The 130,627-nt window shown below is 39.1% G+C and overlaps 7 protein-coding genes across 10 annotated transcripts in view; 6 read left to right on the top strand and 1 right to left on the bottom strand.

Annotated features, from left to right (window-relative positions):
- The first annotated feature begins 23,543 nt into the window (after positions 1 to 23,543).
- Positions 23,544 to 28,246, top strand: asb6 (ankyrin repeat and SOCS box containing 6). Its single transcript, XM_020935514.2, has 7 exons — positions 23,544 to 23,813; positions 24,126 to 24,267; positions 24,633 to 24,811; positions 25,563 to 25,669; positions 25,745 to 25,853; positions 25,938 to 26,024; positions 27,182 to 28,246. The coding sequence occupies exons 2-7, from the start codon at positions 24,158 to 24,160 to the stop codon at positions 27,895 to 27,897; spliced, it is 1,308 nt and encodes a 435-aa protein (XP_020791173.1). The 5' UTR covers positions 23,544 to 23,813; positions 24,126 to 24,157; the 3' UTR covers positions 27,898 to 28,246.
- Positions 28,247 to 39,994: 11,748 nt separating this feature from the next.
- LOC110169934 (immediate early response gene 5-like protein) lies at positions 39,995 to 41,164 on the top strand. Its single transcript, XM_020935544.2, has one exon. It carries the CDS (start codon positions 40,115 to 40,117, stop codon positions 40,988 to 40,990), a length of 876 nt encoding a protein of 291 aa, XP_020791203.1. The 5' UTR covers positions 39,995 to 40,114; the 3' UTR covers positions 40,991 to 41,164.
- Positions 41,165 to 41,898: 734 nt separating this feature from the next.
- On the top strand, positions 41,899 to 46,387 carry zgc:154046 (Carnitine O-acetyltransferase-like). Its single transcript, XM_020935462.2, has 14 exons — positions 41,899 to 42,031; positions 42,831 to 43,100; positions 43,189 to 43,307; positions 43,827 to 43,880; positions 43,970 to 44,135; positions 44,245 to 44,419; positions 44,491 to 44,669; positions 44,747 to 44,847; positions 44,942 to 45,061; positions 45,133 to 45,255; positions 45,331 to 45,466; positions 45,538 to 45,600; positions 45,676 to 45,813; positions 45,933 to 46,387. The coding sequence occupies exons 1-14, from the start codon at positions 42,005 to 42,007 to the stop codon at positions 46,134 to 46,136; spliced, it is 1,875 nt and encodes a 624-aa protein (XP_020791121.2). The 5' UTR covers positions 41,899 to 42,004; the 3' UTR covers positions 46,137 to 46,387.
- Positions 46,388 to 46,496: 109 nt separating this feature from the next.
- On the bottom strand, positions 46,497 to 53,528 carry adamts13 (ADAM metallopeptidase with thrombospondin type 1 motif, 13). 4 transcript variants are annotated; one of them, XM_020935505.2, is made up of 29 exons: positions 53,414 to 53,528; positions 53,002 to 53,056; positions 52,791 to 52,924; positions 52,619 to 52,702; positions 52,406 to 52,530; positions 52,188 to 52,334; positions 51,964 to 52,098; positions 51,641 to 51,791; positions 51,433 to 51,531; positions 51,208 to 51,359; positions 51,053 to 51,116; positions 50,767 to 50,893; positions 50,480 to 50,628; positions 50,273 to 50,393; positions 50,077 to 50,157; positions 49,818 to 49,999; positions 49,597 to 49,753; positions 49,397 to 49,526; positions 49,142 to 49,321; positions 48,867 to 49,065; positions 48,698 to 48,803; positions 48,477 to 48,606; positions 48,211 to 48,387; positions 47,926 to 48,130; positions 47,488 to 47,830; positions 47,269 to 47,412; positions 47,015 to 47,194; positions 46,727 to 46,902; positions 46,497 to 46,652 (listed from the first exon to the last, which is right to left on the bottom strand). In XM_020935505.2, the coding sequence occupies exons 1-29, from the start codon at positions 53,489 to 53,491 to the stop codon at positions 46,497 to 46,499; spliced, it is 4,167 nt and encodes a 1,388-aa protein (XP_020791164.2). In that variant the 5' UTR covers positions 53,492 to 53,528. The 4 variants fall into 4 exon arrangements, with proteins under 4 accessions (XP_020791164.2, XP_020791165.2, XP_020791167.2 ...); XM_020935506.2 differs by having other exon boundaries at positions 48,698 to 48,800; XM_020935507.2 differs by lacking the exons at positions 46,497 to 46,652; positions 46,727 to 46,902; positions 47,015 to 47,194 and having other exon boundaries at positions 47,291 to 47,412; positions 47,484 to 47,830.
- Positions 53,529 to 57,281: 3,753 nt separating this feature from the next.
- Positions 57,282 to 70,405, top strand: ncs1b (neuronal calcium sensor 1b). Its single transcript, XM_020935425.2, has 9 exons — positions 57,282 to 57,334; positions 57,978 to 58,092; positions 59,231 to 59,367; positions 61,728 to 61,752; positions 65,371 to 65,509; positions 67,375 to 67,453; positions 67,888 to 67,976; positions 68,052 to 68,129; positions 68,580 to 70,405. The coding sequence occupies exons 3-9, from the start codon at positions 59,304 to 59,306 to the stop codon at positions 68,676 to 68,678; spliced, it is 573 nt and encodes a 190-aa protein (XP_020791084.1). The 5' UTR covers positions 57,282 to 57,334; positions 57,978 to 58,092; positions 59,231 to 59,303; the 3' UTR covers positions 68,679 to 70,405.
- hmcn2 (hemicentin 2) lies at positions 69,585 to 106,129 on the top strand. Its single transcript, XM_055161777.1, has 82 exons — positions 69,585 to 69,607; positions 71,448 to 71,686; positions 72,857 to 72,927; positions 73,099 to 73,257; positions 73,536 to 73,658; positions 77,250 to 77,421; positions 77,503 to 77,609; positions 77,692 to 77,812; positions 77,879 to 78,142; positions 78,252 to 78,396; positions 78,724 to 78,845; positions 79,060 to 79,332; positions 79,708 to 79,849; positions 80,138 to 80,265; positions 80,627 to 80,740; positions 80,818 to 80,976; positions 81,488 to 81,676; positions 82,220 to 82,315; positions 82,412 to 82,539; positions 82,631 to 82,775; positions 83,260 to 83,372; positions 84,076 to 84,235; positions 84,364 to 84,523; positions 86,981 to 87,108; positions 87,237 to 87,488; positions 87,680 to 87,763; positions 90,277 to 90,468; positions 90,542 to 90,672; positions 90,822 to 90,966; positions 91,129 to 91,255; positions 91,335 to 91,492; positions 91,862 to 92,140; positions 92,221 to 92,357; positions 92,461 to 92,611; positions 92,692 to 92,907; positions 93,006 to 93,119; positions 93,208 to 93,392; positions 93,475 to 93,571; positions 93,655 to 93,816; positions 93,900 to 94,013; positions 94,108 to 94,298; positions 94,384 to 94,465; positions 94,538 to 94,669; positions 94,750 to 94,893; positions 94,971 to 95,130; positions 95,210 to 95,334; positions 95,413 to 95,596; positions 95,675 to 95,772; positions 95,851 to 96,129; positions 96,212 to 96,399; positions 96,665 to 96,746; positions 96,840 to 96,976; positions 97,052 to 97,193; positions 97,281 to 97,425; positions 97,491 to 97,618; positions 97,691 to 97,847; positions 97,929 to 98,050; positions 98,122 to 98,286; positions 98,366 to 98,473; positions 98,562 to 98,696; positions 98,770 to 98,904; positions 99,091 to 99,360; positions 99,430 to 99,620; positions 99,681 to 99,894; positions 99,971 to 100,102; positions 100,188 to 100,378; positions 100,970 to 101,051; positions 101,158 to 101,328; positions 101,404 to 101,556; positions 101,642 to 101,779; positions 101,962 to 102,080; positions 102,167 to 102,407; positions 102,503 to 102,562; positions 102,641 to 102,760; positions 102,920 to 103,054; positions 103,147 to 103,266; positions 103,344 to 103,469; positions 103,541 to 103,669; positions 103,792 to 104,085; positions 104,165 to 104,281; positions 104,346 to 104,472; positions 104,833 to 106,129. Exons 1-82 carry the CDS (start codon positions 69,585 to 69,587, stop codon positions 105,212 to 105,214), a joined length of 12,576 nt encoding a protein of 4,191 aa, XP_055017752.1. The 3' UTR covers positions 105,215 to 106,129.
- A 21,524-nt stretch (positions 106,130 to 127,653) lies between these two features.
- angptl2b (angiopoietin-like 2b) overlaps positions 127,654 to 130,627 on the top strand; it is a 7,386-nt gene continuing 4,412 nt past the window's right edge. Inside the window, exon 1 of the mRNA XM_020935497.2 lies at positions 127,654 to 127,968. The gene's annotated coding sequence lies outside the window, so the exon portion shown is untranslated. The remainder of the gene's footprint in view (positions 127,969 to 130,627) is intronic.

The following is a 130,627-nucleotide window of genomic DNA, read 5'->3' as shown; positions in this document are numbered from 1 at the left end:
ATTCACACAAGCTGGAAAACGAGATTGGAACACTGCTCATTAGAATATCAGCAAACTAATACTGTATGAGGCCAATACATCAAAACTGATACAGTACGTGGATTCTAAACACTTACATCAGATAAATGACGGCATATTATGAGCTAATATTAGCTTAAATATTTGCTTCTGTAAATCATGTAGCCCTATTTAGACATGCATGACCATGCTTACATGCATAACATGTAATCTCAAATGACAAAGATAAAATAATATAAATATATGAATAAATTAAAAAAATAATACTAATAATATAACCTCCCTCTTCTTTTCTTTTGTTTCTTTTGTTTCTGCACCATTTTGTGAAGCTAAAGTGAAAACTTGTGTGAAATGTGCTTTCCCTAACCTCAAGTTCACTGGTGATTAAAAGCACTTTAACTTTTAACAGTGAATGTCACAGCCTGTTTATCATGGCTTATTAGCTGTCATCTGGAAACATGTGCGACTAAACCTGCAACTCTGAACCACAACAGTAAAGCTATAACCCGTAAAAACAACCTCAAATGTGTTAAAATGCCCAGAACATTGGTGCAGTCAAGTGAAATAAGTTGAGAAATTATTTTTATGAGCACAATATTACAAATTTCTTACATCGTAATGTGTTTCTGTTATAAAACATTTGGATTAATGCAGCTTTTGCAAATCATATTATTAAAAAAGACACTGGGCATAAAACACTAGCACAAAAAGTACAGAGATAATGATAATTCAAGTGAGGAAAATGTCTGCTTCAGCATTACATTTTATGGCCCACATCATGTATTATTTAACTCCCCTATTGTTACATTTGAATAGTCAAATTAAAACAAGAAGTAAGGTGCTGGTAGAAATGAAAAGTTTGAGTCTTTATTTGCAGTCTTTAATATTTTTCTGTTTACTCCGCAGAACAGCTGCCAGTGCCCTCCCTGACAGCTCTGTGATAAGAGCTCACACAAACACTAACAACAGATGTCTTGTAATTGTTGTGTTGTCGTTATGAAAGCGCTGCATTTCTCCCACTTATTTATCTCCTCTGACATTTCCTCTTTTCTCTCTTCATTCACTTGAGATATCAAAGACTAGATGCTCTTTCTGTACAAGCTCATGTACACATCACAACACATGGATCAAAGAAGGTGAAAAGTTGTATCATGTGTTATATCACACATGTTGGTATTTATATGCATGCCAAAGATAGGTTCATCTATAGCAAAAGAAAATGAAATTCTGTCAGCAGGACAAATGTTTTTAGACTGAAGATGTTTTACAGCTCCTCGATCACAGGTATATAAGGCGGTATCCACCAGCAACCTGACCACAATTGAACAAGCTGCTTCTATGAGATGAGAAACGTCTTCACTCTAAAAACTTTTATCCAGCTTTTGATATAGATTAACCTAGCTTTGGCACATGGCCAGAACAAATATAATATGACGTGGCATCATTTGTCCCTTTCTACCTGTGCACTTATGTAGAGAGATTAAATTGTGCTTGTGGTGGCCCACTGGAGTGGTGAGTTAGGGTTAGGCTCTGCAGTGTCAGCTGTGCAATGATGATAAATGACAAAAAGTTTACACAGACTCTGTGTATAAAACCAAACATTTACCCACTAACAAGAATACTACCACTGCTAAATAAATAGGGCTAGACCAAGAGTATCTATAAAAAACTACTTTCAAGGAAAGTTTGGCTGGTTCGAAAGTTAACCTTGATTTTGTCAGACTAGTTTATGAATCTCCTGTTTTTCTCAGTTCCATTTTCCTTTTTTAAATCTCCTTGTAGTTACACACTATATTTCAAATTCTGAGAGCAGCAGGTTGGGGGATGTCTCAGGTGAGTGCTAACTAGCCAGGCAGCACAGTTCCCTTTAAGCAGAAGCATACAAGCTCACTCAGGCTAGCACCAAGACTCCACTCTAGGATATAGGACTACCGGAGCGAACACCAGCCTTCACACTCTCACAGTCAGAGTAAATGAACATCTACAATGGAGGCCACCAGGGAGCGACAGGCCCAGCTCCTGCTGCCTGCTGCCTACTGCTCCAGCCCATGTGGGGGCTGGACACTCTGCTGAGTGCCCCCTAACTGCTCCACTGGTCAGATGTACGTGTTTAGACTTCAGTGCACATGTCAAGACAGATGTGCAGTAAGAAACAAGGACACACTGCTCTTATGAAAATTGATGGACAGAAATATTGAGAAAAACATAGGAAAATGTTGATTGATTATAAATGAGTGCAGAGTGAGTGCAGTGTGATTTTATATTATCAGAGGTGGAAGCCGAGCCTAAAAAAAATCTGTGCTTAAGTCAATACTTCACTCAGTTCAAAATTTTAAATCTTTTAGCAGCAAGGAATGGGAAATATACATTTTTTAAAATCCAAGTTAAATTTTAGGCTTTTTTTCCACTGCAAAACCTACAAGCTCCATTCATATGGTCCTCATGTGGTTGGGTTACTGAGATGAGGAGTTTGGGTTCTGACTTGTTTTATGTCATCAAATATAAAACCAGTGGGCCGGTATAGGACAACATTTATTAGAATCAAGATTTGTTGTTGTTAACCTTCTAAAAGCTAAAGGTTTTGTTTCGGAAAACATCCAATGAACGCAATTCCATTCCTTCTGCTTTTAGTGCTGTTGTCCAAGCCGCCCAACAGTAAACCATGTATGGTGATTCATTCCCCCAAACTTTCCAGAATCATTTTTTATTGTAAAATTAATATTCCATATTAGTAGTCGTGGTGTTGCTTTGAAGAAACAAAACAAATGATCGTTCATAGGTGAAGCACTTGTCGAGATTTACAAGTGCGGTGGTCCTGACCCTGGTCCTGACCCCGAGTTGCTCTGTGCTTCAGTGTGAATGTCAAACAGGACAGTCTTAAGCAAGAACAATGAGCGCCAGCCTCTGAGACTCATTGGATTATACACATCATATTTCTCACTGTGTTCAATTAATAAGGGTCTATTGAGTTTGTGCCCATCCATCAAGAATAATAAATACAATATTTCCTTCAAGAATCATTTGTGGATGATTTATGCTTCAGAGTCGACCAAGAAATTCGAGAAAGAGAGACTAGGGGAGGGATCAATACATGACACAGTATTGTATTACGCCATGCCAGCCTCCATAGAACAGAAATCATTCAGGTAGATGGGGTCGGGGCTGCAATCAAGAGCATCTCCAGTTTACAGATTTTCCAAGATAATTCGTCTATACTTTATCTCAGAAATGAGCTGAATTCAATGCGCAATAATTGTTCTTGATTACGGGTCAGTTCAAATTACTGTGTGTGAGAGTCAGAGGCAGGACCAGCTGGGCATGTTTCGAACCTCTCCGCTAATGGATGGCCCATGTATAAGACGCTAAGAGCTAATAAAGAGTAATGGGCTTGTGGCTTTCACCGGGGGACCGCGGGAAGGAGCTATTTTGAGTTCATGAGAGAAAGCATCATCTCGGGGATTAAAGAGTATCGACCAGGCCAAGGAGTAAACACATACTCTGCCATGCTGCTCCACTGGCCTATTTGGTAAAAAGGCCTGCAGATGGGACAGCAAATAAGCACTGTTTGTTGGTATATGGTCAGCGGGGATGTCATTATGGGAGGTTGTGAGCTAGAGCCTCCAGGTGCAGTGAGGCGGGGGGCACTGATAGGTCTGATCCAGTGTTATCACAGCAAGAACCCTGGGCATCCTGCAGGCACAGAACAACCTCTTCCTTGTGCCAACGGGTGCACATGGCTAGAGGGGGCAGGGTTGCAGACATTTGGGATAAAACAAAAAGCAAGTCTGTGCGCCTATCAGTATTCCTCTTGCCCTCTCCAAACTGCGATACAACATAAACTCAGCTCCAACTCCCCCTAATGAATTTCTTCCCCTCTCACACAACGCTTTATTGCAAAGCGATATCGTAAATCAGACTAAATACAGAGGCATCTGCAGGGGTAGAGCTGGGCAGCCCTTCTGTAAGTGTGGCAGGGCATTAAACGGCGTGTAAGCACAGTTAAAATGAGGAACAAGTGGACGGAAAGCCAAGGAAGACTTAATGGCCATAGACTCCCATGCTCAACCATTATAAACCTGCCGACAGGAAGATAATAGCTAATACACACTGATTGAAACTCAAGCCTGCAGTAATGAGCAAAATGAAATAATTAGTTTCCAAACAAAAATAATCCTGTTATTGTAAAGCACATCTGTAGAGCAAAGATAAGAACTCCACTCATTAGAAAGGGAGTATAACATTAATGTGTGCCAAATATATATTCTAAACCTGTTCTTTGTACTGGTATAATATATTGTGATGGAAATCCCAACACCGCAGATGACGGTGAAGATAAGGATATTTGTGCTTATTTCTTTTGGAGTTTTACAGGTGTTTATATTACAACAAAACATACAATATGGCCGTTGTTGTCAACAAAAATGAAATGAAAAATGTCTGAGATTTATATTAATTATTTTTACCCTCTACCAGCTTCTTTTTTTACTTTGGTGTTTCATTATTCCTTTGCAACAGTGTGTAGATGTTTTTTAATACAATTATATAAGCATGTAAAAAATCTCAATCTATCCAGAGGACTATTTTTGATTAATAATGACCTGAAACTTATGTGACAATGTTTGGGCATCAATGTTGCTGACAAATCACTTTTACAAAGAAAGATAATTCAATCTCGTTTCACTTATCAATTGACCATCTCTGATCTCCACGCTCTACTCTCCCCAACTACAATAATGCATACACAGACTTGCACATGTTTTCAGCTTTACTCGAATCTATAGTGCCACATTGTGTGATCATGTTAATACTAGCGCAGATCAGAGGGCCAAAGGAAATCAAATTAAGACAAGATTCAACACAAGCGTAACAGATTGATTATGGATGGCAGAGCTGTGATTTAGCTGTGCTCTGTGCCTCTGTGATGAGCGAGGAAAATAAGAGGCTGTCTCTAATAATGGAGGTAGGTGCCCATCAAGGTAATCTGGACTGCTACTTGTACGGCTGCAGCATTGACAAAATCTTGACTGCAAAAGTTTTACTCAAATCAAAACTTCTTCCGCTGCTGGGAATTTCCGATTTGAAGCAGGTGAATTAATTAAATCAGTTTGGAAAGCCAGAGTGGATTGAAGATTTTCCCTCCAAATCCCTTTATTTAGAGTGAGGTGTGAAAAACAGAACAGTAAAGTGTCTGTGCATGCTTAAGTGCCGGCTTATCCAGTACTGCTCGCTCCCAGATCTACTGGTAACCCTCTCCCCAAGGTCAGCCACACGCACTACTGATAAATTCAACTCTGCACTCCTCTGACAAGGCTGAATTTTGCATTTGCAACTTGACTTGGAGCTGGGAGAGTTACTATTTTTTACACACCATCAATGCAATGTAGTCTAAAAACACCAGCCAGGCATAAGAATGTGACCACCCTTGAGTTTCATGTCCGGCCAAAATGTGATCATGAAATCAAATTAGGTTTTTTCAGTGACGTGAGAAACAAAGGAGCTCATTGCCCTATCATTAATCTTACCTCAAATGAGTTTATTTTTATCTCAGTCTAGAAATGACCGTACTGGAAAGGTTAAGAAGCACTGATAAGGATATGTATATGGCAAACAACTGAGAGGCATAAGACAACTGGGTCAGGTCATGTGGTGGCCTACAGTGATCAGTCTATATACAAGGAGCAATAGTGAACTAAATGACAGGGGATACACAAATATAGTTTGTGGAGTGGCACATTAGAATAAATTATCATGATGAACAACAAGCTGCTGCTGGAGAAGTGCTATGGCTGATTGGTGTAACATTATGACAAAAAGAAGTTAGTTATCTTCAAATACAATTTTGATGTTATGAATGTTAAAATGCTTTCTAAAAGAACAGTTTCAGGTGTTTCTAAAGGCTTTGAAGCTGCAGGCAATACATTTTATGTCCAAAGGAGAATGATGTAAAAGGCTCGACACAGGTGCAGATTCACTTAGAACCAGGAAACAATTTCTCTTCGAATGAAAGACAATATGTCCTTTGTGAGTGAGTCATTGCAAGTTTTACAGCTACAGATCATGTGGCTTTTATATCAACTATTGTTAAATCTGTTAAAATAAAATACAATCATCACTGCAAGCTAACACACAGGCTCCTACAAACTACAAATAGGACTAGAAGATTTATCTTTTTCCTTTATAAGGAACGTATTCTGGTGTCATTGTGGTGTTTTCTGTAAAAGAACTAAACTTTTTAACAAGCACAGGGGCCACTTCTGAAAAAGGCTTCAATCATAGCTCCAGATGGGCAGGATTTACATCTGCAGTTTAACTTAATACCTGCCAGGAGTGGGATTTCAAAACTGTGGACAAGCGACTATTTTAGGCTAAAGTCAGCAGCTGTTAGTGCAAGAGAATGTTTTTAATCATAATTGATTATGCCAATCCAATATGTCAGAATATCAGGGTATTTTGAATAAATTCTAAATCATTTAAAACATCTATACTTCCTGTGATAGGCACCTGATATGAGAAACCACACATAGCCTCACAAATTTCTTTTAGTGTAAACTGATTCAATAGACAATTCAAAGTGTAAAGCAATGTGATAAATTGCAGTTGTTTACTTTGATAACCCCCCAAAGCATGCTGGGAAAGTTTAATCATGTGATCAACCTTAACTAATAAGTGCACGGCGCTGTGAGGTAGACTGAGATGGCTCATTAAAGCTATTACTGCAGTGCTTTGAGAGGCACAGTCAAAGTAAAAAACAACTTGACCTTTGAAGAACATTTCCTTTATTACAACCAATATGTTTGTGGTACAGTGTGAACTTAAGCCTGGCAAGCCTAGCCTCCATGTTGTTATACATTGCAAAGACTTATATTAGTTTTGGAACAATATCCTGTCATGATGAATGTGAGTGACAGGCTTATTAACCAATCAGAGAAAGGCATAGGCTGCTCATGTCAAAACAAACATGACAGCTTATGAGAAAAAAAGGAAGAAAAAAATAAGAGGACTGAAAGAATAGAAAAACAACATGAATTTCTGCAGAATAACTAACAATTTCTACTTATTGGTACTATTAAGAACTTCAGTGTCACCAAATGTTAACTTGGGTCTGAAAAGACATAGAAGTATATCACTGAAGTTCACTTTCTCTTCCTCCTCTTAAATCCTCTGTGTGAAACTCCAGATTCCTTATCAAATAATTGATAGTATCCCCCATAGGCTCAGCTTTGGGGTTTATGGACTTTTTTCATGTTTGTTGTCTATCTATCTGAGTCCATGTTTACTGTGCTGTATGACAACAAGAGACTATTGCTCCTCACTCCTCATCTTTCACTCACACAAGGCTCCTGTCCACCTGCTGCTCGCAACACATTTTTCAACGCTATTTGTTGACACCAGGATCAGATCTTGCTTTTTTTTTGGTAGTTTCCATCTCAGAATAGACAGAATAAGTTCACTGTCTGACATACTTGGTTATTGTCTCTTTTTGCTCTTTTGCAGTGGAGGCACATCAAACCAGCTAAGATGACTTTATGAATGTAGATAAGCATGATAAAATTCATATAATGCAAAGTGGATATGTGTGTAGGTTATAAATAACTTCCTGCAGAGATTATGGAATGGGTCAGACCAAATTATCAGGCTGAAAAACGGCTGTGGTTTTCCTCCAACTTTCAGGCTAATTCAGACATCCTGCATGTGGCCCAGGCAATTAAGAATGCAGTGCAGATTACATCACTTTGAGTTTCTGTGGCAGTCGCCATAGTCCCTGAAAATCCAATTATAGGCCCTTCACGCAACTGTGTTCAAAGCTCCACAACACTACATACAAAACAAAAGCAAATGAATTCAGATGGAGGAGCAGTGGGATGCTTCAATACTAAGGTTTGCATGGACTTCAAGTTATATATGGCTTATGTTTTGTTTCTTTTCTTATAAATGTGTCATATTCTTCTGTATATTATTCATGCATAGTACTTTGTGATTCCAGCAACTTGTACGTATGGATATGGCCACTACAAACATCTCTTCAACACACTAACTCACGAAATAAGTCAAGCTGCTCGGAACTGAACTCACAATCTGAACTCAAAACTGCCGTTGTGTCCTTAAGCAAGGCACTTCACTCACATTGCCTAGTAGTAGTGTGTGCGTGAGTGATAGTGGCGGTCGGAGGGCCCAATGGCGCAGATTGGTAGCCATGCTTCCTCCAGTACACCCCAGGGCAACTGTGGCTACAACTGAATAATGCTCTGTAAAGCGTCTTTGTGACATGTCTGTGAAAAGTGCTATATAAATAAAAACTTACTTACTTACAATCTGCTTTCAGTCAAGCAGCAGACTCAACTACCAACAGCTCTCTTAACACACACCAACTGTATATCGGGAAACAAAATACAGAAACTAGTGTTTATTTAAGAAGTTTTTTTCCCTTCTTTTTCCATTTCGAAGTTGAATTATTTCAGGCTAATCCTTTCTTATCAGTCAGGTCATTCTGCCACCATGCCAAGAAGCACTCACTCAATTTGTGTGAAATTGAGGGCCTAGGGGTTAAGCAGCTGGATAGTGGCTGATCTGGACTGGTGAATGACAGTGCAGCCTATCCAGACTTGCTTTGCACTACACTATAAAAAAAATGATAAAGTCCAAATAGTAATTATACAGATTTAAAAAGTTAAAGGGTCTATATTGTGCTATTTTCTGATCTAAAGTATGACGTTTCCTCACCAAAACATGCCTGGAGTTGTGTTTTGTTTTCTTGTGATGTCATATAGTAATAGATGGAAGGAAGCGAGGAGGAAGCGCTCCACTATGTCTTTAAACTCCATACACCTTCACTAGAATCATGAGGATTATTTTAGACCTGCCTATCTCTAATAAAAAAGTAAAAAGAAGCTGTTAATTTGAAAATGACTACTAAAATGACATCACAAGGTGGAACAGAGCATTTTGAGCCTTGCAGATATAGACAGACTAAGACTACTCAAACACGTGTCAAAGAAACAAAACACAACTCCAGGTATGTTTTTGACAAGACAACAATATTATAACATGGCCTAAAGGTCACAAGAGTAATTTTTTGCATAATATAGGACCTTTAAGTAAGCCATTATGGTTTGTCTAGCACTTGTTTATCAAAAGTGTACCACCGTAGCGCTCTTACCTGGCAAACTTGCCCTCTGATTGTGCTCTCCAGTGTCCAGGGCTGATTAGCGAGCAATGATTGTGTCTTAACTGATTAGAACCAGTACACCAAGGTACACTAAAGCAAGTTAACAGTCAATGGGCAATTTAAACTACTTACAATTAGCAGAGCTGTCAACCAATCAATCTGTAGAGGTTTCACCCATTTATAAACTGCAATATCATGGAGTTACAATATACATACCTTGGTTACCATATTTTATTTAAAATAATTGCTATATCAGCTTATTGTTCAATATATGAAAGCTAGAACAATATTTTTGGGGTCAATATTTATTGTGTGTACATTTTCTTTGCACTACTGGGTATTGTTTTGTTATTTTTTGGCTATATGATAAGATTTAAGCCATAAAAGGTTGAATAAATCACTTATATGACTCATTACAGAGTGCAAACTAAGTACTAAGGAGTTTCATTTGCCTATATATTTATTGCAGCTAATGATTTCTTAACCATATTGTACATTTAGAATAGTTTTTGGATGTGGCAGTGTCAGTGGCATAAGCAAATTCCATTATTATCATTTTTCATTTCTATTTTCTTTATCAATATATCACACAGCACATTTGCTACTGTGACCTATTACTTGTTTCATTTTCATTTATAGCATCATGCAAAGAAGTGACAGTGGCACAGTGTAGTGCAAACATCACCATCTGTGGACAATACCCTCTTTGCCATAATATTGTAGTAAAGAGGGTACTATAGTTCAGCGTGCAGAATTTATCTAATACATAGACAAAAACTAGTAACTTATTTTTGTTATTGTTGTTTTTTTACCCAAAAACAAAGTCAAACCAATCAGAAATGTGTTAAACGTCCCCGTAAATGTCATGGTATCAAGTACCACACAAAATTTTTATGGACTGTAAAATTAAACACAAGACAAGAGTGTGGAATTATATATTTATAGCCTTGTTTGAAAGATTATAGTGTAAGTTCCTGATCTTTTTTACTTCTAATCAGCTTTTTTGGCAGCCTTGTTTAAGTACCTTTTTAAAACAATATACTCTTGTTTTGCACATCTCCGAAACTGCAACTACAATATTATGATTTTTTTTTAAATACCCAACAGCCACCTTTATGCTAGAACTATATATCTACGTTCTTTAGAAAAATGTGAGCCAGCTTCATGACCTTAACGTCGCCTCTGTAACAATATTATTCACAGTAGTACAAGAGAGCCAAAAATAAAGCACCACTAAAGCAGAATTTATGGTACAGAATTATGTAGTATCCATCCATCAGTGACAAACACAAGGACATCAGGATCAGACCTCTACAGACAGACACCCAGGGGACAGACTCAGTGACTCATGTAACTCCTCTTCCACACTGCATCTATAACTTTATTACTGATAACTTTACTTTGGAGGTGCATGGGCAACATTTTGAATCATCCATATTGTGAATATCATTATGCCAACTAAGAATATTGGGTATAAAGTGGTAAAATAAATAATGAAAAAATAATAATAATAATGGTTAAAAGTCAAATTACACAAAATGGATTCTTGTGAACTTTAAGCCATGTTCTAATGTTACCTCATCAAAAATATACCCAGAGTGTTTGATTCATTCACACATTTTTTATTAAAAATGGTTTATTAGTCTGTCTGCATTTCCAACGCTCAAAACATTTAGTTCAGTGGAAATTAGCAATTACAAGGCTACAATCATCCAAATGATGAAATAGTGAAGGTGCATGGAGTTTAAAAACACAGTGGAGCACTTCCTGTATTACCACCTGACATCACAAGGTGTAACAGAGTGTTTTCTGTTTGAGAAAAGAACTCCTAAATATGCAGGATTTGTGTGTTAAACATGTGTGAATGAAACAAAACACAACTCCAGGTATGTTTTGGATGAGGAAACAACATTATAACAGATCAGAAAATAGTGTGGGCCCTTAAAAAATAAAAAAGCAATAATCTCTCAAATAGCATGTTATTTCTGTACTTTTTACATTTTCTTAATAAAATTTAAATCTAAATTAATGCATTTAATTAAAGACACATTTTGGAAAGTTTCTGTTGCATTGTCAAAATATCTTCTGCTTATCATTATCAGGATACTCCAATACATTCATTTATTTATTTATTTATTTTTGTCAACATTGACAATCCCATTATGTACCTTTATAGTCAAAAGCATCTGAAGTATCTCACTTGTAATCTGTCATCACCTATTTTTATTGAAACCACTTAATATGTAATGTCATAAGCACCTGAGTATCTTTATTGTAATTCTTTTAACAGCAGTACATTACTTTTCTGTCACAGCTGAAAGGACAACACTCTCCAGTCTTCACTGATTATTCACCCATCTGAGCACTCAATAGGCACAACTCATATTTCTATATTAAAATTCAGGGCCAGTGTAAGGGCTGATGTTCGGCATTCTGCTGCATGGGCATGCCACTTTGAATCACAAAGAGCTGCACTACGTCCATTTGAACATAATCTTGACAATCAATCAGCCACACCACAAAGAAGTCAATGGGCCTTGACAATATGTACCTGTCACATCATTGGCGCTAATGCATTTGGCTAGGACGGCTCTGACAGACAGTGGCAGCTCTGCACTCGCAATACCCTGACAGGCTTTTGTCCAGCCACCTGCCAGCGCTTACACTAATCAAAATGCATAAGCTATTGGTGTTATAGATGAATCTTTGCTGACAGGAAGGAATCCTGCAACAGCTACACTAGTCCCAGGGCATTCACAGTTGATGATGGTGATTTTTGCTTAAGACTACACTAAAATGGTTTACAGTAGGGGTGGGCAATATCTCAATATTTTAAATATATAGAGATATTTTTTTTTAACTCAATATGGATTCTGACATATCGTATATATCGATATAATGCCTATATTCAATTCTGATTTCACCACTTCGCTTGTTAGTCTTCTCCGTCGCCTCTGCGTGCCCTGTCTGATTTTGCTCGCTTGTGTCTCACTCCTCACTACCGCTGTGAATGCAGAAAGTTGGTGTCAATGAAAAGCTTCTATTACCACAAACCTTTTCCACCATTTACAGAAAAAGCCATCAGCAGTACATCCTCTGTCACAGAGAGAACACTCATATTCTATTGAGTCCTGTCCTTTAGTCCGAAAGAAGCTGAACCGCATTAGTGGCACAAGGAGTGTGCTGTTTATGCAACTGAGCCATGCGTTTTTAAGTTTCATTTCTGTAAAACATAAACACACCCCTCCAGCCCTGTAGATGCAGTCAGGGGCCAGAGGGGGTCCGGTTTGGGGAGCACAGGATCTCATTTCTGCTGTTCGCAGATGATGTTGTCCTGTTGGCTCCATCAGGCTAGGACCTGCAATGTGCACTGGGGCGGTTTGCAGCCGAGTGTGGCTGGGATGAGAATCAGCTCTTCCAAGTCTGAGGCCATGGTTCTCAACCGGAAAAAGGTGGCTTGCCCCCTCCGGGTGGGTGGAGAGTCCCTGCCTCAAGTGGAGGAGTTTAAGTTTCTCGGGGTCTTGTTCACGAGTGACAGGCGGATCAGTGCAGCGTCTGCAGTGATGAGGTCCGTTGTGGTGAAGCAGGAGCTGAGCCGAAAGGCGATGCTCTCGATTTACTGGTCAGTCTTCGTTACTACTCTCACCTATGGTCATGAGCTCTGGGTAATGACTGAAAGGACAAGATCGCGGATACAAGCGCTTGAAATTAGTTTCCTTCGCAGGGTGGCTGGGCGCTCCCTTAGAGATAGGGTGTGGAGCTCAGTCACACGGGAGGAGCTCGGAGTAGAGCCGCTGCTCCTCCACGTCGAGAGGAGCCATTTGAGGTGGCTCGGGCATGTGTTCTGGATGCCTCCTGGGCGCCTCCCTCGGGAGGTGTTCCGGGCATGTCCCACCAGGAGGAGGCTCCGGGGAAGACCCAGGACACTCTGGAGGGACTATGTCTCTCAACTGGCCTGGGAACGCCTCAGGGTCCCCCCGGAGGAACTGAAGGACCTGTCTGGGGTGAAGGAAGTCTGGGAGTCCCTGCTTAGACTGCTGCCCCCACGACCCAGCCCTGGATAAGCGGAAGAATATGGATGGATGGATAAACACATGTGCGCAAAACTGCATTAAACACACATTATAATCTCAAACGGGCTGATGTGGCTCTAGAGTCTTTATGCTTTAAATGTTGTAAAGTTTAGTAATGTAAAGTTTATTTATGCAGAAGATTTTAATCAATAATTTGTTGCAGTGTAACTTGTACAATAGTGTTTGGAAACATTGGGTTTGATCTGCGATGGATTGGACTTTGGTGAGGAACATGGGTCTGTTAAAATAAGGAACCTCCCGAGCTTCCTCTGCTAAAGGAGCTCAAGGTTATTGTACGGTTAACAGAGTTAATGCAAAGATGAGCTTGAGTTGAGTTGTTTTATTTATGAATGTAAAGAAGGCAATATGTATTATTTATTTTATTTTACAGTTAAATTATTATTTATGTAATCAAGGATTTTTCATAATCTTAAATGTGACAGAAGCACTTTGTTTCTACATGGACTGCCAACTTCTTGCACTTCAATAAAAAATACCTTGTGGAATTTGACATATTTGTTTTTGCAGGAGTTTTTGGGGGGTTATTTTTCCTGTACACATATCGAGATATCCATCGTATATCAAGATATAGTAATTTATATATATATATATATATATATATATATATATATATATATATATATATATATATATATATATATATATATATATATTTTTTTTTTTTTTTTTTTTTTTTTTTTTCAACATATCGCCCAGCCCTAGTTTACAGTTTTATGCACAACTGTCACTTTTGGTCTTGGATGAATAATATTACTGTTAAATGCATTAATTGCCTCCAGTGACCTTTGTAGCGCTGCAGCAACTATTCCTGTTTTATAATACATTATTTCGGTTATGTTTTTTAATATACTGTTCTTGAGACGTTTAACAATATTTTTCTAGAATTGATCAACCTTTCTTCTGTCTTGGGAAAATACCTTTTATGCCATAAAATCTAATGTAAAAAACATGTAACTGATAAACTAAAAGTGAAATTGCCTTGTCAGAGACATGCAGTTTTATCTAACCAGAGATGTTGTTGGATGAGAATCATGTGCAAACAATGATCTTTTAAGACAATTTTTTTCTCTGTCATGAAGATCAGATTGAGAGAATGGACTAAGTGTATAGGCTCGTTTTGTCAGTATTATCCACCTCTAGTTGGTAGAGTACAGTACCACTACCAGTAGTTAATTAAGAATCTCTTGAATATCTATGGGCGATAGGAGAATGCTGGAGTACCCAGAAAGAGCTGTAAAGTAGGCCTGTCACGATAACTATATCAACCTGTGGTTCAATTTGTGATTGGAGGTCAATATTTATCGTGTGTACATTTTATTTGCATAAGTGGGAAATCTTTTGTTGTTTTATGGCAATGTGATAAGATTTGAATTAATAATTTCTAGGACTCAGTATAGATACAAATTCATTACAGTTTCAATATTATCGTCTACTTTTAATTAAACAATTCATCACATTTCAAAATGTGTCATCGTGACAGGCCTAGTTGAAAGTGGCATTATTAAGCAGATGTGTAATGCAATAGTAACTTTACTGCATAAAAACACTGAAACCATCAAGCCTTTTGCGGAATGTTAGATCTAATGAACTAGTTCCTACTGTTTTGACTCTTTTCAAGGCTGCTTTTAGCACTAGCCCCAGTTACCAAACTGTTGCATCATCATCAGCGTTTGCGCTTCATTTTGTGACCACAGGAAGTGTACTGTTAAAATATTCAAAAAAGCCTGAAGTCTAAGATGATGTTCTGTCACTGAGACCTAGTTAAGTTTTTTCAAAATAAGCTATATATTTAGGGCAGTTCATTCATTTAATCAAATAGGTTGGGTTCATGTGACATCCCAACATTGTAGAATGTAAAACTGAGCGGAGGACAGGTCAGACTTCTGTGAAAGTTTGTTTAAATGTTAGATTTGTTCTCCTGGTTTATGGTTAATATCTCCAATAAAACAAAAACTGGCACAAAGTTCAATGTCTTCTTTGGCAACATAAAAAGAGGATTTTTCACAATAGCTTCAAGAAGTAGGGCCATTATTCATGACTGTTGTCACTTGACAGAACTTTAAGACATGAGATCAGTATGAATGTTTGCATACCAAAGTCCTAACAAAAAAGATTAAGGGGCACCAATTGTGGATTATAAGTGGAAAATTATTGCAGGTGAATGCTGCCTAATGAGATCTAATAATTTTAAATCATCAGTGATACGGTTGTCAGTAAAAGCTTGCTCTTTGGAGCAAAGTTCAGACTTATATTTTTTGTATTTAATGCCACTGATTAAAATACTTTATTTTTTATTGTGATTAATTTTTGCCATAACTTCTGGCCCTTTTGTAACTTTTGTTACACACAAATTGTGTGAATTATAACAAGCACTTTTGCTTCTTTACAGCCCCATCCCCTCCGTTCACCTCCTCTAATCATGAAATTGATTAAATTGAATGTAAGATCACACTATAATAAAGAGGCAATTAACAGAGGGTTTGCGTAGATGTGCTGTGTGGAAATATTATGCTGATGATATATGGATTTTTGGGGGCAAAACACTTTCTTTTGACTCAGTGATTGTAGAGTTACTTAATATGCTAGCCTCTCGCACACTTTTTCACATAATAAAAATATCAGTATTCAACAGCATTATATTGCCTGTAGACTGGATATCGGACCATAAATGCAGAGATGCATGAAATAAGTCACAATGGAAACAGTACAGGTAAGTTTTCCATTTGTTTCTGGAGTATTGTACTTAAAAAAAAGTATGCAATATTGAGTATCTAAATCATTTAACTAATTAATTGAAGACAACTACACATAAACATATCATTCATGAAGGGATACCAATATGCTCCCGTCTTAATATTCACTTTCTAATAACATAATTTTTGCATAACACGGTGCCAAATTCTTTGTAATCCCCTAATTGCCTGCTATCCTCATCCTCATTTGTACAGCACAGCTGAAACATAAACTTGCAGGATGTATAGTAAAGATAAGCAAACAGATTTTCAATTTTCATAATATTTTGAGACTTGAAAAGTCTTTCATATGTTTCATTATATCAAACAATACTTTATCTTTGGTAATCAATACATCTTTGAGAACAACCCAAAAATGACTTGGAGAGGCAAAGGAATCTGCATCTTTTTTTTATCAGTGTGCCCAGTAGCACATCTTTGAAATGCATCCTGGTGCACCCTCAAAGCCAAAGCCGTAAAATAGCCTTGATAATAACACCACAGAGCTGGGGGTCTCTCTGTTCTTTCCATGTAATATAAAAATAAACTGCAACATTTTTGAGACCACTAACAAACAAGCAAACTACATAAAGCATCTTTATCCAGATTAGTTTTGGACAAATTTAAATCCTGATGACCATATGTTTGTGTAATTCATCAGATATCAGAAAGCAGCTTCATAGCATTTAATTTCCTTGACAAAATGTAAGACTTCAAACTACAAACATTTTCCAAATGTACATTAATTTCTCCAAGGTCAATGACCTAAAAAAAGACTTGAAATGGCTACAGTAGCCAATGTTACTATGATATTGTTTTTTACAACTTTAGCAGATGACACTGGAACTGGACTCTGGAAGGTACAGTACTTCAGCTTGAATTTGTTTTAGAATATTTTGTGGCTTGGACAAACTTTATGAACAGATCTAAATAAGACTTATACATGCATGTCTATGTATGTTTTAAGTATATGGGACCTTTGGTAAAATACTGGTAAATACTGAGAAGTCATCACTTCCAAACACCTAGAGCAGGACTAAATGAACCTCTCCTGCTTGACACCCGGGCAGATGATGCTGTCATGCACAGACGGTGAATAGGCTCCAGACAAATCAATGAAAACTGCACTGCATTCACACATCAGTTTGCTGAACATACCCATCAAGATAAAAAAGTCATCTCCATCCTATTCAAAATAAAAAAGTTGTACAGTAGTAGAATAAGACCTGCCGTGTGTAACAATTAATTGTCAAAAACAAGGGCAGGTATTCTTACAATCTCAAGCAAAAACTATTATACAGAAATTATACAGTAGTACTATATACAAAAGTAATAGCAAAAAGTATCTGGCAGATTAAACTGCCCAAAAGCTCTCTGCTGCTGTGACAAACAGAAATTCTTGAAATCCTATAAAACTAATTTGGTTGAGGACAAACTGATTACGTAATTGACAAAATAAAAAGGCTGCAGCCATAATTAAAAAAAACAACATCAAAAATAATGTTCATGCAGCTACAAAGTTTTAGGTAAGTTTAAAGAAACTGGAGATAGCACAATGTTGGCTATTGAGTAGGATGAGAGTGAAGACAATACTAACAGCAGTTACTGACATGGAAACATCAAAACTACACAACTGACTATATGTCAGTCCTCACTCACTAGGTCCTTGGACACTCAAGGACGTGCACTCTCGATCGTCAGGGGCAGAGTATAAAAGAACTGCTGGATATGAGCCACAGAGCTGGCATTCATGGCCAGATGCAATACAATTAGACATAATAACTCTCAACTGAGAAATAACTGAACAATGATTGTTAGGTGAATAAAATCTCACGAATATAGTGATAGAAGAATTTGGACCAATTATTATGCACACTGGAGGTGTAGCTCTTTACAACACAACCCCTTAACATGCAAACATAAATAATGAACCAACAAAACAAATGCCAATGACATTTGCCTGTATCATACTATTATAAAACTGTCAAATTCATTACCAGTGTACCATCAAAGAAAAGTGGCACCAACATTCTTGAATAATAGTTGAATTCCTCATTATACCCAATTATGCAGCACAAGCATTTTTCTTGTAGAGATTCCTCTCACTAATTTCCTGGGGTGTGTTATCAATTTCCATCACTTTTCACAGCAAGAAAGCCATTTCCTGTGGCTTCATGACACACAATGCTCAATTAGGATCATGCTGTGGATGGTTACTGCGGAGGCCTTGGCATATGGCAAATATCATTACCATACACCTGAAGACAGTGACTCAGCTCTCATACCAGGGGGCTATCAAATCAGAATGATCCTTTTGTGTTCATAGAAGAAGATTATATGAGCAAATAGAGTTTAGTGTGATACAAAGACTCTTAAAACCTCAACTCAACTCTAACTCTAAAGGGAAACTAAACATTTATTTTTGTGGTTGTTTTCGATCCACAGTCAACTCAACTCAAACTCCCCAGTCTCCTACGCTGCCAACGTGATTGATGCACTGCCATTACAGTAAACATTGTTGTAGTTTACCTCCATCAAAACCATAACATTTGTATTTACGTGTTGTGATCTGATGTCACTTGAATATGCTGAAATATTTTAGAGACTATGAGACTATGTTAAAACCACATAGGTCAATTACAAAATGTAAGTGTCCAAACCCAGTTAAGGCAATAAAAGCAGAACAGTTACAGATCACTGCACTGATGAAAATAATTCGTTTTAATTCATAATTGTGCTTATAAATATGCCTGTTATGTTCAAAACTAAAATTATGTTATAAATGTGCTTACCTCCCAAATGTAGAGTCAGCGTCTGGAGAACGAGGAAGAGCAACATGTTTTCAAGAAGTAGAAAGAAGGAAAATCTTCACAATGAAGCAAAGCAAGCCAGCATCACTGGGGTGAAATTAAAATGTATTTGGGGTTAAAACTGTCATTTGCAAATGCTAAAGCCTACATAACAATGAAATGTCATTAATATGGGGTCTACTTGAGAATTTCACATTCGCGAGATATGTCTCAACTAGAGCGTAGGAGTCTCTCCTTTAACATTTCTGCAGGTAAAGAGGGGATGGCAAAATGTGTAAAACGTTTTCACAAAATAGGTCCCAAGTTACAACCGTTTAGAGAAAAGAAAAATATAATCTTCTTCAGTCATGACTCTGCTCGTTCCCATTCCCAACGTGCGTTTTCCAAGTTGCTGACTTGTGCGTAAAGTCCGTGGCATTGTCAGGATATCCTCCAAGGTATGCAACCTGCGTTGTGGACATATTCTTACAAAAAACTAAAGTCAAAACATAAGTCAGGCTCTTCATCGAGAGCAAGACAGCGCTGTCTAGTCCGCGTGGTAAAGTCCAAAACTGTGGCGGAAAGCAAGTCAGCGCGCGTAGCTCTTCCAGACTATTGCTGCAAACTGGACAAATACTCTCTAGGCAGCGATGCTTCAATGGAGTTCAGTGAAAATAGCAGCATCCATCACTCCGTCTCTGTGGAGGTAAAGGCTACAGGCTACAGTTTGAGAGCTCACCCACTGTCGCTCTATCCACTGTGCAAGCAGAGAAAGGCAGGGGGACGAGGAGAAACCCAGACTGGTGACAACACCTGACACGTTTTTCGAGTGGGGCGTTAGAAAGGGGAAAAAAAAGGATTTTTAGACAACCAAACTGAAACAACATAGAAAGTTCTTCCTGGCTCTTTAACGATCCCCCTTTAGATATGTGTTCAAAATATAGTCTATGTAATGTATGCTATACGCAAGTTAATGTAGTAAAATACGCTGGAATGTTCTGTTCAGATATTGGCCCCCTTTTTGTTTTTAAAGAAATGAACAACTTAGAAAAGTTTTATTCGGACATTTTCCGTAGGCTACAGTTCCTTATATACCTTATTCTCAAGCTCTAGCGGCCCCTTGTGGCAGAGATGTTATTGAGACCTTTTAAAATACAGGCTAATAATACAAAATCTATTTTTATATTAGGGATAATTAAAAATAAATAAATAAATAATGTAGACTATTATGCATGTGGGAAAATGTGTGTATTTTTTTAATGTTTTCTACAGTTTGTATTTCTAGCAAAATAAATTATGGATTTCTCAACACTAATTGCTCATTATAATCACCAAAACACAGAATTTCTCCCTTTCATTTGCAGAGAGACAGATGGCGTTAATAAAAAAAAAAAAGTTAGATAGAAATGTAAGTAAAAGGCTATCAATCATCCTTCATTTTCATACCAAGATCAAAACAAGCTGTATTTTAGTAATTAGGTACAAATTATTCAGATTTATCATAATCTGCCGTAGATTTGCATCCACAACTTCATAGTGTTGACTGAATTTAAAATCTTGCTCTAAACTCAAGATCATGTCTCCCTAATTGATAAAACAGTAGTTCCGCAAATCCATAGCCTTCTCACAGAATTTATGAAACTGGATTCTTGGGCACATCCTCTCAGTGTTTTTTTACATCTGCAAAAGTCATTAGTGTTACAAGGCAAAGTTTTGGGGTGCAGAGTGTGGAGCAGCAGTAATATACATCACTCACAAAAGCTGGGAGTTGTCTAAAACCAGCCTCTCTAGAGTCAACTTCTCAGACAAATCCCTTGAAACCCACGCAATGATGAGGGCCGTGCAACTGAGCGGGTGCCAGACAGAACTCTGCTGGTTTAGGTTACACTGTCTGGTCCTGCAAACCATTAAATCTGAGCTATACTTCCCCATTCTACACCTGTTAAATCCATTTTCGATGGCCTATAAACTCTTTATCTTTCCTCCATGCAATTTAATAAAGTAAACAAAGTCTCTATCTTAATATATGGTGTGACTGTGTATATGGGAAGTGGAAAAGTTGCGATAACATACCTCCAAAGTTCACAATGTAAGTGTAAGGTCTGACTTCTTTCATGTTTTTATGAACAGAGCAAAAAGTGAAATGCTAGATTACTAAATCTTGTGCCTACCTATACCACTACTAGCACATACATCTTCATCCATCTATTCACGTCCTCTTCTACAAAGTATGCATTTATCCAATGTATTTTCCAGTGAAGTGAACTTGAAGCAGTTGGTATACTTATCTTACTTTCCATCTCTTTTGTATACTGTGTCATAGTTCCCAGAGATTTTTTTATTTTTAATTGCAAAGCCAATGCTACTGCATTGTATGTACAAGCACACCAGAGGCTGTCCTTCTGCTGTTCCAGTCCATCACCTTTTACCCTGGTTTTAGTCCCTGAGGTGTGTAGTACCTATGCTCTCCATTACACATAATAATAAATAGTCTCAGGTGTATTTATTGGGTTGTATCTTTCATCCATGACCTTAAGCGCCCTCAAAAGGCCCAAATTCGTCACAAACGTTCACTTTCCTGCCCGGCCTATCTGATGTATGATAGCATTAATAATAACTGCACATGAATGCTCCGTCATTGCCCACTGTATCTATGCTGCTTTGGCTATTTCCTGTCCTTTGCAGATTACCAGTGGCCATTCACTGACCATTAAAAGATCCATTTACTTATCATGCTCTGGAGCCATCATTCTGGTTTTCAGTCTGATCCTCTGAGGGAAAGTCAAAAAGTGACCTTTATATGAGATGAGATGCCATAAAAGTTACTAGTTCACAATGCAGAAGTGTTCCATTTAGCCTGTAGACTTTTCGTAAAACAAAGAGAAGTGCTCTGCTAAAATGAAAACTAGGGGCCATTTATAGAGTACACTTTGTCCCCAGAAGAAAAACTACAGTAACAGACATAGACTGCATAAATAACTATCTTATGCTAGCAGTAAAAGGAGCCCACATCCAAGCAACCATGGGACTTAGCTGACACCTGTGAGATATAGCTATTCCATTACTTGTCACACTCATTCAGTACAGTACAGATAAGAACAGTTCCTCCCATACAAGCTGGTCTAGGATTGGAGAAGTCAAAGCAGTGCAGATGTATATTTGACTTATAAACCATGGGATGGCTATTTGACATAATATTTTCTGTTTAACATGTCATTGCATTAATTAGGAAGACTGTAGGTTAAGTGCACATATAATGTAATTAACTTTGATTCACAACTAAACAATCAGAGTCATATAAATGGACAAGGTGAACTCTTTATTCTCTCCTTTACACAGACAGTTATTTCTTATCAGCCCCAATGTGCTGTGGTCTACTCTGAGTGTGCTTAACTTCTCCTGACCTTTAAAAGGGATGATTATTTTCATCCACAATCTTCACTGTGCAATATGCCGTCAGCACAAAAGGATATTGGCCCAGACCTGCTGCTCTGATAATTCCCCTCTCTGAATGGAGCAAAAGGAAACCAAAGCAAAAAGCCTTGTCACTTTATCATCCCTGACCCTTCTTCCTCTTCATCAGTATTTTGTCAAAGCAAATTGTGAGACTTCAACTTAAATATTTAAGTTGTTTTTTGTTCAACTTTGGAAAAAGTGTTAGAATGTACAGTGTATCACATTTTTGCTGGCTACTCAGGGGGGCAATTTACAATGAAAAATGTATGTTACACATTTCACTTTATAAAAAATAAACAATACATTTTGAATGTTAATTTCAATTAATTATTGTTTGTAATCTGCTAAGTTTTGTGTGGGTCACATCTGTCACTAGAAGAAAGAGTTGCTGTGCCTCTCTTTTCCCCACACCTCTACAGCAAATATGAACCAGATAAACAATAGCCTTGTTTCAAGAGAAGCTTAATATGACCAGCAGTTATAAGTAATTTTGCTGCCATTCTTATATTATTGATGGATGAGATCTAAATGTAATAAAAGAGGCAATAAGGCTTTTATCTTGTCTCTATTTTCCACTCTTTGCAACCATCCTTCTCCACATTGGAACATGCAAAAATAAACAGGCTAAATAAATTGCCTACAAACATGTTTTGACAAAGCTATCTTATGATGTCCTGGTACAATACTATGTGAAACAATAGGCTAATATAGGCCTGCCAATACTATTCTGATATATTTTGAAATATTGTATTCGGTGAAGCAAGATTTCTGCAAAGAGGCCCTTCAACTGTATACTTAGGTTATATCCTGATACTATAGCTGCTGTTTATGTTAACTCAGAAGCTATAGAAAAAGCCAAGGATAGAATTGTATCCTAAAGATACAGTCAATGGTTCTTTATCAAGCACTGTTGAGTGACTTTTTGAAAAGATAAAATGTTTGGCTATATCTGTTGAAAAGTCTTGTTTCATATAATAGGAAGCTGAACCCATGAATGACCGACAAAGCCTGCACTATGCACTGCTGACTTGCACTACAGTAATTTTGTGCAATTCTACTGCCATCTTCAGGCCGAGCGTGCGCACAATTCATTTATTTTTTATTTTATTTTATTTATTATTATTATTTATTTTTTTTTGACATTTTCTACACTTTCCATACAGCCTACATTTCGCATCACCATTCAAACATTTTGAATTGAACAATGGTTTGATTAATCAGGGTAGCCACAAGCCGTTTAAAGTAAAAAGGTCTACGTCATCTTTTAATGGGCTACGTGGTGCTAAAATAAGAACTGAAGAGTGCCAAGAGTGCAATGAATTCTAAAGCTGCTCATCTGTCTCCAAATTTGTAAAGTTGGCGTTTATACCTAACAATAATTTTACTGTTCTGACTGTGTACTATTCCCACCAAATTAACCACAAAGCGGAACATTTATATCACATGCTGCCCTGTACACCAAGGGAACCAAAATACGGACGGAACGAATAAGGTCCTTCTGTCAATCGTTTCACTCGTTCACGCCACATGCAAGAAAGAAGAAATAACTAAACACAGCGTGAGTTAATATAATAGTTTTCCTCTATATCCACTGATACGCTGAGCTAGTAACAAAGTTTGTTGACAATGGTGCTTATAATTGAACCATTAATGAATTTGTACGAGCGTTTGAGATTTCACGGAGCATTTTGGAAAAACGTTGACGTTCAATAGCTTAGTTAAATGTAATTTACTTTCAAGTTAGCTTCAAGATTGAGATATTTATGTTTGTGGTTTATGTTTGTGATTTTGTTGTATATCCCATTTGACGTTTTATTGAATTACTGATGAATTACTGAATCATTTAATATGCTACAATTTGTATTTATAGAAACCTTTTTGAGTTAAGTGAAAAAAAGTGCCATGCCTTTCCTCCACGGATTCAGAAGAATCATCTACGAGTACCAGCCACTCGTGGATGCTGTTATGTGTGCTGTTGGAGTCAGTGAAGGAAATGACAATCAAGTAGACAGGTATTAATAACTTGGTAACACTGTCAGTGCCTCTCAGAAAATACATTTTCTATCTTTTCATGTGTGATTGTGCCATCCTATGTAGTTATTTTACTCTAGGTGTGTAAACAGTTCTTTATATGCAGCGGTTAGCTACACAATACACAGTAATACTGTTGTATTGCAATATTTCAAAAAGGGAGTAGCTAAACGGCCTCAAGAGATGGAGGACCAAGATAAAATGGGTGTGACAAGAAATTATTGGGCACATATGGACAAAACCTCAACCCAAACATGTTATTTTTAAGAATAATACAATACAATACAATACAGCAATCCAGATTTTTTATTCTGTTTATGCCGTCTTTTTTGTCTTTTGTGCCCAGACGTAGCCCTGAAGAGGAGAGCCGCTTGAGCGCTTCTCTAGAGGAGCTATTACAGCGGGAGTTACACTCCGAAGTGTTTAATGAAGGCATCAGCTATGCTTTATATAAAATGGCAGAGCAGGGTCTGATATATCCTGCAGAAATCTTACTACGTTATGGGGCTGATCTTAACTTTGAAGGTAACAAACTGGTATTTTATCTGTTGTATGTGACAATTCCACAGTTCCAAATCAAATAGTTTTAATATAATATAATAATGCAATAATATAATATAAGAGCTGGATATTGCTAAGAACCTCATAATACAGTCTCTGTCCTGATGCATATATAGCCCTAAAATAGGTCTCAAGTCTAAAGTTAACTAAAGTTATGTTTTTATGATGGCATTGAGATTCCAAATTCCCAATATTCTTAATATTGGAACAGAATCGACCAATTAATAACTTTCTTTTCAGCTCAGCAGCTTAGGCCTAGGTCAGTCAGCAAGTATTTAAGTGTATAACTCTGTCATACTGAATTGATGTGATTTAAAGTACAGCGATAAAGCGTATTGTATCACCACGTGTAGTGCTTAGAAGTCTGTGACAATATATTTTTGTATCAATACTTTGAGTACATCTCTGTATGTTAAGAGTATTATGTACCTATTAGAGCATAAATTGGCTGAACATTTTGCTTTTTCTCTGGCAGACTAGGTTGGTGTGACCTCTGCTAGTTGTCAACATTGTCCTCAAAGTGTCTTCAAACAAGTGTTGCTTCAAACAAATGCCACCCATGTATTTCATTGGGAATTTTATTTATTTTTCTTTAATATTTATTGATATTTATTTATCCTCTTTGACCTAAATATCTTCTCTTTTCTGGATTACAATCATTCAGTTTGTTTTATTTATTTTACTTTTTTATTTTTTTATTTTTTCCTATCTCCAGACCCTGTTTCGTACTACAACCCACTGCATATTGCTGTTTTAAGAAACAAGCCAGACATGGTAAAGCTGCTTGTTGGACATGGAGCAGACATTGAAAAGAGAGATAGGGTAAGTCACAGAGAAATTCATCTCAAAAAAGACATGTATTTAAAATCACTGTTAATGTTGTTTTATTCTTGGTAGATCCATGAGAGCAGTCCCTTGGATCTTGCATGTGAAGAATCAGAAAGACTGTCCTGCCTGCTCACATTGCTGGATCTGGGTGCTGATGTCAATGCAAGAGACAAACATGGTAAATTTTTGTTATTATAAGACAACATATATTTGTTTCATTCTTGTTAATTCAAAAGTTGTTTTGTTTTTGCTTTTTTTGCAGGAAAAACACCACTGCTTCATGCATTAGCTAGCAGCGATGGACTTACTGTGAACAATACAGAGAATATTAAGCATCTACTTCAAAGAGGTAACGTCAACTATTTCTGTGGATTTTAATACCAGCTGTTAAGTTAGGTATAATTTTTACATACTTATATAATAATTTCACATACTTTTAAATTAGTCTAGTATTTTGTATGTTAGTAGCCAAATACAAAAATATCAGGTAAATTGAAGATTTCAATTGTGTTAATGGACTAAGAAGTTTTTTATGGTGAATACAATTTTCACTGTTAAATGGGTTGTCGGGATGAATAAAGCATCCCTTAACTCTCCCTGTTCTCTATCTGAGTAAAACCACTACCTGAAATAATTATCAGGACTGCAATCTTGTGGCATGACGTTTCCAGTCTCGTTCAGGAAAATGACACATCACTATTTGCAAACAAGAACCTAGCAATGGTTTTCATTCCTTGATAATTGTCATGGCAGAGCTGCCAAAACACATTGCTTGAATATTAAAGTGGTTGAGCAAGTGATCCAGCAGGAATCAACTGGACCTGTGGTTAACAGTGTTTTACTCTTAGAATTTTAGGGGGAACAAGAATTAGAAGTCACAGCCTTTGTAAATGCACATTTACATGTAGTCTGGCCTAATTTATCTGTGATCAAATCTTTTTTGTGAATATCATGCTTTAGACATATTATATAAGGAGACATATTATGCAAAATCTACTTTAATGAGCTTTTAACAGTGTTGTTGAGTTTTGCCTCATCATTATCCAGCTCAGAGTTGATTGATGCATGCATGTTTATGTAGTTTTGCATTTGGATCTTGATTGCTCAGAAAATGTCTATCAACTGTCATCTACCCCCGTTCCTTCCCGCTGCCCTGTTTTAACTTGCAATTATTAAGTTAGTCTATAGGTCATCTTCTTGTTTTAATAAATTCCAGCAGGCTGTATGCGACAGTGTGCAATGCTGCCCTCCACTGTTAGAAGATGATAACACTAGATTTTTGAATGCAGGCCTAGAGGTTTTCTGTCATACACCAAGATTTTGCATTGCTATTTTCAAAAAATTGCATCACCATAAATGAAAATCCGTTGCTTGCTATGGTAAAATGTCACTATGAGAAGGCAGGGAAAGCATCAGTTCTGCAGTATTAAATAGGAAATCACTGGACAAGATTTTTTTTATCAAGATGTACAAAATAGCTAATAAACTGTTTTGTCTTCTCTATAGGTGCTGATGTCAAAGCTTGTACAGTCGATGGTGAGAGCGTTGAATCTGCTGTGGTTTTCTTGATAAAAGAAGCTATGGATGCCAGTGTGGAGGATGCGGCAGAAATTGGCAACTTCTGTCTGAAGACCACAGAGCTGCTTTTGGCCCATGGAGTGGACCCCAGCCTCTGTCTGAACGAGGAGGGTGAAGCCTCTTTAACACAGACCAGCCTGGACTTCTTTGACTTGCTCTTCCCTTTGGCGGCACTCATACTCCAGAGTGGAGCGTCTTTACAGTGCACATATCATGGAAACGAATGTTGGTCAGCTTACAATTCTGTTTTTGAGCGCCTCCACAAAGTTCTACAGCATTGTTCAGATCTGACTCGTGCCTCTGAACTCATGGAGCAAGCTGAGGCTTTGCTCACTTTAGCAAGGTTAAATACACCAATGCTCCGCTTGAGTCCTGATGTCCCAGTCCACGTTCAGGACACTCACCCATATGCCCAGGCTCTGGCAGACCTGCACCAGCGGGTCAAAGAGCAGGATTCAAACCCTCCTGCTCTACGTCATATTTGCAGGGCATTCATAAGAAGCCATCTGAAGCCCTGGCCATTGGAAGCAAGAGTCAAAGCATTGCCGTTACCAGACAGACTTAAAGACTATATTCTCTCTGAACAGAAATTTACTCTTTTTGCTGGTTGGGACCGCTTTAAGCCAGACCAGAGCCAAGAATGATTGTAAAAACAAAACACATTTTCACTAATCAGTATAGCTATGTAAAATCTTCACAATATGTATTTTTGTGGTAAAATATTTGTGAAGAAATACTTCAGACTTTTTCTGAGTAAGCTGAGCCTGCAGTATAAATTATTGCCACCAGATGGCAATGTTGTTCCTATACAGCATTATGAACTGGTTTTAGTGGTAGTCACAATTTTTGTTTCTTTGGGGACAGTTTAAGAGTTCTTAAATGTGCTTTGTTTATTTTCTTCATTGCCTAATAGAATTTCTGATTATTATACAGTGTTTTTTTTCCTGAAACGTTAATAAACCATTACAATTTCAGTGCTTTAGTACTACATTATCACGTTGGTTGAGTGCCATTTTTCTGATTAAACAACTTAAAACATTTGACTAAATAATTATACGTTTTGTAGGCAACATTCACTGTGAAAATATAGGAAGTTATGCGTTTTACGCATATGAGAACACAACTTGTAAAAACCTTAAATTAAACTGACCTAATCCAGCAATACTGCTATAAACAGTTTCTATTTATTGCAATAATTTTCTGCCATTTAGGGTTTGTACATTATATTCTAGGGGTGAAGTGTAAACTAAATAGGACATTGTGTTACACAACTAACCCCTTCCTGACATTGCTGGCGCTGGAGTGGCTCCAGGCTTGCAGGCGCTCAGCTCCTCTTGGTTATCTAGGTCACAGCCTCTGAGGAGAAGAGCCGAGCAGCAGCAGCAGCAGCAGCAGCAGCAGCCCTCTATGACACACGCTTCACTCTCCTGTCTGTCTCAATCTACGGCATATTCTTGACAAAACCTCAACACTGCCCGCTCCAGCAGGGAAGAGATGGGATGGAGAGTGGGAGGGGGCTGCAGGGGGGTAAAAGCCCTCATGTTAAAGATACAGCGGCGCATATGTGGAATGGTTATGAGAGCGCTCGTGGAGGACACATGGAAATAGAAATGACAATGTTGGATTACATTCATACAATACAGAGGCTGTAGAAACATAATCCAGACAATCACAGGAGTGGAAAGAAAGTCTTCTTCCACTGAGTCCAATCCTTGCCGGAGAAGGTGATAGAATAGAGATAGTGGGGGAGGGCTCAGCCACCATTCTCCATCCAGCATTTATTGGAAAACAGTGTGAGTGAAGCTCGCAACTGAAATTAGTTATTGATCTATTCTCTCCCTGAAGCCCACGGGTCTTTCCCACCGCACCTGCACATTCTCAGAGCCCTTTCCTTCACTGCAGCAGCCCATTGTGGTGTTCTGCCCTTACTCGGGGTTGCTTGTTTATTTTTTCTTGAGAATGGATATGGCCTACTAACAATAGGTGGATCATTCAAGTGTGTGTACACTTAATTTAATGTAAACCCCCCATCTAATTTACAAAGTATTATAGCATAATATATGCTATGCTCGGCGACCATGCAAACTGACTATGAATCCGGTGTATTTAGTAAGCAGTTGAAGCAATAACTAAGTGGAAGTTTCTGCTCTGATGTATAGGCATAGGCCTACATACAGGTCTTGTCCATGTGCCCCAGACCTGTGACTCGGCGCTGTCTTTAAACCACAAGCAGCCTCTTCTGGCCCATGTCAGTGATACATTGTGTAGATTTTTAAAGAAGAGTTTTAAACAGCCGGCCCCTTCTCTCACTAAGACTTGTTTTGCCTGTACACTGGGATGCCTTAAATGCATCATGTAGGACATGCTAAAACTATAATATATTGAAATAAGATCTCACTGTGTGTCAGTAGAATACAGCTCCTCCTCCTGTCATGCTCTCAGTGAGTTACAGGCAGATTTAACCAATCTATTCTGTTTATAGAATATTCTATCTAATCTATTTAACCAAGTACAAAGTCTTGACAGAAGCTAATTGCATATTCTCTAGTGACAATATAAAGCTACAAAGTGTGCAGCAGTACAGTTGTGAACCTATCTGCTTGCTGTTCAGTTTGTCAATATAAAATCTTAATTCTCATATGGACTCCTAAATAACTCAATTATCTTATGATAGTTCTTCGGTTATTGTTAAACGGAGAAATTATACTAAGATGTTGTTTGAGTATTTCCCTGTTGCCCTGGATTCGAGTTTGGGTGCTTAGAAAATGTCTGTTTTGTTGAACCTTCACTATCTCCCAATCTCTGCCCATAATCTCATACATATATATATATAATTTAGATTTTTATTTGTTGGGTTTTATTTGTTGGGTAAAATATAGCAATTACCAGGGTCTCACCCTGATGACTGGCTTGAGTTGAGTGGGTGCCTGAAGGAGCATTGTGGGGCCATCGTAGCTGCCACCTGTTGGAGTCACATCCCTTTTGGGATGGCTTTTGGGACTTCTAAGGCAGAAGAATCTACAGGTGAAGTGGGCTACAGTCAAAGAAGATGTGGAGCAAAACATTCAGATGTGGGTTGTGTTTGTGGACTATTAATCAGCCTGGAAAACCATCTATCACCACAGAAGCGGGTAAGAGTGCTCTACCAACACTGGTGTATCTTCCACTGTGGAAGCAGTACGCCCATCTTCCAAGTTGCTACCATTGTGCTGGTTGGAAAGCTCCTTGGTGGTAAGGAGTGGGGGTGGATGAGATCCCTCAAGAGTATAAAAAATCTGTAGATGTTATGGAACTGTCTTGGCCAACACATCTCTGGATTGGCAGACTGGATTGGTGGTCCAGAGACTGTGTGTGAATTACAGTGGGCTCCAGGGCCGAACTGGGACCAAAAAACAGCCGTATGGCTGTTCTGGATTTTTCTGGAATGTACAGATTGCCAGCCCGCCCCTGTTGGTTTCATACTTTTCTGCCTCCGTTAAAAAGTGTTTTCCAGGGTAAAATTAAGCCATAGTTCACTACCAAAACATAATGGCTTGTCCTGTCCAGTTTGGTGAGAAGCTCCTGCCTTAGATAGAAATGTATCAGTGTGTCTTGTTGTGATGGAAGACTGGAGCAGGAGATTGACAGGTGGACGAATGTGACAACATTGGATTGTTGTGGTGATAAAGAAGCTGCGTTAAAAGGTAAACTCAGCTTGAAATATCTGTCAGCCTATATTCCTACATCCACGTACAGTTATGAGTGCTGGGTCATGACTATAAAGAAACACAAGAAAAACAAGAAAATGAGTTCCCTCTACAAGGTGGCCATTGCTATTTTGGAGATAGGGTAAAGAAAGCAATCTATTGGGAGGAGCTCTGAGTAGAACTTTTTCTCCTAGACATTAAGCAGAGTCATTTGAGGTACTTAAGGCATGCACTACCAGTAGGAAACCAAGTATCAGCAGGTGAAATGGACCACAGTAGGAAACCAAGTTTACTGTTCCCCGTATGGAACAATAAAGCATTTGATCCATCCTTCAATGCTGGTGGAGCATCTTCTCAGGAGTAGTGAGCACCATAGTGTAGTGCTCGGGGACCCAACTCTGTGATCTTGTTTCTCTTGGTCAGGACTACCTTAGCTGGAGGATTTTACCTATTGTGCATGTTTTGGGTTGCTGGGGGATGAGCGATTAAGTGAGCTAAAAAAAAAAAAAATGAAATAGGCTTTGAATTAATTCAAGACCTCACTTGGTGCATGTCACCAAATGGATCAATGTCTGTTATACACATAAATATCAGACCAGAGCCCTTCATTTACCCATGAGCATTTTCCTTGATGAATGGAAATGTGATCATTTATATCTAAAAATGTTTGTTTGTTTTTTTTTTTTCAGTATTATTGGAGTTTGTACTTTCACTGACATCAGTTTCGCCACTAGCAACATTGTCAGTATCATCCCAGTGCAGTAGTGAATCTTCGTGCCTTTCCCTAGACATTCACTAGACATTGTCTAGACATGGGATAATTGCAGACATCACTGAGCACTCAGCTGCTGCAAAGGCCTCATGGGACCCGAGGTGGACTTGAGGCAAATGGTCAATGGTGTGGGGGTCACTGCAGCAGTGTCCCACAGTGGAGATAGGCATGGCTGTTTGAATGTACTGTATGTGTCCACTCTCATGTCTTTGAGTACAGACACAGAAACATGAAGTTCCAAATGTTCGTAACCACAGATGTGGTGACATCATCTGAAAAAAATGTATGCCGGCCCAGGCTCCACCAATCTTGAAACATAGCACCAAGCTTGGTGATTCTCAGGCATATAAAACAAAGCTCTTGTTGATATTCACATGTTTTATTTGATGAAGTATTAGGTTTTCTTGTTTTCAGTGTTTTTAGAATGCAGTGTACATTTCCACACACTGGGCAGAGTGTACTGGTTACTGGTTGGTGAGTGAGAGATGGTCACAGGTCGCTGAGTTCACCAAGGCCCAGGACTAATCTCTTGGGGGAGGAGTAGAGCCAGAAGAAGCGGATCCTGTTGGGGCAGGCACCTTCTCATCCTGCACCAGGTGCTGTTCTGCCTTTAGACTGAGGCGCACTCACAGTTCTGTTTACGCACCTGTACAGGTTTATTCAGGTTTACACTTATCAACTTATCGTCCAAGCAAGTCTTTGTACTCTCACCAAGTCCAAATTCAAATGGTGATTTCACCATTTCACATTACTGAAGCATTTTATATATATATATATATATATATATATATATATATATATATATATATATATATATATATATATATATATATATATATATATATATATATATATATATATATATATATATATATATATAATATTATTTATTTATTTTTTTACCTGTTATTATGCACAACATTGATGCACAACAAAATTTAAGAGTTCTTCCAAAATGTTCCACAACTTATATTTTAAAACACAAATAAGTGTCTACATTTTTACAACTGACGCCATTTCACAGAAATTCCAGACAACTGGCGCCTTAGCTCTGCCTTCAAGAAGGACATGATGAATAGGACACACCCTTGGTATGCTAGTGAATGCTAGAATATATGGCACACTGCAGTGCTTCAGCGTAGATTCATTACTGCCTTCATGCTCCTAGCTCTTTTCACTTGTGTTCTGTGTGCTTGCTCCCCTGCGCTTCACGCTGCTGCCTATTTTTAAAAGGCTGAATTTGAGTGAAATACACTGAGGCACCAGCAAGGCGAGCTACAGCTCTTTCCAGCGCTCGTTCCTGATCCTCCTCTTTGTTGTGGTCTATGCATGCCTCTTCTAGTCACATGACTCTGTTTCTATGGCAACTCGGGTTTGAGTAATCATTTGCGTTACGACCTTTATTCCCTTGAGGAAAGGGGAGGGGGAGGTTAGACTGAGCCTGTAGAAAGAAGGAGCAAGAGCGAGGAGAAAAGATAGGCAGAAGGGGAGCGGTGCAGAGGCAAAGGCAAAGAAAATAGGCAAAAACAACTCAGTGTTCTCAATTCACTCCGTTTTTCATCATTCCTTTTCAAGCTCTATGTCATCTCATTCCCTATCTGAGTAGTTCTAGTAGCAGTAAAGTGCAGCACTAAACAAGGGGGTTGTGTGCTCAGTTTTACCAGAAGCAGTGACTCACACTGATGAGAAGAGGCAGGAGTTTGGTCAGGCAGCAGCAGCATGTATGTTTCATAAGGGCTGTAGTGCCACGTCTTTCTTTAGGAACACTGCCTTCAACACTTTCCCATCAACTGGAACATTCAGGCCAGCCTCATTAGACAAAATTCTAACCTAAGAGCTTATACTCACCAACATGTATCACTCAAATGTCCTCATTCTGCTGCTAAAGATACTAGAACATTCAGTATCTAGCTAGGAACACTCACACGCCTCCCCTTTAATTCTTCTCCGAGGAGAGTCAGTACTGTGCCACATGTGCAAGTCTCAGCAGAAACTGATTCTGTATGTTCCTGTTTCTTGCTCTCCCGGCTGCGTTGCCATGGTTACGGAGCTAGTTCACCAAGGCACGCAGCTCCTCTCTCATTTCTCTGTCTTTCTCTCCACCGTTGGGTGATTCAACCCCTCAGTTGGGTTGTGTCATCTCGTAGATGGAGTTTCAGGAGTTTGAAGCCCCCACTTCTCCTAAATGGAGTTTTAGTTTGCGCATAGATGTTAGTAGGACTCTAGGTGGAGAAAAATAAGAATATGTGTTTGGGTATATTTTGGTTGTTGTGAGGTGATGCAGTGACAGGAGCGCTGCTGCTGATAGACACTATGGGGGTTGTGTGGTGGAGGTGCTTTTGGTGCTGGCTGCTTCCAGGTGCCTGTGACTAGGGCTGAATATGAATGAGGGGGCCCTGGTTCTTCGAAGATAGTGGCTGGGGAGAGAGCTGCTAAAACCAGAGACCACTGGAGCCTAGCTGCTTGAGAGGCCCCCACAAGCTGCTGACAGGAGCTGCAGCTAGCCATCACGTTAATTAGCGTTTTTACTCTAGCAGCGCCGACTGGGGGAGTGGGTTAGAGGGATGTGGGGGTGGTATATGACTCATAGACACAGTATGGTTTATTCATGATGGAGGAAGGGGTTGTGTGTGTGTGTGTGTGTGTGTGTGTGTGTGTGTGTGTGTGTGTGTGTGTGTGTGTGTGCGCGCGCGTGCGTGTGCGTGTGAGAGAGAGAGGAGAGAGAGAGGGAGGGAGAACAGACATTTGATTTGAACAATTCTCTCTCTCTCTCCGTGTCTTAGTAGATCACTGATTGGCACAGAGCCAAGATATTATGATGTTTTGAACATAATACAAGAGACTCATTGTTATTTGTATTCTTTTATAATAGTTTAGTTTTCTGTAATTTTATTCATATCAGGTGTCGAATTATGTGTTTTGGACCAAACACATTATTCTAGGTCTATATTACCAGGGAACATTCATGCTGTTTGTTACTTGAGGTCTATTGTTGTGGAGACATTATGGATCATGGCTTCTGATGCATCAGACTGATGAAATAGGTTAAGAGTAGCTCCCTCATAGGTGACCTGACCTTGTCTCCTCTGGCTCAGCCCCTGACAGTCCTCACCCTGTCGTGGTATAACCAGGATCAATAGATCGCTCCAAACCAATCCCCATAGAGTCTCTATTGAGGCTGAGCGAGGTTGCTGTGTGTGGAATATTCTCGAAGTAGCCGCCCTTCCGCTCAGTCTGTGTGCTTTTGCAGGGATGTGCAGCCTGTTTCTGTTTAAATGAGCATGTGTATGTGTAGGGGGTTACATTACAGTGATGCTATTGTTTAATTGTCTCTTCTTATCATTAGTGACAACCATGACCTCTGTTATTGGCATATCTGCATTCTGCCTGTACTGCAGAGCCTCCACCACAGCACTACTCACAGCGTTTTCTCCCAAGAGCGCCTGGGCCCATGCCTCATAAATACAAACACAATCTCTCCTACACCTCCTGACTGCAGGACAGGACTCCACACATATCTGCCCGTGGAGCGCAGCCCATTTGCATACATATTAAAGTGACGCCTCAGAAAAAAAGGAAGAGAGAGAAAGAGGGGGAAGTGGATTGGAGGGGAGGGGGGGATAGAGAGCGGGTATATGCAAACAAGGCTTTCATCTAATATGCAAGAACCGGCATTGCTCTGGCATAAATCTGCATCTGAGCTCCGGCAAAGAGAGTCGAGCCCATTTGACAGTAAATGGGCTAGGGATGCTTGTCAGAAGCACAGGGGAACATAGTGTTGCTCCACAGTGAATTGGGCGATCGGTATGGTGTGTCACATATAACTTCTTCCAGAAAGTCAAAATATTCAAAGTCAAAGATTTTGATAAATTGTGGAGAAAAATGTGTGAGTAATACTACCCGGAAACAGTTACACTGTGTTCGTGTCTTGTGCTGCAAAAGTACAGACAGATGTTTAAAACTTTTCAAACCTTTTTGTAGAGGCAAAAGTAGAGCACATGATGGCAGTAAAGCTGAAAAAGTGCACTAGAAAAACTTTACTTACTGGCGCACTGCCATGAGTTCTGGGTTTCCCCTAACTCTGGGACTATTTTATGTTGGACACCCTTGAACTTCCTTTCCTGTTTTCCTGCCTGAGCATGTCGCATTGAGGCACGCCACTCTGTCTGCACAGGTGATCTTACGCACAGGAAATGGAAACTGTGAACGTGTGTGCCTGTGCATGCGCAGCTCGGGGTTTGCGTGCGCATAAAAAAGTGAGGTAGTAGCAAGCTTGAAACAGGATACTCTGGGAATAACACAAAGCACAAAAAGTGTCACATGATCTGAAACACAGGCTTGATTTATTTGGCTTCAGAAAGAATCTGTTGCATGTGGTTTGGAGGAGAGAATGTTTTCCTTCTTTGCTCTCTGAGTGCTCAGACACAACACATGGAAACATTTCGGAGAAGCCATGGGTCTGTGAAAAAAACTACACTTTTTACTTCTTCTCCCCCTTTTCATTCCATTTTGGCTCCACCAACTGATTGAATTACATACATCTGTTCACCATATGTAGAAAGATATTCCTAATAAATAACTGCACTCCAGGTTAAGACATACCCATGTAGACAAGTTTGTTTTGCCAAAAAACTGTTGGCAATGGTGGGCTACCATATTATTGACCGGGATGTATCAATGAATCTGTATTTACAGCCTCAATTTCAGTCAGTGACAAATACACTTCCACTCACATGAGACAGTTGCATGTCTGCTCTATTGTCTGCCATAAATATGCTAGAAGAATAGAAGGGTTGGTTAAATATTGATAACACCAATTTTCTGCCCCCCCCATTGCCCCCTCCCACCTACTCTCCATCACCAACATGCACACAAACACAGAGCAAAGACCGCCTTCCTTCTCTGCTTCTATCTGCTGGTTATTTCACCCTCGCAGTAACCTTGCTTATGCATATTGCATATGTAAATAAAGCACCCCCTCTTCTCTCAAGTAATTGTGTGCATCTTCTCCAGACCTGCATATCTTAGCTCTGTTTAAGAGGAACCATGCACGATGGAAACTCACACGGCTTTGTTTTGCAGTCTTTTTCTACACTATTCATACTGTGTTGTCTTACTGAAAGTTAAGTTATAATAAGTCCTAAAGTTTAAGTTAGAAACAGAAGTGAATCAGAGGTTACTGTTTCTGCATTTTCTTTCAGAATGACACAAGCGATACATTGTGAATGGAAATGAGTAAACTCAATTTTCTTTACATTGAATGCTTACTCTATTTTACTGTTTTAATAAACAGGCCTCAGACATAATAATTTCAACAATTTAGACCCACTTTATTTTAGTAGTATGTCTTATATTAGCTTTAGATGGCCAAATGTAATAATCTTGGTGTACAAATATAGTTTAATGTAGAGATTCTCCATTAATACTGTCCTACAAAAGAAAAGTGCAGTATTTTGTCAGAACTGAGTTAAGGCAAAAACATTTTTTGAAAAAGATTGATGTTAAATTTGCACTAACTACAAATTCTTCAGTGATGCAAAAGAAACTGCATCTCAGAATGTTCTAACTGACAAATTCAGACACAGATACTGCACTTTTCTGTCCTTTCACTGCAGTTACACACAAATTGTAGATCCTGCAAATTTTTTTCTTTTTTTTCTTTTTAGTTTAATTGTGAAATGGGACTTGAAATATGTTTTCTCAGACCACTTAATTTTCTGTACTTTAACTGTACATTCAGAGATCAAAAATAAAATCTGTGGTAACTACTAACTATTTACTTATCATATTGTAACATATCATATGGTAACACTTACTTACTGTAACTGACATACACAGAGAGACAACATCAAAACTTAAAAGTAATTTTTCTCAGTTTCACTCTCAGAGCACATTTCCTTTGTAGGGCAGATATAGCGGTGTAAAATTTCTATTGTCAGGCAATAGATTGGTTTTATACCATATAAATAAAATTATTCAATAAATCTCATTCAGTTAAATAATAATCATTAATAATGCATTAGTCTCTATATATCATTTTTCCAGAAGTTCCAACCTCCACTCCATACTTTTAGATGGTAAGCTTCCCTGGGGTAGACTGACGGAAGTGAGGCTGCTAATCTGCGCCATCAGCTCCTCTGTGCTCTGCTAAGCACTCTACGCTACCACTACTCACAGGCAAGGTGGATGGAGTATCTCAACAACGCCACAAAGTCCAGTTCAAAAATGAACCTTTGATTGTTGAATGAGCACTCTAACTAAATAGCCAGTGAACATTCTAAAATGTTGCTGTACATACATGCCACTAGTGAGGTATAATCTCTGATTGATTTGATAGACCTGAGCAAATGGTACTGGACTCTGAGTGTAACTGACCGAACTGTATGTAAGTTAAATATAATAAACTTCATCTAGGATTTATTCTTGATTACAAAAAATTGGACATGATGTCCCATTTATTTATAATTTGATATTTTGATTCTCAAGATTGGTTTTAATTGATTTAAACCTAAAATGACTCTCTGTGATCTGAACTGTCACTACCTAAGCCACCTGCAGGCAATCATTTCTCAGTGCTAGTGCAGCCTCTGCAGCTCAGCGAGGAATTTCTGAAGGTTTGAGCTCACAGGAGGCACAGCCTGATATACTGAGCATGAGAAAAAAGTTGTACATGTCCTCTATATGTATAGGTTAAAGCAATAAACCCAGGGTCCATTGTGATTGTAGTACCTTGCAAGCATACATCTCCTTTAAGACTTAGTTGAAGAGATAACTTGTTTTAATGTTTCACTGGTCTGTTCTATTTTTTGCTGAAATAGTGTAATTTTATTTTGTTCAAATATGCATGGTTTTCCAGAATGAGTTTATCTGGTAAAACACAGTGACTATCACAATATTGTAATATTGTACATTACTGTGCAGTACTGTCATTTTTAGAATAAATTGAAAAAGCAACAGCAAAATAATTAAATCGTAAAATACCAATCACGATATATTGAATGTTGTTAGGTTGCATCAAGACTTGTCACAAATACTGTACCATAAATTATGTGGAACTGTCTACCATTCATGTCCACATATTACACGGGTCTTTACCACCGCTTGATGGCCACAATAGTGCCTGTCCTCCTGATTCACCTATTTGGCAGGGAATCAGAGTCCTCTCCAGGTGTTCAGTAGATGTCAGCCATCTGTGTGTACACACAAACACATGTGGGCCATGGATGACAGATAATCTCTCTATAAAGAGCTTTTACCTCACCTCCCAGAGCACAGATAGTTTCACTATAGAGAAATAACTCGCACGTGTGTTGTAGGCCTGTCTCTTTTCTTCAAAGGTTCTATATTACACAAAACAAACTCTTGTGAGCATTTAGCCGTGTTATAATGTTACTACCATATCAAAAATATACCTGGAGCGGTGTTTTGTTTCATTCACACAATCCTGGTTTATTAGTCTGTCTGCATCTTGAAAGCTCAAAATGCTCTGTTCCAACTTGTGATGTCATGAAGCGGTAGTTTTCAAGTTAACACCTAATTTCTTATCTTTTGTTCAGTAGAGAATTCCAGTTCTGAAATAATGCTAATGATTCTAATGAAGGTGTGTGGGGTTTAAAACACAGTGAAGCGCTTGCTGTATTACCATATGACATCATGAAGTGGAACAGAGTGTTTTCCATTTGAGAGAAGCACTCAGCCTAAATATGCAGGGTTTGTGTGTTAAACTTGTGTGGATGAAACAAAACACAACTCCAGGTATGTTTTAGATGAGAAAACTGCATATAACATAAGTCAGATTATAGCGTAATATGGGCCCTTTGAAAAAGTGCTTAAGTGTAGCCTAAAATGTTTTTGCATTTTGCTACAAATATTTAATTTAAAATAATTTCCATTTTGTCACTTTCTTGGAGCGTGAGCATGTAGCCATCCCGTAATCTATTATGTTTTTAAGCAAAGTTTATCATATGATATTATACCTAAATAACATAAAACAAATCCGGTTTTGTGCACACAGACATATTCTCAGAATATTGCGCGTCGACTTTGTTGTAGGCTACTTATTTTATTTCGACACTATGACTTATATTCTGTCATTTTTGTTCTCGTATAGAGCTAAGAACACGGTGAAATGCAGCATGCCCGCTCTTACGTGCATTCTCAATGAGGCTAGTAGTGATATTTGCGTATAACAGATGCACCGCCTTCTCCTCATTGGACAATGTGTACGTGAGGGCGTGGTAAGGGAAAGATGAGAGTTGCAAATCCATGCCCTTACTGGGAAGACATGGAGCGCTATGGACACAGTCTGCTCGAATCAAGTAGGAATCTCAACTGAAGATATACATATTTCTTTAAATAGGGAAGAAACCTTCTGTCATACAGAAAAGGGTGGCCCGCCACAGAATGGAGTGTGCTTTTGACGCACAAAACCTGATCTCTATTTCGTTGAGAAAAATACAGAGCTCCAGGACACAGAGAGGAGGCATCAAGCTCCACAAGAACTTACTGGTAACGTACGTACTGAGAAACGCCAGGCAGTTTTATATGAGTAAAAACTTGTCGCAGACACAGAGGACACAGCAGTACGAGGACGTGGCCGCAGTGCGAGAACGGCAAGAATACCTTGAAATTTCCGGGAGCTTTAAGGAGTTGGCTGATGACTTCTACTGCAACTTTACTGGTGTTGAGTCGGGCACTTGGCACTGCGGAGCGCACCAATCCAACGATCAGTCTGCAGAGGTGGCGCACCAAGACGCATCAGCCTGCGTAATGGTTTCACAAAGTGACTCTGACCTCATGGTTGCTGAAGCCTGTTGGAGTTGTGTAGAGAAATCCGCGTGGGAGTTACCTGTCCCAAACACAACCAACCAAAAGACTGTCCTGGATCTGGACACGCATGTGGTGACTACTGTCACCAATGGATACTTCCACTCAGACTGTTGCGCGCAGCCAAAACAGCCGCAGGGCGCGCACTACTACGCAAAGAAGCGAAGGATAGACACAAGTTATTATATTGTTGACCCAGAGTTTTATTTGCCAGATTTGGGGCCAGTACCATTCAAAAGAATGAGGACTGATGAGGACTCGAGTGGAGACTCTGATCAATTGGACTCCTCAAACATTTCCAACCTGATTTCAGTGTTGGGTTCTGGTGGACTCTCTGAGTTTGTGAGTTGGCAGAACACGGACCTTGAGCAAATAATTGCCACTCAAACTATTTGTTTAAAACAGACTTTGTTGACAGGTAGCGGTTGGACGAGAGCAATTGAAGCATTTTGATATGTATATATTATTTTGGTTGTATCATTTATTTTAATGCTTTTAAATAAATAATGACACGTGCAAGCTCTGTCCTCTCTTTCTAATTATTGTTGTTCCAATATTAAACAAAAAATCCATGCACTAAGTATCCTTAACTTACACTTATTGGGTTTATGTTGCGTCTTTTTGCTAGTGATGTGTTTTGATTAGAAAAGACTACTAACTAAAATGCATTAATTCTGTAGACATGAATTGGGGCCGTTTCTTTGGTGCGATGTTGGAAGAGCTCCATCATGTGGCCATTAGAGATTTGTGCAGTTTGCTTGCAGCATACCAGTACAGATGATTTAGTTTTTTGTTTTTTTTCATTGAAACTGCATAATTTATATAACGGGTTGCGTCCAATCATCAATAAAACAGCACGTTGTAATATCATTGATGCACTGACTTTAAAACTGCGAAGCTTTTTTGTGGATTAATCCTCCATTGTAGACACGTGGTTCAGAGGATTATGGGGTGTGCATTTTAAGTATTATATGGTACCAGTAGCCAAGTGTTATGTAAGATTTCGGTTTGGCCTACTTCAGTATCAACATCTTAACATTTCATATCGACATATCAACACAGAATATAACAATTCACCAAGCCTGCAGTTAGTCTAAAATAGCCCAAATATTTGGACATCTGCTTTTCACTTTTAATTCACTTATCTAATGTCTATATTCACTTTTAATTCACTTATCTAATGTCTATATTCACTTTTAATTCACTTATCTAATGTCTATATTCAGAGATTGCGTATATTCACCTCAATGTCTGTGAAATAACGACCTCTCTCAAAATGACCAACTTTAGTTTTAAAACAGATGCGAGGAGCGCGCGTTTCTGTTTATAAGTATGACCGAGGGGGGCGGGTACGGGTGGACAGCTGAGAATAGAGGTGTGCAGCTTGTCCTTGAGACATGACTCCGCGAGCTTTTCTTCTCTGTATTCCCTGGACAGGCAAACATTTTAACGCATCTATGTGACAACATGTTTGGGGTATTTGTCAGAACTGTGGTGAGTGCATTAGGTCTAGAGATCGTTGTATTTGTTACTGCGTAATAGCAAATGTTGTTGACACTGTGCTACATGCGCATCAGGCTTTACGGCAGTACTCTGAGGGGTGGGCGCACCAAGCTAGCTGTAGTAAGACTATATTTTATAGTCATTATGATATGATGTAGATTTTTCCTTTATTTATCTAATACACGGTTCAGTGGTAGCATTTCAGAGTAGAGTGTACTGAAGCTATTTATTTAGTTTGCACTGCGTGTGCAGAGTAGGCTATTCAAGGTGACCATGCTAGTTTGCACCTTTGATCCTTTCTTTATTTGCTACCATAGACATTCGCATGTGGTACCAAATGTTGACTGAGGCACTGTTTAATAGATAATATCTAAGCCAAAATCACTGACTGTATGCCGTAATGCCGTGCATCCAATAAGTTATCACGTTTTATTTTGAAAATCCCGGAAGTGACTCTCAGTTATGACACCAGTGTTGTTTGAGTCACGTACATTATGACTTCTACCTTTATAATAAAAGCTAAATAATGAAATATTGATTAAGGATATGTTGATGTAGGGGCATTCATTTGTCTTTCAGTGTTATTCCAAAGATTCAGCCGTGACAACCTTCTAATTTTAGAATTGCTCAGCATGCACCAAAGTAGCTTAACAAAGTTAGTGTTATTGTCACAGACTAGTAGCATATTTGTGAAAAGGATAAACATAGGTAACTTAAATAGCAATCTTCTTACATTGTACCTATGCAATTAATGACGTGACATGTTTCTAAAACCACCTATATTTTGCAGCTGCGGCCCAGTGTTGTGAAGCCATGCCACCTTGTCAGATCTATCACACAGCTCTCAGAAAGGTCTGCGGCCCATCAGGACAGTTTGCCAAAACTGCCAGTGCCACCTCTAAAACAAACCTGTGAGCGCTACCTAGCCTCTCTGGAGCCAATAGTGAGTGAAGAAGAACTTGAACACACTCACCAACTCATTGATGAACTCCTGAAAGGTGGTGTTGGCGAGCGTCTACAAAAAGGCCTGGAGCGACGGGCTCGTAAAACAGAAAACTGGGTAGATATATGACTTAATTTTACTATTCTACATACAGTTCATTTACTCTCAAGGCATTGTAATGTAATAAGAATCATATTTTCTCCAGCTTTCAGAATGGTGGATGCAGTCAGCTTATCTAGACTGCCGTATGCCAGTGGCAGTTTACACCAGCCCTGGTGTTGTACTGCCCCAGATGCATTTCCAAGATCGGCAAGGACAGATGAGGTAAGAAATAACAGATTTTTACTCATGTCCATGGATGCTGACCTACAGTATATCAGCAGTGGCAGATAGACAGCCTATTAAGTATGAATTAATTATTTCTTCACACTGTGGTAACTTTATGTCTGTTGGTGTATTGATTACTAAGACTGTTGTAAAAAAAGATTTACTTAATGTTGAAGGGCAACATAAACAAGCTCAAATGAACCTGGTGTCAGAGACCAACCTTTACTCAGGGTTCCCCCTCAGTGGCTCAAGCTATTTAAAGCTTTTGGCTGCTCATAGCTAGGTTCAGCTGTTTTTAAATACTGTGACCCAGAGGACATGCAGTGAACACACCCCAGTGGAGAGATGCAGTAGTTCAGTAAATCAAGCACTCTGCTTTTAATAATGATTAAGTACTGATTTGTTGACCTGAGGTGCTAAGAGATACTGGGCTTGTAAGTGTCACTTTTACAGTTATCTGTAAGCACTGATATAAAGTTGTGATTTTTTTATAGAACACTAGCATCTTTTCTGCAGGTTTGCTGCTAAACTTATAGCTGGAGTTCTTGACTTCAAAAAGATGATTGACACGTGAGTTAAACAAAATCTATTATCTTTTCCCTTTTTTATATGATTATAATTAGACAATTCTTAATAAGAATGTATTTATTGTCTTGTAGCAAAACATTGCCCACTGAATATTTAAGTAAAAAACCGCTGTGTATGGACCAGTATTACCAAATCCTGTCGTCCTGTCGGATACCTGGACCAAAGCGAGATACTGTTGTCAACTATGCCAAAGGAAATATCTCCCCTACACATATCACTGTGGTGCACAATTTCCAGGTAGCCAAAGTGGCACTGCTGCTCTTTGGAACTTAATTTGTTCCAAATATGTTGTATGTTACCTCAGAATAATTTTATTGAATTGTACTGACCCAGTTCTGTTCCACAGTTTTTTGTGTTGGATGTGTACAACAGTGATGGCACCCCACTGACAGTGGACCAGATTTATATGCAACTGGAAAAAATCTGGAACTCCTCTTTACAGACTAACAAGGAACCAATTGGTATCCTCACATCACAACACCGCAACACATGGGGAAAAGCCTATAACACTCTTATCAAGGGTATGTTAAAACAATAAACATTTTGAAATTTAATACAAGAAAAGGGTTAACATAACATTTGATATTTTCAGATAAGACAAACAAGGAGTCTGTCCGTGCTATCCAAAAAAGTATCTTTACAGTTTGTTTGGATGCCCCAATGCCGCGAGTGTCGGACGAGCTCTACTTAAGCCGAGTAGCAGCTCAGATGCTGCACGGAGGAGGGGCACGCTGGAACAGTGGCAATCGCTGGTTTGATAAAACATTACAGGTTGGCTTTAAAAAGATTGCTTTAAAAATGCAACTGTAAAAGCAAAAATACTAAATTTGCGTTCATATTATTCTCAGTTTATTGTGGGGGAGGACGGCACATGTGGACTGGTATATGAGCATGCACCTGCAGAAGGGCCGCCTGTTGTTTATCTCATCGATTATGTTGTTAAATACATGTAAGCCTATGTATTACTGATAAAACTGCACAGAATGATGCATTTGTATTTAAGATAAATCCTGTTTCTATTCACCACTGATTTTCATCATCAGGCAGAGGGCTGAATTTATCCGATCTCCAATGATTCCCCTGGCCATGCCACAGAAACTACGTTTTAACATCACATCAGAGGTTAAAAGAGACATTGAGAAAGCCAAACAAAATATGAATATGTGTGTATTGTCTCAATTATGTGTTGTTGGTGTTTTGATGTAATCTAATTGTTTGTTTTACTGTTTGCCAGGATGGTACATGACCTAGATGTAAAGGTGGTTCTTTTTTCCCATTTTGGCAAAAATGTGCCAAAGCAGCACCACCTTAGTCCTGATGGCTTTATTCAAATGGCTTTACAACTGGCCTATTTCAGGTAAGAGCTATAAGATTATACAAAGTCCAGCCTTGCTTCCAATGTTAATTTTTTGCGGTATTTTTGCACTTACAGGATGTACAATATTTGCTGCTCTACTTATGAGAGTGCATCTTTACGAATGTTTAAATACGGCCGAACAGAAGGCGTCCGCGTAACTACTATGGACTCTTTACGGTTTGTTCAGGCCATGGGAGATTCAGCCCAACAGGTACTATTAAAAGCTTTTACAGCAAAACATATAAACCACATGGTCTGTTTGACAACACATTTGACATACAGAACACAGAGAGACGGACACTGCTGCAGAATGCTGTCAAGACTCATAAAGAAAACACGTACAATGTAAGCACAGTTTTTTCATACTGAAGACTTGGGTCATTATACATTATAGAATAAATTACATATATTATCTTATAGGCAATCCATGGGCAAGGTATAGACAGGCATCTCCTTGGAATGAAAATGCAGAGTATTGAAGATCTTACATCAATGCCAGAGTTTTTTATGGACACTTCCTATGCTGTGGCACAGCATTATAATCTATACACCAGTCAGGTAATGTGCAAAGCATATTAATACAATGACAACTTTCCTTGAGAGGAGTGTAAATAATTACATGGTGGCCTATTTGTTTGTTTGAATATTTGTCCTCATCTCTCCCCCTCACCGTCTAGGTTGGCTCTAAGACAGACTGCGTGATGTGCTTTGGTCCGATGGTGCCAGATGGCTATGGAGTGTGTTACAATCCCATGGATGAGCACATCAACATCGCCATCACAGCCTTCAACAGCTGTGAGGACACTAACGCTGCCAAGTTTGCCCGGGCCGTAGAAGAGGCTCTGTTGGACATGAGAGCCCTTCTGGAGGATACAGCTTGAGCCAACAGTGATCCCTCTATAGTCCAGTGCAGTGTTGTCCTCCCCGGCTGGATGGGAGCTGGGATTTACAAGTGCCACAGTTGTGGAGATATGCCTTGTTTTCACATAGAAGTGTGTGGAGTTGTTGAAAATGTATTTAACTGCTTTTAGGATATTATTGTATGCCTGTCAAAACAAATGTGCGGTGTAAATTGTATATTTTAATATATTGTTTAAACTGTATGAAATTATATCAAATCATTTTTTTTTTATTTTATTGTTTTTTCTGCTCTATTTGTCACAATCTGTTATTTATGACAATCAAACACACAGTCATCAGCCTTCAAACTGTATGCAAGCACTATTTCAAAACAATCAAATCTATGAGCTTATGAAAGAATATTCAGCTCTAAAGATCCCTCTGGAACGCAGATAGTCCCCATGAAATTCCACTTCCGCCATGTTTCCAGAAGATTGCCACACAAACAATCTCTGCCCGCTGAACACATGGGTCTTTAGGACATCCATGTCCCTGATCTGAACAGAAGACACAACCCTTCATTTTCTGTTGAATAATGGAATGTATACAATACATGAGAACGAGTATGTACCATTATATATGAAGACTGAGAGTTGGTAGAACTGAATACTAATCCTATGTATTTTGCTTGAATCCTGATTTTTACTGAGGGAGGAGCATTGATTAGAACTCGGCATGTCTGATTGCTGTCCAAGGTGGTGGGATTCTCAAATATTCCAATAGGAGCAAAGAGCTGTATGTCACAAACTGGAGAGGACAGAATTGATTGGCTATTGGTAAGTATCCAACATGAGCATTTCAATCAGATACAGTATGATTAACTAGCAAACTCTTAGCCTGACAAAGCCTAACATCTTACCTTTGTGGTGATTTTTTTTCATATTTTTCTGTGACTTGTATTTGAGAATCACTCCATTTCCCTCAGTTAGTAAATTCTGGCGCACCAAGAGGACATTAGTTCTTGTAGTCAGTGCACTACCGGCTATCTGTTTGCACCTCCTCACAAATGACATGCGATCAAAAAAGGCCACATACTCCCCTATAGAGAAACAAATGATCATGCTACATTTACAGATATAAAATCACTACATATTTTAAGTATTACATGCTCACTTTTACTGCAGTCTAGGGAGCTTGATTCCACTTCAATGTGAATGATTTCATCCAAGGGTCTACCTATTGAGACCATACAACGGCTGGTTGCATTGGTTAAGTCTATTTTCCCGGATTCATCCAACAGTAAACTCCCACATATACCTTTTAATGAAAATGCAATGTAAAAACATGTAACCTTTTTGATAACAGATTAGAAAAGTTAACTTGCTTACTAACTAGATGTGGGTGCTTGTGCAGTTGGAATTATCAAAGGATAAATTGCCTCTGTTGTACGTATATGATCTATGCGATGATGTGGTGATTCTTTGAGGTTCACAGTGGGAGGGGGGAGTGGTCCTTCTGTGTGGTTAGCTGGTATTGAAAGAGTTAATGCAGTGCTTATGGTAGTAGGATTGACAACAGGCGCGGGTGGCTTGTCTAGGCAGCCCACGTTGCAGCCCTGAATAGTTAGAGGCTTGGGCATGTGCATACAAAGCAGAGGGCTGACTGGTTCAGGATTTGTGGGCCCTACACACGACACGGCTCTGGACTGGATCCCATAGCCACAGGTTACAGAACACTAGATGGTAACCAAGCAGCATTGTCACTGTATTTATATTATGCACAGTAATAAATATATGTCGGAGTTGTTTTTATTTTTCTATTTAAGGTTACCTGGGTCCATGGCTTGATTTCCCACCTGAATGAACAGACTCGCATTAGACAGGGCACCGTGGAGGCTGGTTTGACAGCAGCATGGCAAGTATTGTCTGGCACTACACTTTCATTTCCATTAAAAAACTGGACACACAAAACTGTTCTTTGAGCTACACCCAATCCACAAGACACAGAGCAGGCTAGTGTCTGCAAAACCTTCCACCTGGACACATGAAAGAAGCAACCACCAAATAATTTTAATATCCAACTTTATGCTGAAAAAGTATGAATTATGTATTTTACCTAGCTGGGCAGCTGTGGGTATTGCAGGCCACCACTGCTTTTGGTTTTGGAAAGTCTTGGCACTCTGTATCATCCGCAACTACCTCTCCTCTCTCTTTTTCCACAGCACAGTATTGCACTAGGTTGGCTACCCCTCCTCCACATGTTACACTGCAGACTCCTTGCTTAGAGCGCCATCTGGTTGAGAAAATTGGTAAGAGTACAAATGCTTAAGCATGTGTCAATAAATATGTGATGGAAATTAATATCCAAAATTAAATTCTCACATGGGAGGGCATGATGATGTGCTACAGATCTCTGAATAAGGCTGAGGTCTGGTTGAGGCATCACAGTGGAAGTCAGGCACACCCAGTCGGGTTTGGTGGTCCAGACAGGAAAACCACACCTGCAGGGTCCCTATAAAACCATTGGACTTGTATTGGATGTATTTTTACTTTTAGTATTACAAAGTTATTTTACTGCGGAGATTAGCTGTTAATTTTCTCACCATTGCCACAGGTCTTTGAGCACTGGCTGCTCACAGGACTCCACACATACACAGAAGCTGGCCTTGACCGTGGCATGAGACCAAACTTTAACCTTGGCTGGTCCTGCTTAAGGGACAAAACTCTTCACAGTAAATACACACCAAGATCTCTTTATTCCACTTGCTATACCTCAGCCTTAGATTCCCATCCCACTGGGCACACATTTACTACACAGGGAACTATATCATGGGGGCGATTCAGCTGTATGCAGAGGCTGTCATTCACTTTGATATCTCGTCCACCTTCTTCCCAGACACAGAACACATCACGTTTAGCCTCTCCAGGCCCGCACACTGCTGAGCATTTTCCTAGCTCTGAGACATGCCATCTGTAATCAAAAATAAATTGTAAAAACAGGCAGACATCATAGTAAATACAATCCTTGCTATTTTGCCTGATTATACCTGGTAGGGCAATGGTGCATGTTACATTTTTCAACAGCAGGTGGCGCTGTGTCATTCCTACATTCAATAACTGGTAGAGACATAAGTTCATTTCCATGTTCTTGGACACATCTAACAGGGCGGAGCCTCTCTCCTCCACCACACAGTGAACTACAAGGCCCAAACTCCCCTATTTCCCACCTAAAAAAACAACACACATTTATATTCAAACTATAGTATGCTGTGAATACATGTGAGTGTATGGTACTGTTCAACCTGGGAGGACATTGAGGTTGCTGGCAGGTTGTGTAAAGTGGATCAGAGGGCATAGACCTATTACAGTACTTGGGCTTTAACTGTTCTCTGGTGTCTTGATCCACACATAAGTATAAATGTTTCTGGACACCTGCAAACAGAGTAAATAGTATAAATTATTTATCCTATTTTCAGTCGTTCTGTATTTAATAGTACCTTACCTGATCCACAAGAGACTGAGCATGGTGTTATAAACTGAGACCATTTGCCTTTAGGTTGGCTGGTTAATGACGATCTGTTATGAGTTTGTAGATAAAATTTGTAAGTAATGTTTGGGTTTGTTTTTTCCCCATATTCTTTACCATATTTGCGATAAACCTGTATAAAACCAAATGTTAATGTAAAGTAATACATGATACTTTTAAGATTCTTAAATCTTAACTTGTATATGTATCTCTTGTTGCACTGGTCCAGGTAGAAGAAGCTCTTCCATCTCCGGTAAAAGGTCAGGGGTTAAGTGAAGACGATATTCTACATGATTTTCATCCAATGGAGAAGGATGTGTCAAATTCAGAGCCATGTTTCCCTTACCAGATACTATGTACTGACCTCCAACTAACACAGCTGGTGAAATAAAGAACAGAATATAAATGCATTATACATAGTCCAAATGTATCAATACTGGTTGTTGCACCGCATACCCATATGTGTGAAGAGTGGCGCACTGTTTACAATATGAACTTGTGTGGCATTCATAGGAATTGCCAAAAAGGTAATGTACTCTGCAATATAGGAAATAAATATTATCCTTAACAAAATATATATTGATGTTATTTAGATAAGAATTAGCACAACTATTGAATTTCATCATGTGAAATTGATTTAATTTATTGATACTTTTTGCCAGGCCCCCAGTGAAGGAGTCAGAGGTTAAAGTACAGGATGATCCATCTCCGCCACACACTCCACAGTTGTCATTAATTTTCTCAGAGAGCAGGACGCCATCACAGCCAAAGAGCTTCCTCAAGACAAAAACATTTTATTTCAAAACAGCTGCAAACCTACTGGTGCTAATAGTTTAATGTGTTGTATGGTCATATTTACCTGGCAGTTCCCTTTTAGACAAGCTGCCGTGGAGCCAAAGGGAGGTGGGCTGTCGAATTCACAGCGAGTGCCATCTACAAACTGAGAGCCTCGGCTGACTATGAAGTTTTCTCTCTCTGACTGGCACATATGTCTGCACTGATCATTTCCTGTTTAGTGAACCAAGACATACTTGACATACTTATTCACATGTAACGTTCATTGATTGTTAACTTAAATTAATTATTATATATATATTTTTTGCATTAATTAGTATATTTATGTTTTTTTGTTTTTTTTATACTTACCTTTTGCAACGCCAATAGCAGGGGTCCAGGTATAGAAAGATGCAATATTTTGGTACAGATAAAGTGGATGGTGGTCTGTAAGGGAACACTGCTCTGCCATAAAATCCAGCTGTGTGTGCTCACATGGCTACAACATGGTGAGTGGTGAGACAATTTAACATATTTGAAAAAAAAATATATTGTTTAAGATATTGATCTTTAAACATTAATATAATGATTCACTGTTAGAGTAAACCATGCAGATAACGGTGCAGTGGCTTTGCAAACACAACAAGTTCAAACCTACATTTTGATGACAAAGTTCAGCTTGTATTTCCTGGCCTACACAATGATGTCCTCCAAATGCAGGTCTGAAGATTAAAGTTATGAAAGCTAAGAAAGTTTGGCTTTGTCGCATACTGTGACTGGTCTTTGAATCAGTTACTGATCGAAGTTACTCACTTCGGGTTATCGCATTTTCTTGTGCGATGAGTGACTCCTCCACCACATGTCCGTGAGCAGGGGGAGAAATCCGACCAACCGGACCAGGATCCGTGCACCACCACAGAAGAGTCCAGCTCATCAGGTGACACACAGCGGCCCTTCAAACACCACTGTTGGGGAGCACGAATGTTTAATACTGTACATAAGTGCAGGTTAGATTTGTAATAAGATATAAAGCATTACCTGATTAAGACCACATTCGGTTCCATCCAACAATGGGACGAACAAACGCTTGCAGGAGCTATCATTATCAATATGACATGACAAAACTCGACACGGAGGCTGAAAAAAATAAATCTGCTCTAAAATAATAACAAAAAAACAAGTTGATAATAATAATTCTTTGATATGATATGCCACCTGGTGGCATAATGTTGTAATGACATCTTACTAAATCTGGACTTTTGAAAGTGCAGGCTCTGGCAGTTTTACCAAAGGCTATTCTGCATTGCTCATTGACTCCATAGAACAAACCGGGCCTCCAGTCATGCAGAGAGCCTCCCAGAACAGGCAGGTCTTTCACACAGTCAGCCTTTCCCTTACTGGAAACATTAAAGCCAATAAAATACAGTGAAATAGAAATGCTGTGGTGGAAACATTCAGTTTTCATTACACTAATCAAGCATATAATTGACATGAACATGCAGGTTGGTTAATGGCTCCTTGTGAAGCTGTGGTGTGTTGTGCACAGCTGTTGTGAGCAGGTTGAGCCACCTGAAGAATGTGAGCAGCTGCTGTCTGCTGCAAGAGGACCAGGTCAAATCCACACTGTTATGGCCTCCATCTGAGGCCATCATGAATCCACTGCTGCTGCAACTGTTTTCCACACCATCATGATTGATCCCAAAACTGAGTAAAAGAAATAATATAAGCATTATATATGATTATTCAGCATTTTTGTTACTATCTGTAATCTTTATTGTTTGACTCACTTTTACCTGTGACCAATTTCATGAGCAATTGTGATTCCCAGGTCAAAACCAGTGTCCTCCGTAATTACACAGCTCCAGTCTTCAGAGCACACTCCGCCCAGCTGTGTCACCCCTCTGACCTGCTTATTCCCATCAGGTAACACCAGGTCATACCTTTACATAAAAGTGAAAATATTACAGTAATTTACTGTGCAACACATTTGCTATAGCAGTCAGCCATGCACCTCGTGATGTACAGCAGGAGATCAGCGTGGAGAGGGTTTGTATCATTAGGAGGGTGTATTCTTTTCCCCCAGTCACAAACACTTCTAAGCGAAGAGGTGATGTTTGGGGACATTTCGATCTCTGGCTGTATAAAATAGCACACTACAAACTTTGAATGAATACAAAAAACACTGCACATTATATGTTTTCATGTAATGTGCAGTACTACATACCTCTGGCTCTGTCAAAATAATCAGTCTGACTAGGTGCATCCTCATGTTGGCTCCCAAAGTGATGTCTCTCAACAACTCGGAAGCCTTCATTGAAATTGGTTAATTAGCTTGTACAGTAAAATTTCAGCCTGTGATGAGGTACTATATCAAAAATAGACATTTGCTTACTTACAATATTGAGATTGGTAAGGATGTATCTTTCAGTGTCCTGCTGGTGGACATTGTGAACATCTGGTCCAACCACAACCAATAGTTCCAAATGGGTCACATCAGGCATATTTACTGAGCGATACTGTCGTATTTGCGCTGAACAACATAATAATGATCGTATTATCCATAGATTATCCATATTCATATAGGAGAGAAAAATGTGCCATGCATACCAGAGCCCCAAGATGGAGAAACGCTGGAATTCTTTGCAATATCCCACTGGACTGACTGCAACACAACAAGAAAATACAATTAGGTTTATCCATTGAAATAAGATTTTTTATTAAAGTGAAACAAATTTAATACACCCAGTACACATTAATTATTGTAGATATTGTGACTTCCTTGATTTCCCTTCATTTCTGGTTTTGTATGTCATCATTATAGTTGATTATGCCCTGATTCCAATGTATTGTATGTATACAAAATACACACAATATTTGGCTTTAATTAACAGATTTGCAATTTTAAAATAGCACAGCCTGTGTTTCTGACAAGATGATAAAGAGTATAAAGTTGAAGAGTTCAATGTATTTTGCAGAGACCAGAGCTGTGGGATAAGTCACACTGCAGATTTCCACCTACTTTGTACAATGGAGATGTCATTATAGCAGTGGAGCCAGGCCTCAGCAGCAGCAGACAGACCAGGAGCACAAAAAACATACTTCTCCTCTTTCTTCCTGTGTGTACTCTGAACCCACTCTGCTGCTCCAACGAGAACAATATGTGATCCTTCAGCAGGATCACAGCCAGTGTGTGTGGACACGAGTTTTAGGTAAACAGAGGGTGCAAAGTTCATTACATACGTCACAATTTTTTTTTTCTATTTGATTGACTTGTTTTTGTGTGTATACCATTATAACTAATAGCATGCTATTTATACTGCAGTAAGAGAAAACATTCAAACATACTTACAGACTTACTCTTACACAGAGTAATGATATCATGTTCTAATATTGTGTCATTTTAACTTAAAAGGGTAAGGTTACTACTACAACTTCTTTCTACTGCTCATTTTACTTCAATTATATGATGTGTTGCAATAATAATTCTCTGTATGTCATCTCTTTACCGCCAGGGGGCATGAAAACGCCTGTTTTCAAACCGCTGAGCACCGGGAGAGAGCATAAGCAGCCTCAGTCACCACACGCCTCCACAGCAAAGTGTAAGAAAATATCACCCCTTATGTCCATCTATGACACACCAACCTTATCTTATGCTCAGGCGAATATTAATACAGGCAACACTTTAGGCATATTCTATTAGCATTCATATAGCTTATTTAATTTTATCATCTTATTTTATGTATTTCACCACTTCATAAACTAGCAAGTGAGCTATTGTTGCATCAAGTGCATCGTTCATTGCACTCTTAGAAGAATATCCACAAATATCTTTAATCGTATCAGCCTACTTATTAGGGATGTACCAATATCCAAACCCCAAAGCAGTCACATAGTGATTATTTATTTATTTATTTATTCATTCATTAACACCAATATAATCTGCATTACAATAACTATTTTTAAAGGCAATATTACGCAAATTTTATTTTCAGCCTTATAGCAGTGACCCCTCATCATTACTCTACTCAGTTGTATTTATTAATTTGTGTTTAAGTAATCCTGTATTGTCTTGCATTTGAGTCTTGAGTGCTCAGAAAATTATTTTAAAAAGATTAAGACTCCAAGTGATACATGTTAGGTTCCAAAATGTCACATATCCATTTATCAAAACTACAGACATGTACATTTGCTACTTGCTACAGTTAAATGCCACTTTGAGGCCAATTTGTAAGAGAAAATCTTATAGCAATATTTTGGTGTGCAATTAACAAAATGTAAAAAAAAAAAAAAAGATCTACTACTTATGTTATAGTTAAATAGTAAGTACCTGAAAAAAGATGTCTTCTTTAATGACATTATATATAATTGTACATATCAGTCTTTTTAGTAATAGCTCATTTTAGTCCAACCAACTCATTTTTGCTTGTTTTTCTGTTGCCTGCTCCCTGGGGAGAGTATCATTTCAACATCTTTCTGGAGTCCCATCTGGCACAAGTCGGGTGATATCTGCTTGTAGTCATTCTAAATTAACAGCAGGGTGTTAAAGGCATTAGACCACACCCACTGTTGCTCTAAGACTTCACTGGCCCTCAGGATTTCAGAAGCATAACTGAAGACTGTAAGAACTGTCTTTGGCCATGTCATCTCAGGCAAGGGAAGTGATTGCATATTTATGGCGTCTTAAATTATAGATCCTTCGCCATATGGGATTCTCAAGTGGGCAGCCCAGATAAAGCCTCAGGAAAATGTTGTTATTGAAAGGGTAGATTATTTCTCAGAGTTACACTTTAATTCATTTAGTGCAAGGCAACTGTATTTTGTTGTCTAACATTCTCAGTATTGTGGAAGATCTCACATTCTGAAGGGAGATCACAGGTTAGAGCAGTCATTGGTAAAATAATGTGTCAGAAAGGTCAATTGGTATAATGGCAAATCACTGTACACCTCCCCTTAGAGAGAAGACAAGAGAAAAGAAGATGGAACCTTTTGTGGAAACTGTATACATAACAGTACATTTTAATACAAGATTTATTATATATTAGCCTATTTGTCAAATGTTACAACATTTTGGCATATTTATGTAGGCCAGGAAATAGATCATTTTTGGCACTGACCCCACAAGGAAAGCCAAAAAATATGTGTCATTGTCTAGCTACTGTGTCATGTAGGGTTGCTGTTGTTTAAAGCAGCCCTATATATATGTAACATTTCAGATTATGATTACAGATGTTGCTGTTAAGGTGTTATAGGAGTTATTCTAGACTTGTTGCCTTCTTTAAATCCAGGTCACCTTTTTTTTATGACTCAGTGCCATCCACTTTTGTGCAAAGTTGTTTTTCTGGCTATTTTTAAAACCTCCATATATTGATAAATCAGATGACTCAAAGATACAGCACATCAAATGCCTGTACCGAATCTTGTTCAGTTCAGTGTCTATAATTTAAATGGTCATAAACTGAGTAATTTTGAAGTTTCTGTTTTATTGATTTTACTTTATACTGATGTTTTGTAGTGACCCTAGTAGGGTAGCAGTTGTTGCTATCTTGTCCTTAGGTAAGGCAATTCACCCACCTAAATATGTGTGGTTTGTGCATGAATGGTTGGTGGTGATAGGAGGGGCCGAGGGCGCAGACTGACAGTCTACCGCTGGGCAGTTGTGGCTAGAAGTATCTTACAACCATAGAGTGGAGCAAATTAATGATACTATGTAAAATGGCTTATAACCTTGACTGCCATGCTAACTAGAAAAACTGCAGGAAAAATATAGAAAACATTTGATGGCTTTCAACTTTACAGTTGGAATAATGTTGGTTTGAAACCAATTATGCTTATTTAACCATCTGATTCCCTTTGTAATGTCACTGGCCACTATTTCAATAACATTTTCATTATTAAAATACTAGAATAATTTTATTATTGTTGTTTTAACCAGTTTTCAAATGACAGAATCATGGTCATATTTAGCCTATAAAATGCCTCTCTCCAGAGAGTATAACAAGGACTGAACTTATTCACAGGCAAAGCACAGCTTTCTTTACATTTCCAATAATTAATTTCCTTGTTTAACCACAGCTTACCTCTTTGCTCAGCCATAAAGCCTCTTTTCCAGTGGGAATACTGTAACTGCAGCTATCAGGGTGGATAAGAGACCGCAGGGAAGGGCAGTGCATACTAAGCTGACAGCCATAATTCAGAGCCAACTCAAATGAATGAGCTGCAAACTTCAATCGGGTTATAGGACGATAGTGACAGTTGTTAAAAGACAAACATAACTAAACATCTGCTGTGGTCACAGAGGGGACCATAATTTTAATAAGCTGTGGGTCTTCTAGAGGCAAAGAACTGACTGCAGAATTTGCATGCAAGTGTGATGTCTGACAAATATTATAAATGAGAACACATTATGCCCTTGATTTTATAAGTAATCAATACACACGAGATATATTTTAATTCTCTCTCTTTTTCATAAATCATTGCTCTGTCTGGCTCTTAGCTGGAGCAGGCTATATGTCAAATCAATAATTACTGTGATCTAGATAACACATAAGTGAGACTGAGTGAATGTATAGTCTTAATGTATACTGTACTAATCTAGTCAACAGGAACGAGAACCATGTCACGACAAGGCACAGGCGGTGAAACTGGGACGCATGGGGGAATTTACGTGCATTAACCTATACGGCCTCAACACGCGCAATGTTGATTTTTGTTAAATGATAAATCACATAAAACGAGTTCACCGCCAAGCATGTACTTTTGGACCAAATAAAAGCGTGCATGCCGCAGCGTGAGTGCGCGTGGCGGCGGCGCTGAGCCTGAGCGCACCAGCGCACAGGGTCCAGTGTGGCTACGTCACTGTCAGCAGAGCAGCACAGTCGCTGAGCGGAGGAACACAACCACTACTGGGACTGAGCGGACCGCTTCCGCCTCTGCAGTCCAGGTAAAATGCATGTGCTTTTCATTCACTGCTATTAGCCTTTTCATGTTTCATTTGAAGTTAGTTTATATAGAGAATATTCCGTAAATAGCATGTGCGCCCTGGTGGAGCACAATCATAAGTAGCAAGCTTCCTGCATGGTCGCTGTGGACTGTAGTCGTAAACTGTATGTTGCTATGGCACTAGCGGGCAACATCCCACCTGCTGCCACCGCGACATTAAGTCAATATGCTTTTCCAACCACGTAAACTACGTCCACAACCACATAAAATGCATTTGCCATGTTCACTTGCAAAAACGCCCCCTCCTTTATGAACGAAGTTGCGTAAATGCGTTGACAATTGAGTTAAGAGCATTGTGTTCAGTCTGAATGAATGAAGTTATTTAACAAGCCAGTCATTATTACATAGGGTACGTTTATTTACAGAAGTTTGAGTTTAATGACTTGGGCTCTCGCGCCACATTCCATTTTGCCTGCTGGCCACAATGAGCAGCTCAGTAATAGGTCGCTGCCTCTTTTAAGTATTTTTCCAGTTAAGAGCTTTAATTCGTCTGTGGCTCTAGGAGAAAGCACAGTCCATTTCCACTAAAGCATATCACGTGTTTACCTCTTGTTTTGTAAATGCTGTGTGTTTGTTTTCCCCAGTGTCTGAATAATACCTAGGAAAGCAACGCTCCAGAGGACCCAAGATGGTGATTAGCAGCGTGGCACTCATGAGAAGAACATCAGTGTGTGCAGAGAGCAGATGTCTCTACTAAAGGTATCTAGTGTACTTAAGGCTGCTGCTGTGGTTAGTTAGACATGAGTGCGTCAACACCAGGCTCACACCATATAAAGAAACTCCATTAAGTCTCAGACAGGAGGAGATCACCGACCATACCATACTGTTGTGTGGAAGGCCAGAGAGGGGGAGAAGTATGAGTCAGAATGAAGAGAAAAAAAAAGAAAATGTCACTTGTCAAATCCGCCTATAAGCTTGGGAGACAGCTCACATGCTTATTTTAAGAGCAAGGCCATATCTCTTTTTAGCTGCAAACTGGCATGAACCATGTAGCAACCCTACTTGTTTTTACTTATCATGTCATTATAATCAAAGTGCAAATATTTCAAAAATATTGAACACTTCATTTTAAAACACATTGTGGGAATATGCAGATGGTCCATTTGCATAACCAATATATGTATGAAGATAAAATGCAGTGATTGCTGAATGCATTTAGGCATGTGAAAACAATCAACATAAATCATACAATTACTACTGCCCCAAGATGTAAGTACTTATTTCATCATGCACTTTATTGCATGTTTATACAGTGTCACATACATTAGTAGAGTCAACTTTTCTACCCTTAAAGTGACTGAAGAATAAGACTCAGCAAGACCACCTATGTCCAATGCTTTTGTGGTTTACTTTTGTCATTATCTGAGCTGTCAGAAGAGGAGGGATTCTTGTTCTCCAGTGACTTGCCCAAAGCAATAGCGATAGTGGTGGGAAAGGAGGGGTAGGAGGAGTGTGAGAACAGAGAGAATTACTGTGAGGGAGTGAGCGTGCTTAACCCAGCCACCCAGTGACTCTTGTATCCAAGGACGAAGGTAGCAACGCATCTAAACGCCTCTATTTCACCCACGGAGGGCTTTGAAGAAATGAGGCGATTGTATAGGCACTTAGGGCTCAACGACCTGCCAGTGCCTCTTCACAGGGCCCCTGGGGTTGTCCGTCTGGAGGGCCAGGCCTGCTAACCCAACCATCATCATTACATCTTCAAACCATTCAAACCAGCCACATTTAACTCCAATGGCAACTGTATTTTTCTTTCCTCCAAGCTAAAAGGATGATTCTTTTGCCATCACTGCTGTCATCTTTATTGAATCTGAACTGGCTTCTATATTGTTGGCAGAGGAGCGGAGGACAGAAGAGGAGGTAGAAGGTGGTGCACTGTGCCAAGCTGGATTTGGGGAGAGGAACTAAAGATGGGCAAATCAAACAGCAAGTTAAAGCCAGAGGTTGTGGAGGAGCTAACAAGAAAGACATATTGTAAGTATTTCTTGTGATTAGTTTTGTTATTTATGTTTAACAAGAACTGACAAAAAGACTGATAAACGTACAAAGTAATCAAATTTCAGAACATGTTTGTACAGATCTAAACTACAGGGTTAGCAACTTTTATGTGGAATAGGACAGAATATATTGTTGTTTGTGGATGAAATTATGGTTCAAAAACTGCAGCCTTTAGGGTTTGCTCATTGCATCCATTCAAATTACAATTTTGATTTGTTTACGATCTTGTAGCCCTAAATCAATGTAACACATGTAATATCAAGCAAAAATCCACCTACCAAGCAAAAATAACCACCCTTGAGAAGATTCTATATTAATCAGTTGTGTATTATTTCTGGAGCACAGCATTATTGTTATTATTGAAGCAGTGCAGGTGCGGGTGGGAGTTGCTATCAATTGGCTGCTTAATGACAGTGTTATTTGTATGGGGGCTCTCTTGGCGGCAGAACCCAGGCTGGCTGTTGTGGCAGGAAATTGCTGTGGAGGAAGATTGGGCGTCGTGCTGGGCAGGGCTGCTCTGTGCTGTCCTCTTCACTATTTCCATTCCTCTCTCCCTCTATCCCTCCCTCTCTCCTTCTCTCACTCCACTGCTCTCTTACCCTTTACCCTGTCTCCCTCTCCTTCACTTTATCCCCTAATTGCCCTCTTTCAGCGAGAAATGGAATAGTATAATTAGGATCTTATCTGGTTAACATCGCTGAGAGGGCCACAGTCCCTTCTCTCCCCTTATGCTCACTCTCCCATGTATGGCGACTGTGGTCCCTTGTTTCATCGTCTGCCTCGTTCTAGTGCCCTCCTGTGAGAAGCATTGTCTGCCATCTCCTTTTCCCTCTTTCTTCTTGACAGATTGGGGACTTAGTGAATTTCTCTCTGCCTATGTGTCTTTGTGTCTATTTTAAACCATTGTTTGTCTTTTGTCACAGACAAATAACAAGACAGAGTGGGAACAGGATCTGTAGTGTTTTGAGCCATATTGAGCTGGTGGATATGCATCTTTAGTCACGGCTCCTGAAACTATAGCAACTCACGCCTTGTACTGCCACAACCAAGAACAAAGAGGGCATTATGCGTCTGTGCAAGTGTGGCTTCTTGAAATCAATAATGAAATCTCCCTCACTTGTATCTCTTTGATAACAGCTGTTTTTGACATCATTTTAATGTGACAACATGTGAAAATTTCTATCAGAATTTTCCTAAAATGCACAAATCTTGGCACCCTTGACCAGAAAACCCAAAACTGATTGATGATCTGTGATGAAATAACTTTTTTAAACCTCAGATGAACATCTTCTGTCTCAGTTTTTTACTACTGTAGAATGTAGTGAAAACTGTTCATGATGACAGTCTAAGCTGAATATTTCATAGCAAACCCTGCTGTGGCAACATGCCAAGCCAGTCTGCACTCTCCTGTATGTGGCATTATATTCCACTGGCCATCACCAAGTGATGTATCAAATAATTCTTGTGGTGAAGTGCCTCACTTTTATAGTGGTTAGCCTTTTTCGGGTCAGTTTACTGGTGACAGGTCTGGGGCACTGCCATGAGATTGACCCTGACATTTACTGCTCAGACAAGATCACATGATTTGGGTGACGTGCACAGGGCAATGTAAGGGTGAACCTTAAAAGGACAGATTACCTCTCCTTCCCTGAAACTATCATTGCACTGTAGTCTAAGTTTTCATAACATGTTAAATAATGTAACAAAACAAACACTTATTTATGTATGATTTCTGTCCTAATGTTTTACACTTTTTATATGTTTTGTGTCAACATAGAAACAGCAAGTTAAACATTAACATCCAAATCATCATTTAACTATGAAACTAGCTTGGCTTGAAGTTTTTTCATTAACCATGGTTTGTTTAGGTACTCCAAATTACTTTAACATTTTGCAGGAAAATGAATTTACCAAGTCTCCCTTGAAGGACTGCCTAGTTAAATAGAATTTAACGTCGACAATTGATTTCTAGATGCTCTTTTCATTAAGATCCCTTGGAGATGTGAAGTTGAAAATTGCTTGGGTTACTTTAGAGAAAGTAAAGAGCAGTAGTGTCCCTGTGGGGCTGGTTGGATTAGATTCGGACAAATAAGAGTGCTTGAGTTGGCATTCTAATTCTTCAAAACCTTTTATTGCATGAGTCTTGTTTGCATTTCAGAGGTTACCAAACATTAACTTCCCTCTAACCATTTACTCCACTGCCCTGCTGCTACACTCTAAATAGTTTTGGCATTGGTGCAATGTGCACAGTTTATATTAAAACAATATTAAGCAGAGACAAGAATATACATTTGAAATGATGAGAACTTCTTTTCTGTCTTTCTTCTTCTCCTCAGTCACCGAGAAAGAAGTACAGCAATGGTAAGTAAATTATGGTGTCTATGAGTTTGGATGTTTCCTTTGTTGTGAAATATAGTATATGAGTATGCAATATGTTTTTTATCTCACCATAAAGCTGAGATTCTCATTCTAAGAAAATACAATTTGAGAAAGTATAGTGTAGTACCTGTGTGTGATGAATGACTTATTGTAAGCCTCCCTTTCCACTCCATTGAGAATGATGCAGTCTAAAAATAGAGTGACTTTGAGCTTGATAACACTCACGCAAACGGTTCCAAGCTGAATTCAGGGATCTTTTTGTACTATTCGCAAAACACATTTCTGATAACAGACATCATTTTCACTTGATCACACACCTCCACAAACAGTTTTTTTGTTCAGCTAGTGTGACCCTCACCAGCATCACCATTTTTTAGCAATCTCTGTTCTGCTCCTGCTGCGTGCTGTTTAGTCTGTTAAAGTTAGTGACTCATAAAATGGCCGTAATTATTTCTCTTATAAAGATCAAAGCAATAGCGTCATTTTTATTCTCTGATGCTGCAGTGTGCTTTGTGCTTTGTTGAGAGTATCAGATGAGAGGGACCACTGAAATAAAGTGATCACTGTAGCATGTTCACACCACTTGGGTTTAGCATTTCACAAACCCATTCTGTATGCCAGCCAGGCCACACTACTGCAGCAGCATTAGATATCACAATGCATTGACTGGTATAGGCTGTGGAGCAGTGTCTTGAAGCAGTAGGCTAGAGAACGTCTTTTGGCTGTTACTTAGCTCAACATCACTCTCTTTGACATGAAAGTTTTTGCTTGTGTCCACACTCGAAGATCAACAGCAATCAACACAACGGAGTGCGAGGAAAGAGAGGGATTTTTACCAGGGGAAATGCCAGATGGCGTGTAATTAGAGCACAGGCGCACACACAGAAGAATTAGCAAGAGTAGATAAATGCCTGTGTTGTGCATTAAATTTGTTCTCATTTCTAATTCTCCGCTCAGGAACATCATTAGTATGCTGGAGGCTTATCTGAAATCAATAGCAAAATGCCATAGCGCAGTGATGTCCCTGCCAGCAAGGCGGGAGCAAAGTCCTGCAACAACTTCTTGGCTAACCACCAGGGTCGTTGCCAAAGTGATGCAGAGAGTGCCAGCAATAAATACTTTATCTTCATCCTGGCTCCCACTGTGGCCTGATACACAATGTCATGTCTGCTTTGTCCCTGCTGGCTACTGTTACACTCTTTCAAGTACAGTTTGTGCATCTTAGCGCCCAAATCAGACTTGTTGTTTGATGTGTGGAGTTTGTGATGGAGATCCTGGCCAGAAGCAGCTGACATTTTGAAAACTTGTTTACTCTTGAAAACTGTGAAAACTGTGTTTTCTGCAATATTTTTTTATATTTGTAGCATTTATTTAAATTACCTTTTTAAATAATAATACTATGCAAAGCGTCTTTGAGTGTCCAAAAAGGTGTTATATAAAACTGATGCATTATTATTATTATTGAATAAGTGTAATATATTATTACTAGGAATGTAGCAATAACTGAAATATTGTACGATACTATTGTCAAAGGTCTCACAGTAATATTTATTATATATATTATTATATTTATTTATTTTGCACATCTAACATAACAATAAAAAACACACTAGTTTAAAAAGTTGGTGCCAGAAGAGGCAAAAAACCCAAAAGGGCTTATATAAAAGCCTCCACCTTATGAATACATTAAAAACTGAACATTATCGCTGTGCATTTAAAAAATAAATAAATAAATAATTACATTTAAACACCATGGATGAAATTCATTTGATTCAAACATGGATTAAAACACAATGAAACATTCACAACTGAATGATTATCAAACATTAAAATGAAATGTCAAACATTTCCTCAAACTCTTTTTAAACAACACCTCTGATATGCCATCACTAACCAGATGTGAAACCAGTACCATCACAGTACATCTAGTTACATGTCTCTTTGCTCAAATTAAGAGTTATGGTGCAGCAATAGTTAAAAAATGAGGGAACTACATAGACCATGATCCTTTTCTTTTTTTCAGTGTAGACTATATGAAGAAATAACTATTATAAGCACTTTTAAATCTTAGTTCTTTGGTTTAAATCTTGTCAAGGCATTTTAAGAGGAAAAGGTAGCATATTCACAGTTTTGTTAATCTCCACAAAATATCACAAAAAATATTGTACAGTCAGATGTATATCATGAAAATATCATACCAATGGATTTGGATATCGGTACATCCCTAGTCAATATACAGTTAAAAATGCTTTTTAACCTTTATTTAGCCAGGAAAAGCTCACTGACATTAAAAATCTCTTTTTCATAAGTGTCCTGACCAAGGCACATAGATAAAAAGAGAAACCTTGAAACAATCAATATTACAGGATGTCCAATTAATTGAATTCAAGTTCAGTAAACTCAAATGAATACATTAATTGCAATCATTATACTCAATGATTACAAAATTGAGGCATGCTAATCTCTGAGGCACATTCTATGAGCATGCATGCGTTTCTGTGAATGAATAAGGTGCCCTAGGGCTGGAGCTTTTTACTTAGAATAGAATATGACTTATATAAAAGCATTTTCATATCATTTCATCTGATATAAATATAAAAAATGGACCCAGTTGAGAAATTTATGTTAGGTTGTAATAAACATCACAAACAAACGTTTGAACAGATAATAACAAATTATGTTTATCATGAATGTTAAATAATGTGTTGCACGATTATGTACATTTATGTAAGCCATATTTTTCAGCCTAATTGCTTTTCTATTTTCCTATTCTATTTTATATATTCTGTTTTTACTCATTAGTCAGTTAGTTCAAACAGACAGCTCTGATGCACTGATGATAAACTGGGAATGACAAACGTGCACACTGGGGAGCAAAATATCTGCAAAATCTATATCGGGCCTATACTGATATTACTGATATACATACTTGCAGTAATTAAACATTTTATAATTCTGTAATTTATTCAAATTTTGAAGGCTGCTTTTAGTCAAATATTATGTCAGGTATTACTTTTGTGCTTTTTGGTCATCATTTCCCCATTTCCATATGTGACCAGAAATAGCAGAGTGCATAATCTCAGATTTGAAAAAGAGTGAAATGGGTCTAGAGATGTGTCCTGGGCTTCGTTGGTCTCACTCTCTCTCCAGCCATAATTACAGACCAGCCTTAACAGAGCATTGCACCCTTACGTCACAATCGCTCATGATCTAGATTTAGAACAAAAGCTTTCTGCTGAGCTTTTTATACCTAGTGTTATTCTGTGAGTTTTATTTCAGTCAGGTCTGACACTTACAGTATTCTTTGACCTGGACAAGTAGGCAACAGTGTCCCTCTATGAAGGCATACAAGGAAACTGCCTACCCTGAGTGACTGCACTAGAAATTGCTTATAAAACCTTTCTATATGTAAGCTAAAAGAGAAGTCGGTCAGTAGACATGCTGTTTACAAAGATGAAAGGAAGGTCTTCTCATCATTAGGTATTCAAGGTTTCCAGAAAATACTGTCAGAAATGCATTGAAGAGAATTATGCCAAGTAAAAACATCAGCCTTAATACTGAGTTATTTCTATGATTATATTTTTGCATTGCATGTTCCAGGTACAAAGGTTTCATCAAAGACTGTCCGAGTGGGCAGCTGGATGCTGTTGGCTTTCAGAAGATTTACAAGCAGTTTTTTCCCTTTGGAGATCCTACAAAGTTTGCATCTTTTGTCTTCAATGTATTTGATGAAAATAAGGTTTGTTTTCTCTTTATCTTTGTACATTTGTACATCTGGAGTTCAACTTCAAAGATTCCTAATGAATGATGGGCACACATAACACACTCATTACATAAACTAGTAAGAAAAGGTGAAGGAAATCATATATATATATATATATATATATATATATATATATATATATATATATATATATATATATATATTTATATTATTATTTATTTATTTATTTTAATTTATTTTTTTATTTTTTTTGCAGTTTTATGCACAACTGTCACTTTTGGTCTTGGATGAATAATATTACTGTTAAATGCATTAATTGCCTCCAGTGACCTTTGTAGCGCTGCAGCAACTATTACTGTTTTATAATACATTATTTCGGTTATGTTTTTTAATATACTGTTCTTTAGAGGTTTAACAATATTTTTCTAGGATTGATCAACCTTTCTTCTGTTTTGGGAAAATACCTTTTATGCCATAAAATCTAATGTAAAAAACATGTAACTGATAAACTAAAAGTGAAATTGCCTTGTCAGAGACATGCAGTTTTATCTAACCAGAGATGTTGTTGGATGAGAATCATGTGCAAACAATGATCTTTTAAGACTATTTTTTTCTGTGTCATGAAGATCAGATTGATCAGATATATATATTTATATTATATTATATTATATTATATTATATATTATGTTATATTATATTATATTATATTATAATATATTATATTTGTAAATTAAGTTTTTTAGATTTTAATTACATTGAGAAAAATGTACTGCATATGGATTCTACTAATGTATTTAACTAATGCAGGGGTGCCTAAGATAGTTTTAGATTCAGCAAAACTATAATATTTTCATTTATGTATTTATTTATTTTATTTTTTTAATTGTCAACACTTTATGGTTGTTTAACACTACCATGAGTTACACTAAATTGGATAATAGAAATAGAAACATGGTATAATTATAGTATTTATCATACTTTTTTCCCTCTGGGGTATTGTAGTTCATAATAGTGCATTTAAATGAGCACCATAATCATTGCCTTTCTCCATTGTGGCCCAGGCTAATTGAATTGAGTTGGAAGAGACGGTGCAGAGTAACACCTCCTGGGATATGTGTGGCCCCTCGAGGTGTATTGACTTAAGTGAGGAGGCTTTTCTCCAGACAGACCCTCAGACTGATGTTAATCTATGACCCTCATTAGGCATAGGGCCCCTGTAGTTAAAGAAAACATTGATCTTAACTCTGTTTTATGACTTGAGCAGCAGTGTATGATTTAGGGATTAGCTGCTCAGATGTCTAGTGAATATAGTTTAAGGACAAGAGAGAAAATATCACTACATTATAGAATTGTGTTACATTGCATTTACGATTTAATGCAATATCTGGTTAATTATTTATCATGCTTTATGATGTTGCATATCTAGTAGTAGTGCACTTTTTTTTTTTTTTTTTTATCATTATGCAACTTCAACTAGAATTAAGCCGAGAATTTAAAAAAAAACAAAAAACAAAGACAAAAAATAATATTTATTATTATTAATAGTTGCACAAAATATAATTAAAATGATGAATTATTAGTTTTGCTCAATTCTATTAATATTTGTCAAATATTCATTCATAATTGTGGTGGAAACGTGTCAAGCACATTGATTGTGCTGATATGCTGTAGCTTTATGATTCAGTTGCATCCATCTTTCTAATGGCCACAGGTGACACACTTCTGCCTCCGAAGGGAACCAGGTGCAGTGCAAAAATAGCATCTGACTTGAAGCTAACTTCTGGCCCTGTTTTAGCAAGCACAAAATAAAGAAAGATGTTATTTATGGCTATAGAAGTGTGTGAATGAAGCAATGTCTGGATTTCTCTTTGTCACACCAGGATGGACGTATTGAGTTTTCTGAGTTCATCCAAGCTTTGTCTGTCACGTCTCGGGGGACCCTGGATGAGAAGCTGAGATGTAAGATGATTACATTGTGTGTTTGGATTTATTTGGATAAAATTATTTGAAACATAAATCAAACTGGAAAGCCAAGAATTCAGCACAAGCCTGGACAAAGGACACTAGATGGCGCAGTCTACTGAACGAATACTGCATCACGTAGTGCACGAGTTTACACATCTTCTGAAGAAGCTTGCAATAGTTTGTACTAAAATAGTGTTGCTTAGTAAAACTAGCAACGAGCTTTCAGCCTCAGCATTTCTAAATACAGAAGACTTAATGAGAGAAACATATTAAATGTACAATGATTAAATCAAAGGAAACCCATATGATACCAAAAGATGCAATTACCCCTGCATTGCTAGCATGTATTGCTAGTATGCATCATGTTATTGCAGACTCTGTTTTATTTGAGTAAATTATGTCTCAAAACCATTTTTTTCTGTGTGCAGGGGCCTTTAAACTGTATGATCTTGATAATGACGGCTACATCACCAGAGATGAGATGTTAAACATAGTAGATGCCATATATCAAATGGTGGTAGGTTTGATCATAGTGAAGGCCATTTTGAACTTTTGAAAACAATAATGCTAACACTAAGCTCTTATGTGTTAGGGAAACACAGTGGAGCTTCCTGAGGAAGAAAACACACCAGAGAAGCGCGTGGACCGTATATTTGCAATGATGGACAAGGTTAGTTTCATGGACTATTATATATTCAGAATCATAATCATCTAATTTGTATATAAAATCTCATTTCAAATGCATTATCAGCACTGATTTAGACTTGTATGCTTCTGAAGTCCTGTAAGGGTTTATGAGGTCACTGTTACATTAACATCTGTTATCCATCTATCTTTGCAACACATCATTTTCAGACGTTCTAAAAGTCTGTCATTAGACTTTGGTGTGGATAGCCACTCATTTTACATTCTATAGTTCAGTACAGACAAGGCATAGCCTTGAACATGCAGTATTGTATGAGAGCACTTGATTTGTATTTGAACTGTGTGGCTACTATCCAAGTGACTCTTTGAAGCAGAACTCAGTAGGAAATAGCGTTAAACTCCTTTGCCCCCTGCTGGTAGCTTTATGTAAATTGCATTTGTTCAAGTTCACTGACATTTGATGTTTTTCTTCCAGAATGCAGATGGGAAGTTGACTCTGCAGGAATTCCAAGAGGGTTCAAAGGCAGACCCCTCAATTGTTCAGGCATTGTCACTTTACGATGGACTTGTGTAGTAATGTGAGGTGAGTAGTGTAGACCACTAACAAGCTTCAACATCGAAACTCCAGCGCCTCAATTTATTCATTCAGTATTATCAAAATACAAAGAAATTCAGAATTAGAAATGAATTAAAACCAAAGCAAAGATGGCAGATCTCGCTCAGTTTGTTTCCATGAATTATTCATTAGCCTCATCGTTGCTGGCAATGAAATACTGTAGTCTTGCAGCGCTGAGTGAGGAGCCCCCTCACTCTAATGTAATACACTGGCTGATGTCAATTGTTGCTGACATCCTGCTCAGTGTTTTGTCAACTGCAAAGAGAGCCTATGAATACATATCTTTTCAAGTATGTTTGGTGGTTTTGAGAGAAAGCAAAACTCATGCATCTTTCATGAAATCAGATATTACAGTGTATGTTTAAGATCTGACATTTCTGTATAGTCCAATATCACCCTACCCCATTATCGCAAATAACTATTTAAGTTCACAAATAACACAACTATTTAAGTTACTCATCAGAAGAGGGCTGTGGACCGCCTCTTAGCGCTTGTGCCTGTACCTCTGCATTTCCACCAAGCTCTTAACACATATGTATCTTCTGTTACGGCAAGAAATTCTGACGTGACAGTTATATAGCACTACAAACCTGCAAGCATAGTATTGCCAATCCTCTGCTGACACTTTAAAGAACTGAATCTTCTCAAAAATGTTGCATCGGAAAACTTGGGAACTAACTTGAAGGAATTGTGCTGCTGATCCACAAAAAATGACTCAAGTCTCAAGAGACTGTGGAAAAATGACAATGAAAACATGGACTGAAATTAAACAACTGATTTGTGTAAATTGTATAGTGTAAATATGATGGTAATTTATTTTCTGCTTTGTTGCATTTGTGGGAGTTTCTTTATGAAAATGGAATGATGTTTAATTTTTTATTGAAGATGTTCATTTTTATTGCACTGTTCTTTTCATTAATATTAATGTGGGAAATTCTCAGAGGGTTACTTTTACGAAGGGATCAGGGTTTTTATTTGGGCATGAGTGTTAAAGGAGTGGGATGTTTTGTATAAATTATTTTATGATGTTTGTTCCTAGTTCCAGATCCTTGTTAGAAATTGCGTTTTTGTGTTGCTCAAAATCGGCTTCAGTCTACCCTCTGCACAGACAATAGCCAGACACTTTTGGAGGCACTGCTCTCATCACCTCTGGTTGTAAAGCTTTTGCGAGCTTTGTGTTTACAGCTCTCTATTTGTTCTGTGTCCAGAGCATGTAAGGAGGTCTTTTTATTATTTCTTCATCATTTATGAGGATGTTCTTCGGAGTTAATGCCTTATAGAATTATGTCACTACATTATTCATGTATTATTATAAGAGCACAGAATAAATGCATTTTAATGGCTATTAGTGCTATTACATTTTTTCTTTAGCTTTCAAATCCATTATGTACATGTTTGTTTGTTTTTTTATTACATTGAATTGTTAAACTAACCCCCACTTGCACTTCTTGACTCTTATCACTGTATTAACAATGTAAAACAGTGCAGGCATATTGCTGTGTGAGACTTGATGCATGTTTGCTTTCAAACACACATATGCCAACATGATGTACGCTTTCACAGAATGGTTGTATTCTCTACAATGAACTGCATAAAGCTGTGATGTACCAACATTAATGGTGAGCAATCTTTGTAAGTCTTTGTGTTCAAGCTTCTGGGATTTACTTGTGACTGGGCCTGCTCAGACCTGCTGGATTTTCTATTTATTAAACATAATACATATCAAGAATGGATCTATTCTCTACTATATTTGCATTTGCCACACACTGCAAATATTCTTTAAGAAAGATGCATTATGATTAAAACGTTCAACAGAATAGAAATGAAGAAAACAACACGTGTCTCCGCTGACTAGTACCCAGTCCTAAAGTCAAAGTCTACCCTTACGGCAAACAACGATACACACTAAAAAAGCGTCCCCTAAAGTGGTTAGTACCCATGGCATAAGATTAGTTCTTTCTATCTGGAGTGTTATAGTCTATGAGATGTTTTGTCTGTCTCTCCACCTTGCCCAAGAGAAGATCTAGTCAGGGCCTTGAGGGGATAACAGTTAACTAACTTGTCAAAGGTGACTGTCAAGTCTCGGTGTACAGTAGCCTACAAATCCATGTACGCTGGGCGGGATATTTCACACACAGGCTAGTGTAAAATTAGATTGGTGTCAGTAGAGTATAAACTGTCTATTTTTAAAGGCGAGACTGTTGCTGAGACAATTTTCCGGTCCTGTCCAAATTTACAAAGTCCAGACTCTTGGCTTTAACGTGCGTAAAGCCGCTTCAAAGCTGCGTCTCCGGGGGCCCTCCACGACTCTTTAGCAAATTGAACTGAACGGGAATGTCGAATACCGTTAAAGCTTAGAAGTCAGTGTGGGGTCAAGTTACGTACACACTCACGCGCACACACAATCAGGTTGGGTCTCAGGAACCTTTTAATACCCATCCCCGCCCCCGTTTGAAGCGTCAGAGAGCTCTCCAGGGGCTCTCCGGCGCTCAACTGGTCTACACGCTTCATTCAGTACAAACTTTACGCACGGATGTAGAAGTCATGTGGAATTCCTTTACACTGGAATTTTGATTTAATCTTTTTCGTCTTTCTCTGTGAGGATCCTATTTACTCTTCTTTACTTGTATCAATTCAGAACGTCAGATAATTAGGATTGTTTGTGATTTTGTCTGATTTCAGTTTTGACAGATGCGGTAAAACTTAAAACATGTCCGCTGTCTTAAGGTGCCTTATCTTGGCGCTCTGTGTCAGCGCGCACAAACTTTTGGCAGACCCTCGGTTGGACGACGTTGATGAATCCGCTGACAGTGCCTCGACCCTCGCCTTTGTCTTTGATGTTACCGGCTCCATGTACGACGATCTCAAACAGGTGATCGACGGTGCCTCACGGATTCTGGAAAAGACCCTGAGCCGGAGGACTAGACCAATCAAAAACTTTGTCCTAGTCCCCTTCCATGATCCAGGTAACTCATCCAAAATCCCAGCCGGATACAGTTATACTGCATTCATTTAATGTGATCATATTTTCACATTGAATACATAAAAATAGTGGGGAAAATCCTTTTCATTGAAGCTGTCTTGACATTGAATCACATGGAAACTGATGTTGTAACAAGCTCCAACACATCTCCATCCCTGATGCCCATTGAAGTTGTAGTTGGATAAAGTGCATCATAAAAACATGAGCTAGCAGGCCACTTAATCCAGGTGTGCCTTTACACAGAACTATTTTGAACAGGTAAACCTTTAAACTGTATGTGCCGGTGACCTATTTGGGAAAGTTATTTCCTAAAAATAAGAGTTCTCTAATGGGGGGCAGGGTGTTTGAGTCCTGATGAGAAGCATATGCTGTCTGCTTGTGTGTAATTACCCCAATCACCCCTGTGCCACCCCCACCCCCTTTCTATGCTAAAGTCTGTAGAAAGCCCTCTTCAGGCAGACCACTGCAGTCCTGGGCCAGGGGGGATGGTGACAGCTTGCACCAACTCTCCACACATTTGGAGTTTAATGTGCCCTGCCCTTGAGGACCATGTAAACTTTGGAGATCCCCAGAGGAGCTCCTCTAGCTAACAAAGAGGCGTGACTGTACTGTCAGTTTTTACATGCACTCATGAGGTGCAAAGAGGAACTTGAAAGCATCCTCTGTCAGAAGATAGATTGAGGAGGACGACTCTGAAATGTCACTGACTTCACACACATCTGCAAGCTCTGTATCATTAGTCTCACAAGCAGACAAACTGGCTGTTAAAATGACAAGCAAAACACAAATGAGGGTGCTCCATCTCAAGTGATAAGAGTCGGATAAATTGACACAGAAAAGGCTTACATTATGCCTTTTTATATTATAATGTGTTGTATAATGTTAAAGTTTATCAGTTGGTACCAGAAGGCATTCAAGTTGGTGTTATAACCATATTTTCCTGATATTGATGAAGGAAATCAAGCAAAACAGCATGCAAGTAACAGATGCACCAAGTAATCATACTTAAAGAGATGAAGTTTGCTTTCTTTGTGTGATGATGCTTGGCTATTTGCATAAAAATTAAACATAATTGGCTAATGTGTCTTTTCCAGTCTCTTTTCTAAATTGCATACATGTGTTAATCTTCTGTTGTCAACCATTCTTAATACAGATATTGGACCTGTTTCTATTACCACTGACCCGAAAAAATTCCAGAAGGATCTCCAAGAGCTGTTTGTCCAGGTGGGAACCATAACATGGATTTCTGTACTGGATTTGTACCACTGTGTATACTAAAGCATGCTCTGTAACTAGGTCAGTGGTCAGCATGTTATGAGTAGAAGTGATGTTTAAGCTTCACAAGAAAACCTTTTTAACTTGTGTTGTCTCTTGTGTAACTGTGCTGTGGAACAGGGAGGCGGTGACTGTCCCGAGATGAGTGTAGGAGCCATAAAGAAAGCTCTGGAGGTGTCTTTGCCAGGATCGTTCATTTATGTCTTTACTGATGCCAGGGCCAAAGATTACCGCCTCAAACGGGATGTCCTGCGACTCATCCAACTACGCCAGTCACAGGTGCATGCCAAATTATAAAACAAGGTTTTCTGAAGTTTATAAGGAGTACTGATTATATACTTGTACTCCCTCACCAGTACTTCCTCCACTGCTGCTACTATCACAGCTACTACTCTTCTTTTATACCTTTAAACCTTTTACTTTTAAATACTGGCGCCAGAGCTTTTGTTATACCCACATAATGAATTGGTTTAATTCAGCAATGATATAAATATGTGCTTGGTAATAGTAGGTCTCCCTATTGCATGAATGTAACTCCATTGTCCTTTGTCTCTCAGGTGGTGTTCGTTCTGACAGGAGACTGTGGGGACCGCTCCCAGCCTGGATACAGGGCCTACGAGGAGATCGCCGCCACTTCTTCAGGACAGATTTTTCACTTGGACAAGCAGCAGGTCAATGAGGTGAGCCCATGTTAGATTACAATTTTTAATCCATGTTGGCAATGCTAATTAAAGCTACCATGAATGAATGATCTGTAATGAATGTGCATAATGAAAGTAGGCAGGGAAGAAAGGAGTCTTTGTATCAGTGAGAAACCTGTGTTTGTGGATATCATTGGTGTAATTACAGGTAGGCTGTAAAGTCCTTTTATGTATTAGAAAAGCATTTGCCATTTAATTGCCTTAAATTGCACATGCAATTATGTGATAAAATGTATCTAAGGCTATATCCAAGGCTGGAATAACCTCTACTCAGCTATGGCATAAGAGTAACAAGGAGTGATTTTTTATAAATATGATGTATATTACAATTCCCTGGTATGAGATACAGATGAGCTGTACTTTTCTATAGGAAATAGTTTGTAACAAAAGCCCAGTTTAGCAGCAGCCAAAGACAGCAGGGCTCACTTCCCAAGCAGATGTAAAAGAAGCCAGGGCTTCCTTCTGAAGAGACACTGGTATCCCGCTTGTCCACACAGGACATGGCTGGCTACTACTGAACAAGTGCCAACATTTGTGTGCTCTGGTGACTCTGGTGTGCTCATTGTGAACCTCTGAACTCAGATTTGTTTCCTCAACTCAAGCCTGCATGTAAGAAAACATACACACGTCAGTGGCCAATTTATTAGGTACAAACATGTGGCCTTAGCGTCACATTTGGTTGAAGCAACATTAAGGTCTGAGACAATTTAAGTTCTATTTGAAGATTCAAAAAGAGGGAAAATGAGATTTCTATGACTGTAGTGGTTGTCAAAATGAAGTCAGGTAGTACTTAAGAAGAGGATTAACCATACATTGTAAACCAGCGTTTACTTTTCAGACCTGGTTAAGTGTTAGACTCTCTGATTCAAAATTATATTTGTTTTGACAAATTTCTGTCCATAAATGACAGTCAAGAATGAGTTTGGGAGCTTTTGATGCTTACCAAATTTGTTGCCATCAATCGGAACATACCATCACATTGCACATGTCCAGCATCCTACTTAAATACTGGTCTTTTTGACCACAAATGCATTTTCTCTTATACTATTTTAACCACCCAAAGAGGACATTTTTTATTTCAAAATTGGATAAATTCTGAAATGCTCTGTTTTTAGAGCTCACTCATGGTCGATGTACTTTTACTAAATTCATGCAAATCCTTTAAGCCTTAAAATCCTCTGCAGTACAAAAATTCTAACCAAAATTTTACATTTCCTGAATGCTGTTAAATATTCAGAGGTAGATTTAAGTGTGTAACTTGTGATATATAAAGGGACATAAACAATAATCTAATCTGAGGATGCAATCAGTCATGGCTTCTCCTTCCTCTCACAGCTGCCCAGTGGAATAGGCTCTAAGTCTTTAGCACAACAGCTCATTGTCAGCTCAGCATATTGCACTTCTCACATTTGACTGCGATTAGCAAGAAAATCTGTTAACGGAAGCGTGAACAGGGAAATCCTTCCAAAGTCACACTGACTTAATAAGAATCCAGAAAGATGATGACGCTGTTGTTTTTATCAATGTACCATTTTCTTTCTTAAAATCCTCATAAGAAAAGCTTAGTAATATTGTCTTATAAGATTGTATTGCCTTAAAAATGGTGCTTACTTTTTCTGTATTCTAACCCTGAACATCAGCCAGTAGTAGTTTCTGATACCGTACATGTGGATTTCTCATTAAGTGGATCCACAGAGTTCAGAGAGGAAATGGTTCTTGCCAAATTTAGAATGTAACCCAAATGCACTTGTCTTTATTTTTAGTCAAAATATTATGCCTTTACAATATTTAGTACAGGGGCTAGAAATGGAATGAGGTGAGATTTCACATGACCCAAAGCCGTTGAGAATTCTATTAGCGCTCTAATACCAATTCTGAAAAAATGAATGAGTTTACAATAATTTCTCAGCCATGTTGTGCCATTTGTTTTGTTTGCCTATAACATATAATTATTCAATCAGTTTCACTAAATTTTCAATTCAGATGTACTGATCTATTGATTAGACATGCATTTTTGCTAAACATATCCCAACTATTTAGTTATTGAGTTAGGAAAATTTGATTCTTGGACCCCTTCACATCCCTTAGACTGTCCCTATCCCTCATAATTTTGTCTACTTCTGATGAATTAACTGCTGTACTCCTTACTACGACTTAGTAGGTTCCACTTTGAAAGAGAAAAGTTTTGCCAGGTGTGTTTTAGAATCCATCTGAGGGGCTGAAGGGGATCCATGTGGGATCGATTAAGTCTAATGGCTTTGATTTGTGGCAGGACATCTATTTCCCTGTCTGTCGCAGTGGTGTTTAAACTGGGGCAAGGGTTTGGACGACCCCTGGACACTGGGAGGTCTGCCCTGGAGTCAGCAGAAAGATATTGTGTATAATATAATGGTGTATAGAGCAAACACAAGGGTATCCTGTGAGCCTGTTGTGATAGGCCAGATGAGGTTTCACACAGGTTTAGATCTTCCCTCTTCCCTGTGATGAAGACAGGGTGTGGCTCCTCAAAACCCAGTGTGGCCCTGACAGCAGTGGCTCACTTTCAGAACCTTGGTTTGAAGTCTAATACTGAAAATGCCCACTCATCTTGGCCTCTTACATAAGCAGCAGACAGTGTCACAAAGCAGATGTAGGTCAGTTCTTAGCAGTTTCCTGTCCGGCTCCTGGTGGCTACACATGTGGCAGACTTCACAGCTGTTTCCAGTTGTAAAACGCAGAGAAGAACCAGCTGCTGTCAGCACCCACTGGACCTGCCATAGAGACAGCGGAGGTGGGATAGGCTTGATTACATTATTAAACATTTACTTTATTTTTATCCTCATGAATATAATTAATTTTTGGCTTTTGTCCCTCTACAGAAATGTTCCTTCCTTTGAGGTCAAGCAAAACAAATAGATAACAGTATATGGAAATGTCTATTGTTTTAAGCATGTCTGTGCTGTTCTTTTAGGAAAAACAAAAGAAGACTGTTTTCAGTATACTGAGTAAACTCTAGTTGAACTCTAATAGTTCCTTTGGGAACCACTATGGAACAGTATTATCTAAAGTGATTATTATTTTAGCCATCTCTTATGTACTCAGACTTTCTCTTTTTAGAGACTGCAGATTATTTGTACAGACCAGTGATATGCCTTTCAAGGGAGTCAACTTTTTGACACCATCTGGCTTTTAAAACCAGAATAAAATAATATGATAAAAACATTTTCAGTGGATGATTGTGTTTCTTAAACAATGGTCACTTTTTCTATTCTGAGATATAAACCATATGATTTACAAAAGCAGAGGTAGATGGGAGTCTGACAGACTGTGGGAGACTCTCTTGTGGGAATATGTGCTTGGAAGTGCAGAAAACTGTTTGTCATCATTTTGACAGTGGACCTGCTTTACATTTTCAAGGGTCTCAGAGGAATAGGCTGTGAATGAAAGACAAACAACTTGAGATAATGTTAAGGACAGGACGCTGCAGTCTTTAGTCCTGTTTTCTGTTTGCGTGTGACTACCATAGTGACTGTCATACATCGTCATACATCAGATTCCCCCGATAATGCTTCTGTTTTACTCCCTTGGCAGGTTTTAAAATGGGTCGAGGAGACAGTCCAGGCCATGAAGGTCCACCTGCTTTCATCTAACCACGACAGTGCTCAGGAGAACAGATGGGAAGTGCCCATTGACCCCAGTCTCAGAGAGGTCACAGTGTCGCTCAGTGGACCAGCGCCGCAGATTGAGCTCAGTGACCCTTTTGGTATCTGCTTCTATTCATTTTTCACACATTACTACTATACTGTATACATGCCACCAGCTGTAGCATGTTTTCTATTTCTAGGCCGTGTAGTTGGTGAAGAGGAAGGACTTACAGAACTCTTGAACATCCCTAACTCTGCTCGAATTGTCAATCTTAAATTTCCCCGACCTGGGACATGGAATCTAAAGGTATCATTTTCAGAATTAATATTTATATTTTGAGCCATGACAACAGTTCAAACTTTCAAACAAAACCTTTTTTTTTCTAAAGGTGAGCTGTAGCGGTCGGCACACCCTTAGAGTCACAGGTGTCAGTAATCTGGACTTCCGTGCCGGCTTTTCCAGCACCCCTGTCTCTGAGTTTAACTACACAAGAGAACGGCCAATAAAAGGTCATCCAACCTCTCTATGTTTTTGGACTCAGCACAACCTGAATTAACACCACTGTCCCATTGTAGGCCTTCCTGTGTATGTCCTATTGAAATGCACTGGCCTGAGACCACCAGGTCAACTCAGCCATGTGGAGCTAGTCTCAGGGTCGGGACGCTCTTTACGGACCGTCCCTGTACCGCTGCCCTATGACCTCGGCCAACAAGGGCTTTGGAGCATCCCTGCAATCCGCACCCCCACACAGAGCTTCTTTATAAAGACCACTGGTAAAGACGAGGAGGGCTACCGTTTTCAGCGCCTGTCCAGTGTCTCTTACACCAACATTATCCCAGGCAAGACCACTCATCCTGGGGGACACATTTTTAGAAAGAGACTACATCTTAACCAACACCTCATTAATCTTCTATCTCACCTTTGAACTCTGCTTCCTTTCCTGTGTAGATCCTCCAGTGGTGCGCATGTCTGATGTTGTGAGGGGATTTTACATGCTGCCTGCGGTCATTACCTGCTCAGTGGAGAGTGACATCCCCTACAGGCTGAGGTTTACCAGAAGTGGGATAGCCCTGGGAGAGGAAACTGTCTATCAGTACGTCATAGTTTTTCCCAGTATTTTCTTAAACTCTTATATATTCCCGAAGATGTGCCCCCCACAACCTGCAGTAAATGCTAATTACATTCCTCAGTCACTGTGCTTATAGTGATCGTGTCTGTAAAGAATTACTGCAGCACCAGCCTTGAATTTTATTAGCTCGTCTGTCAGGAAAAGGAATACATTTTTAGGAACATCATGGTTGTGTCTTCTTCAAAGGTGTTAATTATAGCCTACCTCCATTAAACTTAATGGTGTACACTAAAGTAAAAAGACACGTATTCTCATCCTGTCAGCTAAGGTCACTGTTTTCCTTTTTGCCAGAAATTCTGCTGTGGCATCATGGGAGATTCCTCATGTCTCAGCTGAAGATGAAGGCCTGTATGAGTGTATAGCACAGAGCAGCGCTGGACAGGCACGAGGCCTAACACAACTGACAGTTCGAGGTACAACACAATTACACACTCACACGCACAACATCTTGTGTTTATCCAATATAACATCCCTTTGAAATACAGTTCCATTCATATTTCATGCTGAATGCATTAACTGATAAAAAGCAAGCCAAGACAAACATTTGTTCTGAGAGTAAACTGTTTCTGCAGTGTTTGTTCACCGCTGATAACTACAGCCTTGTGTTTTTCATATTTCCAATGTTAGAGCCTCCCCCGATACTGAAACCTGCAGTCAATGTGACTTCTGCAGTGGGGGGAGTGGCGGTGCTGTCCTGTCGGGTGGAGGGGTCCATGCGACACAACTTGACTTGGTTACGTGCAGGTCGTGCCATCAGTGCCCATACAGGGCGGGTGAAGGTGCTACCAGACCATTCACTACACATCAGTGGGGTACAGCCTCACGATGCAGGAGTGTACCAGTGTGTTGCCAGCAATTCCAATGGAAACACTAAGATTACAGTGTGGCTCCTTGTCCCAGGTACATTAGTAAAGGTTAAATTATTTTATTATCAAACAAAACTATTCTTATCGGTGGCTCTGAGTTTGGGTCAGGGTTTCTACTAAAAAAGTTACCACTAGCCTATTAGTTCCTAATAACCTGTGGTGAAACTATGTTTTTTTGACATTTCATGATGATAAGGTAAATCTGCAATTTTAATTAGTATTTGTAAGATTATAAGTCTGTTAACAAAGATAAGCCATATATTACGTCATTGTTTTAATGTTGATGATATCGGTGCTTGACTCTTGTAAACCTGTAATAATAGGGCCATAAATGACATCATGTTGCTAGAGAAGGCCATGAATCACAGTCTACCCTTTGGCAATGTCTGTTTCTTTATTCCTATTGTAGAGGCTCCTTCTGTGGAGGTACACCCCCAGAGTCAGGTTTTCTCCAGAGGGGATGACATCCGCCTCGTCTGCTCTGCGTCCGGCTCACCCCCTCCACAGCTCTTCTGGAGCCATGGAAACATATTCCTCAGTAATCGTCCGAGGTAAAAAAAAACAACAACTCAGCCCACTCATCACCTACAGTAAGCAGGACACACTCATGGCATTCCAGCTAAACAACATGGGCTGCTGCCAATTCTTGTTTTTGTACAGAAAGTTATGTCAGTGGTCTAAATCTATATTTTCCAAAACCACAAGCTTTTTACATGTCTGTAAAACACAAAAAAACTGTTCATGATACACCGCAATGAGATGTAATGATACATTTTATTTTCACATCTGCTCATGCAATCACATCCACAAACATGAATTTTGTCAAATGCATGTTACAGATTGAATATCAACAAGAATGGAGTTTTGACCATCAGAGGGGCCCTTCCAGAGGATGCTGGAAACTATTCATGTGTTGCAACCAATGAGGCTGGAAGTAGCTCTCATTCAGTGTTACTGGTGTATGCAGGTAGGTCAACAAAACCTACATATTTTTGTTTTCCAGAAGATTTTGTTTCAGTAGGAGAATGCAAATGATTTTTAATGTTTCTTCTAAAAAGTGCAGTAATCCTCAGTAGCCGTTTAAAGCTTTTGGCCTTATGCCACTGTCAATTATTGGCTGACAAAACTTGATGCCGTTCAGACATTGTCATGATCTTCATGCTTTGCTTTTAGTTCATTCTTTTGTTAGTGTCATTTTTAACTAGATTTATCTGTCAGGAAAAATACATCATCATATTCTTTCATCCAACCTGCCTCATTACGCTCTTGGCAACGTTGACAGTTTTGCACTTAAAATGTTCATAAAAATCTTGCCACCTTATCCCCAGAGGTTCCCAGGATCACCGTAGTACAGCAGAATATACTTGTGTCAGTGGGAGGAGATGCCACTCTGGAGTGTCAGACCAGTGGCTCTCCCTCTCCCCTTGTTCACTGGTACAAAGGTATGTATTAGTTTAAGTATGTCAGTAAATCTAATTGGCTGACAGTATGATGAAACTTTTTGATTGTACTTTTTTAGGTGAGCTAGAGATGGGCTCTGCACCTTTTGTGGAACAGGATGAAAAGCGTGGGACACTACACATTCGAGGGGTACAGGAAGTTGATGCTGGACAATACACGTGTGTGGCCAGCAACTCGGCCGGAACATCCACTGGCACAGTCACACTGGTGGTTGGGAGTAAGTATCAACAGGAGTTCCTCAAGTGTGTTCAAAAAGTATTCACTACAGTTTGGGTAGCCAAATGTCACTATATAAACAATCTAGAAATATATCTAGAAGATATTTGTGAAGTTAGACATAAGAAAACACCATTTTCAGTGAGTTGAACTTGCTTTTGTCTAGAATCTTCCACAGTATGACACAAATTGTCTATGTACAAGACAAGATACGCAGATGCCACCACCAGGCCAAGTTACAGGACAAATTTATAGCGAGGTAAACCTGCTCACAGTAAGAATGTGTAGTTTTCATGGTATTTCATAATATTAAAACACCTCAAATTAAATAAATCCATCATATATAAATTCACTGCCATACTGTGGAATATTCTAGGCAAAGGAAAACATCTCCACGGAGACAACAAGTGTTTGACCCTCCACCAGAAAAGTTGCATAGTGCACCTTTAATTAATTAAGGCACAAAAAATAAATGTCTGAATCTTGGCTAATTTAATCTCTTTCTTCCACAGTTCCTCCCTTGTTTTCTGAAGCTCCTGCGGACATGATGGTCAGAGTTGGGGAGAACATTACCCTCTCTTGTGCTGCTCGAGGTGTCCCACGGCCCACAGTCACATGGTATACACCGGATAGTAGACCCCTTCTCACCAACGCCCAAAGCAGGACAAAGCTTCTAGAGAATGGGCAACTCCAAATCCACAGTAAGTTATTTTTAATCCTGTCCTGGTCATAAGGCTGCAGGGCATATTTGTTTTACCAACCATATTATGCACATTGTGGTAATGTCCTGGAAAAAAACAACAACTCAAGCCCACTGCCCACGTTTCATTGTATCCATTGTGCCGGTCCCAAGCACAGATAATGATTGAATGATTTAATGCTATGTGAATCCATAAATGCAAAATAGACTGGAAGAAAAGCCTATATTTTATCTTACAGTATTTTTACAGTTCTTTCGAGAATTGTCTTCAAGGTCTATTTTGACTAAACACATAATAGCTTTTTATGTCTTATCTTCAATGAGAATTATGTTTGTGAGTAAGCCATGTGTGTTGACAGACTGGAAGCAGACCTATCCCCATTAATCCTGCAATTTTCTATTTTTACCTCCTAATTGCACAGCAGTAGTGCACTTGGCTCTCAGTAAGGGCGTTTTTAATACAAAATGTGGTTTCAATTTAATGTGATTGTTAATGTATTCTCTCACACTAGAAAAAGACTTTACAGTAAATTGTTGCCTGCAGGTGTCTGGCTGGACCACGAAGGAGTGTATACCTGTGAAGCTAAGAATCAGTTTGGAACCATCAAAGCTGAGGCCAGAGTTAGTGTCACTGGACTGGGTAGGCTTGAATATTTGTCCTTTTATGTATTTGTTATTTATATGCTTTAGATCTTTATTTTGTATTTATCATTATTTTGTACTTTATGTTCTTCAGAACCCCCTCTGCTAGCTCACGCTGCTCCTGTTGTCACTACAAGCATTGGCCAGTCTCTTAATCTCCCTTGTATGCTACTTGATGGTATACCTCTACCTGAGCGGCACTGGACCCATAATGGGAAGCCTGTAGGTTTTGACTACAGTGAATGTTTAAAAAGTATTGCAAAGCATTGATCTCGGAGTAAAACTGATGAACAGAATTTTCTTTTTCATACAGGTCAGGCTTAGTGGGAGAGTGTTTGTGCGCAGTGATGGCAGTTTGCACATTGAGAGGACTTTTTCAGAGGATGCTGGGACTTATGTGTGCACTGCTGTCAATGTAGCAGGCTCAACAAACATCACAGTCACCGTGGACATCCATGGTAGGGCATGTCTTAAACTGTTCCAAACAAAACAAAACCATATCATATTATTAAACCAAGTCAGTACATTTGAATGAAACCAGGTAAAATCCAAAATATTCTGAGTCTAAACTAGAACACAGAATTTAGTGAATACTGTGTACCAACATTGTACCACATTTTGAGGACAGCTAACCTGAACAGCAGTCCAGAGTTTGACGGCTTTAGGCAGGTTATGATGTGCTGAATCAGAGAAAAAAAAAATTTGACCACTTGCTGTCATTATGTTGAACCAGCTCAGTTTACTGCATGCTTTGATGAATAGGACAGTGTCAGACATAGGTACCTAATGACAGAGTCTCAGGATTACAGTTCATCACTTTGTAATAAAGAAATGCCTTGAGCCTTCATTCCACTGACTCGTGTGGACAGTGCTAATGACGTTAGCTCAGTATTCTTATAACAGGTTTAGACAGCTGTGTTTTATGACCTACTTCTTCCACAGTACCACCAGAGATAAGCTCTGGCCCATACCACTACATCGCCAATGAGGGGAGAGCCATAACACTGTCATGTGAGGCAAGCGGTGTCCCTAAACCAACCATTGTGTGGACCAAGGTAAAAATGCCTACCCAAATTTTTAATTTTTTTAATTGTTTTGTGTATTAAGCAATAATCTAGCTTGCATTTACAAAACCAACAGGACAAATGATCTGATGGTTTGTGTATAAAGCTAATAATTTCACAGGCACTGTAATCAGCATTACATTATCATGACCAGACTGTGTAGCCATGGCAACGTTACTGTACTGTCAGCATGATAAGAACTTTCATAGTTTATTTAAAGCCATAAGAAGAACAGAATCTCCTCCTGTCCAATAATTGTCATACAGCAGCCGTTTACCTCTCCTGACAAGTTCCCCCAACCAACCTCATTTAAGGAGGACGAAACACATTTCCATAGATCATAAAATCTCTTTAGTTATGTTAATTTGTTATTTTGGTTTGATTATGATTATGTTTTTGTAGTAAGAGTAGCAGTAGTAGTAGAAATATTGTCATTTGATAATACAATCAACACAATACAATTATCATGGCAAAATGTTGTGAAGCCCTATTCCCGACAAAGAGATCAAAGTCAGCTATTTTGTGGTTAAACATGTGTGTTTAATAGTCTATTATCTATTTTATGGGCAAAGATACAAAGTTACTTGTGAGTTCTCTGAAGATAAAAGGGTAGGAGAGAGATCTTTGTTCAAGATGAATTTTCCATTAAAGTATGCTTTCTAGTACATTTCATACACTCCTTTTTTTTTTCCAGGGAAGACAACCTTTGCCCAGAGAACACTCTTCTCTACAGCCCAATTTAGATGGAGACCTTTTCATCCCCCACCCCACAGCTGAGGATGCAGGCCTGTACATCTGCACTGCCACCAGCTCTGTGGGTTATGCCAGCCGTGAGGTCCAGCTTAGTGTCAACAGTAAGAAAACAAACACAGTCTGACCACATCCGCCTAGACACTGCTTTGTTTGATGTTATAATGACTTCTCTCCATTCACACACGTACAAATCCTGGTACACATCACACTAAAAACACTTCTGTTACAGCTCTGCCCCGGATAATGGGAGTGAGTGGTCAGGACAACACAGTGAAGATGGCTGCAGAAGTAGGGACAGAGGTTATCCTGCCCTGCGAGGCCCAGGGTAGTCCATCTCCTCTGGTCACATGGAGGAGGAACGGGAACCCCATCCCACCGGTCACAGCAGGGTAAGCACAAGCTCAACTCAAAATTATAATTTTTTTCTTTACATTACATACATTATTGATTATCACTGACAATTCACTTCACTCACTCTGCAAGAAAGATCGCATTTGTTTTAGCAACATCTTGATCAGGGGCTCCCAGTGTATGGTATGGGCATCTCTTGTGGAACATGTGTACTTTATATTAACCACTGGATTTATACAGCACCTTTCAAGAGACCCATCATTCATTCACTCCACACTTGGTGGTGGTAACCTGCTATTGTGGCAATAGCTGCCCTGGGGCAGACTAATAGGAGTGAGGCTGTCAATCTGCGCTTCCAACCACCACCATCACTCACATGTGCACAACACTCATAGTGTCAGTGAAGTGTATTGCCAAAGGACAAAACAACATTTTTTGCCACTGGCACCCCACTGTATCACTGGATTTCCCAATGGTCTCCCGTGCTAACCAGGCCCGGTCCTGCTTAGCTTCTGAGACCTGACAAGATCAGGCTTTGACAAGCTGTTATGACCTCTATATTGTTTTTGGAGGTATAGCTCTTATTTTCTTGATGTTTTAATCCAACTCTGGGACTTACATGCAATGAAAACTATGAAAATACTTTATGTTTAGTGCTGGTATTGTTGTAGATCAGCCTTAGTTGCTCCTCAAACAGTTCTTATTTTTCCTGTTTTTGTCCTGATACTTTGTTAGATTTTGTTTTTATGGGTCAGTTTGGGCTCAAGTCTGTCATAGAACCTTGAATTTTGATTTTGGGTTTATACAGTTCTTTTCTCTGCTATAGAAGGTCTTGATATTTTATTGTTAGGTTGCCTCTATATCTGGTCCCTCATGGCGCAGACAGGATGACTAACTTGTAAAACTTTAGATCGATAGTTTATGATCCTTGTCACCCGCCTACCTCAATAGTGTTTGAGCGACAGGTAGTGGAGAGGTCTGGGGGCTGTAATGTTGACTGATATGCTTGTACTTTGTGAGGTCAGAATGAAGAAGAAGGGTCTGAGGGTGGCGTGGGGGATACCAGGAACAGGGGAACAAAACGAACTGACAGGGGAAGAGATACAAGTCATGTTTGCCTGATGTGCACCTCCCTGGGGAGCATTAGCAGTAAAACAACATGCTGACTCTTTACTAGTGCTCTCTGATGAGAATAACATTGCTCTGTGAAGTGAACCGCCCCCACATGTGCTTAGGCTACGCATTCACAGGAACTCTGGAAACATCCCGCTGTGTAAGGAGAGATTCATTCTCTCCAGCTACTTTTCTGGTCTGAATAAACGTTAAGCCTTGCTGGTTGTTGAAATATTTGAAAATATTTGAAATTGTTGGGCAGTAAGATTTATGCTATGGCAAAGTGTTTAGTCTAGGGTAAATCAAAGACACTGTGGGTGTTTAATAACAGAGCCTCTCCATTGGGCTGTTGTATTTTTCTGCACCAGATCTAGGTCTCATGAGCTAATTTTGTCCCAGTGTTATACCAAATTGTACATGATTACATATTTACAGTTACAGTTCAGAGGGACATGTCATGGCTGAATAGTCACTATCCAGTGTAAAGGTGTAGAATTATTGCACTCAAAGCCTGACGTTGTAGAAGATGTCATCTTGTTTCAAAGTAGGATGGGGCGATATGACAAAAGATGTATCACATTTTTTCCTTTCATACACATCACAAGTTTCAAGATCACAAGATAACAAATTTCAATTTCAGTTTATTTTGTCTAATTAAAAACAAATAAAATGGTTTATAATATTAATTTCCTTAACATAAACAAAACAAACTATTGCTTTTTAACCCCAAAATATGCAGTGTTATTTATTTAAATTCCAACCTCCCAATTCTGAACCCTGCTCCAAACCTCATGCTTGTACTGATAGAGGATTGACTGTAGACTGTTGATCTTAAAAGAACCATTCCTATCATTGGCAATACATATTCATGAATCTCTATCTCAATGTGATTAATTGTGCAGCCCTATTTAAAGTCCTTCCTGGCTGGGCTGTTGGAGTTAGACCACCATATGTGAATCTAAAATAGAGAGCGCTTTGTGAGTTCTATACAACATCTTGTTATTGTTACAACTGAGTTGCCTAGCAGGCACACTTATCTCAGATACATTACAAAGCTGTGTTTACATTTGTTCTTATACAACTGCATATCCTGTGCTGCAATTCAACTTTATACACAGACACTTTAAATCCATGACCTACTTTTAGTCATTTTAACTTAATTACTGTAGATTTTTGCTGTATAAAAGGTTCTGTTCTCTGTAAATCTGGCTAAGCATAGTGTTACTTCAATGATGTTAATATGAAGCCAACAGCCAACAGCTATGAGGCAATCAAACAATCTTTTACTTATGGCCAGTCTCATAAATGCCCACTCCTGGGCTCATAAATTGTCTGTAAACAACGATCATTTTATGTACCATTTTTACTGCTTCTCTCTTCAGGTTCACAGTGTTGCCTTCAGGGTCCCTGAAGATCACTGACGTGCGTCTGATTGACAGTAAACTGTACACTTGCACTGCAGAAAACCCAGCAGGCAATGTGTCCCTGAGCTACAATCTACACATTCAAGGTAACCATGGTGCTATGCTTGATATAGAAACTTTACAAAACTTTTCTGTTCTTGTGCCATAAATTGTATAGTTCAATATCTCAAATGCAAGACAATATGCAACATTTTAGGTATTTGTTTTTGTTCAGCAAAGCCCAGGATCCAGCCCGCACCATCGCTCCTTAAGGCAGTGATTGGCCAAACAGTGACCTTGCCCTGTGTGGTACAGGGAGAGCCCAAACCTGAGGTCAGCTGGCTTCACAATGGAGTCCCTGTTGGGGTCAAGAACACTACTCCCCTGAGGATTCAACAGGTCAAACTTTCTGACAGGGGCACCTATCAGTGTGTGGCCGAAAATAGTGCAGGACAAGAGACCATGGAGATCAAGCTGGAAATTCTCAGTAAATATCATCAGTTCATTGTACAACAAAGAATATTTGTATTCTCTCAGATTTGAATGTGCCCTAATTTTAGTTTTCTTGCAGATTTTTCCTATGAGACTTTTACAAATTGATTTGCAATGACTACCTTTTACTTCATCATTACTATTGCTCTTTGAACGAGCCCTGAGAATGTTTTTCTGTATTCTCAGAGGCCCCATCTTTCGTCGAACCTGGAGATGCCATCATGGAGAAAGTAGCTAACAACCGTGTCATCATTCCTTGCCCTGCAGAAGGTTTGCCCCTTTTTATATTCACACTTCTGTAAATATACCAGATAGAGGGAGGGCATTAAAATATTTAGACATGGCAAGATTATCAGTGACTAATATGACCTAAAATGGATTCAACACTTGGTCTTACATAAGAGGTTGGTTTTAGTTATTTTCTATGTGGATGTGCTGCTTGTGCATCTTCAAAGAGACTCCTGTCACTGCAGATGTTGTGGGTATTGTGTTAAAGTCCTTGCATCACCTCAGATGGGAGGTGTTTCTACGAGCTACGAGTGTTTCTACTGTGTAGCCATGGCCAGCCTTTCAGGATAGATGTACTACTTCAGATTTAAATAACCACATTTAATAACAGCAAGACTTGAGTTTGAGTTGACTTTTTATACTTATTCTGTTGGTGGCTGGTTGCTGACAGAATATTTTGGTTGTAGCTGTATTGCTTAACATTTGACACACTGTGTTTTTGTTTATACATATTTACAGAAATATATTATATGGTATAAGTAAGTGTCAATAACTACACTGTAATTAGTCTTAATGAAACATGAACAAGGCAGATTCAGGCTTCTTTATTTGCTTGATTAAGGGGTTAGTGTTGGAAGTTAGGGTGTTAATTATAAAATTACTAAGCCTATTTTTTATTATTATTAACAATTTGCTCATCTTGAAATAAGTCTTTGTTTATGTTTTATTAAGGCTAATTCAAGTGTAGTCATGATGAAGTGTTCACTATAAATGGTTAAAGTTTATTTTAAGACCGTAAGTGACAGTAGAGTATATTTCTGCAGTAATGGGGCTCATTATTTAGCATAGGGTCTTGTCTACATGAAGTGGGTAATTGATTGTATTGTTTGTGTATAAGATGTCATGGTAACTTGCTTGTTAGGAGAAGGTAAAGACAAGCATATTATGTGAAGCAACAGCTGCACCATCAGTCTGCTTGCTGCCTCAGTGGGCCACATCTGGTTTCCTGTGTGATGGGACCTGCTGCGAGAGGAATCCTAATTACAGAGTGCTGCTGCAGTAGATAAAGGACCGGGGTGTCTGAGGTGTTCCATGAAGCTCAGGAAAGGGGGACTGTAGACTTTGCTGTATTTTCTGTCTGTACTGATATTGCAGTGGCTTACCCAAATTCTTCAGACAATAGATAGCGTTCACTTTCTAAAATTTAATGATAATCGCAGAAGGAAAACTGAAGCCTGTTTTTTTTTTTTTAAAGCAATGTCCAGCCTTATGATCTGCAAATGTTCAACCTTATCATTATTTGTTGGTCTACAAAATTGCCATACTAATCTTATTGCTTTAAGTCCTTTCCCCTTGCACCGTGTCTTTGAGTTTAATAATGGCATCACTTTCTGAAAATCATTTCACTTTGACATTGAACTTTCCAACAGAATTTTAAACTATAGGGATTCTGGGAATAGGGAATGCAACCTATTGTGATTGATTGCATTTTATTGCACAGCCCTGATGCTAACAAATAGCTAGTAGAAAAAAACATGGGAACCCCTTGTATGGACTAGATAAAGCACTATCTTTGCCAAAAGGAATATAACTAATTGAACAACATGTCCTTTTCATTTGATAGTGGTAATTATTTGAGACACATGTGGAATTAATAATCCCACGCTATATGGGCTCAGGCAATTTAATTCAAAGTGCACTAATGAGATCAGTTAACATCTAAAACAGAACATCTGAGCGCATTTCCTCTTTGCACTGAGATAATGGTTTTGCCTCTGAGTGATCTGTACAAATGTGTGCGTTTGCTTGAGCTAAAGTATATGAATAGTCATAGTTGTAGACATGAGAAGGGTGTGTCCAGGGGCTTGTGTATGCAACACCTCTGTAAATAGACAGAGAGGGGCATTTGAATCAGTCCACTCTCTCACTGTTTCCCTGTTCTGGCAGACTGCTGTGCAAAGCTGTCATTCTACTTTTTTTTTTTTTTTTTTTTTTTACCAGTAATCTACAAAAGACATCTGTTCCTGGGACTCTAAATGTACACAATTTGCCTTTGAATTGCTAGTGAACACATCTTACTCTTACTGTTCATGGGTGTTAAATCCTAATGCTCTTAAAACTGAGAAATCTATTTTAATTTTCTGCCAATAAACAATGATATTTAAGAATTGTATGTTAGGACACATAATAGATTTGACATAGTTTTTATGCTGTGTTGTCAAGCTGATTTTTTATTTTTTTTTTAAGAATGGAGGTCCTCAACTATTTCACTAATATATTTCTTCATTAAGTTCTCTGTCTGATAATCTCCTTATTAGAGCTTCAAAAGAGAGAGAAATTATTTCCCTATATTTAGTCCTTATGTGCCTTGTTCAAACCTTGTTAATCTGTATGTGTGTTATGCTATGTTTTGGAGGTTGGCTCTGACAATATAAACAGTTAAGTTTTTATATTAGTGAAAGTTCTTATATTAGTGAAGTAATTTCTTCAACTTTTAAAATCTGTTTAATCAGGAAAAAAATTTCAACTCCCAATCAATGTTGTATGTCTGGCAGGTTCACCTCCTCCAAGGATTCGCTGGTTCAAGAACGGACTGGAGATACACCCTGAACTCTCTGAGTTTTCTGTGGCAAGGGATGGCTCTCTTATAATTAGCACAACGTCTGCCAGCCACAGCGGGGACTTCAAATGTGTCGCAACAAATGAAGCAGGCTCTGTGGAGAGAAAGACAAGGCTGAAAGTGAATGGTACAACTTACATTTTTGCTTAATAGTAAATGTGTGAATCTACAATACAATGATATATTTTGGACTATGCCAGTTCCCCCAGAGATTCAGGATGATGGGCAGTCACTGAACCTCACTGTCACCCTGAGGCAACCCCTGACTTTGAGTTGTGATGTGTTTGGAATTCCCTCTCCAACGATCACATGGTCTAAGGATGGTCGTCCTGTGAGTCTTACTTTTAACTCCTCTATTATAATCATTTATACACAGTAAATTATAGACAATACCTGATGTTGAGCTGTATATTTAGCTGCACAATGCCATCAAGTGGTCAGCAGGATAATTGCAATGCCACTATATTAAATTATGTGCAGGTGGGTAGTCCTGGAGTTTATCTACAAAATGGGAACCGACTCCTCCGAATCTTCAGAGTTCAGCCTGAACATGCCGGACGTTTCCTATGCTCTGCTCAGAACTCGGCAGGAGAAGCTCAGCGAGAATATAATATAGTGGTTCACGGTGAGGGATAAATAATATTGTGATCACAACATATATTTATACTGGTGCTGACAATTAGCCATCCAGTGGATGTCTGCTTAAATCATGTCAAATGAATGATTGGCTTAAGCAACATGTCGATCATATACATATTTCACTGAGCTGCTCTGAATGTTCTGGTAGCGCCCCCAGAGATCTCCGGGACATCCGGACTGCAGGAGATGTCTGTTGTCCTGGGACAGGAGGTGGAGTTTCAGTGCAGAGTCAGTGGTCGACCTGCTCCAAAAGTTGAATGGAGTCGTGATGGAGAGTAAGATGTTGTTTTATTCATTTCTCATCATTTTGTAGTAATTGAAAGTTTTTATTTGATTCAATCCTCTTTCTAACAGAGTTTTGTCCCCTGATGGAGACCCTCATGTGGAGTTTTTGGAGAATGGCCAAATTTTAAAGGTCAAGTCTGTTCGTCTGAGAGATCAGGGACTGTATCAGTGTTTGGCCAGCAACAACGCAGGGACACAGATGCGCCAGTTCAAATTAACCGTGCATGGTCAGTGTTTATGGTAAAAAATCAAAAGAAGTTTGACAATAAAATTACTTTTGTATTTCACTTAAACATGTAATCTAGCACAAAAAGGGAATTCAATATGGATCACAACATGTACCTGGGTAGTTTTGCCTGTTTAAGCAAATAGCGTCCTCTTGTGTCTATTAAAAAAAGCTAGTGCCCTCTAATTTGACTTTATCTGTGCATGTGCAGTATATTAAAACACCAACTTTAATTCCCTTAGATGTTCTGCTGACAGTGCTTTTCCTCACTAAAATATGACACTAGCTGCAAATCTAATCTGGGTCTGTGCTTTGGGCTCATAAAAAGGTTATAGGATGTTAAAAGTGTCTTGTTTTTTCCTCTCTGCAGCCCCTCCGGCCATTAAAGGGCCCAGTGAGACCACAGATGTGTCAGTGGTGCTTGGTTTCTCTACGGTCCTTCCCTGTGATGTGGAGGGCTCTCCTCCACCCACCATCACCTGGTTGAAGGACAACCAGCCCATTGTGTCCAGTCCTCAGCTCACATACACTCGAGGAGGCCAGGCCCTGAGGCTGGGCTCAGCCATAGGAGAGAGCACTGGACTGTACACCTGCAGAGCATCAAACCCAGCTGGGACTGCCACTAAACACTATTCACTCAGTGTGCTGGGTAAAACATATTTACAATGTACCACAAGAATTACATTAAAATATGACCAATCGTCATATTATTCATATATTCACTTACAGTTCCACCACAGATTGAGGGGTCATCGTCCCTCTTTGGAGCTCAGTCAGAAAAAATCAGAATCAATGGGAGCTTAACACTGTCTTGTTTGGCCAAAGGTTTTCCTGAACCTAAGATCCAGTGGTTCAAAGATGGACAGGTGAGTAGAATACATGTGGAAATTGAAAATTGAAATGGAAATGGCAAATTGTAGGCATTGTGAATATGCCTAAATACAACACATGGATTTTTTTTTTCTCTAGTTGCTCACTGGAAATGTTCATCCTGGGATACAAGAGAAAGGACATGTTCTTCATATACTGAAGGCCGCACTGTCTCATGAGGGCCAGTACACCTGTGTAGTCACTAACTCAGCAGGAGAGGACAAGAGAGATTTCCATGTCATTATTCAAGGTCTGTGTTGAAATACATGTTATCTGCTTGATAATTCTTGTGTCACTTATTGATAATAATCCATGCTATTTTGTTACTAGTTCCTCCAATTTTCCATCGAGTGAACAATAGAGAGGCATGGGGTTTTGGACACGATGAGGATGATATCAGTGATGAGATGATCGAAAAACGTGAAGTCGTCCTGGGCCATACCATTAGCCTGTCATGTGAAAGTAATGCCATTCCTCCTCCCCAAATCAGCTGGTACAAAGATGGGCAAAAACTCACCTCTGCTGATGGTGTTCTTCTACTCCCAGGTAATGTAAAATATCTTCAAGTTATTTATTACAGTGCAACATTGCCTCATAATGGCAGTTTGTTTTTGTTTGTTGTACTGAAACTGCACCTTTTTTAGGGGGGCAGATGCTACAAATTGGCCGTGTGCAGAAGGAAGATGCTGGAAAGTATACATGTGAGGCTGTGAACGAGGCTGGCCAAGATCACATGCATTTTAAACTTGAGGTTCTTGGTGAGAACATATACATGTTTTTAGCATATTATTTTATCAAGAGGATTAAACACATGTATATATTTTTGTACTGTGTTTGTTCTCACAGTGCCTCCTGTGATCACGGCCACAGAAGAGTTTATGGAGGAAGTAGGTGCAGTGGTCAATAGCACAGTCATCCTCCACTGTGATGTGAGTGGACACCCTACCCCCTCTGTCGCCTGGTTACGAGATGGGCAGGCAGTGCACACAGACCTGCAGCACCAGATAAGTGAAGATGGGACTCAACTCAAGGTTAAAAACCATTTGTAACCTCAGACACATCAGAGGCATTTGGGTAAAATAAATAAACTTACAATGAAATCACATAATTTAGCTCCTTCAGGTTCAGGCCTCAGATATGGCTGGCTATATGTGTGTTGCTGAAAATAAGGTTGGAACTGTGGAGAAACTTTTCAGTTTGACTGTTCAAGGTAACAATATATTTACTACTGCCTTAGTTTGAATTACCAACTTAAGTTTGTAGATTCTTACTATACTCTTTGTATAATTGCAGTTCCTCCCAAAGTCATGGGTCCAAAAGAGGAGGATGTAAATGTCATTAAAGGCCACATGGTGTCACTCCTGTGCGATGTTCAGGCTTACCCCGCAGCAGAAATCACCTGGACCAGAGATGGGCAAGTTTTGAAGTATGGTAATGGCCTTCACTTTCTTCCAGGTCAGTACATCTTTCTTTAAATATTCAGTTCATGTGATGTGTGCATCCATGGTTCATATCATTTTTGGTGTTTAATATGAAAGGTGGACAAATGCTGCAGTTGTCCCGGGCCAAAGAAGAAGATGCTGGGCAGTATGTCTGCACAGCCACTAACCCAGCAGGACAAGACCAAAAGAGTATTCTTCTCAGTGTTTATGGTAAACTTTTTTTTTTTTACATATGCCCTTAGCTCTAGCTCTTGAAATCACATTTAGTCCAAATCAGATTAAATCATTTTTGTTGTCTGTGTAGTCCTACCCACTCTAAAGCCCCGCCCTGGTGGAGAGACTGTGACACTGCAGGTTGGCTCTTCTGTGACACTTCAATGTGAAGCTCATGGTGTCCCCAGGCCTGAGGTCACATGGTACAAAAATGGGCTTCAGTTAGCACCCGGAAATGGATTAATTATAAACGATCACCAATTGGAAATCACAGGAGTACAGGTGTTGCATTAGTAATCTTTATACATTCTTACGTATAAACTATGCGATAAATTCAAGTGTAAATGTGAATTTATTATATTTGTAGATAGCTGATGGTGGCACTTACACTTGTAAAGTCTCCAATGTGGCTGGACAGGTGGACAGGACTTTTAGAGTGGCTGTTCACGGTGAGAAAAGGCTGACAGTTACAAGGGTACAGCTGAAAAGAGTATTGGCCTAATGTCTCTGCATATTCACAGTTCCTCCCGCCCTGGATGGTCCTCTCTGGGAGTCCATTAACTACACTCTGGGATCTCATATCGCTCTCCTCTGTGAGGCTTCCGGAGTCCCTATGCCAAGCATTACCTGGCTAAAAGATGGAATCCCAATTGGTAAGACTTACACAATGGTCACTATAATTAATAAATGTATTATCTATTCTGCAGAATAACAGTGGATGTGTTTGCTTCAGAGAGCAGTTTGCAGTGGCAGTGGTCCATTCGTGGGAACAGACTGGAGTTGGGGCCACTCACTCTGTCCCATGCAGGGACATACACCTGTGTGGCCAAGAACAGTGAAGGAGAGACACAAAGAGAGTACAAACTCGCAGTGCTTGGTGAGTTAAAGCTTGCTGTGATAAAGACAAGTCAGTCTGTCTAAAGACTTACTTTATGTCACTTCTTCTGTCCAAAGTGTCTCCTTCTATCATTGATTCTCAACATCCCTCTGATGTGAGTGCACCTCTCGGGCAGGAGCTTACCCTGGAGTGTAAAGCTAACGGCATCCCTCCTCCTCAGATGAGCTGGCTCAAAGATGGAGTGACCTTAGCAGGCTCAGCAACACGACATATACAGTACGACATATAACATAAATCACTCAAATACACATTATTATGTCTGTATTAAGTATTTATTGCTTTTGGACTTTGACAGAATGATCCCTGATGGAAGCACATTGACTTTACAGAGGCTGAGTGCTGAAGACTCTGGGACATACACATGTTTAGCTGTTAGCACATCTGGGCAGGACAGCAAAATATACACTTTATTTGTACTAGGTAGGATTTAGATTTTAATACATTTGGTACATTTTGACCTATTTTTTTATGATTTTGATGCAATGATCCATGTCACAGTCCCACCATCTATTTCTGGTGAAACCACTGTGCCCAGAGAGGTACAGGCCCCTCAGGACAGTGCTTTGAGTCTGGAGTGTCACGCAGCAGGAAACCCTCCTCCACAGATCAGCTGGCTCAAGAACGGACGACCTCTGCTCTTGTCTCCTCGCTCTCGTCTCCTCTCGGGCGATTCTGTCCTCAGGTAACCAACACATAAGTTACACACCTGAGATGGTAGTGTGCAGTTCATTTTAAATGAAGGAATATGAATGTCTCCTAGGATTTCACCAGTGCAGCTCTCTGATTCAGGGGTTTACACGTGTCTAGCCCGCAGTCGAGCCGGGCTTGCTGAACTTAGCTATGACGTGCAAGTTCAAGGTATATCCATATTACTGATCCCCTTTGTTTTTGTCATTGTGTAAGTAATTCATATTCTGTATTTGTGATGTCCTGTAGTGCCCCCTGGTGTTGACCATGTGGAACCGGTGGAGCCTGTCACAGTTGTGCAGGGGTCTTTAGTGACATTAACCTGTGAGGCTCGTGGGGTGCCTCCTCCGTCACTCACCTGGTTTAAGGATGGGCAGCCTTTGTCTCTTCATCGTAACCTTCTGCTGGACGGACAGGAGACCCGACTGCAGCTGCCTAATGTGGCCCCTGCTGACGCTGGCCTCTACAGTTGTGTGGCCAGTAACCAAGTAGGGAGCAGCACCAAGGGCTTCAACCTCACAGTGCTTGGTAACATCACACTCTGTAATATGTACCAATTTTCTCACTTAAAGTCTATCTTCTAAATATGATAAACTTGTTTCCTGCTCAGAGCCCCCACAGATCTCTAGCTCGAGCCCAGAGGAGCTGATGTTGGCAGTGAACAGTGTCCTGGAGCTGCAGTGCTCTGCTGTGGGAAACCCACCCCCCACACTGAGCTGGCTTAAAGATGGAAACCCCCTGGAGAGAACAGACATTGTTCAGGAGAACGGACGTTTTGTCAGGATAAGCAAAGTACAGGTAAATTCAAAAGACAAATTGCATGCTTTTTTCACATCAGGATTTAAAATCTCAGAGCTTCCTGCCCACAGCAGCTAGGCAGTTAAATCAGACTCATTTCAAGTAACATAAAAATGTGAACCACATGTCCTTTCTCTTGTATCCCAGCATACATTTTTCCAGTGAGCAACTAGAAAGGGACAATATTCCATGTGTTCTATTTAATAAGATATACATAATAACAGGATTGAGAACTCGTCATTCTGATTGAAGTTTTTCTTCCAAGATTGAAGATGCTGGCCTGTACACATGTCTAGCTAGCAGCCTGGCTGGACAAGATGGCAAAAACCATTGGGTTCGCATTCAAGGTGCCTAATGTATTTTTTCCAAACAAAGTATATTATGGGATTATGAGGCATACATTTATTATTCATCATATTTAATTTTGTGTTTGATTTCAGTCCCTCCAACTCTTCTTGGCTCTGGTGATGTAAGAACAATGACTGTCCCAGTCAAAGGGCATCTGACCCTTGAGTGTTTGGTTGACAGCGACCCCCCTCCCAATATTGAGTGGTACAAGGATGATGCCAAAATGCAGGTAACAACAAATGTGAATGGAACTCTGGCTTAATAATGTGCCTAGCGCAGACTGACGCACCTTTACTATTTTCAGTTAGGTGGGCGTATCCAGGGGCTGGCAGGAGGTCAGTATCTGGAGATACAGGAAGTTCGACTTGAAGACAGTGGGCACTATAGTTGTGTGGTTACCAACATGGCAGGGAGCACCAGTCTGTTTTTCACAGTAGAAATTTTGTGTAAGTGAGGCTTTTTATTAATTATTGATAATAATTTAATATTTATTGAGTAATTGTCCACATTTATTTACACATAACGTATTACAGTACCTCCAGTAATAAAGGAGAGCAGTTCAGTAGTGACTGCACATGTCAATCAGGATGCCCTTCTGCAGTGTGAAGTTCAAGGTGACTCTACTCCCACTGTCATGTGGAGAAAAGATGGCTTCCCTCTGTCTCAGGACAATGCAAAGTAAGTTTTACATTCTCACACAAAAGGACAAAGAAGGGTTTATTGATGTTCATATTTGTTTCTAGGTTCTCACAGTCACCACAGGGGTCCTTGCGTATACATAAAGTCCAATTAAGTGACTCTGGACGGTACTTCTGCACTGTATCAAACCAGGCAGGCTCAGATCACAGAGGAATAGATTTAAAAGTGTTTGGTAAGCTTATGGAAATATCAAATTATTCATTATTTGTGTATTTATGTCATGTTAATTGTTTTCTTCTATTAGTTGGTCCAACAATCAGCCCTGGGCCATTTAATGTAACAGCAACCACCGGAGTCAGAGCTGTACTGAGCTGTGAGACCACTGGTATACCACCCCCTAAAGTGTCCTGGAAGAGGAATGGTGCCCCACTAGATATCAGCCAGTATCCTGACAAATACAGGTGCAGACAGCACTATAGCTTTCTTTCATACTATAAGAGAAAACCTAAATATATTTAAGTCAAATGTATTTGTCGCTCAAGATTACTTACATCTGGCTCTTTGGTTATCCTGTCTCCAACCAATGAGGATGAGGGCTATTTTGAATGCACTGCCATCAATGAAGCTGGAGAGGAGAGAAGAGTCATTGAGGTCATTCTCCAAGGTAAATTGTTTAAGAAATCAAAAAAGCTAAACACTGAAGTCTTCTAACTGGACCTTTCCCTTATTTCACAGTCCCTCCATCCATTGAGGATGACACAACTACCATCACAGCAGTTAAACTTGCTCCTGTGGTTCTGCCTTGTAATGTACAAGGACAGCCACAACCCACAGTCACCTGGACTAAAGGTGGAGCTAAACTAGGCTCCAGAGGAGGAAGTCATCGAGTTTTACCAACTGGTCAGTTTTCTTTTACTGTGACTGTAAAAACAATAATATTAATCATGTTATGCTATGAATAACCAAATAATCAAACCAGGTGTACTGGAGATAATGTCTGCCACACCAAGTCATGCTGGCAGATACACTTGTTCAGCCCGAAACCCTGCTGGAGTGGCACATAAGCACATCTCGCTCATTGTGCAGGGTGAGCTGTGGTAATGAGGGGTTATTACTGCTACTGGACGTTATTTGCATAAATAAAACACTATATTATGTTTATACTGTGCATTTAGAGCCCCCAGAGATCAGGCCAATGGCAGAAGAAGTGCAAGTGGTTCTGAATCACGGGACAGTTCTACCATGTGAGGCTCATGGCTTCCCCAGACCTTCTATCACTTGGCAACGAGAAGGTGTACCCATTGCTGCAGGTACTTACCAAATCTCTTTCACTGTGTATTTGTTTTAACAATAAAAAGTATGAATGAGCCTTCTTTCTCACAGGTCATAGATTGGCAGTGCTGTCAAATGGAGCTCTGAAGTTCTCACGTGTAACACTCGGTGATGCAGGGACCTACCAGTGCCTGGCTAAGAATGAAGCTGGTCTAGCTGTGGGCCGAACAAAACTAGTCCTTCAAGGTATGCACAAGCTGTGCAAAATAAAGCAGATAATTAGTATTCAATACAGTCAGCTCAGTATGTGCTTTTGTCTCAGCAGCCTAACCAACCTTGACACTTGGGGTTTTCCAGCCTGCAGTCACAATCACACATGCATATGCATTCATGGCTGTTATGTTAAAAATAAATGAATACCATGTTTTCCAGTTCCTCCGGTGCTGAGTGTGCCCCGTGTGGAGTACACTGCGGTGCTAGGCCAGCCAATTAGTCTGGAGTGTGTCGCTGACGGGCAGCCTCAGCCTGAGGTGTCGTGGCAGAAAGAGCGGAGGCCTGTGGTGGATGGGGCTCACATTCGTATTTTTGCAAATGGAACTTTATCTATTCCATTTTCCCAGCGCAGTGATGCTGGCCTCTACACTTGCACTGCCAAAAATGTAGCCGGCAGAGCTAGCCATGACATTAGACTAATTATTCAAGGTTTGTTTTCTCAATAGAAACTCAACAGCAATTTATGAAGCACAAAATAAAGATTTCTTGTTTCTTTAGTGCCCCCAGTGATTGCTCCTGCTCAAACAGAGCTATCAGTAATTCAAGGATTTCAGGCCCTGCTGCCCTGTGCTGCCCAAGGCTCACCTGACCCCAGAGTCTCATGGGAGAAAGATGGGATTGTTGTCCCTGTTCGTCCAGGCAAATTTACTGTCCTGCGATCTGGGGAACTGATTATTGAGCGGGCAGAGGTAAGATAGCTGAAAACATCGACTTTAAAAGCACCTTTAAAAACTATATTTTCTTTACAGCTTGGAGACACTGGAGTGTTTACATGTGTGGCTACTAATGTGGCAGGGTCAGTGAGACAGGACGTTCACCTGTCCATCAATATGAGGCCAGTCTTTAAGGAGCTCCCAGGAGACATGAGCCTGAATAAGGGCCAAAACTTGAGTCTGTCCTGTCACGCACAGGGCACACCAACTCCTATCATCTCCTGGACCGTCAACAACAGTCCCATCACAGGTGTTAAATTTGCTTTGAGTCTATTTAGTTATATGCAATGAAACTGTTTAGCTATATGTCCATTTATCCTCTCCAGGCAATGTAGATGAATCAGGCAGGAGCTCCCTGCTAATCAAAAATGTGACAATGAAAGATGCTGGGACCTACGTGTGCATTGCAGAAAACACTGTGGGCTCCATTCGGGCACTCTCGTTTGTGCGCATCAGGGGTATGTACTGTGTTATTAAAATGGTGTACAACTTAGTGTTGGAAGTGTTTTTTGTTTTGTGTTTTTTACTATTTCTGTGTTTTAGAACCGCCGGTTTTGAAGGGTGACGCCCACATGACTCAGACAGTGGTCCAGGGTGGTTCTGCGCTGCTGGACTGTCCCATTCACGGTGACCCCATCCCAGTCCTGCACTGGCTGAGGGACGCAAAGCCACTGCTCCGATCATTACGCATGCAGACACTTCTCAATGGATCCTTGGTCATTTACAGCATCACTGTAAGTATGCCCTGTTTATTAATTTTATATGATTTAAGTTGTACTCTTTGCAAGAATGCATTTCTATTATATATTTGAAGTTTCCCTTCAAAGCCTGTTTGCTGACTGTCCAGGCTGTATCCCTCTAAATCAAATTTGAGTCTGGTCAGTCAGAGCAGTAAACTACATTAGGAAGAGACATGAGTTGGGTGGTTCCAGACTCTGTCCCTTTTCCCCATGCCTTTAACCTTGTTTAGTCTGTAACTGTCACTGTTATTGCACTGCATGCAAAATATTTCTCACAAACAATCAAGCCTCTTGATTGTTCTAATAATGAAAAAAAAAAAGCCTTGCGTTGCCATGGGTTTCAATGCCATGGGTTTCAGGATGATGTAAAACAATTGTTTCTATACATTTTCTGTGTAAAATTGCAAATGACTATTTTGATTACCTATTTTTGATTATTTGATCTATTTTTGATTTAAGATAACATAAAATTTACAGCCAGATATCATTGTTTTTATCAGTTCCAGGTCTAGAACAACATGACTGTGTCAGTTATGTTTTTCAGGGTTGCACAAAATAACAAAAAACGGTGTTGTTTGTTGATAGGCTGCAGATGAAGGAGAGTACCTGTGTGTGGCCAAGAGTGAAGCTGGAACGGCTGAAAGGACTATTTCACTCAAAGTTCAAAGTGAGTAACCTTTATCCAGGTCATATATAAAGCTTTTAAAAAGTTTAAACCATCTGATTCAAAAATACTAGATAATTTATTTGAATTTGGGTTTCCTCTCTATCAGTAAATGGAGGCTATTCCAACTGGGAGGAATGGGGCCCATGTAGCAGCACATGTGGACAAGGATTTCAAGAACGAATTCGACTCTGCAACAACCCTGAGCCTGCAAATGGAGGCGGGTCCTGCAGTGGTCCCAGTATAGACACAAGGAAATGTCAAGCTGGTCTCTGTCCAGGTATGCTAAGATGATGAGTAATTATTGATATTTTTAAACATGAAATGAAAAGAATGAATGAATGTCTAATTTTAGGTGAGAGTCCTCGCAAGACTAGAGGAAGCTTGATAGGGATGGTAAATGAGAGGGAATTTGGCGTGTCCTTCCTGGAGGCTAACATTACAAACCATGAAGAAGACGAGAGCAGCAGTATACAGGCCCGACTAGAAAATATCCCTCCTAGCATTGGTTAGTATTGGTTCTGTGTTCAATCTAATATAAAATGTTATTTTATTTCTTTCAAATTGAATTTCTGATCATATATTTGTGGCAGGTCCCTTACTGCGAGTTTTAGTTTCTGTGTTCGCTCCCATTTACTGGACTACAGTCTTAGAAAATGGAGGAGCACAGAATGGATACTCTTTCACCCAAGGACACTTCAGACAGGAGTCGCAACTGGAGTTTGAGACTGGTAAGCTTTGTTTCATTATTTTAAATATTGTAGTGCGGATTTATTAATGGTTTGTTGTTTTTCGTTCCTAACGTTATAATTTGCAGAAACCGTTTACTCATGAGTTGTAGTTTGCAAATTGAACAGAAGATGGCGTTACCTACTATTCAGTCATTTGTAATTGAAGATCCTTTCTTTTACAGGCGAGGTTCTCCGTTTGACCCATGTTGCCAGAGGTGTGGATCCTGAAGGTGTTTTACTAATTGACATAGTAATTAATGGATATGTCCCTCCTTTGCTATCATCACATGTGACCCTGCAGGTCTGTGTATTGCTCCATTTGGATTTCTATCCTAGCTTTGTTTTTGTTGTACCCATGGCAGCTCTAACCTGGCTTGTACCTCACAGGAGTTTGATGAGTCCTATGTGCAGACAGGCCAAGGACAGCTGTACTCTTGGTCATCCCAAAATCACCAAAGGGGGGGAAATCCCTTGGTGCTGCGTTGTAACCATACAATTATTTATGAGGGCCCAGAGGAACGCCAAGGCCCACTCCTTCAGCTGCTGAAAGTTTCTGGGCTCAACAGTGTCTATAACATGTTCACTTTAACACTGGACTTTCACATGAATGCAAACCTCATCATACCAGGTATAATTATTTATTATTATTACATATTTTTATCTTATATATTTTACCAAAACAAACTGAAAAATAGTTATCATCAATTTAATTTTACTCCATAGAAGGAAATGGAGAAACATGCCCCAAAGGATTTACTATTGACCAGGCATCCTTCTGTGCTGGTATGCAGTATCATTTGATTTTCAAAAATACAGACACCTCATTGAGGATCATAATACCTGTATGTGTCTTCATTTTAGATGAGGACGAATGTGCCCTACAGTCACCCTGCTCACATTCATGTAACAATATCATGGGAGGCTTTACCTGTGCATGTCCTTCAGGATTCACCATCTCTACAGAGAGCAACACATGTCAAGGTGAATGTCCACTTCTACTTAATATCAATAATAATAAAAATACATCAAACTTACATAGCATTATTTTGTATACTCAAAGTTGCTTGTTTAAAATAGTACAAATGAAAACGATGATTTTTCATGCTTCCTCAGTATGCTTTTGTCTGGTTCAATGTTCAGATATTGATGAGTGTGCCCAGGGCTCCCATATGTGCCATTTCAACCAGCAGTGTGTTAACACAGTGGGCACTTATCGCTGCCAAGCCAAATGTGGACCAGGATTCAAGCCCAGCCTTACAGGGGCCAGCTGTGAAGGCAAATACTTCCTAAAGATAGTTCTAACTCACAATTGATCAGCATAACTGTTGTACTACTATGCTACTTCGTGTTTATTGTTGATGTCTTAGATGTTGATGAGTGCCAGGAGTCTGCCCTCTCTCCATGCCAGCACCAGTGTGTGAATACCCTTGGTTCATATCACTGCATTTGCCATCCTGGATATCAGCAGTCGGGACATCGCTGCCTGGGTTAGTAAGACATCATACTTGGAAATATAATGTAATTTTCTTGCATTTTATAACAAACATTTTATTGCAACAATCAGATATAAATGAATGCATGAGGAACGTTTGCCCAGCTCACCAGCAGTGCCGAAACACTGAAGGCGGCTACCAGTGCTTTGACAGCTGTCCTTCTGGAATGACCACAGCTGAAAATGGGGTGTGCGTAGGTTAGTAATATAATTTTATAACGCATCAATGTGTTTACTAAATACAAATAAGTTATGTAATTATGTTTTAGATATTGACGAGTGTCAGGATGGAAGTCACATGTGTCGGTACACACAAATCTGCCAGAACACAATTGGAGGATATGGCTGTGTTTGCCCTCGTGGTTACAGGTCTCAGGGAGTTGGCCTGCCTTGCCTTGGTAAAACTTCCACTACATTGCATTGTGCAGTAGTAACTACAAAAGTGCCTGGCCTGTCGAACAGAGGTTACCACTGGTTAACTCATTTGTGTTACAGAGTTTGTTTTTGTGTCCTTTTTCAGATATTGATGAATGCATTCAGACTCCAAACCCGTGTGCCTATCAGTGCCGGAATGTGCCAGGCAGCTTCAGGTGCCTGTGCCCCCCTGGCACAGTCCTGCTGGGGGACGGCCGCTCTTGTGCAGGGCTCGAGAGAGGACACACTTTTAACAATGGCACCAGAGTGCGGGCAAGGCTTAGACCGCAGCTGGTGTCCTCTGTAGGCAGGCCCATCCTCTCCAGGTCTACAGGGGTATCCCGGATCACCAGGCAGAGCTGTCCAGTGGGACACACCTACAGAGATGGGACCTGTGTTGGTATGTATTACACATGCATAGTAACTCTTTAAATCCTAATACAGGCAATATAAAATGTGTTATTATCCTCTGCTTATAGATATCGATGAGTGCCTCAGAAAGCCATGTCAGCATGAGTGTCGCAACACCATTGGCAGCTTTCAATGTCTTTGTCCACCTGGTTACAAACTCTTACCCAATGGCAGGACGTGTAAAGGTAAAGGCTACACCTAAATATGTAACAGTGCTAATACAAAAATCTTTTTTTTTTCTTCTTTCAGACATTGACGAGTGTTTGGAGCAGGGTATTAAGTGTGATCAAAATCAGATGTGCTTTAATACCCGAGGAGGATATCAGTGTTTAGATACACCCTGCCCAGCAGCCTACCTGAAAGGAGGAAGCCCCGGGTATGTCTTAAATACATGTTCTAATGGAACAATATAATGTCTGATTATCACACAACAAAGAATAGAGGACAAATGTTGCCCCTCTTTTTGTCCTAAACGTGTAATATAATCTCCTAAAATAACTCATTCCCACACCACATGTATCTTAACCTTATTCTAGCAAACTGATGTTTAGACTTTGAGTAAGCGTTGTGATTTGCACATTAATATAGTATTAAGTCATTATTAAGACTGCAGTTTATTGATGAAGTGATTGAACTACAGTGGTTGACTGCAATTTCACCTTTGAAAATTAAATAAATAATTTTTTTTTATTACTAGCAATAAAAATAATTCTGTACTTCTCTACTCCTCTTCCAGGACGTGCTACAGGCCCTGTACACAGGACTGCTCTACAGAAGGCTCCCCTCAGCGTTTGCAGTACAAACTCCTCACTCTTCCCTCTGGAATACCATCCAATCACAATGTGGTGCGGTTATCAGCCTTCTCTGAGTCGGGCATCCTCCAGGAGCGCACCTCCTTTACCATACTAGAGCAGGAGAGTGAGAGTGGCCAGATGGGAAGCAGAGTTTTTGGCATAAGAGATGAATCAGGAAGAGGAATTATTTTCACGCTGCGCACTCTGGACAGACCTGGGCTAGTGAGGCTCAAAGTTCAAGCCACAACCATCTCACCACAGGGACGTATCAGCTACCAGAGCATCTTCATCATCTACATTTCCATTTCCACATATCCCTACTAAGCTTCTGGACAGAATCTGAGTTTCAGATAACTCTGAGGAGACTTGTAGAAAGCTTTGGCAAAATTTGATGAACTAATAATGCATATTCAGTGCAAAACTTTCATGTTCCAGAGTACTTTGTATTTTTACTCAAGAGTAAAAACAGGCTTTTTAAATTTACTGAGCACTGAAGTAAGTAAGGTGTAAAGTGTAAAGCACCCAAACAGCAGAGAGTTGCTGGCACTGTTTTGATGCCAAAATTAATTCACACTGAAGTTCATCCAATAGTTAAATGTGCTCTCTGCAACTTTTCTGGTAGAGGATAAAAGGCCTTCTGTTCCACAGTGTGGCATTAAACGTTGCGTCTTGCATTTATTCAATAATTGATTCTTACTGTGAGTGGGCTTGCCTCTCCACAGATCTTGTCTTTACTGCCATACTGTGTAACATTCCAGGCAAAGAAATAACATCTCTATTGAGGCAATCAGGTGGGGGACCATCTAATAGAAAGTTACATAGTGTACCTTTAAACGTGTTTTCTAAATGTGCACAAAACCTTTTCACAACACTGCAAGGAATAATTATTATTATTTTTTAAATGGCAAAGGAAAGGTTTTAAATATCTGAACAATGTTTGATTTATACCAAATGTAGTATGTGTTTTCTCATTGTTTTAATTTATTTATGTCCTGCAGTAGACAAACTTCCTGTCAGAACAGGTTAGAGTCTAGTATAAACCTGGTATGGCACATACAATGGCTTGTAGCTATTAAGCTGTTAGTGTTGTATAAATGTAAGTGCAGATATTTAGTCTGTATGTGTTTTTGTATTCCTTTTTATACCAGTTTATAATGTTTAAATGGGTGTTGTATTGAATGTACTGGATGTCTGTGCTGATGCCTCTCACTTTATATTGTTATTGTGGCCGAATGAAACATTTCAACAATCTTTCTTAGTTCATCTATTGTAATATAAATGTCAACACAGCAGCACAGTCACCACAGAGGCTCACCTCATAGAACAGGCACCCTGCTCTGCTCTGGAGAAGAAAAACTTTCAATAATTAATGCAACTGGATATTGTCCCTACAGTGCAATATGCTCAAGTCAACACTCTAGTTCCAAAACATGTGACTCACCGCAGATTACAGACTAAAATGATTTTGGAATATCCTCTTTGTGTAAGCAGATCCAGCTAAATCCTCTACACGGCACTTTTAATTACTTAAAGGTCTCTCTATACACTTCCTATAAACAAACAGCCATTAGTTCTGATCCCTCAGCTCTGGTCTAAAACACGTGAGGCTGATTAAAACATTGTGTGCAGTAAACTTTAATACCTTTGCAACCTAGGCTTTAACTGCACTCCTGGTATCTTCAGGGCTCTACCAGACAGTACAAGCAGTTGGAACATAACACATGCCATAAAAAGGATGGGGAGACTTGCCGGACAGCAGCAGGATTGCACAAGTGGACATTTTATGAAGCCTTAATGAATGTCCAAATTCCAAGTAAAACATGTAATGATCAGTGAGGAGAGACTGAAGCCTTTGCTCTCTTCTATAAAACACAAGACAGTGCGGAGGGGATTGCTGCAGGCTAAAACAGAGACAACCAATACACTGCCCCCTACTGTTTTACACAGTCAGGATACGAGATGTACAGTATTCACTAATGAGGGCTGCACAGCCGCAGAGTCAATGTGTAAATGTTTTTAATCTTTGAAGAAATGTGTTAAAATACATGTACATTATACTGTACAAATATTAACTTTTACACCTTTAGTTAGAGCTAAAGATGTAGTAGTGCTGTAGTGACACTCTCACATTATTTGACTATAGATTTTGTCTTACACTCTTGCTAGCGATGCCAGCCTAAAACTATAAAACTACTTTCCAATGACATGAAACTCATTGAATGAGGCAAAAACCTCATTCAAGAAAAGGCTTTAATAAAGATGAAAAATTGACAAAAAGGAACTAAATAGTGACGTTTTAAACCTCTGGACTTAATCTATTAGTTTTCCACAACAATTAACTATGACATATTCATTTATTCACATTCAGAGCTGTGCCTGCAACTAATAAATGCATTATATCATGTGTGCTGTTAAAACATTTACTCCAAAAATGACCCCAATTCTGGTTTGTCCAAATACTTTCCAGAGACATTTTTTAGTGACATGACAGAACAGGGTGTCAGCACATGGGGCAACGCAAACTTTTACTCCAAACCAATAATGACCATGAGTAATACTCCACTCTCAGACAGACATTAACTCCTCTGTCTGTGCCTAAGTGTGGAGGGAGCAGGAGGAGGTGGAGAGAAAGTACGCAAAAGAAAGCACAAGGCAAATGTATTATATTTACTGATACCATATTTATATTGACAAGAGTTTGTATTTGAGTTAGTATGTGCCCATACCACCTTGAGACAATGGGAGACCACTGCCTGTACAAGGTGCTAGAGTGGGGTGGCAGTGGCTCTAGTGGAAACTTTTGTTGTGTTGATGGTTATCACCGCCAAAATATCACCCATATTGACTGAATAACTAATGCAATCTAAAGTGTTTTGGTGTTTTGAAAGGCACTGTATAAAATCCATTGTTTTCCTTTTTTCTTTGAATTAACAAGGTAAAAGACACAGATAAAACACAACCATAAACGACTACATTAGAAAGTTACTTCATATTTATAAAAGAATAGATATGTTACAAATAAAACTCTACTGTAGTAAAATAATTTATAATAACATTAATTTAACATCAGTTCGTGAGTATAGGAAAGAGTCAAAGAAGTCTTTTGAAAATATCAGGGTTTGAAGATATGACTAATGAAGGGTTATTAAACTGTCTATTGTATTGTAAGTGCAAGGACATTATGCTTTTAACACCCTTTTGGGAGAATTCCTTCAGGCCAAAATAAGTGGCACATACTCATGAGCTCATGGAAAAACACTTTCAAATGCCAACATGAAAAACTGCCTAACTGATGTACATAGTGCCTCTGAAACCATCCCGGCTCTCAATGCAACCATAAAACAAGCACACGAGAGAGAAGGGCACATTTCTTGACATCATTCTTTTCAGCCAGTCCGACTATGTTTACTGCATGTATAGGATCATCTTGCCAAAAAACATCAGTGCATTTTATCCTTACATTTTGCAGCCCAATTCTATAACGTCATACGCCTGTCATTTCTGAGTGGTGATATCATTATTGATGGAGGATCTACCAGCCACCCACAATGCTTCCTGACTTTTTATTCTTCAGGAAATGTAGAAACCAGTGCATTCGATATTCGCTCTAAACATGCTGCAGCTGTTGTGTGAGCCCTAGCGCCTGTGAGTCTTAATGTGGCCCAGACGCTGACTTCATTGCCACATTTGCTTACCACAGTAGTTCCATCCATCGTGCTTCCAATCGGCCAGCCAAGCCCTGCTTCCTACTATTACTCCTCGGGCTTGTAGATGAAGAGGGGAAAATAGAAAGCTTGTATCAAATTCAAACATTTTGGAGTGATGCACGGAAAATAGTGGAAGGATAAGCACATGTCAAGTCCCCATGTGGATTCAAAGCTACTGTTTTGGGTTGGATAAAATATGCACAGCGGTTCCAGAGATAAATGCATAAACCAAAGTGTAATATAAGTAAATGCAGACTAACCAAGTACAAATAAATACTGAGTCAATATTGTAGCTAAGGTTTTTATGGCAAAAACATAATTAATATTGTTTAACTTAATCTTCAGCTAGTGTGTCGTGGAGTACTGTGCTCTTAGGAATTGTCAGGAGTGCCTTGGAAAAAAAAAAAAAAAATTTCAGAAAAGTTATTTAACACATGCATTTAATTTAATCATTTACTGTTCTGGAGTGTCCTGAGCCACGTCTGAACCAGTTGAGAAAACAAAACAAAAAGAAAGAGCCAGACATACGGGCAAGGAAAATATTTGTCGTCATTTGGTAGTATTTTAGTGGGTGGTGCACTATGTACCCTTTTTAAACAAAAAAGTGTGCAGTGACTCATAAAAGGCTGAAAAACACTGGTTTAACTCATAATTCAAATCATATTTATTTCAAACTACTATACTATCAAAACCTAGTTGTAGAGAAAGAAGTACAATACAAAAAATACAGGCATTGTACATTTGCTCCAGACTGCAGTATGATAATGCTGTAATAATGTTTACTCGATAGGAAATGTGTCTTAAATTCTGCTTCACTTAACACCAGGCACTGTTCTTTATTAGTTATTCTTTCCTAGCAATAACAATTACAATACTGATCCAAACCAGTACTAGTTTACTCCTTAGTCATAAACCTTTCCCAGCACTGCTCCCTCAGGATAGCAGTGTGCTCTGTGGTAGTTAAGGCCTCTATTGCCCAAATCACAGTAGTTTACTCATCAAGCTGCACTGATTTACTGCCATGTCGAACAGGTAATCACCAATTGGGCCTCAGTGATTACTTTAAGACACACCCCATGCTGTGAAGGACTGGCATTAGCAAGTACTTTCTCACGCCAAAGCTAAAAGTAGTAACAATGTGAAGGCTATTAAGGTTGTAAAAAAGAAAACCACAAAGTCTTTAGGTAATTAGTGAATTGCTCTTTCCGAACAGATAATAAACTTGGTAGCTGGGGCGATCTGCTGGGGGTCCTCCATGTGCTAATCTTATCCCTGTGTCCGAGCATATGCAGTGGCAAATAGAGCTATTTAAAGATGCTCTATCCTCCTGAGACCCGGCCCAATCATTTGTGTCCTTTATAGAGGACATTGAGTTAACTAGACTATCTTTTAAGTGTTTTGAGACAGACGCTTAATGGGGGGACTAGGTTCCTCTGCTTAAATAAAGCTGGAGATCATGTCCAAGATTAAAAAAAAATAATAAAAAAAGTTTGTGGCTGCACTATGACAAAAATAAATGCATAAATACATACATAAATACATAGTCTATTAAGTCTATTAATTAAGAATCTAAAAACTTTTTGAAGCTTGTTAGAAATGTTGGTCATCAAAAAAGTTGTTATCAAAATCTAATGGATTTATAATTGATGTTATAAAATTATAATTATAAATAAAAATATAATGAACAAAATCTAAATGCTATGATGTTCATTTACCTCCAAATTAATAGAAAATCACACACAAAAAAATATTGCAATACACTTCTTTTCTTCGGGTCCCAGGAGGCTATGTAACTTTTTGGATTCCACAGTATGTTCTTTTATGTATCTATCTTTAATTATTTAATACAGGTGTTTATTCAGCTACTGAAACGTGTATTTTTTTGTGACTTGGGTTGCCTCTCCACTGATCTGATTTGTAACTTGGCCTGGTGATGTAACCTTCTTGTCTCCATGGGGATCAAAAAAATCGACACATTCTCAAAAAAACTATTTGCATCTCCATGGAGACCAGCTTGTGGCAGACGGTCCACCATAAAGGTTACATAGGGCACCTTTAAAATTCTAAAGACAGATTTTTGACAGCAATATTTTTCATCCACCAAAAACTGCTGAAAGCTGTACAAGGAAAACTCGCTCCAAAACAGAGACCAAACACCGGTGTCAACCAGATGCCCTGTTCCTCTTGCCTGTAATCAGGGCATTGTAAAGCGGGATTTTAAAGTCAAAGTTGTGCCTGTTTAAAATGTTTGTGACAGCTGTTCTGTGATCTGAAAACGCTCATCTAGAATTACATTTCACAAGCTAGAGATACGCTTCAATAAACAAATACCTTCTCCAACACAAATATGACGTGCAAGTAGCAGCACAGCAGACACTACCACGCAAGATGTCAGTATTTGGAGAGACTTCAGTAGACAAACAGAAACTTCACAGCCATAAACAACTCAGCAAAGATAACGGGAGAGCCAAACACAACTCCTTTCACCTCCCACTGGGGTGAATGTGTTCATAGAGTTAGTTGACCTGTTGCATAATAGGCGGGTCAGACAGAGGTTTTCCCTGGAGAGGAGAGAAGGCTACAAACTTAAATGTATTTCATTTACTCATTTGTCACAGTGAGGGACAGGAGGACACTGGATAAACTGCTTTGCATTATGGACACTCCTGCTCACCCACTGCACCAAACTAAAGACGGACAGAGGAGCTCATTCTCCAACTGGCTCCTACAGCTCACTCTTATATAGCAGATAATAACCCAATGTCCTGCCAATCATTACATTATATTTGCAATGTTTTCCTTTCAAGCTCTTGTATATAGCTGAGATATATTTGTATTTCTTTATTTTATTTTGTTTTACTTTTACTTATACATTTATATAATTATGCTTTATTTGACTCTTTGTCTCTTGCTATTTTTGCCATTTATATTTTTTCACTTATAATATATTGTGATGTGTGAGCTACTGTGTTCAAGTGGATCAATAAAGTTTGTCTAAGTCTAAGTCTAATTGAGAAGGATTACTGTCAAACTCAGTGTTCATGACCTTAGATGTTTTTAATATTGACATAGTTTCTTATCTTGATAATGGAATGGATGGCTGACTACTGCTCTCACTACTATGATAACAAATTCATTAAAGACAATATTTAATCCACAGTATCCATGGTACTCTTGTCAATACACAGTCCTTGACTTAAGATAACAGAGACCAGAAAGGAATGATGTCAGTGAATAAACCCGCTAACATCAAATGACCTCACAAGAAATCAATTCAACTTTTATTGTGAAACTAAAAAGCCTCCATTAAAGACATGCTTCCCCACTTCACAGGCTTAGTCATAGCGGTATGTCTTTAAAAAGAGGAAACGCAGCTACTCCATCGCACACCATCAGAGCTGTTTGACTTGGCACTGTTCTTGTTAAGTTATCGACAGTTGAACACTCACATTTTCTGCTTTCTTGGCATTTTCTGGGTGTCAAGGATGTATCAGGTCTGAGTTTTCCTTCCTGGAACTGCAGGCGCTGGTGGTGCTAACCTCCAGCTGTCTGTGACCCCAGGAAACGGAGTGATCTTGGGGGTTTAACAGCCATCTATCACGGAATACGTCCCGGGACACACCACGGAGCGTGTTCTGGCTTTCCTCTCTGTATTGACCACTTCATACTGCGCTGAAACTCGAGACCCGCTTATATTTAGTCCTGCCACTTTTACAACCAGTGCAAGGGCCAACAAATATGCATTGCTTCAGTATGAGACATTAAGTTTCATGGCTAGTTTTATGAAACACCGCGGCCCATGGCAACGGGCTGTGACTGTTTTGAAGTTGATGTGATGCAGCGATGACTGGTGACTGTTTCATTCAGAAGTGAAATCAAAGTCAGCTGCAGAGCATAAATCTCAGCTCAGTCAAGTCGGTTTTGTAAAATTTTGGCTTAATGGTGTAATACCTTGTGAAAAACATCATTCAGTGCAGAGTTGTATAAAATATACCTATTGAAAATACCAAGAAAAATGATTTCTTTCTCTACCGGCAGTAAGTGTTAATAGTAGTAGTATAACAGAAGTAAGTAACCAACAAGTAGTAGTATTATGGCTGAACCAGTGGGAACAAACAATATTGTTACAAGGTAAAGAACAATATTTACCAATTAAAGGTTTAACAGCTGAAGGTTGCACCGTTAAAAGTGCTACAAGTATTACCATTGTCACTTTTCCTGCAAGGTTGACTGCAGCTCCTAATAGCTAGCTACAGTTCATGGTAACAAGCAATTCATCTGTCTCATATTGAGACTGACACAAAATGTACATGACATCATGTGGCTGGATTACTACTTGAAGTAAGGGTACTTTGGCCACTGTTTCCAGAAGTTTACATTTAATTGTAACAGACAGAGTAAGTTTATTCTGATTGAAAGATCTAAATTGGGCACCAGAGCAGTCAAATGTAACATAGCCCTATGACTTGTTAATTATTATAGATTATTCCTCATATGCCCCGTTTGCGCCAAGTCATGCACAGTCATTAATACAAATAATGGGAGCTGACACAAGCCTTTTACAAGTGCCACAGTGGTGTGTATTCAGGAGCAGACGCACGCCAGGACAGAAACTCAAGCTGCTTTTTGTATTTTTAACCAGAAGTGGAAAATTTTAGGGGTACAACTCAAAACAAACAGGTCAAAGACTGTGACCCCAACTTTTACTTGACTCTGCGGGACATTACTCGTACATGACCTCATAGGGGACAGCAGTGGGCCTGGAAAGCAGTAAACCTCAATATGGCTTTTCCATAAGTTCTCCAGCCCCTTCTCTGATGGGACCCCCAGTGGCAGTTCCACAGGCACTGGGATTTGGCTTTCGCGTGATATAGTACATTCTGGACCATAGGCAAGTATGTAGAAATATAATGTAGACGTTGCAGACGACTTTACAATCCTCAGTGGGTCCAAGAAATGTTTAGGTCAGCTGATTGGTGGAGAAGGAGGAAAATCTATATCCTTCTGGAATAAAATGGATTTACATTTGGTCTGGCTCTGTGTGCACGCTCACAGGGGAGTTTCCAATAGCAGTAATAAACAGAAACATACAACTGACAAGCTCAATGTGTAAATAAACATCATGCATGTGGCTAACCCTGTGGAGTCATTTGTCTTCCTCCTGAGCAGCTCCTAAACACAGGCCAGCTATGTCAGCTTTGTATATTTACTGGCCTTGACGCTACTGATGGACCAAAAAAAGCAATGCCACTGCTAAATACCACAGTATAAATCCACATATGTCAGATAAACTATTACACATCTGCGGATATCCTGGATAATGTCATCATATGACTATGGACATATATCAAGGCAGGCTATCTCACACACAACTAGGTTAATCCAATTCTCAGTATAATATCAAATTGTCCTCTACAACCATCACAATACAAAACATGAGGGACTCAGATTAAGTGTCATTTGATAAAATGCTCCAGCTAAGGTAGTCCTGACCAAGACTAGCTCAAGATCTACAAGATAAGACAAGATAAGATAAAATAGGCCTTTATTAGTCCCATAGTGGGGAAATTCCATTATTGCAAGGCACAATTCGAGAACAGCAGGAAAATGGTAACATGCAATAAAACAAAATAATAGATAATGGCTTAAAAATAATTTTAAAATAAACTTAAAAATAGACTCTAATGTACAGTCCCTGACAAAAGTCTTGTCGCTTATCCATTTTGTAGAAACAAAAGCTTATAACCTGACTTTAAATTAATCGATTGGTTTTAGAAATGTCTCATATGAAAGCTAAAAAAAATTTTGCTTCACTGAAGAAAGATTGATCATTTAATGAACACAGAAAGGTCAGATTTTGGCAAGACAAAAGTTTTGTCGCCTACAGAAAATTTAACAAATAATTTACTTCAAATACAAAAATATGTTGCATAACGTCAGTGAATGAAGTAGTGGTGCTGTGAGATCCATATTTAATATCTTGTATGACTTCCATGAGCTTGAAGGAAGCATCCATGCGGTTTCAGGTTATAAGATTTTGTTTCTACAAAATGGATAAGTGACAAGACTTTTGTCAGGGACTTTAACACACTGTTAGAAATGGTTCCCCACAACTCCTGACAGGTTGCTCCACCAGCACTGGTTGAAGAATGGGTCAAATGCCTCATGGTTATAAAACTTTTACATTAGCTGCAAAATAATCACTTTCAAAGTTACTTTCATCCCATAAAAATACAATTATTAGTACACTATAAACTCAACCACTGATCCACAAGGGGTGTATGGCATGTTGCAATAATACTCAGACACAGTAAGAGAGTACTGTAGTAAGAAAGTATGAGCTAGCAAAAGAATAATGTAGTCAAATAAGTGGTGATAGTTAAATGTTATTTCTTAATGATATAACAAGAATTTATATTTCTGGCTAAAAGAGACTGGTTTAGGTGATTGAAAAACCATTCCTGAAGTCAACTAACCATAACTTAAGACAATTGGCCAAAGGAGCTTACATAATTTGGGCCCAACTGGACAAACAGACTAGTGCAGTAATGTCTGTCTCGAAATGGATGGTGCTGAGAGTGGCCAGTGGAAATAGCTTTGGCAAACTTAAGCTTGGACAGCTTTAGACAGTCAATGAGTTTAACTGAGTGAGCTTAACAAATTTAATTATACAAAAATGGAAAACACAAATGGCAAAATATATACAAGGTGTAATAGAAAGATATATACAAGGTGTAATAGAAAATGTCTCACTTATTTCTACAGACATCGACCTTACACAACTACAGGTTACATAATGGATGATGAGTAGTGCCAAGATTAAACTCAGTGTCACAGAGAGAGAGGACAAGCAGGCTCCACTGTGTTACACCTTGTCTGTCACAACACCTTCTTTAATACACTTTTGACACTACTGCAGTTAAAGATATTTTGTAATGTAGGTCACCTGGAAAAAATATAATGAAGACTAGATGAAGAGTAAAGTTTGATACTCAAGCATCAAGAACATAGTAAGAATGGTCTTTATCGATGCTAGTATAAAATCACTAGTGGAGTCACCTGTTCTTTGTGTATCATCATGACTGTCAAAATCAGTATTGAGTATCAACCCTTTTCCTAAGATTATTAAGAAAGTTTAGTGCCGTGACAACATTACAATGAACATTACTTAATATTGCTATAAGAGGCACATTAGTCTCTCAGTATCAAGTCCTCACCTATGACGTCTGTAACAGCCTGTCAGAGGGACAATACTTATGACTTGTGCTGTGGCGCTTGGAGGAAATTAAACTTCTGACACTGAGTAAAACACAGCTCTCAGGTCTAAAGTGAAGGCCAGTGTTTGAGAAGTGAACCATAATGACTGCTCGTGCATTAGGAGTTTGCCGGGGGCTGCTTGTGGAAAGGATCAGGCCAATCAGTGTAACCACAAAAGCTTATGTGATCCAGTCTCAATGCAGTAAACTTGATCTTGCAAGATTTTTCCATGATTATTTAAAAAACATTTACAGAAATCATGAAGAGTACATTTCCTTAATTACTCATCAAGCAGAAATGATTAAAATGTTCAATAAAGTAGTACATTTGCAATTGTCAGTAAATTGTCAGTAGTATAGCAAAGTGTAGAGAGGTCATTGTGATTAACTGTCCGATCAATGAATCAAAGTCATACCTCCCTCCCCAAAGGCACATTTGTGGTTGCTAGGAAACTGTAGCTACCCACAACACTTTTCTCCAAATAAATTTGATAAAACAAATGGTACAACTTCTCCAGATCCATGACCTCATAAACTTTGAAAGTATACAGATGACACAAACCCATTTGTACGTATCCAATCTGCTTTTTAAATAAAGAATCTGGGCCACCTCATTTGTATTAGCTGTCACCAACAAACAGGCTTGCATACACAAGAGCATTTACAAGGTCCAATCTAGCTTAAAATGTCCTAAATAGGAGTCCAGCTTCAGTCTGCCCTGAGCACGAAGCCTGCAGAGTTACAGCCAAATCATGAGCTCAACATTGGCCTGCAAAGGAGGGAGAGAGAGGACTGCATATGCACATGTGTTTGTAGAAAACTGTGGGGTTATTAGGCTTGTCTAGGTTTTCTGATGTGGTGCAGGAAATGCCTCAGCACGCCACTTAAAACCATGTTTAGGTTTGGGCTATAAACATTTTGTAGCCAGATTTCTTCACGCTCATGGTATAGGAGCCCTTATAAAATCTTTCCGAAGGCACCTCCTCATTAGCTAAGTTCAATTACATCACTGCCAGCTGACAACATGCGTTCTACAAACTTCTGCAGAGAACTGATGATTTGTGAATCTTGTTGATTCAAATACAGTATATGCATCAAGTCATACATTTACATCGGTCATCCATAGGTCATACATACAAAGAACATACATTTTTGGTGGCTGTATCAGAGCTCATGGTAAAAATGTAACAGGCACAACAAATGGCAGTATTTGTATTACACATTTGCAGAACATTTAGCCAGCATTTCAGTGGTATTGAAACAAGCTGCCAATGGTATCCAACATCTCCATGGAAACAATTAAGTAGGAAAACAACAAAGAAAATGTTTTGGGATAAATGTTAACACCACACAGAAAAGTCCAACAATGGCAAGGGACTTCCTTGTCACTATGCAATAATTTACCATAACAGACGACTGGATAAATAAAAATACATATCATGTTGGGATTTGAAAGTAATACTGTCATTGGTGCAACATATTTGATAACTGATCAGCTGCTTTGAAAATATACTGGAAAGGTTGCTGAAGTTCAGAGAAGGACTTCTGGGCACATTATAAGTCACAACCCACTAAATTCTGGTGCGCAGTGGAAAATGCTTCTCCCCCTACTCTGTGGTTGTCTTGGTTTTGTCCTGTGAAATCGGGGGTCTGTCTTTGGGGGTGAGGGTAAGACCCCAGCTATAATCTGGAAAATATGAGTGAGGCTAGAGGAACATGGGAAACAATAACACGGAGAGGATTCCTCTTCCATCCTCTGTGGCTGTGTGATTTAAAGATATGCTTTAGTCTGCAATTTTAGCTGACCGCTAAAAAACCACCAGCCCCACTCCGCTGTCTTTGGCTACTCTTTTTCCACCTCACTCTAAAGTCTGCTTATGTCTTGGTAAACCCATGGTGGTTCATTCATTGCTTATTTCCATTCACATGTGAGTGGAGATCAACCAACAACTACTAGGAGGCACAATGATCAGTTCTTTTTACAGGTTAATCCTGGCATGGAACATGAGACTTACACTTTAACTCACCTAATTCATTTCCTGTGATTTTTTTTTTTTATTGAGCTGAATAGTTGTAGCAGATTTGGGGGTATATTATGACTCTCTTACATTGTAATCTTTAACTTTTCAATGTTTTTACTTAAGTAATTATTTTATCACACTTAAATTTAGTCCATTATTATTGTGTTTGACTAAAGATTTGGGCCAAAAATAAAAGGTAAATGGTAAAGGTAGGGTACAGATTTATCTTTTCCATTTTCCATCTCACACAGAGGTCTAGGACAGCTCATGGTGTTTTCAGGAAGTACCACAAAGCACAATTCCCAATGGGGACCATTGGAGGACGCACCGTGGTAGAAAAAGCTGGCCCTGTTCCAGCTCATTTTAAAGACTAATGTTTAGTTTTCTTTGAGCTTTTAAGTAATTCTACCATTCATCTGCCTCGCTGGTAACAAATGACACTGATGCAGAACGAGGTTTTGCTGTCCTTGCGTGGAAAGCTCTCCCCTGGTCAACCATAGCCAACCTCTTCACACATGGAGAAGTAATCACAACACACAAGCAAATGGAGCAAGTAGGTCTTCCTTCAGAAAGCACAATGATCCCCTTCTGCTTTTGACATCGAGACAACCAAAGCTTTCCGGCAACTGATTAACTGCTGTTTTCACAGAGGAAACAGAAGTGAAAGGAGTTGTACACAGAAGGTGACAGTGAAGAGAAACTACAATCTGCGGTAACTTGCTGATGTGTAACTCACGTATGCTATAAGACTTAACAGACCTTATAAAAATCCTAAAATATTCAATTATAAATGTGTAGTACTCTATATGACTACATTTTTAGAAGATTGAGAGATTGAGTTCAGTAGTCATAGTAAAGTAGTAATAGTAGTAGTAGTAGTAGTAGTGGTAAAAGTAGTTGTAGTTGTAGTGCTCTTACTTTTAAACCTGAGGACACTTTTTTTTACAAGGACTGGATGACTATAGCAACAACAATAGTAGCAGTATGGTAGTTGTAAGAGCAGAAGCATATATATGCGTATGTTAGTTTATTTGCCATTTGCAGTTAAAAATCACATTGGAAAAACATGTGATAAAAATTCAAAGTGCACGATGAGACATTAAAAACAACCAAACAATAGACAATCATTACAGACGCCATACTGACACTGTGAAATAAACAAGCTACAGGGGCAGGGGTGGGCAATATACCAAAAACTTAATGTGTGGAGCCAGTTCACAGTTTCAGTTTCAACAAGATTAATATACATTTAGTATCTTTATCTTTGCCTTTAAGAGGTATCCAAAGTCATGTGCTCCCTTCACACTTCAGTGGGATTGGTTAAATTCACTTGAAACTCACTCAGAGCATAACTGAGGCTGATCAATAGAAGGAGTGGGTGGGGCCATGACCATATCACCTAGCCCTATTTGTTAATCACTAATTTCACTTTTAAATTGGGATTTGAGATCACTTTTGTTATTATTTCCACCTTTGCTTCTCTTTGACAGTTTGGTTATAACTGCTGCACCCTCAACAGTAGCATCTTTAAATGTAGTACTTATTTAACTAGAACCAATCCAAGGTAAACAGTCTCCTCTGCTTCAAAGTCTGGCTGTGTGGTCCTTTCCCCCGTGTGACCACATCGAGCCTATAACAACAACGCCACAGGGAACACTTATGGTGCCACGAATACTGGTATAGTATGGAACATTTGAATATTCACTCTGTAGTTTTTGGGTTTACTTGTGTGGGAGCTGCTATGTCCTCATGGTACCCACTGCTGTGATTGGTTCACTAGTAGTTGACTGTTTTCTGAGAATTCCATTTTGTACCTGGCTTAAATTTCTTTTTTCCTGGCCCTATCTCACAGCACTTTAAGGTACAGTATATTATGAGTAACATATAAACAAAAACACTGCATGTACACCCAGACAAATAACTGTGACTGCTAATATCAATTATTACTTTTACATTTTGTTATTTGTTATTTTAATTATATTGAGGGACAAAATCCTCCAGAATATTCTGAAAGGTCAGCTGCGTAACATTTGCTTGTCTCCATGGAAATGTTTTTGCATTGTCTAGAATTTTCCAGAGTATAGATTAAACCTATCTATCATGAGGGGGACAGGCAGGTTACAGCAGTACACTACTTTACATTTCAGATCTGTAGAGAGTGACCCCTATTCACAGAAGGAGATATACATTTGAGCAATAGAAACACCCTCAGTTAATGAATGCTACATGGATATGTTTAGTGTCATACTATGGAACATTCTTGGGAAAACAATAACATTTCCATGGAGACAAGCAGGTGGTGGGCTCTCAACCAGACAAGTTGACATTTTTGTTCAAATACATGTCATTTTCACATTGCTTTTTAATTGGAAATCTATCCGAGAATGTTCATATTATACAATCATACAATTGTTCAGAATGCTCCTCTGCCACTTACTGAAATTTCAATGAACAAATAAGAGTAGACTTGTCAGAGGTGGTGAAACCACCAATCCCAGTTTCTAGAAACAAGATCAACTTTGGCTGTTAGCCGTCTCCTGACACTGAGAGACAAGCACCACACAATATAATGCAATCATTCCGTTTTCCAGACTCGAGGCAATTTTGATCTCATTCACTCATACACGTTTTAACATGTGAGAGTAAAAACAAAGCTCTTTTGAAAACCACACATAACAAATCATATTTTTAGCTGATGAAAACCTAGACATGTGTCCTGTCTGGCCCTGTGTGTACAACCTGCAAAAGCACTATGAGCCCATCACCTGCCTAATGATGTGTTTATGAGATCCCTCATCACTTGTGAAAGTACAAAAGGCCAAGGCCACGTCAGACCATTATCCAGGTGTTGTCTGATGCAGGTGCACACTGGTCACTGAGAATTGCATTGAAGCTAATGAGAAATGGCCACAGGTGTAACTCTAAAACCACAGATTTGTGGGTATTATTAGGGAAGTCTCAATAATGGATCACATGGGGGTTAACTAAATGTCTCCGCTGAGCCTAAATGAGCAGATTATGATGCTATAATTACAAAACATTATGAAAGCTCAAGTCATTTAATACAGAAAAGAGTTGAATTATGATATGAAAGTATTTGCCAGATCCTTAAAGGGGCACTATGTAACTTTTTTTGTTGGACATCCATCACCTGGTGGTTTCTATAGAAATTGCTCTGCCTGGAATATTCCAAAGTCTGACATAAAAGAGCTCTACCTTACATTTATTAAATTACAGGTGGTTTATAGCTCAAAAATACCTGGAAAAACAGGCATTCTGTGAGTAGGGTTGCCACTCCACAGAAAGGTTAATATAATACAGTGAAACATTCCAGACAAAGCAAAACATCTTCAAGGAGAAAAGAATTTGACAGACCGTCCACCAAAAAAGTTACACAATGAATATTTAAGCCTGACATGATAATTACTATATCAACTTTTCGTTCAATATATGAAAGCTGGAACAATACATTACAATATTTATCATGGATACTTTTTCTTTGCACAAGGGGAACATTTGTGGTTATTTCTTTCTGCAATGTGATAAGTGATGAGCTGAACAAGGTTGAATTATGAACTTAAATTATAAACTAATTACTTAAGTGCTGATTCTTCCTATTTATTTATTGTAGCTCAACAATATTTAACAATGCTGTACATTTAGAATACTTATTTATAAATAATTCTGCTTTATGGTTTGGTTTCCCTTCAAAATTGTGACAGGCCTACAGATCAGGTCATCCACATGGACCGTTACCGATAAAAAAAAAAAAGAAAGAAAGAACTGAACATATAAATAGAAAAAGAAATGCAGCAAACTAGACAATACTTTTTACAATTTAGCACAAATATCTATATAGAAATATATATTTTAATAACCAAAGACAGTCAACAAGAGTCAAAGCTTCCATCTGACCACACCTTTTTCATCACAATAGCCACTAAATTCGAGGAAACTGGCTTTGATTATCCAGCCATCGCGATGATACTGTTCCTCATAAATGTCTAATAGGTCTGAATGGAGCCAAGTAGAGGATTTTAAAGGGCGGCCGCAGCACCCATAAAAAAAAGCCCTGTCACATAAACGTGTATGATGATGACCACAATAATAAAACTGAAGCCAAAATCTTCATTGTTGATCAGAATGTGACTAAAATATAGTTTAAACACAGTGATCATAGTAATAATCAAACTTATGAAATGTTTTTTGTTGACACTAACCACTAGCAGACACAAGCCAGTCTCAGCTCTCAAGCCTGGAAGAGTGCAAGGATGAGTAATATGCAGTGTTGCGAAATAATTGGATACATGTACCGAAAATACGTATTCTGAATAATAACTTTGAGTAACTGTATTCTGGTGCAGTTACTTTTTTCATTTTGTGGTATTTAGACTGCAGTTACTTTCCTGAAATGAAAAGAATACATGATAGTACTTCATCATGTACAAAACACGGCTCTTACAGTGTCTGCATGTTTGATTTTTTTTTTTAGCGCTCTTCAGAAATTAATTAATGCATAACAACAACAATAAAGTTGTTTTAAGTTATCATAGTTTTTTAAGACTGTAAAAAAATGCAACTTGATGTAAAAGTATTTTAAGTATTCAAAATACAGTACTGTGACTGGTCCAAGTAACTAAAGTAAATACATTTTCAAAGTATTCTTCCCCACACTGGTAATACGTAAATCACTGTCTATACATAATACCAATATGAAACAGCAGTACCTATACTTAACTACACACTTGAAGCTCACTGCACATCAAATATTAAAAGTACTACATTGTATAATACCTCAGATATTGCAAATGCTACCAAATGAGAAGAAAAGTAGGTTAAATCCACACACATAAGTCACAGCTGTAGTACGTAATGTTGGCTATGAAAACATTTACGTCAGAGAGGCTGCCGGGTCAAATTAGCTTCTTTATACAAAGCAACATCTAATGCTTCTCAGTGCTACCTCTACTCACACCTCATTATAATCGTAAACTCCCATACAGTCAGTGAGCCTGGATTTGTTTCTCTGTTTGGCCTCCATGGATTCCCCTAACAGCAGCTGGTACAAACCCTTGGTGTCACAAGCATGTTTTTGGATTCTTTCCAAATGAGGTAAAGACAGCGCACTGGTAAAACACGCCTGGAAACCATCAGGTAAATGTTTAACCCTGCTGACAAATAAGTATTGTAACCTTGATCTTAAGACACAAGTTGTAGAAAGACACAGAGGAGAAGCTGTATCTCTCAAAAGCATTGTTGAATAAAATCTTAAGAATATACCTAAATGTTGAAGGCTATATTGTCAAATAGTTTTTAGTTTCAAAGAGGCCACACAAGATGTCCCTGCTTTTAACATTAGTCTAATCCAGATGGACAGAACAGTGTTTGTTGCACTGATATCTTGCTAGTTTCATATTTACTAGTCTCATTTGGTGCTTTGGGGGCGAGTTTGACAGAATCCTGCATGCGCCAGTCCCATTCTTTCCACTCAGATCATAAAAAGATTTTTTTTCTTCCCAACAGAACAGCCCTTGTAGCCTTCTCGCCACTATAGGAACAGTGAGCCTTGTAAAGTCATGGAATAATTAGGCACAACTGTTTTCATGCCACATCACAGGGAAGTATTAATTTAGCTATGTTTGATTAGATTTATGTCCTTAACAAAGAACATATAGGCAGAGCAGGTCCTATTACAGAAAGTGGGACATAAATGGCTGTCACTCAGAAGTGTATTATAAACAGTGAGGGCGAGTGTGCCTAAGGTGGCGAGGTGAGAGCGGGTCAGCCCAGAGTCATCCATCATGACCGCAGACAGGGGGACACTCTGGCCTTATGTTACACCTTATGCTATAGGAGGATCCATGTGCACAGAGGTTACACTGACGGCATCAATACAGTGTAAGTGTAATCTGCACATGTTTAGTTTAACACAGCTGGGTTTACTGCCCATACGGGACTTGAGGTAATATATTGTTCAGACAGGCTTATGTATAGAGACGTTTGTTGTTTAAAGTAATGAACACTGAATAATTGTAGTTTATGTACCATGCAGTAATAATGCATTATGCAGTTAACACTCCCAGGACTGTTGGACAGTGCCAGCAGTAATAAAGCAGCAGCCATTTAGTGGTTTTGATGCCCAAGTGGCTGGCAATGTTATGTTATGCTATGCTAAGATGAATCAGCCTGTTTAAAGGTATTTTGAGCAGGTAATAGATAGCTATAAAAATCACACACATATTACCTATGTGACTAAAAAATCATTTTGTGGTGCACACAAGAAGTACTTGATTTTGTTAAGTAAAAGTAGAGATTCCTGAGTAAAAAGTATAACAAACAACTGAAGTTATCATTTTTTCTAGCTTTTTTTATTTGTATATTTTTGTTAAACTGTGTTAAAAAACAAAGCCCTCAGTCTTTTCAGTTGTCCTCTTCAAAAATGCAGTCAAGTAGAAAGTACAAAAACCTGCTTTCAAATGTAGTGAAGTAAAAGTAACTACCTTAAAATGTACATCAGTAAAGATATCAGACAGATATCTAAAACTGATACTTAAGAACAGTACTTTACTACTTTTACTTCATTATATTCCAACACTGTACTTTATATATATTTGCATAGGAATCAGCCACTTGGGCATCAAAACCTCCACTATATGGCAGGTGCATCACTGTCACGGTCCAACATTCATTGGAACTTTGATGCGATGATTGCTCAGACATTTTCTGTACCATGTTTTTATTCTTTTCTTTTTGTAAACATCTTACTCAGAATTTATTTACTTGATTATATTTGATTATATTTTGATCCTATAGTATTAATGTATTACTGTAAGATTTATATTCCTCTACTTTGGTAATCAAAAAGTTGTCATTATTCACTAAATTTGTGTTTTCACAACATTTTATATAATAATTTTCAACTCAGACTGTGCTGGTTTATTATAGTCCCAAATGCTACACACAAAGTATACCTGTGCGTCCTCTGATCATCTGAACAAATACACAAACTTCAACACTTCATCCATCTCCTGCACATAGCAACCAACTGTAATGTCTTTACAACATAAAGCCACTTTCCATTATGCCTCCCATGTGGTTCCTGCAGCTTTAAAATGCATTGATTGGGTAACATTTCAGTGTGGGAGTAACATTTTCCCCTTGACATTTTTATGATTCAGACTGGCTCCACCTGCTCAGGATTAGATATGGAAAGAAGACTAATCACTGCATCAACACTGTGGTTTGGACGGGACTCAATCAGTCCTTCAAATGTCTCACACAGAGAAGCAGACATAAATGACTCTGAGCAAGACTGAATCAGCCTCAGCCGTCATCTAGAAGACAATGACTCTGCAAACATGAAAAGTGTTACAATACTGAATCTTACAGGTTACATTTACCTAATCATGTAGAGTGTTAAAATTTCAAAGGGGCTAAACATGTCATGAGCTGTACAAGTTCTGCATGCTATTGTTATAAATACAAATACCATATGCTAATGCAGTCCAGTTGAACATTGCTATTTGTCTGCACTTGTTCATCACCAGTTGCACCAACCCAAAAAGGAAATATAAAGTTACTTAAATATCAGTCTTTAAGCAATTTAATTCATTAAAAAAAAAGCATATGGATACCAGGGGAGGTACAAACCCAAGCATCATTTTCAATCAGCTTGTAGAATGAGTACATTTATTTTGCATGTTTTAGCTCTTCCAGTTCTACTTTTACTAGAGTAAAATACTTGTACAGGCTTTTACTGCAAAGTAATTCTGATTTAATGATTTTCTTTTTCATTGACCACAACATCTTCACAACAATCATCTGTCAACTGTGTGAATCTGCCTTCTGTTTGGGCTCTTATTAAAGACCTATCACATGTGTGTTTGAGTTTTAGTAGTTACTGCCAGGAACCTTGTGTCCCAGAGCCAACATTACATTCTGACTGTGTCATCAGGGAAAACATTCAGCTGCCTCTTTATTTAGGTTAGGAGAAAAGAGGAAACTTGCCGACAAAGACATCAGTGGCTCTGCGCCTTCAAATATTGAGTCACAAACAATTTCAGACTAAATCTTTTCAGTAAAATTGTTCCCTATTAAACTTTCAAAGAGTTACAAAGTAGTATCACAATTCAACAGCATGGGCTGGAGACATGAGAGGGCAGAGACGTGTTTATGATTGAGACATTTCTAAAGAATCGTTAACACAAATGGCTTTATGATATTAAAGTTAGCAAGTGCTCCACATTAGCTCATACACTGGTGGTTAAAATATGAAACTGCAGCATGTTCATGATTATTGCTAAGGCACCATTTCAAAACACATTACAAAAGACATTTATCAGTGTTTACACAAAAAATGTTATGAACAAACTATTTCAATTCACAATACCAGCATTGCACTATAAGCATTTGTTTAAAAGCTGGTTAGCTGCAGACAACAGTTGGTTGATGACACCTCTGAAATATTCACTTTCGGGAGAAAGGAAAAAGATAATAAAAACAAATTACAAAATCACTTTAAAAGCTGCTGGCTTTGGGCCAATGCCAAGAAAATTCCTGTTACAAAGTCCTTCAGGGCATTCAGCCTTACCACTGAGACCCCAAAGAAGACAGACGTCTCAATTTATTCTTAAATATGTATTTGTTGTATTCACTAGAGCTCACTAAAGATTCTACTTTTAAGTAATTTAATTGTACTTTTAAGAGAGTAGAGCATTTCTCCACCCTGTGTCTGGTACAAGCTGCCTCTCACCTTTAGGCTATAAAGCACTGTTATCCCCTCAGCCCAAGCCAGGTCTGAGTCCAACACCTGGACCCATTTCCTAACTGTCAGGCTGTTTCCCTCTGTCCAGGTCATAGGTGAGTACTAATGACTTACGTTTACTATGTCATATTTACCTTAGTACTTGAAACTTCTACTCAAGTGATGCTATTCATTGTCATTATGTTACTCTTTTAGTTTTGGCTCTCAAGAAATCTTAATGAGCATATAATTATGTTGTCATATCTGACAATACAAGTTGGGCATGTCTAATTACCTGTATTACCGAATAATATCTTAGTGTTTGTATTGCCAAAACCCTTCAAAATGTGTATTCCTACTACAAGTGAGGTTGCCACTCCACAGAATTGACCTGTTACTTGGCCTGGTAGCATCACTTGATTTTAATGCCATACTGTGGAACATTCAGGACATAGTAATAACGTATCCAACTGGATGTGGACATTACACTAATTATTTTAAAGTTTTACATTTCTATTTTTATTTGAGAAATATTCTTTGCAGTACAAAGCCATAGCCAAGTACTCATTCACGGCCAAACAACATCTCACTAGTGGAACATCACTACAGCCCAAAACCAGAACAACCATGCAACGCTGTCCATGCCATAAATAGTGCAACTGGTGAACTACTGGCTAGGGGGCATTGAGGGGGCTGGGGGTGAGTAACTTGAGCAGAGTGTGTTTATGTGTTGTGGCTGTCTTTTGTGCCATAGGGAGGAGGGGATTTGCTAAAAAAGAAATGTTCACTCTTCAAGAGGCTTGGGGGGAGACTGCTTACCGCTACAGGAGTTTTCATCATTTAAAAAGCACCAACAAGAGGGAGGGGAGACAGGGGAAAAGTCTGTGTGTGTGAGAGAGAGAGAGAAAGAGAGAGAGAGAGAGAGAGAGGTGTAGCAGAGGAAGAGAGAGACAGCCTCTTGGAGCTGTGAGGCAGAAGTGATGGATTCAACCCACTAAAAAGTGACAGTAGTCTCCTCACGGGCCGCACGCTGTACACAAGCTGCCTGGGAACACCTCCATCTATCAGGACTAAACCAAAAGGGATCTACATGACCTGAGGAGCCTTAGGAAACTACACTCTCAATGAAGAATTTCTTACACTGGGCTCCACTGGGCTAATAACAGTGTCTCTCACACTCACCTGAATACAGAGCTCACTACTGGAGCTGGAATGGACTGAGGTGACACAGAGACTAGAGAGGACAGCCTTTATTGTTGGGATGACTTTTTACCAAGACAGACTTCAACTGGCTCGTGCTCAAGGGCACGGCGGCAACTAAAAATACTCCTCAGAGTTCTAAAGTTATCTTGTAAGTATTTCACAAATTTTATCGATGCAGTTAATACTAATCAGCATTTTTGTCCTAACAAACTAAACAGAGATAAAATAATGAATATATGAATGAGCAGAGATGTTGGAGAGCAGTGTTGTCATGCCCAGAGCTTTCACATCTAAAGAGGACCTATATTTTAAGAGTGCTATGCTATAGTAACATACCATGTGATGGGCTATGGAGGTGGGCTACGGACATGGCTGAGATAATCTGGTTCAGTGCAGGAGCCTGCTGGTTCAGGATGTTCCCTGGGCTCAGGAGGACAGCAGAGTGAGAGGCTGAATTCACTCTTTGTTTGAGAAGTGCTTTTTGTATAAAAGACTTTTGAGAAAACTGCAGACTGCTGCCTCCTGTCAGACTCCAATCACAGGTGACGCGCCTATAGGCCAGACTTAGGTCACAAAATAAGCCTGTGTTTAGAATAGTGCGTGCACTGGCCTGCTCTGTGGGGATTCCTAACAATGCTCTATGTTTGCAGCAGTGCACATTGTGCACTGCACACACTCAACAGGTAGTTAGCTTAATTATGTTCTACATGTCATGTTCATGCTTACACAGATTACATTCCAAAGAAGGAACGAGACTGTCCACAAGGTCATGCAATAGTACATCTCAATGAGCAAATGCACTTTGACTTTGATCCAACACATATACTAGAGGTGTAATGCAGGACACTCTGCCAGGTCTGAGCCCCTGCTCTAATGTGAGTATACAGCTCTGACTCAAACCACAGACAGATGAAGTGCTGAGAATCTGTGATGATGATGTGATTATGAGGCATTCACTCAGAAGTAGGGCACTATGCTGCAGTGAACTGGGTCAGTCAATCCAGAGGATCTGTAGGAACTGAAGTCTGAGGAGAAGTAGAGGTGCCATGTCTGAAATGCTCTACAGGTGCCACCCTCCAGTATGTACGGCAGCCCAGTCTAATGAGGTGCTGAAGAATGTGAGGAATGCCATGTTCACGGTGAAATGAGAGGGGCTTGAGAGAGACAGCGGCCTGTCTGAGCTGCCCACCTCTCCAATTAATATGTGCTCAGGCTAAGCAATGTCCTGGGCATAGTGGTAGTGCTACTGAGTGATTCATTGCAATTAATAAAGACATCATGTTGAGTCAAACAAACGGAAACATGTTTGCTTTATAGGTACACAGTGATTGCTTGTATAGTTATATCTTCAAAAGGCCATGTATATTTTTTATTAGCATTGTTAAACACTAGTGTTGCTGACCGGTCAGTGGTAGCTTGTTAAAGTGAGCTGATGTGCAGCAGACTGTAATGAGCGGGGGTCCGTTAACAGGCAGAGGGGCAGACAGTAGATGGTGTAATAACAGGCTGTCACTGTCAGCACAGATGGGACTCTCTCCAGTCACAGAGACACTAACCCGGCATGAGTCTGAAACTAAAATACACATTTACTGACAAAGCACATCCACTCACACAACAAAAGGCATTTCATCACAAGCTGTAAGCATTTTCCTCAGGCTTTGAAGTGTAGTGGAGCTGGGAGCAGGAGAACCAGTCTAATGACATCCAAACCGAGACTCCTCTGCAGCGGGGGCATGTAACACCGAGTTTCTCCGAACACAGCTCATGTTCTAAAGAAACCACAGGAGCCACTGGCCAAACATAGTCCACTACCATTACAGCACAGGACAGGCTCCATTATCTCAGTGTGGGCTCTGCTCCTACTGCTGCTGGATCTCACACTTCAATCACTGCATTGAGATCTGCCTTTCCTCTATATCAGTAACACTCAGAGGGCTCCCACTGACTCTGGGATTATTAATAGACATCACAGAGATTTTCAAGACATATTCAAGACAGCTACTGGGAATGTCTTTCCTTATCAAATTGAGACTGGCATGTTCTATTTTACATACCATCATCAAACTGTAAGATTTTTATAATTATGTATAATATGTATATACATATTACCTATAAATACAAAAATAAATAAATAATAAGCAATACCATAGCTGCTATTTCAACCAAACCACTATTGACAACATCTTCAAAATGTGTGATTAGGCACTAGCCCCTTCAAACCAGAGGTGTTAGTACATTACACTCATGTGTAACCCAATCTATAGCAGTTTTCAATTAAGGTGCCCTGGGAGTTCAAGGACATGTTATTCTTATACATTCAACACAGAGTCTACTTCAGTGGAGTGCATGGAGTTCAAAACTGTATACAAATATTTTTGCAACAGCTGAAAGAATGTACAAAAAACACTTTTGAAAAGAAGTCACATCTCATTATCACTAAATGTTCTTTGGGGCATGCAGTTGGATCACATTTTTGATAAATAAAATACAATAATAAAAATACCTAATATGAAATCCCTCCATCTAAGACCGGTTCAGACCAGGTATAGTCCAACACACAATCAACACATTTTACAAATGACATCATGTACGAGTCTTTTCCACTGGGGGAAGAGGCCAGAACCTGTGAAGACAGTTATTGGGTGTGCTATTTCTGTCAACGCAACTAATTAAAAAAGCATTTCATAACACATCATTACTTAGAAATGTTCAGATTGTAATTTAAGGATTACCAATTAAATACACCAGATGTGCACTAAAAGAAAACACACATGTAATCACAAAAGAACTCTCATTTGCAAGGTGCT

Source organism: Boleophthalmus pectinirostris, unplaced genomic scaffold (genome assembly GCF_026225935.1).
Source record: "Boleophthalmus pectinirostris isolate CB_2022bp ecotype Guang Dong unplaced genomic scaffold, ASM2622593v1 HiC_scaffold_4, whole genome shotgun sequence".
NCBI classification, from domain to species: Eukaryota; Metazoa; Chordata; class Actinopteri; order Gobiiformes; family Gobiidae; genus Boleophthalmus; species Boleophthalmus pectinirostris.
This window is presented reverse-complemented; position numbering and strand designations above follow the sequence as displayed.

What these genes read in the sequence shown, in the direction of transcription:
- LOC110169934 (XM_020935544.2), top strand. Translation starts at nt 40,115, where the DNA reads ATGGAGTGTGCTTTTGACGCACAAAACCTGATCTCTATTTCGTTGAGA.
- asb6 (XM_020935514.2), top strand. Translation starts at nt 24,158, where the DNA reads ATGCCTTTCCTCCACGGATTCAGAAGAATCATCTACGAGTACCAGCCA. An exon ending in GGCTGATCTTAACTTTGAAG is followed by an intron (nt 24,812 to 25,562) that starts GTAACAAACTGG and finishes TCCTATCTCCAG; the next exon opens with ACCCTGTTTCGTACTACAAC. An exon ending in TAAGCATCTACTTCAAAGAG is followed by an intron (nt 26,025 to 27,181) that starts GTAACGTCAACT and finishes TCTTCTCTATAG; the next exon opens with GTGCTGATGTCAAAGCTTGT.
- hmcn2 (XM_055161777.1), top strand. Translation starts at nt 69,585, where the DNA reads ATGTTTAATTTTTTATTGAAGAT. An exon ending in ATATAATATAGTGGTTCACG is followed by an intron (nt 90,967 to 91,128) that starts GTGAGGGATAAA and finishes ATGTTCTGGTAG; the next exon opens with CGCCCCCAGAGATCTCCGGG. An exon ending in GCAACTGGAGTTTGAGACTG is followed by an intron (nt 101,780 to 101,961) that starts GTAAGCTTTGTT and finishes TTTCTTTTACAG; the next exon opens with GCGAGGTTCTCCGTTTGACC.
- adamts13 (XM_020935505.2), bottom strand. Translation starts at nt 53,491, where the DNA reads ATGTTTTTTGTGCTCCTGGTCTGTCTGCTGCTGCTGAGGCCTGGCTCC. An exon ending in TTATTTTGACAGAGCCAGAG is followed by an intron (nt 52,531 to 52,618) that starts GTATGTAGTACT and finishes TATTTTATACAG; the next exon opens with CCAGAGATCGAAATGTCCCC. An exon ending in GATGGGAATCTAAGGCTGAG is followed by an intron (nt 48,804 to 48,866) that starts GTATAGCAAGTG and finishes TTGTCCCTTAAG; the next exon opens with CAGGACCAGCCAAGGTTAAA.
- zgc:154046 (XM_020935462.2), top strand. Translation starts at nt 42,005, where the DNA reads ATGTTTGGGGTATTTGTCAGAACTGTG. An exon ending in TTACAACTGGCCTATTTCAG is followed by an intron (nt 45,256 to 45,330) that starts GTAAGAGCTATA and finishes TTGCACTTACAG; the next exon opens with GATGTACAATATTTGCTGCT. An exon ending in ATAAAGAAAACACGTACAAT is followed by an intron (nt 45,601 to 45,675) that starts GTAAGCACAGTT and finishes ATTATCTTATAG; the next exon opens with GCAATCCATGGGCAAGGTAT.
- ncs1b (XM_020935425.2), top strand. Translation starts at nt 59,304, where the DNA reads ATGGGCAAATCAAACAGCAAGTTAAAGCCAGAGGTTGTGGAGGAGCTA. An exon ending in GCTAACAAGAAAGACATATT is followed by an intron (nt 59,368 to 61,727) that starts GTAAGTATTTCT and finishes TCTTCTCCTCAG; the next exon opens with TCACCGAGAAAGAAGTACAG. An exon ending in TATTTGCAATGATGGACAAG is followed by an intron (nt 68,130 to 68,579) that starts GTTAGTTTCATG and finishes TTTTTCTTCCAG; the next exon opens with AATGCAGATGGGAAGTTGAC.